The sequence below is a fragment of the Microtus oregoni genome, unplaced genomic scaffold (genome assembly GCF_018167655.1).
Source record: "Microtus oregoni isolate MIOR12 unplaced genomic scaffold, Mior012 000025F_ref0000491, whole genome shotgun sequence".
Lineage (NCBI taxonomy): Eukaryota > Metazoa > Chordata > Mammalia > Rodentia > Cricetidae > Microtus > Microtus oregoni.
The window spans coordinates 10,321,159-10,465,337 of NW_024543084.1; the positions used below are offsets into that span (position 1 = coordinate 10,321,159).

A 144,179-nucleotide genomic window follows, 5' to 3' on the forward strand; every position below is an offset into this window, starting at 1 on the left:
AGGTTACACTAGAACTTTGTAGCACAGGGATCTTGATACGATGGGGGACTTTGTGGAATCCTGTGAAGGATGTGATCTGGGGGCAGGGGCAGTGGTGGAGGGATAAGGATTGCTTAGATCTTCTGCCATCACCCTTCAAGGAACGCAGAACTGGATGCAGTTTCTCTGCCTATTTTTATTGACCTTTGCCCTCCATTTAGTTTACATAAGGCTCAACTGTGCTGACATTACCTCACAGGGACATGGGGCCTACAGTGAGGGAGGAGTGGCCCTGTATTGAATGATAAAGACAGATTTAGAAACTGCCAGACACATTGGGATGTGGTTTCCTGGATCATGAGTATGCAGCACCATCCTTCTCTGAGAACATGTTGATGGATTCCAAATGAGCATCAGCATTAACCCTTCATCTCGATTCCCACCTTTATCTTTATGTTCTCTCTTTACCCTCCTCTGCCTGGACCTGGTTCTTATTGTAGACAATAGGTCACCTTGAAAAGGAGTCACCCCAGCTAACATTAAATTAAACGGAGAAAAACTCAAAACCATCCCGCTAAAATCAGGAACACGACAAGGATGTCCACTCTCTCCATACCTCTTCAATATAGTGCTTGAAGTTCTAGCAATAGCAATAAGACAACATAAGGGGATCAAGGGGATTCGTATTGGAAAGGAAGAAGTTAAGCTTTCGTTATTTGCAGATGATATGATAGTATACATAAGCGACCCCAAAAACTCTACCAAAGAACTCCTACAGCTGATAAACACCTTTAGTAATGTGGCAGGATACAAGATCAACTCCAAAAAATCAGTTGCCTTCCTATACATTAAGGATAAGGAAGCAGAGAGGGAAATCAGAGAAGCATCACCTTTCACGATAGCCACAAATAGCATAAAATATCTTGGGGTAACTCTGACCAAGGAAGTGAAAGATCTATTTGACAAGAACTTTAAGTCTTCGAAGAAAGAAATTGAAGAGGACACCAGAAAATGGAAGGACCTCCCTTGCTCTTGGATTGGGAGGATCAACATAGTAAAAATGGCAATTCTACCAAAAGCAATCTATAGATTCAATGCAATCCCCATCAAAATCCCATCAAAATTCTTCACAGATCTGGAGAAGACAATAATCAACTTTATATGGAAAAACAAAAAACCCAGGATAGCCAAAACAATCTTATACAATAAAGGATTGTTTGGAGGCATTACCATCCCTGACTTCAAACTCTATTACAGAGCTACAGTATTGAAAACAGCTTGGTATTGGCATAAAAACAGAGAAGTCGACCAATGGAAGTAAATAGAAGACCCTGACTTTAACCCACAAACCCATGAACACCTGATTTTCGATAAAGGAGCTAAAAGTATACAATGGAAAAAAGAGAGAATCTTCAACAAATTGTGCTGGCAAAATTGGATGTCAATCTGTAGAAGAATGAAAATAGATCCATATCTATCACCATGCACAAAACTCAAGTCCAAATGGATCAAAGACCTCAATATCAGTCTGAACACACTGAACCTGATAGAAGAGAAAGTGGGAAGTACTCTACAACACATGGGCACAGGAGACCACTTCCTATGTATAACCCCAGTAGCACAGACATTAAGGGCCTCATTGAATAAATGGGACCTCCTAAGACTGAGAAGCTTCTGTAAAGCAAAGGACACTGTCACTAAGACAAAAAGGCAACCTACTGACTGGGAGAAGATCTTTACCAACCCTGCAACAGGCAAAGGTCTGATCTCCAAAATATATAAAGAACTCAAGAAACTAGACCACAAAAGGCTAATCAACCCAATTATAAAATGGGGCACTGATCTGAACAGAGAATTCTCAACAGAAGAACTTCAAATGGCCAAAAGACACTTAAGGTCATGCTCAACTTCCTTAGCGATCAGGGAAATGCAAATCAAGACAACTTTAAGATACCATCTTACACCTGTCAGAATGGCTAAAATAAAAAACACCAATGATAGCCTTTGCTGGAGAGGTTGTGGAGAAAGGGGTACACTCATCCATTGCTGGTGGGAATGCAAACTTGTGCAACCACTCTGGAAAGCAGTGTGGCGGTTTCTCAGGAAATTCGGGATCAACCTACCCCTGGACCCAGCAATACCACTCTTGGGAATATACCCAAGAGAGGCCCTATCATACAACAAAAGTATATGCTCAACTATGTTCATAGCAGCATTATTTGTAATAGCCAGAACCTGGAAACAACCTAGATGCCCTTCAATGGAAGAATGGATGAAGAAAGTATGGAACATATACATATTAGAATATTACTCAGCAGTAAAAAACAAGGACTTCTTGAATTTTGTGTACAAATGGATGGATGGAAATAGAAAACACTATCCTGAGTGAGGTAAGCCAGACCCAAAAAAAGGAACATGGAATGTACTCACTCATATTTGGTTTCTAGCCATAAATAAAGGACATTGAGTTTATAATTCGCAATCCTAGAGAAGCTAAATAAGAAGGTGAATCCAAAGACAAACATATAGGCATCCTCCCGAATATTAACCTTCATCAGGCGATGAAAGGAAGCATGTGTCCCTATTCTACAGGTCTTGTAGGGGAGTCATTGCATCTATGGTAAACAGTAGAATGTGACAGTTGATTCTCACTGTATCTAGGGTAGCAGTTGAATGTGTTCATGATTGTTAGAGGTACCCAGACCTTGAAGACATCATAGCAGAGATCAGTGATTGTTTTCTATGATTTCAAGAATTGTTTTCTAATGGAGTTTTCCATCTGTTGAATGACTTTGGTCACAAGACTATGCAGGCACACTTGGAGGTCTTGAATTACTGGACATTGCAGATGGTACACAATAAGGACTAAAGGTTGTAGGGTGTGATGATTTCTTTCACAAAACATACAGAATAGATCAAAGGAGCTTTGGTATGAGGAACTTGTCATGCTCCAAATACAGCCTTTGCATATAATAAATAAATATGCTTCTGAATGAGATTTGAGGCTCAGATTACAAAAGCTGTTTCTTCCTGTTGCCAGAAGCCTAAAATTACATTCTGGGGTTACTGTCCATTTTTTGGACAACATACATAACGCAGAACACTTGAGCAAGATCTAAAGAAAATTATGATAAGGTCAAATGCCTCCATGAATTTTATAAGAAAAAAGTTGAAATATTTCATGTCATAATTTCATTCTCCTCTGTGGCCAAATGGGACACTGTTGTGCATAAACACCACATCTTTATCCATTCATTGATGTGGGATTCCCCTCTGTATACCATTGATTAATAAAAAAAGCTGCTTTGGGCCTCTAGCAAGGCAGAATAGAGCAAGGCAGAAATTCCAAACAGAGATAGAGGAGAAAATAGGTGGAGTCAGTGGGATGCCATGTAGTTACCGAAGGAGAAAGATACCTCCCTATGAGCCCGCCAGAACCTTGCCTGTAGGCCACAACAACCTTGTATTGATGCCCAGATTAATAGAGATGGATTGAATTAAGATGTAAGAGTTAGTTAGAAATATGCATAAGCTAACAGACCAAACATTGTAATTAATACAGTTTCTGTGTGATTATTTGGGGTCTGGGTGGCTGGGAACAAATAGTTTTTGCTTACACATTGGTGTGCCAACATAGGCTGACTACATCCACATAAAATCTGAGAGAGCTTGAAAAGAAATTCTAGGCACAACCAGAGTTTAGCAAAACGTCTTTGTAGTCACATTTTTTCCCCAGATGGGCTCTGTTTGCTGGTGGCGAGTAGGGGCACCATGGCTCCTTCAAGAAGGAGCAAAAACTGTGTGGCTCCTTTAAGAAGGCTTCCTGGTAGCTGGGCGGTGGTGGTGCACGCCTTTAATCCCAGCACTTGGGAGGCAGAGGCAGGCAGATCTCTGAGTTCAAGGCCAGCCTGGTCTACGAGAGCTAGTTGAGCTAGTTCCGGGACAGGCACCAAAGCTACAGAGAAATCCTGTCTCAAAAAAAAAAAAAAAAAAAGAAGGCTTCCTGGTTTGTGCTAGTTGCATGAACAACTCTGACTCTTTCTGGAGGTGTGGCTATGGAACATTTAAATGGGGTCTGTGAGCAGAGTGCTACAACTTGCTTAATGGCAACATAGACCTGCTGTGTGCCTGGAAATGGGGCTATCAGCATAACTTGCGGAGCTGGCAGTGAACAGACCTCTGCCATGTTGGACTGGGTGGAGTCAAAAGGCAAAGCAGTTTTAGTCTTAGCCATGTCACTTAGCATTTTAAGAAGTGGTCCTTAATTCAGAAAATGATTACAGATATGCAATAAAGACAAATTCAGATGAAAAAGACCTCTAAATAGGTCACAGTGTTAAAAAATGTATGTAGACTTGGGAAAGAGAAGAAAAAGAGTTTAAAAAATTATAAAAAGAAATACTTTTAAAAAGTAAAGCAAAGTCTTTAAAAAAACAGCAAAAGTAATATAAAAGAGTATAGACAGTGATAGATTAAAGGAGTCTTTGCTTATTATAAAATAAACCATGTAAAGATTGAATATTCACAGAGAGTCTGAATTATGAATATTAATATGTTTTCTTTGAATTATTTTGACCGTGAGCTAAGTACAGAGAGATAATTCATTGTACAGACTGCTAAGCTAAACCAATATATATACTTTAAAGGTGTCTTGACTTCAAAATTTGGGTCTAAGGAAATGTTGCTTTGGAAAAGAGGTCCTGCTTTTGTTTCCACAGAAGATGAGAACCTATGGATTCTTTCCAGGCTAGTGTGGTTTGACAGAACAAGAACTCCTGAAAGGACTCCATAAACCCCTAAAATTACTTCACCCAACAAAAAGCAGGAAGCAGTTTGTAAAGAACTACACCCAAATTCCCAAATATTATTTATAAATGTTTGTTTACATTTAAAGGGGGATATGCTATAGAGATGAATATTTTGAATTGGTATGGATCTTGATCTATTGATACAAATTTAAGGTCAATTTTGTTATGTGTCTATTTCTGCTCTTGGTTAAGCTATTGTGTTTGTTCAGCTCATTTAAAAATGATGTATAATTAAAAAATACAGGTTAATAGATAATCATTTATAATAGTCAAGCTTGTAGTCATGTTAGTTAGGTTTTCTAGATGTACAGAGATATATTTCAAATGGACAGATATTCTTCAGATCTTTCAAAGATGAACAGAATATGGCATTTAAAATATTCTAAGAATTTAAGACTTTTCATGACAGTGAGACACATCTGCTCCTAGCAGCACCAATTACTTCAGAGAGGTTGATGGGCATTGAAGAAACTCATTATGAGATTCGATTTCTATGTGATAAGGCTAGCCATTTGGGCAAGAAAATACTCTTGCCTGGACTGATTGATGGCATGTTATATGAACTAGACTTGCAGGACCCACAGGAAAGCGATTGTTGAACTTTCCAAAAGAGGGCATTGTCCTTTGGGGTTCTTACTTCACAGAATACACTGTCAAACATTCTGCAGGACACAGAAGAAAGCAACTGATAAACTTTGCCATTACAAAGCAGAACAGATCTTCAAATTTCCTGCTTCGTGGAAAAGTCTGCCAGATACTATGGGTCAGTAGGCTGAAGATAAATGCCCCAATGTTACATAAGAACTTTGGGTGACTGTCCAGGCAGCAAGACGTTCTGTCAATTCTAGAACCTTGGAAGTTGCTTACAATGCACTTCATGTTTACTTAGGTAATATTATATCCTTCTGGGGTCCTTGATGGAGTTGAAGAATGGGTAGTTATAATTAAAATTTTCTTTAATTATGCTAAAGATAAAGTAGATATAAATATTGTAACTGTAATTATTGCTTGATACCTGTTTTGCTATATGTAATTTTACTATGTTAAAGTTAAAACCTTCCTTTTTATTTAGAAAGAAAAAGGGAGGTGATATGGGATTCCCCTCTGTATACCATTGATTAATAAAGAAGCTGCTTTGGGCTTCTAGCAGGGCAGAATAGAGCAAGGTGGGAATTCCCAGCAGAGATAGAGGAGAAGGTAGGCAGAATCAGTGGGATGCCATGTAGCCACCAAAGGAGAAAGATGCCTGCTGGAGCCCACCAGAACCTTTCTTGTAGGCCATGACCTTGTGGTGACATACAGATTAATAGAGATGGGTTGGTTTAAGATGTGAGATTTAGCTAGAAACCATGCATAAGCTAATAGGCCAAGCAGTGTTGTAATTAATACAGTTTCTATGTGATTATTCCGAGTCTGGGTGGCCAGGAATGAACAAGCAGTCTCCACCTACAATTCATCTTCTGACAGACACTGAAAAGTTTCTGCACCCCAATAAACCTCTCTGCCAATACAGTAATGTGAATCAGACCAAATCAATCCAAATTAGAAAAAGCCCAGGTTTAATGGATACCAGTGCTCCCAGGTGACCTTGCAGCACTACAGAGAAGAGATGGGGAAAGATAACTGGAAAACCAGTTTGTTCTCTGGGGTAAAATTTAAATACCCTGTGGGAGGGGTCTTGAGCTTCTCTGGGGAGGGGTCGTTGATTGGCAGGCTTTCTTGGAGGTGGAGTCTGAACTAAAGCAAGTCCCAGGGGAGGGGTTTGGGATGGAACTTCCACCCAGACACTTAGGCTGGTTCTTAAGTCTGGTGAACAGGCCTGCAGTAAACATGGATATGTGAGGGTCTCTGTGGAGTGGTGGGCCTAGACTCCTTCAGGTAAACAACTCAAGGTGGTATGTCTGGTTCACACGGTAGTTATATTTCAATTTTTTTGAAAGAATTTTTATATTTCAATAATTTATGTTCCTAATATTTATTTATTTTTGTTTTTATATCCTGACCACTCCCTCCATTCCTCCCAATTTCTCTTCAGAAAAGGGCAGGCCTCACATGGATATCAGCCAGCCATGGTATATCAAGTTGCAGTGAGATTAGGCACTCCCTTTTCTATTAAGAGTGGATGAGGCAACTCAGTAGGAGGAAAGGGTCCCAAAAGCAGGCAACAGTGTCAGAGACAGCCCCTGCTCCCACTGTTAGGAGTCCCACAAGAAGACCAAGTTACACAACTGTAACGTATGTTCAGAGGGGCCTAGGTCAGTCCCATGCAGGTCTCTAGTTGTTTATGAGCCCAGGCTAGTTGATTCTGTGGGTTTTCTTGTGGTGTCCCTTGACCTCACTGGCTCCTACAATCCTTCCACTCACCCTTCTTCCGCAGGATTCCCCCAGCTCTGTTTAATGTTTGGCAGTGGGTCTTTGCATCTGTTCCCATCAGTGCCAGGTAAAGTCTCTCTGATAATAGTCAGGTTAGACGCCAATCTATGAGTATAGCAGAATACCACTAGGAATCATTTCATTGACTTTTTTTAGTGCCAGTTGAGTTTGATTTTATCCTAGATTTCTGGACTATCCTGCCTGTGGGTCCTGGCCCTCAGGAATGAGTTCCCTCTTAAGGTATGGTTCTCATGCTGAGTCAATCATTGGTTGGTCACTCCCACAATTTCTACACCACCTTTACTCAAACACATTTTGTATTCAGGACAAATTGTATGTTGAAGACCTTGTGGTTGGGTTGGTGTTCCAGACTCTCCACTCAAAGTCTTGTCTGGTTATAGGAGATAGCTGGTTCAGGCTCTGCATCCCCTATTGCTAGGAGTCTTAGCTAGGGTCACACTCATAGACTTCTGGAAGTTTCCATTGTACTAGGTTTCTAGCTCATTCCAGAGATGGCCCCAGATTCCAGTTGTCTTTCCCAGTTCTCTCTCCCTTTATTTACCCCCAACATGATTACTCCTCTTTCCATTCTCTACCTCCCCATTGAGACTCCTCCCCCATCCACCAGCGCTGTCTATTTTATTTCTCCTTCACAGTGAGATCCATGCATCCACCCTTGAGCCCTCTTTGTTACCTAACTTCTCTGGGTCTGTGGATTGTAGCATGGGTAAGGTTCTGGCTTTTGCATCTTTCTCCTTTGGCTGCTACATAGCATCTCTTTGACTCTGCCTGCTCTCTCTGTATATCTCCGTTTGGATTTCCTGCCTGGCTTTATTCTGCCCTGCCATATGCCAAAGCAGCTTCTTTATTAACCAATGATAATAAAACATAGTCACAGCATACAGAGGGGAATCCCACATCACTTTTCTAATTCCATCCATTTGCCTTCAAATTTAGTGATGTCATTGCTTTTACCACTGAGTCATACTCCATTATGTAAATATACCACATTTTCTTTATCCATTCCCTCAGTTGAGGGACATCTGGGTTTTTTCAGGTTTTGGCTATTATGAATACAGCTGCTAGGAGCATAATTGAGCAAGTGTCCCTGTGGTATGGTAGAATGTCCTTTGGGTATATGCCTAAGAGTGATATAGCTGTGTCTTAAGGTAGATCTAGTTCCAATTTTCTGAGAAACCCCCACATTGATTTCCAAAATGGCTGTACTAATTTGCACTCTCACCAGCAATGGAGGAGTGTTCCCCTTGCTCCCCATCCTATTCAGCATGAGCTGTCACTTGTGTTTTTGATCTTAGTCATTCTGACAGGTGTACTATGGAACTTCAATGTTGTTTTAACTTGCATTTCCCTCATGGCTAAGGATTTTGAACATTTCTTTAAGTGCTTCTCAGTCATTTGAATTTCCTCTGTTGAGAATTCTCTGTTTAGATCTGTACCCCATTATTAATTAGATTATTTGCTTTTTTGATGTCCAGTTTCTTGAGTTCTTTATATATTTTGGAAATCAATACTCTGTTGGATATGGGGTTAATGAAGATCTTTCTCATTTTGTAGGGTATTATTTATTCTATCAACAGTGTCCTTTGCCTTATAGAAGTTTTTTCAGTTTCATGAGATCCCATTTGTTTTAACTGTCAATCTTATTGTCTGCATAATTGGTGTTCTGTTCAGGAAGTTTTCTCCAGTGCCAATGCGTTCAAAGCTATTACCAACTTTCTCTTCTATCAAGTTCGATGTATCTGGTTTTATGTTGAGGTCTTTGATAAACTTGGACTTGAGTTTTGTGCAGGGTGATAGATATGGATCTCTTTGCATTGTTCTACATGTCAACATCAAATTATGTCAGCACCCTTTGTTGAAGACACTTTCTTTTTTCCATTGCATAATTACTTCTTGTTTTAAAAACCAGGTGTCTGTAGGTGTGAGGATTTACTTCTGGGTCTTAGATTTGGTTCCATTGTCCAACCTGTCCATTTTTATGTCAATACTATGTGTTTTTTTAATTGCTATTGCTTTGTAGCACAGTTTGAGATCAGGGATGGTGATACCCCTGGAAGTTCTTTCATTGTACAGGATTGTTTTAGTTATCCTTTTTTGTTCTTTTCCGTATGAGGTTGAGTATTGTTTTCTCAAGGTCTGTAAAGAATTGTATTGGGATTTTAATGGGATTGCATTAAATCTGTAGGTTTCTTTTGGAAGAATGAGCATTTTACCTATGTTAATCCTACCAATCCATGAACATGGGCAATCTTTCCATCTTTTGATATCTTCTCCAATTTCCTTTGTCAAAGACTTGAAGTTGTTGTCATACAGGTCTTTCACTTGCTTGGTTAGAGTTACCCTAAGATATTTTATATTATTTGTGGCTATTGTGAAGGGTGTTATTTCCCTGATTTCTCTCTCAGCCCATTTATTGTTTGTATATAAAGGGTTATTGATTTGTTTGAGTTAATTTTGTATCCAGCCACTTCACTGAAGGTGCTTAACAGCTATAGGAATTTTCTGGTAGAAATTTTGGGGTTGCTTATATATACTATCATTAATCTGCAAATAGTAATACTTTGACTTCTTCCTTTTCAATTTGAATCCCCTTGATTTTTTTTAGTTATCTTACTGCTCTAACTAAAATATCAAGTACTATATTGAATAGATATGCAGATAGTGGACAGCCTTGTCCTGTTCCTGATTTTAGTGGAATTGCTTTGTTTCTCTGCATTTAATTTCATGTTGGCTCTTGGTTTACTGTATATTGCCCTTATTATACTTAGGTATGTCCCTTGTATCTCTGATCTCTCAAAGACTTTTTTTTTAATCATGAAGGGATATTGGATTTTGCCAAAGTCTTTTTCAGCATCTAATGAGATGATTATGTGTTTTCCCCACAATTTGCTTATATTGTGGATTGTGTTGACCGATTTCTATATGTTGAACAATCCCTGCATCTCTGGGGTGAAGCTCACTTGATCACGGTGGATGATCTTTTTGATGTATTCTTGGATTCAGTTTTCAGATATTTTATTGAGTATTTTTGCAGCAATGTTCATGAGGGAAATTGGTCTGCAATTCTTTTTCTTTGTTGAGTCTTTGTGAGGTTTGGGTATCAGGGTGACTGTAGCCTCATAAAAAGAGTTTGGCACTGTTCCTTCAGTTTCTATTTTGTGGAATATCTTGAGGAGTATTGGTTTTTATCTCTTCTTTGAAAGTCTAGTAGAATTCTGTGCTGAAATCATTTGTTCCCTGACTTTTTTTTGGAGACCTTTAATGACTGTTTCTATTTCCTTGGGGTTTATAGGTCTATTTAAATGGTTTATGTAATCTTGATTTAATTTAGGTAAGTGGTATCTATTAGAAAATAATACTTTTTTTTAGATTTTCCAATTTTTTGGATTGTATGCTTTTGAAGTATGATCTAATGATTCTTTGGATTTCCCGGGTGTCTGTTGTTATGTTCCCCTTTTAATTTCTGATTTTCTTAACTTGGACATTCTCTTTCTGCCTTTTGGTTAGTTTGAATGTGGATTGGTCTTGCTGATTTTCTCAAAGAACCAGCTCTTTGTTTCATTGATTCTTTTTTTTTCTTTTTTTTATTTATTATTTTTTTTATTGAGAAAAGGAGAAAAAAAAACAAATTTCCTCCTCCTCCCAGCCTCCCATTTCCCTCCCCCTCCTCCCACCCTTCTCCCCCTCCTCCCACCCTTCTCCCCCTCCTCCCACCCTTCTCCCCCTCCCCCCACTCCTCTCCCCCTCCCTCTCCAGCCCAAAGAGCAGTCAGGGTTCCCTGCCCTGTGGTAAGTCCTAGGTCCTCCCCCCTCCGTTCATTTCTAGGAAGGTGAACATCCAAACTGGCTAGGCTCCCACAAAGCCAGCACATTGCATAGGTTCAAAATCCCGTGCCATTGTCCTTGGGTTCTCATCAGCCCTCATTGTTCGCCATGCTCAGAAAGTCCAGTTTTATCCCATGCTTTTTCAGTCACAGTCCAGCTGGCCTTGGTGAGCTCCCAATAGATCAGCTCCACTGTCTCCGTGGGTGGGTGCTCCCCTCGTGGTCCCAACTTCTTTGCTCATGTTTTTCATCCTTCTGCTCCTCATTGGGACCTTGGGAGCTCAGTCCAGTGCTCCAGTGTGGGTCTCTGTCTCTGTCTCCATCCATCACCAGATGATGATATGCAAGATATTCATCAGTATTGCTATAGGATAGGGTCATTTCAGGTTCCCTATCCTCAGCTGCCCAAGGAACTAACTGGGGACCTCGGCTTGGGCATCTGGGAGCCACTCTAGGTTCAAGTCTCTTGCCAACCCTAAGGTGGCTCCCTTAACTAAGAATTGTGCTTCCGTGCTCCCCTATCCAACCTTCCTTTATCCCAATCCTCCTTTTTCCCCAAGTTCTCCCCATTCTCCCCTGTTTCATTGATTCTTAATATTGTTCTCTTCATTTCTATTTTATTTATTTCAACTCTGAGTTTGATTTTTTTTTCTTGCCATCTTGGGTGTGTTTGCTGCTTTTCGTTGGAGAGATTTCAGGTGTGCTGTTAAGTCACTGCTATGAGAATTCTCTAATTTCTTTATGCAGGTACTATTGCTATGAACTTTTATCAGCATCACTTTTATTTTGTCCCATAACTTTGGGCATGTTGTACATGAATTTTCATTGAATTCTAGGAAATCTTTAATTTCTTTCTTTCTTTTTTCATTTACCCAGTGATAATTCAGAAGAGATTTTTTCATTTTTCATGAATTTGTAGGCTTTCTGATGTTCCTGAAATGCAGCCTTCATCCATGGTGGTCTGATAATATATCAAGTGTTATTTCAATTTTTTTTATATCCGTTGAGACTTGCTTTGTGACTGAGTATATGCTCAATTTTTTTCCAAGTATATGGTCAATTTTGGAGAAGGTTCTATGGGGTGCAGAGAAGAAGGTATGTTGTTTTGTGTTTGGGTGTAATGTTCTGTAGGTATGTTAGGTCCATTTGAGTCATGATCTTTTACATTTTTCTCTTTTAGTTTCTGTCTGATATACCTGTCCATTGATGAGAGTTGGGTGTTAAAGTCTTTCACTATTAATGTTTGGGGTCCAATGTGTGATTTAAGCTTTAGCAACGTTTCTTTTACAAATGTGGGTTTTCTTGCATTTTGGGTATAGATGTTGAGAACTGAGATATCATCTTGGTGGATTTTCCTTTAATGAGATGTCCTTCTCCATCTTTTTTTTTGCTTAATTTTAGTTTGAAGTCTATTTTGTTAGATATTAGGATAGCTATACTACACCAACTTGCTTTTTTAGGTCCATTTGATTGGAAATTCTTTAAGGGAGATTTTTATTTCTTCTTTAAGGACCTCTACCATCTTCATAAAGTTGTTTTTAAGGTCATTTTTTTTTTGTGAGTCGACTGTGTTGGAATATTCATTTCTTGCTGTCCTAGGATAGTTGGGCTCTGGTGGTGCCATATTGCCCTGGCTGCTGTTAATTGTATTCTTCCACTCACATTTACACTGAGTTTGGAATGATTCGGTCTAGGTCCTGATTTCTCAGTTTGCCTTTGCTGGATAGGTTTTTTTCCCCTCTTGGTTTCTGTTTCCTCTTTGGTTTTCTAGTCTTTGTGGTGGTTGGGTTGATCTCTGACATATCAGAGAGTATGTCCAAGTTGGGAACTGACCTTCTGGTGGTTAGCTTGGTTTAGCAGTGAGTCTCTGATCATCTGATTGGGCTGTCCTGCACCTGTTCTGACTGATGTGGCCTGCACCTGAGCAGCTGAAGTCTGCTCTGACTTGTTTGGCCTGTGCCTAAATGGTGGAAGTCTGCTGAGGTTGGGGGCAGGGCCAGGCTGGCAGCAGTGTGGGTGATGAGCTGAGATGGCGTGGGCTGTGGGATGCATCTTTGCGAACAGAATTTAGGGTGTTCCTACTCACAATTTTTAAGGGGTTTTTCCCTCTCATATTCTTACTAGGTCTTGTTGGTATTGATTTTTTAATGATAGCCATTGTGATCAGACTAAGACAGAATCTTAGTAAAATTGTTATTGGCATTACTTTAGTGGCTAAAGATGTAAGATATAACATAGTCTTATTGACTATTCAGTTTTTGAGAGCTCTCTGCTCATTTCATTAGACTATTTATTGATTAGATAGGTTGGTTTTTGAGTTCTTTTTTGTGTTCTTGGTATTAATCCTTCTTCGACGTTTAACTAGTTGTGGTGACTTTAAGGAGATTTTAGAAGCCTATGTTCCCATTAGGCTTGTGTATTTGAAGCCTTGGTTCCTAGTTGGTGGCACTTTTGGGGCGTTATAGAACTTTTAGAAGGTACAGCCTTGCTGAGTAAGTACAGCACTGTGGGCAGCGGTTGAGATTTTACAGCCTTGTTTCCTCCATGCTCCTTTTGCCCCTGGGTGCAGAGGAAGTGTGGTCAGCAAGCTCCATGTGCCTGCTCTGTGGACTCCAGCCTTCTGCAGCTGTGAACCAAAGTGCACTGCTGTTTGCTTACGCTTCCTTTGGTCTTGGTACTTCATCTTAGCTACAGAAAAGTAACTAATGTAGAAATTATACCAGAGGAGTGTTGTTGTTGCTGTGAAGAACCCAACCAAGTTAAGTTGATTTTAGGAGAAATTTGGAAGACTGTGAGACCTTGGACTAGATAAGTCATTGCTGTTTTAAGCAGAGCTAAATGGGCCATTCTAGTAGGGGCCTGGAAGGTGATAGTGTGGAGAGCAGTGTGAGCAGTGAAGGCCTGGTTCATGAGCCTACTGTAGTGTTGTAGAATATATTTTAACGTGTGTTACATTTATGCTGTGGGATATATGTTTAATGATGCAAAGATGCGTTAAAGATAGGTTTCTTTCTTTCTTTCTTTCTTTCTTTCTTTCTTTCAAGACAGGGTTTCTCTGTGTAGTTTTGGAGCCTGTCCTGGCACTCGCTCTGTAGACCAAGATGGCCTCAAACTCACAGAGATGGGTGCTCCTTCTTTTAAAGCCCTGAGAGAGAGGGTTCCATGTGGGGAGATTGTCAAGCTCACATGTCTGGTGTTTCTGGCACAATTTGACATGATTCAGTGTCGGTGTTGATTGTCACACAGAAGTCTCTCATCAGTTTGTAACTCTAGCTGTGTTGGAAGGGGAAGATGTTAATTTGTGAGAGTATGATGTGGAGTCTCTCTTCCCTGTCATTTTTTTTTTTCAAAACAGACTAATTCAAGTCAAGGCAGGCACTATGAAATGGGTTAACTAGAGGCTAGGCACAGCCTGGAAGTTGGTATCACTGCAACATGCAGGAGCCTGCAGCATCCCTGCCTGGTGTCCTCACCAAGCCACAGCATGAATGCTGAGCTTTTCTGAAAACTCCACCAGACAAATGAGTCCATAGCTGTTCAATTCAGCCTCACTTGACCTGTCATGACATCAGCTAGAATCTTTACCGTGGTAAAATATGAGGGACCCATAGTCCAAGTCCTGATAGCACCCTTACTGTCTTCTGAGATTTCGCAAGGTTGGTCTTTCCAGTCAGCCTTCCCCGAGGAATGCCCTTGAGTTCCTCATACAGCTCTGAAGGGCGTGTCTATCCTGCAGCTGCAATCTCTTCCTAATTTCCCATAGAATCATTTCAAGGTTTGAGACCAACATGCTCAGGCTTCTTACAGCAGTGACCCCACTTATCAGTGACTCTTCCTTCTGTTAGTTTCTCTCTAGTGGGAGTCATGTCACAACACAAAAGAGAAACAATACAGTGGAGAAAAAGATTGATTCTGGTTCATGGTTCAGGAAATTCTGTCGATCACGTAAGAAGGCAAGGTAGGTGAATCAGCTCTGTGTCTGGGCATGGGAGTGGTGTAGGAGGGTCATCTGTCTATGTGTTACTTTCATTGGTTAATAAAGAAACTGCCTTGACTTTTTGATAGGGTAGAATTTAGATAGGTGGAGTAGACAGAACAGAATGCTGGGAGAAGGAAAGCAGAGTCAGACAGACGCCATGACTCTCCTCTCCAAGACAGACGCTGGTTAGACTCATGCTAGTAAGCCACAGTCAAGTGGCAATACAGATATTAGAAATGGGTTAGATCAATATGTGATAGTTAGCCAATAAGGGACTGGAGATAATGGGCCAGGCAGTGTTTAAATGAATACAATTTGTGTGTTGTTATTTCGGGTGTTAAGCTAGCTGTGCGGGAGCCGGGCAGGATGAAAAGCAGGCCTGCTAGCCCCATCACTACATGGGAGCTTATCACAGTCTGGTGGATCCGGGGTAGAGGGCTCAGGGAAGACCCAGAGGAGATTCCACTGGCATCCAGCATCTCCTAGTGAGGCCACAGTGCCAAAGGTTCTAGTTTTCCCAACAAAGGGCCTATATTTAGTGGTCAAGTGTGCAAGCATGGTGACTGGGAGGGTCATTTCAGATCCTCATAACACCCAGAAGCTATCCCACACACAGACACATCCACAGAGATAGGCATATACAGACACAGATTTGGACCCTGCCATATGGATTCACAGAGATACAGATGCACTCATAGAAATAGCGGCACACAGTCACGTATATAAACATGCCCCTCCCCAATGGCACAGGTTCATACAAAGACACATACAGGGATAGATGCAAACACACACACACACACACACACACACACACACACACACACTGATTATATGTATACTTGTATACACAAAGAGAGACACACAACCAAGCACAAAGGATGTACTCACTCACACATATAGGGAGAGACGCCAAAATTCAAAGACAGGAACACAGATGAACTTCCAGACTCCCATGCCCTCTCAGACACCTACACGGACACACATGCATACTTACACATGTACATGGGCACACACACAGCTCCACATGTGCACAGCAGCAAGGCAGTAGGTTTGCACTGTCCTGATGCATAGGACAAAGAACCAATGGGAGGAGGGCACCTCTGAGAAGCTTCAGTCCCAACGCTTGGAGCCTGAACTGAGAGAAATGAACAGCTCTGAGAAAAGGGGCGGTATAATTTGGAGGCTTTCTAGAGGCTCAGGTGCTGAGTAGGACGTCTCAAGTTGCAATGAGGATGTCTGCAGAGTCCTCGTGAAAATGTGGGGAAGACAGGACTCGGAAGTCAGAGTGTAGTGGGGAGAGAACACAGCTGAGCTCTCTGGGCACTGTGGATGGGGTAGGGTTTTGCAGCCACAATTGTTGCATAGAGAAGAGGCGGGGGCTTCATTTGGAGCTTGTAGTTCTGGGAGGGAAGAGGAAGTGTTGTGACTGGTTTTGGTGGATTGAACCTGGACATGGAAAGAGTGGGAACTGGGGAGCCCTGGTTATTCTCCAGGCTCTGGGTTCTCAGAAGTCACGTCTCATCTGATAATATTCTACCCCCTGACAAGGCTTCTTCAGAATGAGTGAAAACACAGGCAGGTGTCGAATTACAGACACAGCACCAGGTGTTCATGAGGTCCAAACAAAACAGTGAAACCACCCTAGAACATGAATAGGGGCTTTGTGCAGATGGGGTGTCACCCAGTGCAGGACATGCGTGCTGCAGGGAGGCCTGGAGCATGGGGCACCTTGGTGACCACGCAGCCTGACTCTTCTTTCTGTAGTACTGCAGACGAAAGGGTTTTAGTGGTTCCTACTGCTGTCTATAAGGGCTGGCACCTTTCCCGCCACCACTGAGAACATGAGCACCCTGGGGCACTGAGGGTGAGACTTGGGTCTGGGTCATGACCTTGGACTGGGTGAGCATCTGAGTTCATTGACCCACAGATAGACTTCTGTGACAGTCCCTGTGTTTCATGCTAGGCTGTGACCTCCAGTGTCACCATTCAGTTCCCCACAGGGTGTGGTACCCACAGGTAGAGTCAGCTGGCTCTCCAATCCATCACAGTGACCAGTGGCTTCTCTGTCAGCCTGTGGCTGCAAAGAACCTTCTTTCAATCTACAGAATTGAGTCTTTTTAGAATTTCTGTTTTCAGTGAAAGCCCCATGCAGGTGGCTGTGCACAGATGCAGCACTGCTTTATTGCAGAGGGCTGAGCTCTGCTGGGAGGGAAGGTCAGCAGGGATGGATTTCCCGAGAGGTTGTGCTTATTAACTTATGGTGTCTCTTCCTAAGAAGATGTGAGGTCCTAAGGCGGTCAGTCATGCTCCCCTGTCCTTTTACTGGTGAATAGAGGTGCCTGCTTCTGCCTTTCCTGTTTGTTGATGTCTTTGCCCTGGAAGCCAAGGATTATCTGCGCCAACTAGGTCTCAGGTCTAAGTATGTCCAGGCACCTTGTCTCCCTCTAGGTACAATCCACTTCATTGAGCTGTCCATCATGGCCATACATCCTATTTACGGATACCCCAAGTCCTTTCTCCAATCAGGGAGCCGGTCAGCTGCTGCTCATGTTCTTTGCTCCCCAGGTCTGGAGACCCAGTTCCACTCTCTGTCCTTTCCAGACCAAACGCTTGGTATTCATCTTGCCTGTCCTCCACAGAAGAAAAGTCTTTCATTCCAACTCTCACCTTGGTCCTGGATCCCTGTGCACAGGAGACATTAACATAAAGGGTTAGTGCATCCTAGGAATCAAGATGAAGAGAAGGCAGGTTCTGAGGTGTGAAGGTCACATGCTAAGTAAGGTCCTTGAGGCCATTGTGTTAAGGCAGGGGCAGAGACAGTATTTACTGAGTACTGAATGTCTTTGTGAGAAGATTGATGAGTCACGTTCTTGGAGAACTGGTGTGGGACAATTGTTTATATTCTGTCAATTATGTTTTAAATAAATGCTGATTGGCCAGTAGCCAGGCAGGAAGTATAGGTGGGACAACCAGACAGGAAGTAGAGGGGTCAATGAGAACAGGAGAATTCTGGGAAGAGGGAAGCTCCCTCTGCAGTCCTGTCCAGACACAGAAGAAGGAAGATGTGTTTGCCCCGGTGAAAAAAGGTACTGAGCAATGTGGCTATCATAGATAAGAATAATTGGTTAATATAAGTTCTAAGAGTTAATAAGAAGCCTGAGCTAATGGGCCAATCAGTTTATCAATATAGACTTCTGTGTGATTTCTTCGGGGCTAAACAGCTGTGGTACCTGGTGGGAGGACAGAAACCAGGCAGCACAGAAACCCTGACAACAGAGAATTCTCCCTGATTGTGAGTGTGGAGAAAACAGAGACTGGACCCCAGGGTCAGCTGACGGGTGAGTGAGGTGATGATGTCATCAATGATCCCATAGTCTCTGGGTGCTTGGTGGTGTCTACCACCCACGACTGGCCCACTCTCAGCTCTGTCTGCATCATGCTTCATTCTATGGGTGACTTTTCTCAGCTTCTTGTGCAGGACCTCCTCAAGGACACAGGTCTAAGTCCCTTTCAGGAAGATTATCTCTCAGGAGGCCTCACTCCAGTTTGTCTGGCTCTGCCTGAAAATGGTGGGGAAGGTCCAATCATGACCAGGTCTCCTGCTGTGTGCACTAAGATGCTCCCCAAGCCTCTCCCAGCCCCTGTTCCCACTTCATCTCTAGCTTGGGAACCTTTTCATAGCTCAGTCCATCCCTGATTCGCTACTCAGAGATGCCTTCCCCCAGCTTTTAGGAATGTGGTATGCAATTTGTTGGGCAGGAAATATGTATATTCCTGAAAAGAAGAACTCCAGCTCGCTACTACCCTTCATGTTTATCATGAACACTATTGAGAAGTTGAATTCAGGATGAAGACCACATCAGTGTGAATATCCAGGTAGGTGGCTCTGCTTTGGACTGCATCATCTACCATCCATTTACCTCACACATGCCACTCAATTTCCTCTATAGTCTCCATGTCAACATGCAATCCTTTTGTGTTGTCTGAGCAGTACACCAGGTGATTCTGTAACCACAGGATTGAGGGTTACATGGGTGGGTTGGGATAATACACTGAGCATCGTTGTGTGGGGCTGTGTTCATTTCTGCTTAGGAACTATCCAAGGCCCTTCAAGATTTCACTGGTAACTGTGGTAGTAAGAAGCCAAGTATAGGCCTAGGATCCCGTCATTTGTGTGGTACATTTGGAGACACATTGGTTACCGAGTGTCTAAGTTAGGGTTTCTATTGCTGTGAAGAGATACCACAACCACAGCTACTCTTATAAGGGAAAACATTTAATTGGGTTAGCTTAGAGTTTCAGAAGTTTAGCCCATTATCATCATGGTGGGACATGGCAGCGTGCAGGCAGACATGGTGCTGGAGAAGGAGCTCAGAGTTCTATATCTTGATCTGCAGGCAACAGGAAGTGAACTGTGTCACTGGGTATAGGTTGAGCATAGGAGATCTCAAAGCCCACCCCCCCCTCCCCCCAGTGACACACTTCCTCTAACAAGGCCATACCTACTCCAACAAAGCCATACCTGGAAATAGTGCCACTCCCTATGGGGGTCATTTTCTTTCAAACCACCACACCCCTGATGGGTCCTTAGCTCTTGGGACATAGCCTTGTGTGTTCTAGGTGTCAGACTATCCTGAAAGGGGTCTGTGCTTCTCACCCTTTCTGCACCAGTGTGTGTGTGTCAGTTGCTGTTTTCCCAGAGTGACTTGGACTGCACAGGGAGGTGTGTAGAATTATGACCAGCAGGGTTGTGAAGCTGTTGCTGGAGTTACATGGATTGGAAGGAAAGGCTTCCCGAGTCTTACCGTCAGGTCCAGTGTGTCCTGAGAAGGGTGGGAAAGTGTCCCAGTGAGAACCATTCTTTTGTCCCGAATTCCAGGAAACCCACTGGATGTGTTTTGTTCACACAGTATGTGGATAATGTGAAAGACTTCCTGGTTACTTTAAAATCTGTAAGTGCTCACTCATGCATTCTGCTTCTCATAGAGGCTTTGAAGACACCCGATGAGGCATTTCCCCACAGAGTCGTGGCACGACGGAGGCATCTTTTTCCTGATCACTGAGGATATCGGCATGGCCTATTACATGGATAGCTTTAAACATCCCACCTATGTAATGATGATGATCATGGTGTGTGGGTTACAAGAATTTCCCATGAACTTTGTGAGGCTTTGGGCCCAGAGTGGGCTCCTTCTACCTTACTTAGTCTGGTTTCCAACTGGGACAATTCCTGCCATTCTCGGGATCTTTAGGAGAATGATATGCAAGTTCTTGTCCTTTCTGCTCCTCAGCCATCACGTGACAAGTCCTGAGGCTCAGGTCTGCTTTTTGTCTCCACTCACCCAGTCCTGATGCCTTCACTCCCTTCTGTGTTTTCCACTGTTGTGATCTTTCTCGGAACAGATTTCTAGCTGACCTCATTCTTTTTTTTTTTTTTCATTTTTTTTATTGAGATAAGGAAAAAAACAAGTTTCCACCTCCTCCCAGCCTCCCATTTCCCTCCCCCTCCTCTCACCCTTCTCCCCCTCCTCCCACCCTTCTTCCCCTCCCCCTACACCTCTCCCCCTCCCCCTACTCCTCTCCCCCTCCCTCTCCAGTCCAAAGAGCAGTCAGGGTTCCCTGCCCTGTGGTAAGTCCAAGGTCCTCCCCACTCCGTCCATATCTAGGAAGGTGAACATCCAAACTGGCTAGGCTCCCACAAAGTCAGCACATTAAGTAGGATCAAAACCCCGTGCTATTGTCCTTGGCTTCTCATCAGCCCTCATTGTTCGCCATGTTCAGAGAATCCGATTTTATCCCATGCTTTTTCAGTCACAGTCCAGCTGGCCTTGGTGAGCTCCCAATAGATCAGCTCCACTGTCTCAGTGGGTGGGTGCACCCCTCGTGGTCCCGACTTCTTTGCTCATGTTCTCCCTCTTTCTGCTCCTCATTGGGACCTTGGGAGCTCAGTCCAGTGCTCCAGTGTGGGTCTCTGTCTCTGTCTCCATCCATCACCAGATGAAGGTTCTATGATGATATGCAAGATATTTGTCAGTATTGCTCTAGGATAGGGTCATTTCAGGTTCCCTATCCTCAGCTGCCCAAGGAACTAACTGGGGACCTCGGCTTGGGCATCTGGGAGCCACTCTAGGTTCAAGTCTCTTGCCAACTCTAAGGTGGCTCCCTTAACTAAGAATTGTGCTTCCGTGCTCCCCTATCTAACCTTCCTTTATCCCAATCCTCCTTTTTCCCCAAGTTCCCCCCATTCTCCCCTTCTCCCTTTTCTCTCCCCATCTCCCCTTACCCCCATCCCACCCCACCCCCAAGATCTCAATTTTCTCCCCGGCCATTTTGTCTACTTCCCATAGCCACGAGGACAACTATATGTTTTTCCTTTGGTTCACCTTCTTACTTAGCTTCTTTGGGATCACCAATTGTAGACTCCGTGACCCTTGTTTATGGCTAGAAACCAATTATGAGTGAGTACATCCCATATTCATCTTTTTGGGTCTGGGTTACCTCACTCAGGATAGTGTTTTCTATTTCCATCCATTTGCATGCAAAATTTGAGAAGTCATTGTTTTTTACCGCAGCATAGTACTCTAACGTGTAGATATTCCACACTTTCTTCATCCATTCTTCCATTGAAGGGCATCTAGGTTGTTTCCAGGTTCTGGCTATTACAAATAATACTGCTATGAACATAGTTGAACAAATGCTCTTGTCATATGATAGGGCATCTCTTGGGTATATTCCCAGGAGTGGTATTGCTGGGTCCAGGGGTAGGTTGATCCCGAATTTCCTGAGAAACCGAAACACAGATTTCCAAAGTGGTTGCACAAGATTGCATTCCCACCAGCAATGGATGAGGATACCCCTTCCTCCACAGCCTCTCCAGCAAAGGCTGTCATTGGAGTTTTTTATTTTAGCCATTCTGACAGGTGTAAGATGATATCTCAAAGTTGTTTTGATTTGCATTTCCCTGATCGCTAAGGAGGTTGAGCATGACCTTAAGTGTCTTTTGGCCATTTGAAGTTCTTCTGTTGAGAATTCTCTGTTCAGTTCAGTGCCCCATTTTTTTTAATTGGGTTAATTAGCATTTTAAAGTCTAGTTTCCTGAGTTCTCTATATATTTTGGAGATCAGACCTTTGTCTGTTGCGGGGTTGGTGAAGATCTTCTTCCAGTCAGTAGGTTGCCTTTTTGTCTTAGTGACAGTGTCCTTTGCTTTACAGAAGCTTCTCAGTTTTAGTAGGGCTGACCTCATTCTTACGGGTCTGCTCTGGACAGAGCTCCTGGCAGGAGCCAAGTAGCCTTGCCCAAAGACCAGCCCTGTTTCAGTTTCCTGGGCTGAGCTAGCCCTTGCAGGGACAACAACGCCCCACCACCTCATGGTGACCAAAGATAGCTGCTCCACCCTGAAGCTGGAAAGTCCCTGGGTCCCAACCAACTCCCTGTTGACTCGTTGCTGCTAGGTTCAAACCAACCAATCAGCTGAGTTCGATACCCTACCCTGGATTTCCCCGAGCTGGGCTTAAAAGGACCTTGCACACTCCTTTCATGGTCATCGCCATTTTGCCTAAATGGTTGATTCCTACATGCGGGAACTTAGTCTTGAAGAAAAAACGCTCTTGCTAATTGTATATGTGAGTGGTGGTCTTTGTAGAGTGATATGCAGACCCTAACAGGTCCAAGGTCATCAGTGCCAGGAGACATGACCTCCACCTGCCACTGTCCCCAAGCATTGAGAGCCTCATGTCTCCTATTAGCCCACAGCTCTGACCACACTTCACACCTCTCTTGGTGTTTGCCAGTCACTCTGCTCCTAGGATCCCTCCCAACCAGGTGTCACAGTGCTGTTTCCCTCCTGTGCTCCACCACAACCTTCTCAATCATCCTCCTCTCTCCACTCCCTTCAATGCAGGTTCTGCAGCCGAGTCCACGGTGTCCTGCGGGTGTCACAGCACAGACAACACAGGCCCAGAGAGAAATGCCTTGGGCCCTACCTTCACATCATGATTACACTCTAGGTCCCTGTTGCTGCCCAGGTCCTCTAGGTGTTGCCAGTTTATTTTCTGACCTTCCTTTTCTGCATCAAATGTCACTGTTGGCCTGAAGTATGCAAGGACAAACAGGGCCCTCATCAATGCATGTCTTGGGGGAGGGGGCGAGGCTACTCAGGGTTATGTCGGCAGATGTGGGCATGCTGGGAGGGTTCTAGAGCTCAATGAGATCATGGATGCGGACGGTCACTCTTGGAGTCTTCCCCTTTACCCATCGTTATGTGCTAGGTGTGAAACTCAGCCCTTCCCTTCAGCAGAGTGTGCAGGCTCTATCCAGCGTGTGCCTGTGCATTGGGATCTGCATGCGTCCTCTGCTCCCCAGGGCTGTGGGGGTGGGGGCCCCCTGCTCAGAAGCTTTGTGAGTGATACACCTGAGACTTCAAGTCCTATTGAGGACACTGCTGCTCAGGTGAGCCTTGTCCCAAGAGACTTTATTTCCCACCCCTCTTTGGACTGGGTTCTTAACAGTCCCACACACTATCACCCCATGCACCCCACAGGTCATCCTCTGGTTGCAAACCCACAATCTGTGAGGTTGTATGAAGCATTTGTAGTGAATACAGGCCTGAACAGACATCTTCAACCCTCCTTGTGATGGTAGAGATTGCGTTTTTCCTTGTGTCTTCTTCCTCTCTCTTCAGGATTTGACCACAGAAGCCCTCTTTAGAGCCGCCTATCTCTCACTGGCCCTGCAAATACATTCCTGAGAGTAATCTGAGAATGTGCTCTCTGAGGAGGGAAATGAAGGGAGGACCCCAGATGATCCAGGGTGAACATGTACATGAGCTGGGCTCCAGCATGGGTCCTGCTCACTGTGGTCATAGACACGGAACATGACCTTTTTCATGTCACTTTGCCTTTCTTCTGTTCCACACAGAGTTTCTGGGAGAAGATGGGTTGAGGTGTTCCTGTGCATTTAATGGGACTTGTGTGTGAGGCTTTCTTGGGACACGTGAGCACATTCTACTCATGCCGATATAGACTATCAGTGACAATCTTAAGTACAGTTAGACCAAAGCTTGTGTTGACCAACAAATGCCTTTATTTTGGTTACTTGCATGGCATGGGGACAGGTTTCTGAAAGGTTACGAGTAACCCAAAGTTGACTTAGCACTTAGAAAAAGTCTCATCCGTTTCTGGGCAGTGGTGGCGCATGCCTTAATCCCAGCACTCAGGAGGCAGAGGTAGACAGATCTCTGTGAGTTCGAGGCCAGTCTGGTCTACAAGAGCTAGTTTTAGGACAGCTAGGACTGTAACACAGAAAACCCCATTTCAAAAAACCAACCCCCCAAAAACAAAACAAAACAAAACCAACAACAACAACAACAACAACAACAAAAAACCCTCACCCTAGCATGGAGAACAATCAATCCTCTTTACCTGCGTGGCTAGTGTCCCCCCCTTCAGTTCACACTATATTCTACAGCATGTCATGGAGCGAGGAGACCACAGCTGGCCAGCTGGGGCAGAAGTCCATATAGCAGTCAGGGAGGCATGGAAGGGCATGCTTGCAGCCTCAGCTTCAGGTTCATGGACCTCTCCACCTCCTCCTGGGTAGGGGAACGGGCACAGGGAAGGATATTGTCAGAAGACTACAAAACAGATCAAAACAGCCCACATACATATGCATATACTGCTACTATACTCATTGCTCTGCATGTAAACTTTGGAAATTGGGAAAATAAGTGTAAAATAAAGCTGTTAAAGTCACGTCCTTACTGTGTCAACACTCTCAGCTTTTCCACTTTCCCCACAGTAAACAGACAGTCTTCAGCTTGGGCTACAACTCATCACTATTTTTTCTGCTCTCTTTGTAACCTGGCTCTGGCCATCTTCCTCCCCGTCCCTTCTCTTTGTAACCTGGCTCTGGCCATCTTCCTCCCCGTCCCTTCTGTTCCTGTCTCAACCACACCCCTTTGACTCTTCCAGACCACAATGAATGTCCCTCCCACCTGGAGTCCCCTCCTACTTCCTCATCCATGACTCATTTCCTTCAGTTATGGGTTCCATTGTCCCCTTTTGTGCATCCGACTTGGGCAATTCCATCGAATTCACTGACCCCTGGTCCTCTTAGTTGCTCCCCACCTTCTTCCATTTGCTTGTTCCTCAGGGATGTGCCGCCTGTAGCAGTATATTAGTGAGTAATCAGGAAACTGGGCAGGCACAGTTAATACAATGAACACTGAACACAGTGTAAGGCGAGCTAGAGGCACTAACAGAGGGTTACAGGAGATTAGAGGAGGAAACCTTTTTGCATTAGGATCCCTTACACTTGGTTGGTCTCACCATGACAGAGAAAGTGTTACAGCTTGGGGCCTTGGCAAAGTCACTTCTTGGTTCTGGTTTGGTTTTAGACCCATTGAATCCTCCCACAGAGACAGTCACACCACCCACACATAGGGTTTTACTTTTTCCTATAAGTCTGTCTCTTAAATTTCCTTTTCCACCCTCAGTGATCCTGTTGGAAATCACTACATTCTTCCTTGCTCATCATGAGAATTGGTTTTTTTGTTTGGTTTCTGTTACTTTGATAAAAAACTGACCCAATCAAAGTGAGTCAGAGAAGGTTTTATTTTCATACAACTTCCAGGTGACAATCCACGACAGAGGAAATCCATAGCAGGAGCTCAGGACACGCACCTGGAGGCAGGAGCGGAAGTAGAAACCGTGGAGGAATGAGTGCTGCTAGCTTGCTCCCCATGACCTGGCCAGCCCAGGACCTACTGCACAAGGGTGGTACTGCTCACAAGGAGTTGTGCCCTCTGGCATTAACTCTTAAACAAGAACATGCCTTACAGACTTGCTTATAGGCCAGCATGATGAAGGAAATCTCTCAGTTGAGATTCCTTCATCCCAGAGAGGCCTAGGTTTGTGTCAAGCTGACATAAAATGAACCAGCATAGAGAACCACCCATCAATTTGATGCCCAAACACATCTGTATAAACCATAGACTTTCATTTCTACTTGTTCCCAAGCTGTCAAGTTGACATTAATATCAGAATATAAAACTCAAACAACTTTGAGTCCCACAGTCTTAAAAAATTCCAACACCATAAAAAATACCATGTTCCCTTAAAAAACCCAATGTCTTTTTCGAAGTCTCTAAACTGTGGGATCTTGTAAAATGTGTGAATGTGTGTGTGTGTGTGTGTGTATGTATGTATATATACATCAAGTATATATGTGTATATATATACACACACACATACAGAGTTAAATAATTCTTGCTCCAAAAGGAAAGAACCAGGGCACAGTCACAACCAACTCAAATCATAATCTAACTTCAACAGTGAAAAAGTGCTTGATGTGTGGGACCTACTTATAATTCTCTATATTTCAACTGGCCTGGGCAGCTAGCTCCAATTCTCTGCCTCCGCCCTCTACACAACAAATATCTCAATTCTTAAGTTCTGCCAGCCTCCACCTCACATCTGCTGCTCTCTTTGGCTGTGGTTACACATGGTACTAGTGTGTCCAATGTCCTGGGGTCTCCATTCCAACTAAGCCTACACCCTCACCAATGGCCTCTCTTCAGGGACTCCAGCCCTGCCCCATGATGCCAAGCTTCAGTTTCTCCCCATGATCTCTTCATACCTTCAAAACCAGAACCACCTTTGGGAGTGGAGAGATGGCTCAGCGGTTAAGCACACTAATGCTCTTGTAGAGGATTGAGGATGGACTCCCAGTCCTCTTATGATAGTTTAATTTACTTAATAAATTAAGTAAATTACTTAATACCTTTCATTTAATTTAGAGGAGATCTGATCCCCTCTTCTGATCTCTGTGGGCAAGAAGCACTTACAAGGTGCACAGGGACCCTTGTACCAAAACCCCTCACATGTAAAATGAAATGAATAAATATAATAAGAGTTATATAAAATCCAGCACCCCTTGGGTGACTCTTACCAAGTTCAGATGAAAGCATAAGATGGAGCATTAGCTCCCTCTGGGTCACAGCTTCTGTGTGCTGACCCTCAGGGAATACTCCCAGAAAATTGTACCTCAGTGATTCTAGTCTCTTCTCGGTCACAGCTCTTTTCTCAGCTCCAGTTAACCAGCCCTGATTGTCTGAGGGAAGCCGTGATTTCACTTCAGTGGTGCTGTTCTCTGGCAAACACAGTTATTCTTCAGATCCAGAAGACCTGATACCGTGTGTTATTCATTCAAAATATCACAAAACTTTTCTGAACCTTTTCAAGGAAGTCCCCCATCACCTGCCTACTCTCACCTTTCTTTCCTTCCCATCTCGCACAGAAGAGTCACTGAGCTCTGATCAGCCAATGACTTTTCCAGCACAAAGTTCCAATTTCACCATAATCCTCCTCAAATTACATGGTTAGGCTTGTCACAGCAATAGCCCCACTCTTGGCGCCAGGTTCTGTGATAACGCCAAGACCATGGTAACCTATGGAAGGAAGGATCTCAAACACAGGCAGAAAGCACAGTTAGCAAACAAAATGCCACTTGGCTTTTGAAATCACAAAACCTGCCCCTCAGTGGCAAACTTCCATCAGCAAGGTCACATCTCTTACACCTACCCAAAGAGGCCCACAAGCTGAGGGCAACATCTTAAAAATATCTGAGTCTACGTGGGTCATTGTCATGCAAACCATCACAAACAATGAAAATATTTTAGTAAAATAAAGAAATCAAAATGCGAAGAACATGAAAAGCGTGCCACCCAGAAGAAAGAGAGAGAGAGTGGAAAACTCTCTTTCTCTCTCTCTGTGTGTGTGTGTATGTGTGTGTATGTGTGTGTGTGTGTGTGTGTGTGTGTGCGCGCGCGCGCGCGTGCGTGCCTGAGAGAGAGAGAGAGAGAGAGAGAGAGAGAGGTGAAGGAGGAACACAGAAACACAGACATCTTTCCTTAAAATTTTTTTGGAGACAGAGTCTAATGTAGGTGAGTCTGGCCTGCAACTCAGCTTTTATCTGAGGCTTGCACTGAACTCCCGATCCTCTTGTCTCCACCTCCCAAGTGCCGGGATTAAGCTGTGCAGCACACACACCAAGCTCCTCTTATCATCTTAGTAACTGCCTCTCCTAACTGAGTGTGCTAACACAGGACACAACTCTATCTCATCCGAGCGTGTCACTTGACACACAGAAGAGAGGTACACAGCACTGGAGGTGGGAAGCCACGAGCCAGTGTGGGTGCCCCTACCTTCGAAAACCAAATAGATCCAAGAGTGTTGGTTGTCAGCTTCTTCAAGGATCCCCCATTTCATGTACTGAACAGTCATGTATCACATTGTCTTTATTTTGGACCTGGGCATCCATGGTGATCCCAGAGCACCCTCAAAAGTAATAAAGTCAAAGGGAAACAATCTGTAGTCCCCACTATGCAGTCCATCTTCCAGGAGGACTGATATTCATCTCAGCACTGCTCCCCATTTCTTTCAGTGCACCTCAGTCCTCTTCTGACCTGGTGCTATTGGGGGAGCACTCAGTACCTCCTTATCTATAAATGTCATGCAACACACAGACACTGGATCCTGCAGAGAGGCACCTGTGACTTAGCATCATCTAAAAGGTGACCACCCTGAAGTGTGGTGAAGGGCAGTGAAGGATGTGACCGGAAGTGGTGAGAATGGGAGCTCTAGAGTTGGGGAACCCTATAAGAACCACCCCCAGAATGAAATGGGGCCACTCAGAGAAATGCCTTACACCATGACACACTATGGACAGGGAATCCTCTCTTCCCACCTTCTCATATCTCTACCTCGTCTACCCCTGGTTAGACACCAGCCACCCATTCTTTTGACTCCTGAGAACATGAACCACCTGTGGACGCCCCATGAAGCCCTGTCTCGATCACCAGGGATTGACTGCAATCCCCGTTTCACCAACCCTGGATGGGTTCCCCCATCACTTTACTTTCTGGGTCTCTATGAGCATAGTTGGTATAACTCAGCTCACGGGGAGATAGGAGTGTGACGGCTTCTCATCATACTAGCCATGAGATTCATGATTTGTCAATCACCTCTGCCTAATGTTTCTCATTGCCTTTTCTCAAAGGATAGAATTACATACATCATTGTCATAAATGCTTTCATCGGTGATCCACACACTGAAATATAATCTATGTGATTTTAATTGGCAGGGCAGAAAACAGGAAGCTCTTTGGTACCACAGCCATGGAGACTCCAACCTTCTCATTGTTCTTTGCTTCTAAAGAGCACAGGCCCCACCCTTCCAGCCCTTGCAAGTTGGGGTCAAGACCTAGGTCTTGTGAGTATCTCAGCAAGAGCCAAGGCTTGTCAGAGACTGCACATTAATATTGTTTATAGGTAGAGTAGCTGTCCAACCTGAGTCCATATTGTTTATAGATACGTGGATCTATCCAACCTGGATCCACATAGGTACAAAGATGCCATTGTGTGACCCGTACCTGTCTCCAGAGTCTGGGCCAGCTGGGTATCAGAACAGGACATTGAGGGCCAAGAAGTACAGGATGGGGAGGAAGGAGGCTGTGTTGCTACTGGAGAGGGACCTGTACTGAGTCATTGGAGAGGCTGCCAGGGAAGCTCAGCCACAGACTCTGGATTTAAGAGGTCCTGGCCATCTTGTGTCCCTCTTGCCCTTTAGATCCAAAGGAACCTAGACTCGTGGTCACCTTGGCGTCCTGTCAGTTTTCAGACAAATAAGAGTGTTAATTTTAATGTGATGGAGACTCTTGTCTAAGAAAGTTGATGCGGTTGTATAAACACTGTCTCTCAACTGCCTTTGTCAGACCTGTACCTATCATACTCTGTATGACCTGTACAGATCATAGGTCTGACAGAGGCAGTTGAGAGACAGTGTTTATACAACTGCATCAAGTTTCTTAGACAAGAGTCTCCATCACACTAAGTGTTCCCTTTTAGAGTATCATGCCCACAACAAGGAACTTTGGAGTTCAGGACCACTGCCATGTGAGTGTCCCCCATGTGTATTTTCTTCTTTCAATCCCTCCTCTACCTGTGTTTGGACATTGATGGCAGAAAAGCCCCTTCCTTTGAGAGGCCACAGTCTCAGCACCTAAAACTTGGAGGGGTTGATGTGGATTTTAGGGCTCGTTGCTCTAAGGCTGATGAAGCAGGTGATGTCGGCGGAGCACAGGCATGTGTTCTGAAAGAGTCTGATGGTTTCCTTTTTCCTAGGTTTGAGGGCGAGTGCATTAAGACAGGATTCTGTTTGTAGAGAACAGAGGAGCCTGGTCAATACAGTGCCTGTGAGTCCCCTGTCTCAGTTTCTTCGCCTGTTGCTGCGATAAAACACTCTAATCGACACTGCTTTTAGGGGAGAAAGGGTTTGCTTTAGCTCACAGTTCGAGGTGCGGTCCACAATGGTGGCGTATTCCAGGCTGCTGCAGCATGATGCAGCTGCTCATATTACAGCCAGAGTCAGAAGAGAGCAGGGAATGCATTCATGCTAGTGCTCAGACGGCTTCTCCGTTTCACACAGTTCAGGATCTTCTGCCCACACAATGCTCAGAGAACTTGTCATGTGCAGCAGAGTGCAAGAGGTTTGCTGGGGAGGGGGAAGAGGAGGAGGGAGGGGGGAAAGGGAGGGGGGAAGTGGAGGGGGGAAGTAGAGGAGGGAGTGGGGAGAGCTAAAAAGAATGAAGGGCTACTTTGATCTTGGAGTGGGTACTTGAGACAGACAGAAAGACAGGAAAGCAAGAGGAGCAAGAATAAAAGAGAAGACAATGACAGACTGGTAATTTTTTTGTTGCTACTACTTTTTAATATTAATTAAGTTTATTTTATATCCCACCGCAGTTCCCCCTTCCTCCCATTTCCTGCCCCCATGTTCCCTCTGCCCCCTGAATCCACTTCTCTGCTTCTGTTCAGAAAAGGGCAGTCCTCCCATGGGCGTCAAAGCCTGGTGTATCAAGTTGAACTAGGACTAAGCTCAACCCCTCGTATTAAGTCTTGGTAAGGTAACCCAGTATGAGGAATAGGTTCCTAAAAGCCTGCCAAAGCATCAGGGACAAACAGGCCCTGCTCCCACTGCAAGGAGTCCCCCAAGTAGACCAAGCTCTACAACTACCATACATACATAGAGGGGCTAGGATGGTCTCATGCAGGCTCATTAGCGGCAGGGCCAGTGTCTGTGAGTTTCTATGGCCCCAGGTTAGTTGCCTCTGTGGCTTCCCTTGTGATGACCTTGACCCCTATGGCTCCTGCAATCCTCCCTCTCTTCTTCAGCTCTGCACAATGCTTGACTGTGGATCTCTGCCATCTGCTTCCATCAATTACTAGATAAGGCTCTCTGGAGATAATCAGGGCAGTCACCAATCTGATTACAGGAGATGACCAGGTGGGCACTCTTAAGGGGTGTGGGTGCCACGTAGCTGACAGTGGAAAGTCACCTGTCCGTGAGTGATGATGTAACCACTTTGTAGGCCGAGGCAGGCTCGCCACTGAGGCAGGAAATAACTGATGGCACTGCCGGGGGAATGTTGCCTGACCTGTCGGTAGGAAGCACAGCTTGACCATAACCAAGCGGGACAGCAGGTGACAATTCTGCATCAGTGTGCACAGCACCCAGTGGCACTAAAGGAGCCAGTCAGCTGGGCGAATTTTCTGCTCAGTTCCGGCCTGATTTCTCCACGTTTGCAGCCACAGTGTTCAGGCTCTTTAGCAATAGGGTCTTACTACCTACTGCAACACGTGACCATCACCAGTGGTGAAATTACCGGGCGTGAGAATGGATCACGAGACACGCCATGGAACCCACTTTAAGAGTTTATTGAGAGAGAGGAAGACATGCGCACAGGCCTGAGGAAACTGGTGCAGGAAGAGAGTGTGAAGCAAGTGTGTCTAGTTTTTAAAGGCTGCCTAGCGTACGCGCATAGCGGCTTACATAGCTGCGTCACCTGTAGATCATGTGATCACGCTGTACGTAGATCACATAGGGCTTGAGGTGTCCGGGTGACTACGTAAGTTGCCTGAACACTTGATGGCACATGTGTGGCCCTGGAACCTGGAAATGCCAGAGCTTTTGCCAAAGCACTGGGTGATGGAAATGATAACATTTTACCCTTTTGTTTATTATAAAAATGGGGGGCGGTTTATTAAGGGTAGCCAGAGGATGGGAATGGGGCATCAGGTCTCTTGTAGCTACTTCCTGCTGGCTTGTGGGTGTCAGAAAGTTGGGGTGCTTGGCCACTTCCTGGGATAGATGGTTGCTTCAGTGTATCTTTAGTATTTAAACATGTGTGTGTGTGGGGGGGGTAGGATGTGCAGGTGTGAGAGTGTGTATGCACTTGATTGTACATGCACGTGTGCAGGCTAGAACTTGTCATGCTGTCTTCCATTGACATACTTACCTCATTTTTTTGGAGTCAGTATTTCTCATTGAACCTGGAACATGGAATTTTGGCTAAACTGGCTGCCTGGCAAACCTGCAGGATCTCTAAGTCTCTATCTGCCATCCCGGTGCTCTGGGGTTGTCGATGCATGTTTTCTTGTCTGCCCTTTACATGGGTGCTGGGTATTTGAATTCATTCATGCCCCGGAAGCACATTACCCACTGAATAGAGTACACATCCCCCACATTCCAGCTCTTACAGCTTGGTTTTAACCATTCATTCAGATCTTTCCCAAATCTGTAAGGTGTTCATTGAGTATCATTACTGTTAGGAAAAAAATAATAAGAGGGGTGGCTCCGCCAGCGCAAAAAAGTCCAATTAGGTCAGATCAAACCAAATTAAAATGCCCATCGTTTTATTAAGTACGGTGCTCTTGGGTGGCCAAGTGCACAGCGGGGAGACAGGAAAGCAGGGAGCCCATGCAAACCCGGAACCACGTGTTTCTCTTCTTGGAGTCCACTTATATACCCTATGGAAGTGGTGTGTTATTAAATTTACTTTGACAATTATTTTTATGGAGAATTGCTTCTATGTTCATCAGGAAGATTTGCCTCTACCTTTGTGTGCATGTTTCTAGCATTAGCATTAGAGTACTGTCATGAAGAAGAATGCTTAAAAGAAATCCCACACTAGCTCAGAATTGAGAATAATAGAGGGTTATTTATTTAGAGGTAGACTCACAAATCAATATTCTCTGCTGGAGTGGAGAACAGCACCCAAATCCCGCAGCCGGAAAAGAGGCCGGACACACGCTTTACATGGGCATAAATAGTATAAGAGGCCACGCCCAAGTGGGCGGGTAAGTTAAAGGCTACTGGCTGTAGGATTTTCTACAGCACCGCCAGCTTTGTGAAAGTCAATTCTCTTTCTGTCTTATGGAGTAGTTTGCGGGTCATTGGTGTCCATCCTTATTTAAAATCTGGTAGCATTCTGCAGTGAATCTATTTTGACCTGGGCTTTAGTTTTTGGGGAGGTTTTTATTACTGTTTCCATCTTATGCTCAGGATAGAACTTTTTGAGTTTTTTTGTTTTCTTTAGAACTTTTAAAAGTCATGGTTGTCTATGAAATTATCTATTTCTTTTATATTTCTCAACTTACTTGAATATAAGTTTTTAAAACATGCCTTAATGATCCTTTGACTTTCATTTGGTGTCTGATGAAACATCTTCCTTTTGTCTCTAATACATTAGTGTTTCTTTTTCTCTTTTAATTAGTTCAACTAATTTTCTTCTATCTTTTTCATTTTTATTGAAGTCTCACTTTTTGGTTGACTTGCTTTTTCCTTTAAATCTCCTCAGTCTCTCCCTAATCATTATATCATCATCATCTTCTTCTTCTTCTTTCTCCTCCTCCTCCTCCTTCTCCTCCTCTTCCTCCTCCTCCTCCTCCTCCTCTTCCTCTTCCTCCTCCTCCTCCTTCTCCTCCTTCTCCTCCTTCTCCTCCTCTTCCTCCTCCTCCTCTTCTCCTCCTCCTCGTCCTCCTCCTCCACATATTATTTGAAAACTTCATATGTGAATATATTGGACTTATGTCCAGAAGCCACCTCTCCCCCTTCCAATGGCCCCTAAAACCATCCACTGCATCCTCTTCCCAAATTCATGATTATGTCACAGTTTCTCCACCTTCTCCTCCCAGCCCTTGTTCTCCTCCTGCCCGTCCTCCTTCTCCTCCACAAACCATGAGAATAGACAGTTTTGTGCACATGCGCATGGGTGTAAGGCCATGCAATGAAGCAAGGGCAACCACTATGGGCAACTCCTCTGGAGAAAACTTCTGTAACTCAGCAGTAGCCACCCCCTGACCAAAGCTCCTTTGATTTTCTAGCTGGCAGCTCTAAGGCCTTTCTAAAAGCCTAAGGCCCACATACTCAGGGGTCTCAAGGTTCCCCTTTTAGTACCAATTTCTTCTGTTATTTCATTTTCTTTTTATTGGCAAAATGTACAACAGAAACAAGACAATGGAGGAGGAATTTATTCTGACTCATGTTTCAGGAGCTACTATGTATCATGATGGGGTAAGGCACAGTGCCTGAAATAGTTGAACTAGGGCAATATGAGATGGGGTCATGGCTTGTTTACATATTTTTTTTTAAAGAAACATATTTATTGATTCTTTGGGAGTTGCACATCCTGCATCCCAATTCTGTTCACCTCATCAACCCACATATTCTCCCATCATCCCTGCCACACCCTCTTACAAAAGGAAACAAATCAAAGTAAGCAAGAAGCAAACAAAAGCAAAAACAAACAAACAAAAAAACCAACCCAAACCAAACCAAACCAAAAGTCACAACAGAAAATTCTCTTTGCTTCTCTTTCTTTCCTGTTTCTTCAACATCTCTTTATTTTTCCTGGTGGCAAGGGAGGCTTCAGTGTGTCATACAGTATACCTCTTGGTCCCATCAGTTTTACTGTCAAATGCTCATTGCAATGAGTCACCGGTCTGGTTCAAAGCCTTTAGTTTCTGATACATCATCATCACTGGATTTTCCCAGGAACTCCTCTGAGATATCCTGTGGCTGCCACAAGTCTTGGAGATCCTGTGGGTATCATTCCACAGGACCAGACCTTCCACCAGCTCTAGCAGGTCCTAGATGGGGTAGATGCTAGGGTGGGTCAACCCAAGGCCCTGCTGTGGGTCTGGATGGTAGCCAAGCTGCTCAGTCCAGGCCCCTGGAGCCATCTGCCTTGGGTGAGGGGGTGTAGTCAGCTCCCCTACATGCATGCCTTCAGGATCAGTTCACCCTGGCCTGTGGTGAGGGGTGGGGCCATCTCTCCAGCATTCAGGGTCCAGTTCTTTTGCTGTAGTGTCCAGCGAGAGGCAAGGCTGGCTTTCCCAGGGCCAGTGAAGGGCATGGCCATCTCACCATGGCCCTCTGATTTCATCTCGCATGGTTCCTAAGGCCTCCTGAGATGACACAGGTTACAGACATCCACACAGACCCCAGTTGCAGCTGGCCCAAGGACCCAGGCATGGTCTTCTGCAGTATCTTGGGCCCGGTTGGCTCTGGGTGGAGGGTGAGAATGGTTGCAGCCCTAACCTTGAGCCTCTATGTGACCTTCGGTGGAAGTGTAGAACCCCAACTTCAGCACAGACCTCAGCCATGGGAGAACCATGAACCCCGACATAGTCCTTGATGCTTGTTTACATCTTGAGGGATCAAGAACTGCGTAGACTCAGGTGGATTCTACCAGTATCCCATGTCTTCTCATGCGGCTTCAGAGCCAAAGGTTTACGTGTTTCCCAGCGAAGTTCCTCCATCTGGTGGTGATGTGTTCAGATACAAGAACCTGTGGGAAACACCCAGGTAACACATACACACAGGGACATAAGCACAGGAATGTATGCCTAGATGCAGACAGATTTGCACACACAGACCCTCAGGCACAAATGCACACACACAGAAACAGAGGCACACACACAACCACATATATACAACACATACCCTAAAACGCACAACGACACAGGATCACACACAGGCACACACAAACATGATACAGGTACAGATATGAACACACATACACTGATCTGTTAACACACAGAGACACATCTAGTCACAACACGCATGCTCACAGACGGTGACATGGAGAGATAGGCACCCACTTACCTGCACAGACAGAAACGAACTTGTGCACTCTTGTATTTGCTGCCCAAAACATATGCAAAGGCAAACACACACACTCACACACACACACACACACACACACACACATCTCTACAAAGCAAGACAATGAAATTCTTTTGTGATATGAAAAAGAAGGGGGAAGTGAGGAGTAAGGACCCCTGAGCAACTGCAGTCCTGGCCTGACTCCCAACTTCTCTTGCAGCATGGAGAGAGGAAAGGCAGTTGATCTAAGTACAGTTATAATTGATTTGGGCACATTGTTGGGACCCAGCTTCTGGGTGACTAGGACCAGCAGCATGGGGCAAGATATGTCTTCAGGGTCCTCATGAGTCTAATGCAGTGGGGAAGACAGGACCCAGGAGTCAGGGTGCTGGAGGGAGAGGGCACAGCTCAGTTCTCAGGGGGCTGTGGCTACAGAACACAGCTGTGTGCCCAGAATTGCTACGTGGAGAGGGAATGGTGTGTGTGCTTAGTCCTGGGAGTCCTGGGAGAGACTGGGAGGTATAGAGGCTCCCTTTCTGTTGGGAATGGGACCTAAATGAGGGCGGGAACATGGGAGCCCTGGTTCTCTTTCAGACTCTAGATTCTCAGCAGAACTTCAGACTCTGATAACACTCTCCCCCTGATGGACTTCGTCAGAATAAGTGACAGCACAGCCAGGTGTCTCCTATAGAAATGATCACTTCCTCTCAGACCTTCTCCCTTTCCTCTTTCCAGACTCTCAGAGAGGATGGGTGTCAGGGCACTGACTGAAGTCCCCAGGGCAACAGCCTACCAATCATGCAGAGGGGCTTGTCGTGATCAAGGTCCTCCTGATCCTCCAGTCTGCTCTGAGCTGCTTCCCAAGCCCCTCCTGCATCTGCCTCCCACTTCAGCTACAACCTGAAATCTTTCCCTGGCTCTTCCTCTCCCTCCTGTCCTCTCTGTGGTAACGTTCTCAGTTTAACTATTAGGAAACTGGGACATAATTCATTGGGTAGGAAGCAAAGCTGAGAAGCCCGTTGCCACCCGTCACCTTTACCAAACGCAGAGTTGGCTACTTGGAGTTCAGAAGGAACATCTTGTGAGTCCCTGCCCTCGGGCCGACTGCTTGGGTCTTGGTTGTATGGTCTCCCCACTCTAACCACACGCGTTCTCTTGACTAGCAGGGTGGAGGATGCAAACATGGAATCCTCTTTTCTTGTCAGGAAATTGTATCAGGTGAGTTCTGAAACTGCAGGAAAGCTGTTCCCAGAAACACTGAGCTTAGCCCAGGAGACCCAGGGTCCAGCCTGTTGCATTCAGTACCGCTGCACACTGTGAATGACAGGAATGTCCAAGCACCATGCTGTTGTCGCTTGGAGAAACCAGTGTGGACACCACCCATTTCTGTGTAGGAAGGGAGTCTCTGACTCTGCAGGATTTCAATGGATTCTGAGATCAATGAGGAACCCGAGGGATCATGGCATAGCCAGGGTTGTTTCATTTGGGGAGAGACCCTTGGAGAAACAATTGGAGACCAAGAGCATAGCCTGTCTTCCTCATGGAAAACAGTCTGGGATGCATTGGTTGAACACTGTCCTGAACTCTGAGTGTGGGTTGGTCATTGGCTCTGTACCTATCCGTATCTGCTGTTTCCATGGCAGTGTGACATAGAGCACAAGGTGGCAGCCCGGAACTGTGACTGGTTGCTGTATGTATTGTGCAGGGAGCATTGAGCTCTCCTCACTGCTGGGAGCTGGAAAATGGGGGCAGGTATGAAGGAGAGAACCATGCTGCTGCCTTGTGTCCAGGAAACCCACTGGATGTGTTGAGTTCAAGATGGCCTTGAATGAAGCAGAAGACAAACCTTGATACTTCCCTCTCTGTAAGCGCTTATATTTATGTTGTTCCATTTCACAGACGATTTTTGGGAAATCCTGACAGTCACATGGCTTGTTCTTTGTCTTCAGGGATGTGGAACTATGTCACAGTGTTTCTTGGAGGGGAGAATTTCTTAAATGGCAAAGCCAATGATGTACCAGATCTCCCTCCTAGAGTGTCTGGGGTCAAGGGAGGCAAGCTGTCCTTGAGCCTCTGATGTATTTTGTGTGAATGTTTCCTATCCAGACATAACCAACTTCTACTCACCCAAGATAGTGCACCTAAGAGACTCAAGGCAGTTTAAGCAAGGCAAACGGGGCTCTGGCAGGCCTTGCCCTTCTCCCCAATTCTCTCTGCCTTGCTAAAAATTGTTAGATTACATCCCTGAAGCTAGCCACCAAGGGTCTCTTCCCTCATTTGGCCACTTCCTCCTCCTGAGGCCGACTACCAAGATCCAGTTACCAAAGTATTGACTAGTGACCGAAAGTACTCTTTGGCTCACCTAATCAATGTGTGCAATTAAAATTAAATACCTCATCCTAACATGGGTTTCCATTTCACCTTAAAAAAAATCACCATTTGCCTATGAACCACAACTGTCTATCCAGAGCCAGTCCTTTGTCTTCCTCCAAACCCTCTTGGGACAAATACCCCCTTTCCCTCTCCCTTGTTCCCTTCCCCTTCTCCCTCATCCTCTGTCTCCTGTCTTTGTCTCGTATTCCCTGCCCTTTGTTCCTCCAGGACAAATTAATCTCTTTGTGCTGAGAACCTGGCCTCGTGGTGTCTTGAGCCCAAACTAGTCCCCTCCAGTAGCAGCTGTCCGGCTTGGTGATCCAGCGAATGATTATTGTTATTGTTTGCAGTGTGTGGGTGAAGCGGTACTCAGAGGGGTGTGGGTGACCCCAAACCAGCTGAATTACTTAAAAGTCTCACCACAGCTTGATGGCAGCCCCCCCCCCACATGGATAGCTTGTCTTCTTTAGCTTTTAATATTCTATATATTCTAAAGCACCTCCTGAGATAGGGAGACCTTGTGTAGCCTGGGGGAGACAGAACTTCAGGAGACCGTCTGTTGGTGCCACCTCCTCCTTCTGTGAGGATCTCTGGACTGGCCTGGTCTTGATGGCTTCTTGAGAACCACAGCTGCCACACACAAATGGTGGTAGGTATTAGACTTGGGGGATATTGTTCCACAACAGGCCTCTCCTTTCCTATGTGTGAAATGGTGTAGGAGGGTGTTGAAATAAGAGCGGCGGGGCTGCGTTCCCAGCACTCCGGCCGCCTGCTTGGCTAGCTTATGCCTGAAATAACAACACACAAACTGTATTCATTTAAACACTGCTTGGCCCATTTCTATCTAGCCTCTTCTAGGCTAACTCTCGCACCTGGACCAGCCCATTTCTTATCATCTGTGTAGCACCGGTCTTACCGGGAAGATTCTAGCCTACGTCCATCCTGGGTCGGAGCTTCATCGCGTGCATCTTCCCGGAAGCGGGGAGCATGGCGTCTCTCTGAGGCGTCTGCTCCCGAGAGGAGAGCTGTGGAGTCTGAGCTTACTTCCTCTTCCTCCCAGCATTCTGTTCTGTTTACTCCACCTACCTATGTTCTAACCAATAAAATGGGCCAAGGCAGTTCCTTTATTAGCCAATGACCTTCTTCCATCAGGAGGGTCTTCTTTCTATGTGTTGCTTTCATTGGTTAAATAAAGAGACTGCCTTGGCCTTCTGATAGGACAGCAGCTTAGATAGGCAGAGTAGACAGAACAGAATGCTGGGAGAAAGGAGGTAGAGGCAGAGAGCCGCCCGCCATGAAGCTGCCAGGTCAGACATGCTGAATCTTTCCTGGTAAGCCATGAGCTCGTGGTAACAAACAGATTATTAGAAATGGGTTGAATCAAGATGTGAGAGTTAGCCAATAAGAGGCTAGAACTAATGGGCCAGACAGTAATTAATTAATACAATTTCCATGTAGTTATTTTGGGGGTTAAGCTAGCCGGGTGCCAGGAAGCAGCCCGCTGCTCCTTTTACTACACCTATGCAGGAAGGAGATGGATGGTTAGCCCATTCCTCTGGATCCTCGGCGTTTGAGAACTACCCAGGGGTTGTGAGCTCCCAGATGCTCATCCACACAAGAGCTATGCCACTGAGTCAAATGCCCTTTGCACCCTACATCTGGGGTGAGAATATTTGTGTTGATTTCTTTGGGCATTAGGAAAATGAGCATGGACCTTGACTGGTACCCTAAATATCCCTGCACACTGGACCCCACTGTGAAGCTAGGCTGGCTTTCCTCCATTGAGGGAACACAGACCATGGGATGAAGACACTGGCGGTGGGCCCTGTTCACAACAGCTCCTGACAGAGGGGAACTGTTGTTTTCTTCAGAAGGGTTTCATGTACCCTGATTGCAGACACAGGATTCATGTATATTGAAGAGATTTTGCTTGGGAGCCAGGTAGATGGGTTAAAGAGGCTGAGCTCATTGCTGTGGAAACTCACCGGAGGGCTCTCCTAGATTGGGGTGTGTTATGAGGAGGAATGCACTTTAGTAGCCAGCCCCACAGTGACCTCAGGGAAATGAGGACACCTTGTGGAACTCAGTGTAGAGAACAGCTTGGGAGGCTGGGTCACAGGGTGGCGGTGTGCTGGGTCTAAGGGCCACAGGGTGGGTAGCTGGTTTATTAGGCTCATATGTATTGACTAAGCTTCTAATGCAATCAGAGCGGTATGCCTGGTCCCAGAGTGAGGGGAAACTATGGCTGTGGTTTACTGGCAAGGTTCTGGCGTCTTTCTCCTTCAATAGCTACGTGGCATCTGCCTGATTCTGCCTTCTTTCTCTTCTATCTCTACTTGGATTTCCCACCTTGCTATATTCTGCCCTGCTATAGGCTAAAGCAGCTTCTTTATTAACCAATGGTAATAAAACATATTCACAGCATATAGAGGGGGAATCCCACATCAGCGGCCCCCAAATCACCACCGTTTGTGCTATCCCCTCTCTAACCTGGTCTCTGGCTATCATCCGCTCCCTGTCCTGCCATCCACTCCCTCTTCTCTGCCCTCCAGTCACTTCCTGTTACAGCCAGGCTCTGTCTGCCCCTTCCAGGCTCCACTGAATGTTCCTCCCACTGGGAGTCCTCTTCCACTTCCTTATTCGTGTCTCATTCCCGTCAATACCCTCAATTATGTCTTTAAATGTCCCCTTTGTACAGCTGACTCAGACAGTTGAATCTACAACCCCTTGTGCCCGTAGTGATTGTTCACCTTGCTTCATCTGGGCTTGCTCATGGCATATGCCACACTTGTAATAATCTATAATTAAGCAATCAGGAGATAGGAGCACCTAATAGAGCAGGGATAATTGATACAATGAATACTGAACAATACAGTGTAAGGAGAGCTAAGACATCGAGGGTTGCGGAAAATCAGTGTGGAAGGTGTCATATATGGGGAACCCAAGTAACTTGACAATTCTGGTTTTGTTTGTAGACTTACTAGATCCTTACACAGAGACAGTTACACTATCCCCATATAGGGTCTTTCTCTTCCTGTAAATATATATATATATTTCTCCTACTAACCCTGAATCTATATTTGGAACTGAAGAGACAAAACTAAAGCCATTTTAAACCTAGGGCTCATCTTTGTGAGAGTGTAACTTAGCAGGTACCCCACCCCAGGCACCTCACCCCACGTACTTGTGAATTCAGAGAAAAGCCACAACCAGCCTAAAAACTACCTGGCTTCCCAGAGACTAGAGGACAGCCCATCAGAAGCTAGACAAACAAGTTATTATTTTTTTTTTACAGTTACTGGGTGGTTTTGTGGAAAGTTACAAAAATCCCCTCTTGACTTAGTGCCAACTACCCTCCTACCCAAGGCACATAACTCCCTGTCTGCAATTTTCCCCTTTAAAGACCCCATGCACTGTGAGCTCAGGGCCTGTCTTCCTCACCCGCTGTGTTGGTGCGTGGGAGAAGGCCCCTGCTTGCAAGCCTGTACAATAAATTGCATCGGAAGTTGGCTCCGTGGTGGTCTTGCTGGTGCGCGGGGAGGGGTGTGTGTGTGTCTTGAGACTCAGGCTCAACAGAACCTTCTGCACTGCATTACACAAACACATGGAGAGTGGACATCCTCACTGGTCCTTGACGCTGTATAAATGGCCGTATTGCACAGCAGGAGTGGCCCAGGTTGCAGATCTTTTGTAGACATTCTTCTTCAAAGTAAGAGTGAGACTCTTCTTCAGACAGTTCTTTCTCAGAATCTTGTCAAATGACCTTCCAGCACTGACTGACTGACACAGCACAGCATTTTCTACTTCAATAGTTTAAATGGTTGATTTCTTTTAAAAGACAGAATCTAATGTAGCTCAGGCTAGCCTAAAATTTAGTATGAAATTGAGACTGGCTTTGAGCTCCTAATCTTCCTGCCTCTGCCTCCCAAGTGTTGGGACTGTGCACTACCACACCAGGCCGCTTTTATCCAACTAGGAACTGCCCTAATTAGCTGCAGTAATTCATGACACATCTGGGCTTCACCAGAGTTGTTACTGGAAACAGAGAAAAGACGGACACAGGCATTGAAAGTGAAACTGAGGTCTATGATGGTTGTGAGAGGCATTGCCTTCAAAAACCTGCAAGAGGACCAAGATGGTTGGTCATTGGCACTTAACCACAGCCCATCTCCCGACCGACCACTTATGCTTCAGCCTGAGTGTATTCTATAGGCGAACATTCAGAGTTACGAATACACACCTCTCAATAATGAATGAGGGACTGGAGAGTTATCTCATTGGTTAAAAGCAGATGCTACTCTTGTAGATTACCTGGGCTCCATTTACAGTACTCACAACTGTCTGTAATTCCAGTTCCAAGGGGAATCTGATGCCTTTTGCTGAACTCCTCCTCTACCTGTGTAGGGCACATATACATGTGGGAAAAAAGACTTATACGCATAAAATAAATGAATCTAAAATGGCTAAAATAATCCCGTTTATGGAAACAATCTTTAGTATACACGATGTAGGTAATCTTTTAGGTCAGACTGCTCCCCAGGAGTCTCAGATGCATCTTGTTCTAGCTAATTTGATGACAACTCAGTACAAGCTGGAGTCATCTGGGAAGAGCAAACGTCAACCAGGAAAATGCCCCCACATTATTGGCCTGTAGAAAAGCCTGTGTATTTTCTTAATTGGTAGTTGATGTGGGAGTGTACAGCTCAATGCGGGCAAGGACCACTGGACTGGTGGTTCTTGGTGCTATAAGAAAACAGGCTGAGCAAGCCATAAGGAACAAGCCAATAAGCATCAGTTTCTACCTCCAGGTTACTGACTTGAGTTCCTGCCCTGGCTTCTCTGGGTGATGGATTATGAACTGAAACAAGTTGCTTCTGGACATCAACAGAGACCTAAGACACATCTCAGTCCCAGCCCAGTTCCCCTTGTGCCTGGTGCTGTTGGCACCAACAGAAATTCTATCAACTATCTATTCTGAGTAAAGCCCAGCCACTGTCCTTTGCAGTGAGGTACCTAGGAATTATCCAGACAGAGAAGGGGTGGCCAAGTTGAGGTTAAAATTCAAGGTAGTGAGGGACACAACCCAAAACAATGAAAACTGGAGCCGTGGAATTGGGAATCCCTGGAGGAACTGCCACCAGAAAGAAAGGGGAGGCCTGAAGAGAAATGCCTTAGGCCGTGGGAACATACAGGCCAGGACTTCCTTCGTCTCTGGCTTACCATCTCCATAAGGTCTACTCAAACCTGAGCACAAAAGCCTGTTGACTCCTGAGAGCATCTACCACATCCTGAGAGACCTCCACATCCTGTCCTACCTCTTATCCTCCCAGGGTTACCTGCAGTCCTCTGCACCCCCCCCCCCCCCCCGGTGTCTTTTATCACTTTAGCTTACAGGTGTCCATGAACATAGCTTGAGCACTTGGTAGAACTCAGTCCACTGGGTCACAGGGAAGGACAGGTAGATAAATGATGGGAAGTGGCTGTAACGTGCATCAGCTGCCCTTCTTATTGCACGAGACTTGTGGGGGCAGGCCTCACCTGTCTGTCATTTGCATGTGGCTCTCGTGGTTTGGCTAAGGGAAGAATCACACACACACTTGCTGTAAGTGTTGACATCAGTAGGTCCTCACAGCGATGTGGAAGGTGTCCATGGTGTGGTCAGCAGGACAAAGTACACAAAGTCCTTGGCACCCTGGGTGTAGAGACTCCAGGCTGCTCACTAATCTCTGGTGTTAAGGAGCGCTGGCCCCACCCTCTCACATCCAGGATGTCAGGCTTCCTGTGCAGTAGCAGCTAGCAGGATTGGATCATGGCAGCTTCTCAGCGCAGTCCAGGGCCTGCCATAGGGTGCTCATTAATATTGTTTAGATGTCCTTGAAGCTGTCCAAACTTGGTCTACAGAGGCACAAAGGTGCCTTCGTGGGACTAGAACCTCTCTCTAGAGCTCAGGTCAGATGGGGCTCAGGACATCAGGATGGGGAGGGGCAAAACAGAGTTCCTAACGGAGAGTGAGCTAGGCTGAGACCGGAGGATGAGGTGGCCAAGGCTCCAAGGTCTTGTTGGAGATGAAACCCTGAACAACAGTGGGGACACTTCTCTGTAGTGGGCACAAATTGGTGACTGCTTTATAGCTAGAGCCTTCCCGGCTTTTGGAATAAAGGGTGAACCCCAGGGGTCAAGGCTCTACTTGGAGCTTGGAATATAATTGGGTAGATAGATGGGTGATGATGGTTCCAGAAGGGAAATGATAAGGGTGAGCCTCTGTGAGGTAAGAAGTGCAGTAAGAGAGAAGAGCTGCCTGGTGCACAGCATGAAGCTCGTCAGGTAACTGAGGTCTCTAATGTTCCTATGTGGTCCCTCCCTCTCAGAGCAGTCCAGGCACAGGAGCTCCTGAGCTGTCAGCTAAATCCTGACACATCAAATGTATCCCTACTCACATCTGGGGCAGGGTCACCGAGTAGCATAGGGCCATGTTGGTGGGCTCTTAGTGCACAGTTTGTGCCCAGGGTTGTGTGTGGTTAAGAAGCTCAGTCCTTTTCTCGGCTTCTGTGGGAGAGAAACCAGCTTCTAGATAAGATGGCTAAGGGAGCCAGGGGTGGCTGGGGAGCGAGCGCGGGAGTGGAGAAGGAGTAGGAGGCAGCCAGGTCCCTCCCTTCCTGGCTGCCTGTTCTCTACTCCTGTCCAAGAATCATTTAGACACCATTGTGGGTTCTGTGTATGCACCTTTGGACATGCAGACATTGCAGGCCATTGTGTCTTTCATCTGCAGTAGGTAAAGAATGATCATCTATCGCTGCACAATAACCTCCATGCCCATGACGGACACGGATTTGTCGAGGTGGGGTGTGGTCAGTGCCGTTTGTGACCATAAAGGGCATTCTCCAAGGAGCCAGCACAGCCTCATTTTGTCATCCGTGTGACCTGCCTTGTCTATAGGACAGAGCCTGCAGATGAAGAGCCTGCTTTTGACTGTTACACTGTTCATCCTGGTGACTGGCCTACGTGCCCAGGATGACCTGCCTTTCCTCTCAGAAGACAAGAACGTGAGGCAGGGAGCAATGGTGGAAGGGGGTAGGGGGAATGCTTGACTGTTGTCCAGTGCCTGAGGATTGGAGCCGGCACTCGTGAGCTTTTTAGTTCTCTGAGCCTGGTCTCTAGCCCTGCACCTCAGCCTGGAGTCTTGTCTGCTCTCTACTGCTCTGCCGTCTCTATTGCTGTTCTGCCAGCAGGCACGGGCCCTCCTGGACCACAGAGATGGACCCACAGAAGGGTCCTAGTTGCAGTGACTCCAAGAACCAGAATGTTTCTCAGGGGTGGACCTTCATGCCCTGTCCTAGAACCGATGACTTTGGGGGCTTTGAGAACAGATACATTCTGCCTAACTAGAACATGGGTTTTTGGTGAAACTTTAAGGAACACAGAACTGGGGAGTGGGGGCCAGACCATGTCAGGGGCTTCAGCCTGGGCTCTGAAATGTTTTTCAGACTCCTTCCCACGTGCTGGAGCCTGAGGAAGAACTTGGCTTGGACTGGGGTGTATTGGGTGTTCACGGTATACAGGGCTCTGTTCGTTACAGGTCTCAGGGATCTGGTACAGGAAAGTCATAGTGAGTGACTGGAACATCACAGAGCCGAAGAGCCATGTGGAAGAATTCCCTTTTGTGGTGAGAGCCCTGGAAAAAGGAAGCATGGAGGTTACGATATTTTTCATGTGAGTGTCACCACCGTGAGTCTTCCCAGCTTTCCCTTCCCCTCTCCTCTATGCTTTGAGTGTTGATGACAAGTAGGTTCATGCTTTAAGGGGACACTATCACCTCAATCACTTGAAAAATCCTGACTGCACTTGAAATGGGGTAGACAGGTCACTGACTCACCGTGCAAGCTGAGCAGAACGCAGGTGTGGGCCCTGCAAGACACTGCTGCTGTGCTTCCTGTTTTCCAGGTTTGAGGAGAATTGCCAACAGATTGAATTCGTGCTGGAGAAGACAAAGAAGCCTGGCCAATACAGTGCCTGTGAGCCCGCCTGAATTTCTTCTCCCATTGCCTTGATAAAACTCTCTGTCCCAAAAGATTAGGGAAAGGGCGTTTATTTCAGTCCATCCTGGTGGAGAATTCATGGCAGCTGGTGCTTGGAAGAGCTGGTTATACCCCATCTACTGCTGGAAGAAGGGAATGGGGGATGCATGTGTGCAAGCGCTACCATCCTAGGCCAGTGGTTTTCAACCTGTGCGTGGTGACCCCTTTGGGAGTCAATATCAGATATCCTGTTTATCAGATATTCACATTATGATTCCCAACAGTAACAAAATTACAGCAGTGAAGTAGCAATGAAATAATTTTATGGTTGGGGTCACCACACAATGAGGAACTGTCTTAAAGGGCTGCAACACTAGGAAAGCTGAGAACCACTGCTCTACCCAGCTCCTTAGCACAGTCAGAACAACGTGTCTGGAACACTGCCGACCTGTTTTCTCTGTTTATCTACAGTTTGGGGCGCGAATCTCATGTACATCTATGAACTGCCAGTGATGGACCACTACATCTTCTACAGTGAATGCCGTTTTCTTGAGCAGAAAGTCTATACGGGAGAGCTCATAGGTAGGACCCTGGCTACCCCATGTCCTGTGTTATCTCCATCATCAGAAGCCAGAGGATGTGCAGTAGCTACAACTTGGCACTAGGGACTAGAATGCTTAGTACGGAAGACTTGATGTGTATCTAGGTTCTGGACACCAGGTGCTGCCTGTGCAGTGGGCAAGATCTGAGTGAGAAGGGTCAGGTTGACGGGGATGTTCGGACAAAAGGACAGATATAGCCTTCAGGGCCATAACAACTCAGGATGGAAGTTCCAAGCAGTGAACTATAGGCTGACTTTTCCTGTCCTGACTGCTTGTTCCCAAATAACCAGCAATCACTTCACAAATAACTGACTCAGAGACCTTTGGTTGGCAATGTCCCTCTGGACTTGAGAGACAGACTGGTATCCCTGTGACCAGGGTGCTTCCAGGTCAGGGTGCAATTCTGTGCAGCCATTCAGAATATATCCCATCCTTTTGTACCTCCCTGCAGGCTATGTCCTTCTTCTCCATCCATACCCCATTTCCCTGTCTTCTCTAAGTGCTCCCTCCTCTCCTGCCTGCACCTGGCCCAGGGTAACGCCCCTAGTGCTGGGCAGTGATCCTGCCCTTGTACCACTGACTCCCTGCAGCACTGTGCAGTCACAACCCTGTGCTCATCTGGTCTCTGCCCCCAGGGAAGGATCCCACAGAAAACCACGAGGCCCTAGAAGAGTTCAAGAAGTTCGCACAACAGAAAGGCTTCCCACCAGAAAACATCATAGTTCCTGAGCAGAGAGGTGAGCAAATGACTTTAGAGATCACAGACTAGACCACAAGAGACCATACTTTCCTGTAGTTCCATAGAACTGTCCACACCCCTCCTGTTCTCCTGTGTCAGCCATTATTCAGAAACCCTTGTGTTTCTCCATGTCCCTAGTATATCTTTCTGTCTCCATTTGCCCTACTCTTCCCTCACCATATTCCAGGTCTTGGTCATGATGACATCTAAGCTCCGTGTGTGATGGGGTCTAGGTCTTTTTCAGCATACATCTTCAACCCTGGATTTTTCTTTGTTTCTACAGAAATGTGTGTCCCTAAAAACCACAATGGTAAGTGACACCTGGAAGAAACTTAGGACAGCTCAGACTCCATAGTACTTGAGTTTTGTGGTTCATCTTTTGGATCCTTAAACTGAGATACGAGAGACCCTTTGTATCCAGGTATGAGCGGCCCTTTCAAGGATGTGACCACAAGCAAAACCCCAGGACACTTGAGAACCCATTTATTTTTTCATAGACTCCTTCCCATGCCATGGGCTCCATGTGGTCCCACCTCCCACCCAACATACCCTCTATTTAGTGACCTACTTAGATGCTTAGTGACCTGCCTGGTAAACATGGCAGCCTGTGCTTGAGGATCATGAGTGTCTGGCAACATCTCCACAGTGTCTGTGGGAAGGGAGTTCTCTGATTGGCATCTGTTTCCTATGAGCTCCACTGGAGAAGGAGGGGGCCTCATCTCTGTCCTCTTCCTGTCACAGCTGTCCCTTGGAACTGCAAATCTTGAGTCAACTCTGCACCAGTTAATAGCACTGCCTCTTCTGGAATACTCGTCTCCCTGGACCACCCAACCCTGAGACACACCCCGCAAGACCATCTCACTACCCATCGGATCACACTTCTGCTAGGACCCTTTGTCCCACCCTAAACCCAAGTAAAGCTTAAGCAGCAATTTTGGACTCAGTGTGTGCTTTGGAGTCTCCTGTAAACTCCCAGAAGCTCTATGACATAGTTGAGGAGCTCTGGGACCTAGTAGGTACCAGACCCCAAAGTCTGACTACCTCAGTCCTGTAGGATATAGGACATCCTAGAAGTTCATATGATGGGACAACCCCTGCCCTCCCCCCTATGGCTTCAGAAGGTGTTTGACTTTGTGGAGAATTTGGGAAGCTACTGGGTTGGGCACAGCTGGGGAGATGGTGTTACAGATGCAAATGTGTGCAGGTTTCCACAGGGATCTTACTCCAGTGGGGACTTTGGGGAATCTATGAGAGGCCATGTGGTGGGCTCTTAGCACACAGCTTGTGCCCGGGGCACTGACAGAGTTGTGTGTGGTAAAGAAGCTCAGTCTTTTTCTTGGCTTCTGTGGGAGAGAACCTAGCTTCCAGATAAGATGGCTAAGGGAGTCAGGAGTGGCTGGGGAGCAAGTGCTCCTATTCATGCTCTTAGCCCGGTGCTCTTAATGGTTTTTCTGCTGTATGGGAACCCTGGAATCGACCTGTCCCAGGAATGATATCTCCCACTCAAGGTCCCTGTCCTAGAATGACTAGATATGCCTGCTTATGACAGAGAGGGGCTAGCCATGACCAGGAATCTTCCTGATCTTCCAAAGTATCATGTTCTTCCAGGTGGTACTGGGACCCTCCCGGAGTCCCCTCTGCGTATCCTTCCATCTCATCTCCTGCCATGAACCCCTTTGCTTGTTCCCCCTCAAGGGTGGCATCCCCCTCTAGCTTCTAGGCAAGTGGTTCATAACTCACTGGGCAGGAAACCTGCAAAGCCATTATCGATAACTATTAAAGCCTGGTTTCTGGAAACCTAAACCTTACTAGAGTCCTGTAGAGCAGGAAGCTTTGTGTTGAAGAATACGTGTGTGCATTGCCTCTGCTGCCAGAGTGAAATCCAGCAGGACTGACAGCTGCCTGGGTAGCACAGAGTCTCACAGGAAAGCTGCCTGTTCTAAAGACTCTAGAAATAGTGTAAAGTCTGCCAAAATGTAGAATGGCTCAATGTTCCCCTTGGCCTTTGTCCCCCCCCCCCCCCCCCCCGCCACCCGCCCCCCGCCCCGAGGGTGTGTGCTGTGCATTGCTGTGTGGCGGTCTCTGTCACACTGTGCTGTGCGCCTTGAGTCACCTCAGTGGACACTGCTGGATGGAGGACCCTGGGACGCTAAGTGAGACCCTCATGAGGTCCTTTGGGTTTCTGCCTGGTTACTAGGTTTCTTCATCTCGTGGTAAGACATAAACTTTCTTTCTTTGTCTGAGAAACCTTTTTTTTTTTAAATCAAAGATTGTTGGCTCATTAAAGGCCCATATTGTATCAATCACTCCCTTCCCCTTTTCACTGATCAGCCAGTTTTGTCAGATTATGAAGACATCCACCACCAATGGGAAGAGACAGTCACCACTTACACTCAGGATGAAAGACAGAGTTTGTTTTAGTTACTTTTCTAACACCATGACCGAGGAAACTTACAGAAGAAAGCATCTAGAGGGCGCTTACAGTTTCAGAAGGTCCATGACCACCGTGGTGTGGAGCAGAGCAGCAGGCAGGCAGGCAGGCCTGGTGCTGGGGAGTAGTGTGAACTCACATCCTGGTCCAAAGTAGGTGGCAGAGAAAGAGAACGACTCAGAATGTCATAGATTTTGAAACCTCATAGCCCACGCCCAGTGACACACTTCCTAATCCTACTCAAACAGTTCTTCAATCTGGAAATAAAGTATCTAAACATATGAAACTACGGGTGCCATTCTTTTTTAACAAAGTTTTTTAATTGATTCTTTGGGAATTAAATATTGCACACCCAATCCTACTCATTTCCCAGTCCCTCTATATTTGCACTTTACCCTTGTAGCATTCCCGTACAAAAAGAAAATTAAAAAAGAAATAATAAAAACCAAAACAAAAAAGAAACAATAAAAGAAAAAATAAAATATCAAATAAAAACAAATAAAAATAGAAAACAAAACGAAAAACAACAAAAAAGCAAAACAAAAACAAACAAAACCCACTTCCCTCCTCTGTCTTTCCAGCGTCTCCATCTCCTCTTCATGCACCATAGTGTCATTGGGAACTGAGGTGTGTCACCAAGTAGACCCTTTGGTCCAAATAGCTTTACTTGCAAATATTCACTGTGTAATGAGTTGTTGGTCAGGTTCAAGGCCTCTGGTGAATCATCAATAATGGACCCTTACAGAAATTCCTCTCAGATATCCTGTATTGTCCTGAGTCATGGAGATCCTGTAGCTATGTTTCTGCAGGACTTGTCCCTTAATGTGCCCCAGCAGGTTATAGACGAGTTAGATGCTGGTGTGAGCTAACTCAAACCTTGGTTGTGTGCCTTGATGGTAGCTGAGTTGGTCAGTCTGGGCCCCTGGGACCACCCCCTCAGGCAAGGGGTGGAGCCAGCTTTCCATTGCCCTTTGTGAGGGGTAGCACCAGCTTTTCCAAGTGTGGTGTTGGGGGAAGCTCTCCTATGAGGGGAGGGGTTAGCTCTCTTGTTTTGGTGGCCATTGTGGCCAGCTCTCCCAGGGCTAATGAGGGTGGGTCCAGCTTAGCATGACCCTAGGACCACAACACACATGGTTTACATGGGTCTCTGTGTTAACACATGCAACAGACATCAACACAGACCTCAGCTGCAACAGGACCATGGACCCAGACATGGCCCTCAGCAGAAGCTTGGGCCTAATTGTCTCCATGGCCCCAGGGAATAGCACAGGTCAGTCAGATCTTTATGGGCCCTGGTAGCAGTGTGGTTCTTGGACTCCAACATGGCCTCAGGTAACAGTCAAGACCCTTGGCATCACATGCCCTTGATGGTAACAGGAACCCGTGGAGGCCCAAAAATGTGAGCCTATTTCCACCTTGACCAAAGGGAAGAGAGTTGGAACTCACTCCTATTTCTTCAAGGTTATTGTCTGTTTCTACCTCAAACAAAGGTCCCACCTAGATTTAGATCAGAGAGTTCTCTGAGGTTACTGTCAACAGGTGTGGCTAATAGCCAGACCTTGTATTTCAGCAATAGAGAAGTAGATATGTTTCTACCTCAAACAAAAGTGTAACTATCCAACTAAGGATTCCACCTAGGGAGTGGTTTGCCTACAGAATGTTTTGGTCTGGGGTGTGAGTGTGATTTGTTTTGTTCTAGCAACAAAGTGTTTTCCTAAGAATGTAGCCTGCAACCTTCAATTGGTATGTTGACTTCTTTGTATCATGTTAATGCAGTTTTTTTAAAAAAATTCTTACTCCTACCTTTTGGGGTCAGGGGTATTTTAAGCAATTGGAAATTAAACATGGGCAATTTCAGTATTGACTGGAGCTCCATTCCGATCTATCCTGTTTCTGTTTTATTATTTTCACTCATGTCTTCATCTTCTTTTCTATTTTTCTGATCCCCATATGGTGTAGGAGGGTCTTCTACCTATCTGTTGCTTTCATTGGTTAATTAATAAAGAAAACTGCTTGGCCTGATAGGTCAGAACATAGGTAGGTGGGGAAGACAGAACAGCATTCTGGGAGAAAGAAAGCAGAATCAGGCAGACACCATGAATCTCTGGCCCAAGATGGATGTAGGTTAGAATCTTCCCGGTAAGCCACCACTTCATGGTGCTACACAGATTATTAAGAGTAGGTTAATTAAGATGTGAGAGTTAGCTAAGAAGAGGCATTTCCTGGATGGCTAAGGTGTTTCTCAGGCATTTGAGATTCTTCTGTTGAGGATTCTATCTTTAGATCTGCACCCCATTTTTAAATTGGATCATTTGGTTTGTTGATATCTAATTTCTTGAGTTCTTTATATACTTTGGAAATCAGCCCTCTGATGGTTGTCAGGTTGGTGAAGATCTTGTCTCATTCTGTGGGCTGCTGTCTGTCCTATTGACAGTGTTCTTTGACTTACAGAAGCTTTTTAGTTTCAGGAGGTCCCATTTATTGTCAATCTTCATGTCTGTGCTATGGGCATGCTGTTCAGAAAGTTGCCTCCTGCACCAGTGCTTTCAAGGCTACTTCCCACTTTCCTTTCTATCAAGTTCAGTGTATCTGGCTTTATGTTGAGGTCTTTGATCCACTTGAACTTGAATTTTCTAAGTCAATCTTGCAATCTTCTACATGCTGACATCCAGTTAGACCAGCATCATTTGTAGAAGATGCTTTCCCCTCCCCCCCATTGTATAATTTTGCCTTTTTTTCTTGTCAAAAATCAGGTGTCCATAGGTGTGTGGGTTTACATCTGGGTCTTTCATTAGATTCCATTGATCAGCTTCTCTGTTTTTATTCCAATACCAAGCTATTTTTATTACTATTGCTCTGTAGTAGAGCTTAAAATCAGGAGTGGTGATGTCTCCAGAAATTATTTTATTTTACAGGATTGTTTTAGCTATCTTAAATTTTTTTGTTTTCCTTATGAAGTTGAGTATTATTCTTTCAAAGTATGTAAATATTTATGTTGGGACTTTAATGGGGATTTCATTGAATCTGTAGACTGCTTTTGGTAAGATGGCCATTTTTACTGTGCTAATCCCACTGATTAAGGAGCATGGGAGATCTTTCTATCTTCTAATATCTACTCCATTTCTTCAAAGACTTGATGTTATCATACAGGTCTTTCATTTACTTGGTTAGAGTTAGACTAAGATATTTTATATTATTTGAGGCTATTGTAAATGGCATTGATTATATGATTTCTTTCTCAGCCTGTTTATCATTTGTATATAAGAGGACTACTGACATTTTTGAGTTATTCTTGTATGTAGCCACTTCACTAAAGGTATTTATCAGCTGTAAGAGTCACCTGGTAGAGTTTTGGGGGCCATTTACTATTATATCATCTGAAAATAATGATACTTTGACTTCTTCCTTTCCAATTTGTATCCTTTTAATTTCCTTTAGTTGTCTAATTGCTCTAGCTAGAATATCAATTACTATATTGAATAGATATGGAGAGAGTGAACAAGCCTGTCTTGTTCCTGATTTTAGTGGAATTTCTTTGTATTTTTCCCTTTAATATGATGTTGGCAATTGGCTCACTGTACATTGCCTTATTATGTTTAGGTATGTTCCGTGTATCTAATAGTGGGCAATAGAGTGAATACTTGTGAGCTATCATTTATGGATAATTTACATTGATATAGTTTTTGTATACTGATACAAGTTCAAATTATATTTGTTATTTTTGTTTACATTATTTATACACCTATGGAAAGTTACTCTATCATATTGTATTTATGTATGTTTCTACTTCTGTTTAGGACATTTTGTATATTGATACAATTTTTAGGATATATTTTTATATTGCATTATATATTACTCCTACCTCTGATCAAGATACTTATACATTGTTTACATTTTGAGGTCATTATCCTCACTTGTTGCACATTTGTGTACAGATTATTTAATATTCTGACATGAAGTCTTAGTATGTAAGTTATACAGGTATTAAATATGATAGGTCAATAGTTGTTCATGTTTGTTGTACATACAGTCAGATTGTTTAGGTTTTTTAGATACAAAGAGATTGTATTCTGTTTAGATAGGTAATCCTCAATCACTTCAAGGATCTGCAGAACATGGCATTTAAATAACTTAGGGTTCTATTGATAGAGACATGGTTGTTTGTGACAGCACCAATCTATTCCTGAGAGAATGTTAAGTGCCAAAGATATTCTACTCAGAATTTATTTTCTTCTTGGCACAATTTGCCTTTGAGCAAGGAACTGCCTATACCTCAATCACTGACAAAGTACATGGTATCTGGAAATGGCTAAGCAGGACATAAGGCAAAAGACTGTCAAATCTTGCCAAGACAGGGCAGGATGGTTCTGAAAAATTTCCCACCTCTGAAAATGCTCTGTCAGTTATGCTAGGCCTTAGCTAAAGTTGGTTGCTTCAATGTTGCAAATGAGGCTTTGGGTGATTGCTCAGGTAGCTTATTGTCTCTGTCATATATTGCTCTCTTTGGAAGCTGCCTGATTGTACTTCCTGCCTGCTCAAGTAATATTATCTCCCTTCTCATACCTTCAATGAGGTTGAAGATTACATAGTAGTAGTTACTGTCCTCTTATGATCTAGCCAAGCCATTTCCTATATAAGACTTAGACTCCTTAGGATAGTATGGGGGCCAGCCATAATAAGCTAAGTCTGGGCAGGGCACCCAAAGGAAGTTCTTTACTTCCAACCATTATCACCTGGGACTCTGGCCATCGATGAATTTAAATGGAATCTGGAGTCTCAATAATTTATCCTGAGACAATGCCTGGCAGGCCAAGATTGCCCGACCCCCACCCAAGAGCAGACCATTCAAAGGAAATGCTCTGGCATTCCAAGAGCTGTAGATAGAGACGCCTGCCAGCACACCTCAACAGGACACCCCTAAACAAATGTCAGCCAATCAGGGGCCCTAAACCTCAGAGACCTCTCACCCCTACCTCTACTACTATAAAAACCCTATTCTAATTGAGCTTGGGCTCTGGGTATTCCACTATGTTGGACATGCAAAAGCTTGATTAAAATAAAGGCTCTTTGCTTTTACATATGGGACTCTGTCTCCTTGTTTGGCTTTTGTGGGGACCGCATGGATTTAGTTATAACAGATAGAATGTTTATTAAAACATTTAGCACACATTCCTTGTTTAATATTGTTTAAGCTGGTTGTAATTCTAATTATACTTGACATCTGTTCCTAGTGTATATACTTTTGTATTGGGTTTGGAACTCTCTTATTTAAACAAAAGAAGGAGGTATTGTGGGAGCACATTCTGCTCCTTCAGCCAATAGCATTTAAGATACCAGCCCACTTGGGTGCAGTCTCTGATACTGTAAATGCAGCTGTAAAGTGTGCTCCCTCTCTTGCTTCCGGCTCTCACTTCCGGCTGCTAGACTCTGTTCCTGTTCATGTAGAGGACTGTTATCTAGGACAGTGATCTGTAAGTTTACCTTAAATAAATAACCTATTATTCATAATTCTGAACTCATGTGGGATTATTTTGTGACTTCCGCCATCATATATCCCTGATCTCTCCAGAATCTTTATCAGGAAGAGGTGTTGGATTTTGTCAAAGTTATTTTCAGCATCTAATGAGATGATCATGTATTTTTTCTTTCATTTTTTTATATGGTAGATTATATTGACTGATTTTCATATGTTGTACCAATCCTGTGTCTCTGGCATGAAGCCTGTTTGGTCATGTGGATGATCCTTTGATGTGTTCTTGGATTTTGTTTGCAAGTTTTTTATTGAGCATTTTGCTTCAAATTTCATGAGTAAAATTGGTCTGTAATCTCTTTCTTTGTTGGATCTTTGTGTGGTTTGGTCATCAGGGTGACTGTTGTCTCATAGAAAGAATTTGACAGTGTTCTTCTGTTTCTATTTTGTGAGTTATTTAAAGAGTACTGTTATCATCTCTTCGACAGTCTAGAAGAATTTCGCACTAAAACCGTCTGGCCATGGGCTTTTTTGCTTTTTGTTTGGAAGACTTTTAATAACTGCTTCTATTTCCTTAGGGGTTATATATTTTTTCAAATTGTTTATGTGCTCTTGATTAAACTTAGGTAAGTGGTATCTATTAAGAAATTTGTTCATTTCTTTTAGATTTTCTAGTTTTGTGGAGTATAGGTTTTTGGTGTATGACCTAATGATCCTCTGAACTTCCTTTTTGTTTCTGATTTTGTTGATTTGTATATTCTCAGACTTTTATTTTTGATAAGGGTTTATCTATTTTGTTGATATTCTCAAAGAACCAAATCTTTATTTCATTGATTCTTTGGATTGTCCTCTTTGTTTCTATTTTATTGATTTCAGCCTTCAGTTTATTTCCTGTCTTCTACTCTTCTTAGGTGTGTCTCCTTCTTTTTGTTCTAGAACTTTCATGTGTGCTGTTAAATCACTGGTATGGGATCTCTCCAAAATCTTCATCACGGTACTCAGTGTTATGAACTTTCTTTTTAGTGCCACTTTCATTGTGTCTCATAATTTTGGGTTTGCTGTGAATTCATTTTCATTGAACTCTAGTAAGGCTTTAACTTCTTTATTTCTTCCTTGACCCAGTAGTAAGTCAGTAGAGAGTAGTTCAGTTTCCACGAGTTTGTAGGCTTTCTGTAGTTTGTGTTGTTGTTGAAATTCATCTTTACTCCATGGTGGTCTGATAAGATATCGGGGTTATTCCAATTTTTTTGTATCTGTTGAGACTGGGTTTGTGGCTGAGTATATTGTGTATTATTTTGTGTTTGTGTGAAATGTTACACTATCTCTTATGCTCATTTGATTAATAACATCTGTTAGTTCTGCTATTTCTCTGTTTAGTTTCTGTCTGGATGACTTGTCTATTTGTGAGAGTGGGGTGTTAAAGTTTCTCACTATTATTGTGTGGGGTTCACATTGTGGCTGCTCTTACATCTATCTGTCTGTCTGTCTGTCTGTCTGTCTGTCCATCTGTCTGTCTATCTGGTTTTCCAGGCAAGGTTTCTCTGTGTAACAGCTCTGGCTGTCCTGAAACTCAGTTTGTAGACTAGGCTGGTCTAGAACTCAATGAGATCCATCTGCCTCTTTGACCAGTGTGCTGGGATTAAAGACATACATCACCTTGCCCAGCTTATTTCACGTTTTAAAGGATGATGTTTGAAGTTATAGTTTTTGAGGGTGTAGTGTACATCTATCCACAATATATCCCTGCTATTGAAAAATTGACTTTTGTTTTATTTCTTTCTAGTGTAATTTTGAGACCAACCTTTTTGAAACAGCTCTTCGTGTCCTTTTCCTGCCTTTAAAACCAATACCACCAGGGTAACTCTTACACTACCAAGTTTAACTGCCAGAAGGAGCTACAGCCTTGGCCACGTTTGGAACATAGACTCCTTGTTCTTGCAGCAAACATTTCCCAGAAGATTTCCCCTCACTGATGCCGGTCTCCTCGTCATCACCACTAATTTTTCAGCTCCAGCTGACCTGTGCCAAGTATCCCATAAAACAAGGGTTTTACTTTAGTGACTCTGGTTTCTTGTTAATTACTGCCATTTCCTCAGCTCCTGCTGACCAGAACCACAGATTCTTCACACAAATGGCCTTATAGAATCTTTGCTTCCCCCTGAAACTTCATAGGCCAGGCTTTCATTGTCTGTATTACTCTCAACATTCCTGTCTTCAAAGCTCTGACAAAACAACTCACTAACTCTCTCAATTACACACACACACACACACACACACACACACACACACACACACACTATATATATATATATATATATATATATATATATATATATTCAGTAGAATGACTTATAGACTGCAGTCCAGTTACTCCAACAATGGTTGAGTGTGAATGGAAATTCCAAGAATACCATTGTTGCTGGGTCCATGAGACTGAGTATCTCAGCTGGTCTTCAGTATATGCTGGAATCCCAAAGAAGCATACTCCAAAGCTAGTGAAGAAATGGGCTTGCTATCAAGGTAAGAGCAAGCAGTAAAAAAAGCGAAAGCTTCCTATTTCCATGCCCTTATACAGGTTTCTAGTTGAAGGTGTGGCTTAGATATAAGCTGTGTCTTCCAGCCTCAATATCTGGATTATAGGTATGTGTATTACCACCTCAACATCTGGATTAGAAGTAGAACTTCATAATTCAAATTTAACAAAATTTCCTTCACTCCTATGCCCTCCATTTTTGGATTTTAGCTAATTACAGAGGTTTCTGGACAATATTCCAGACAACAACAAATAGCCACCACAGGCCAATATGGACATCACATAGTCTGTGCTGCCCATTATAACCAAGCTTTTGGTGATTCTGAGCAGCCTCCTGGTCTCTGCTCCCTTGGGGCCCAATTAAACCCATTTCACTTAAATAATACAACTGAACAGCAGCATCTCCAGCCCTAAGTTCTGGCACAAGAAAGAGTGATAGCAATGCTCTTCAAATGTCCTGGTGACCTTCTCACCATTTTGCATCTCATAGGATTAGAGAAGAACATGTATTCTGGGCCTCCCCATTGTGAAGGATATGGTTTTAGATAGTGTGCCCACTCTAGCATCACAACTTTCCTGAGCCTTAACATCCCCTCATCAACACTAAACCAAGGGATTTCAGGCATCTCCAACTCCTCTTCAGTAGGCCATCTTTTTACAGATGCTTTCTCCAATCATTCAAACTAACTTTTGGCACCCCCTTTAACTGTGCAAGCTTCCATATTGATCCTGGAATCTCCACTCAGAGGACCTGTATCAATAAATTCAACTTGATCTAGTTTTATGTTCCTTCCACCATTATCCCACAACCTTAAAAATCCACTCCCACACATATTCCTCAGACTTCTGCTTGAACGAATTAGCAAATTTATTAAGCTCTTTGGTAGTGCAAGATATCTCCTCATGGACTCCACTTTCTACCTCCCCTCTAGGAGTCTGCTTTGCCTCAAGTTTGGTGTAGGTCTAGAGGCAACTAATGGTGGTCCCCGATAGCAGTATTGTTTTGCTTGGCATTTCCTTCAGAGAAAATCATTGTTGGTTTAACAGGCAATGAAGAATTAATTTCCTCAGTCAAAGGTGAAAAAGGCAATATTTCAAGGGGTGGACCTGAGGATACTACTTCAGGTGAGATTAACTCTTGAGAATCTGAGGGTTCAAAGTTCTCATCTTCATTAGGATCATCCTACACATCCTTATCCCAAAGTACACAATTAATTCTTTACCAATTAATGCTCTTACCTTAACTACTGATCCCCTCTGAGGCAGGTATGGATGTTGGGGTCCCATATTGGGGTCCCATCTGTTGGGGTCCAGCCTCAATGGGGTTCTCGTATTTCAGGATAGGGGTATCTGGATTAGAAATATTAGATAGGAGGATCAGAGATACAAAAGAAAAGAACAGTGATGTAGACTAGAACTGGGAAAGTAATCTAGTGAATATTGACTTTACCAGCATCTATTTTTCATATGCTTATATACCCCAATCCAAAAGGGAGCGAAGAAGGCAAAAGACCGCTTTAACATAATACAATGAACAAACAGAGCAATTACCTGTTTCAATTTATGAAACATCAAGCAACTATATCCTGAGTTAAGCGTTCTGCTGTTTAGGCAGACCAAGCATCCTATAGGCAGCCACTCCCTAGGTCAAACCTCCTGTTTTATTCTTGATGGAGAAGAAATAGGCTTGAATTCTCTAACCTTTGGTCAAAGTGAAATGGATCCAACTCTGTGAGTCATTTCAATACCCAAGACACTAAATAACCATATCCTAGGTCAAGATATCTTGTTTGTAGACACACCTTAAGTCAGGACTCTTGTAAATAATCTTAAAAGAGCAAGAGCAGGCTTAAACTCTCTGACCTTCAGTCAAGATAGTGCGTGTAGTAGGAGGCCACTTGCTCATTTCCCGGCCACCCAGATTCCTGAAATAATCACACAGAAATTATTTATTATTAATTTTTAATTAATAATAATAATTATTTTTTTTAGGGGTGCAATGAACTTTATTGATGGTATTCAAGAGAGTAGGGCTCCCTAAGCCCCCTCCTGCTATTCTGGGGGTCTGGGATGGAAACTGTGAGGGAGATGCTCAGTGTCAAGGGTTAGTTAGGACAGGGACTGCTCAGCAGCCGAGGACCTCTCTCTTGCTGTGTCCTTGCTGGGATGGGTGGTCCAGGGCGGGCTTCTTACTCCTTGGAGGCCATGTAGGCCATGAGGTCCACCACTCTGTTGCTGTAGCCGAATTCATTGTCGTACCAGGAAATGAGCTTTACAAAGTTGTCATTGAGAGCAATGCCAGCCCCAGCATCGAAGGTGGAAGAGTGGGAGTCACTGTTAAAGTCACAGGAGACGACCTGGTCCTCAGTGTAGCCCAGGATGCCCTTTAGTGGGCCCTCGGATGCCTGCTTCACCACCTTCTTGATGTCATCATACTTGGCAGCTTTCTCCAGGCGGCATGTCAGATCCACGACGGACACATTGGGGGTAGGAACGCGGAAGGCCATGCCCGTGAGCTTCCCGTTCAGCTCTGGGATGACTTTGCCCACAGCCTTGGCAGCGCCAGTGGACGCAGGGATGATGTTCTGGGCAGCACCACGGCCATCTCGCCACAGCTTCCCAGAGGGGCCATCCACAGTCTTCTGGGTGGCCGTGATGGCATGGACTGTTGTCATGAGTCCTTCCACGATGCCAAAGTTGTCATGGATGACCTTGGCCAAGGGGGCTAAGCAGTTGGTGGTGCAGGAAGCGTTGCTGACAATCTTGAGGGAATTGTCATACTTGTCATGGTTCACACCCATCACAAACATGGGGGCATCGGCAGAAGGGGCGGAGATGATGACCCTCTTGGCCCCACCCTTCAAGTGGGCCCCAGCCTTCTCCATGGTGGTGAAGACACCAGTAGACTCCACAACATACTCGGCACCGGCATCCCCCCATTTGATGTTGGCGGGATCTCGCTCTTGGAAGATGGTAATGGCCTTCCCGTTGATGACAAGCTTCCCATTCTCAGCCTTAACTGTGCCTTTGAACTTGCCATGGGTGGAGTCATACTGGAACATGTAGACCATGTAGTTGAGGTCGATGAAAGGGTCATTGATGGCAACAACGTCCACTTTGCCAGAAGTGAAGGCAGCCCTGGTAACCAGGCGTCCAATACGGCCAAATCCGTTCACTCCGACCTTCACCATCGTGTCTCTGGAACGAGGCTGGCACTGCACGAAAAGAAGCGGCTGTCTCTAGAACAGGGAGGAGCAGAGAGCCAATAATAATTATTATTTAAATCACTACTTGGCCCATTAGCTTTAGCTTCTTATTTGCTAACTCTTACATCTTAATTTAACCCATCTCCATTAATCTGTGCATCACCACGAGGTCATGACCTGCCAGCAAAGTTTCAGCCCATCTCTCTCCGGTGGCGGCTCCATGGCTTCTCCCTGACTCTGCCTCCTTTCTTCCAGCATTCAGTTTAGTTTTCCCTGCCTAGCTCTACTCTACCCTATCACAGGCATAAGACAGTCTCTTTATTCACCAATGGTATTTACAGCATACAGAGGGGAATCCCATATCAAGTGCAGACCCACTTCTGTGGGCCCCTACACATGGAGATAAATTTTTACTGTAATTCAGCCAAGAGAGACACATTCACCAGCAAGAAACTAAGGGAGTCAAACACGTGTAAGGTTCTTCCACGGACTCCTCTCTATCTAGGCCACTGCAGGAAGGTGCTGTCCACTCAGTCAATACTTCCTGGAACCGTCATCCCAGAGATATGTTCTAGTCAGTTCTAGATATTACGAAATTGACAGTTAAGTTTAAGCACCACAGTAGAGTTGACTGGTTTTATAAGGGTGGGTTTTATGAATTCTTTATGTACTTTGAATGATAGTCTTTCATCAGATAATCAGCAACTCTTATTGTCTACATTTCCTGCTGAGTTGTCATCTATAAACCATATTTGCATTTAAACCTGTGAACTGTACTGGATTAACTTTTATGAAGGCTGGGCAGTGTCTTACTTATTTGTTTTATGTGTGTGTGTTCAGACAATCCAGCACTGCCCTTTCTCTGCTGTATTGGCCTTACTCCTCTGCAGAAGACCAGTGAGCTGATATCTGTGGGTCGACGTCTGGACTCCTGCTTCTGCTCCATTCGTCTATGTGTCCAGTCTTTCAAATACCACGCTGCCCCAGGTAGTGTGAGTCCTAAGGCTTTATCCCTCATCACTGTGTCAGCCGTCCTTGGACTTTTAGCTTTTCCACATATATTTTTAAAATTCAGTCTTCTTTTTTTTTCTTCCCTAGACAGCATCTTTTACCTCAGGCTGATGTTGGACTCACTACGTAGCCAAGATGACCTTGAAATCTTGATTGTCCTGCTCCCACCTGTAAAGTGCTGAGACCAAACTCTCGCTTTGTGTATGCCAGGGCAGCCATTCTACCAACTGAGACAAATTCCCCAGTCTTAACTAGCTGTTTGAAGCTTACAAAATAACTTGCTAAGGTTCCGATGGTGCTCTATTGACTCTGTATCACAGACTGGGAAGCGCAGGTATCTTGGCAGTTCTAAGTCTTCCAGTACATAAACTGTAGTCTCTCTCTCTCTCTTTCTTTCTCTCTCTCTCCCTCATTCTCTCTCTCTCTAATGGGCCATGTGAGGAGAGGAAGGAGAGTGGAGCCTTGGGTCTTGCTTGACTGGTTTCCAGTTTCAATAAGCTCTCAGACAGATAGTGAAAGCCCGAGATGGAGTGGCGAGGAGGGAAGTGAAGGTCGAGGGTGACCTGTGCTGTGGGCCTAAGCTCTAGCTTTCTGGCTCACAGTGTGCTTCTATGCAATGCAAGGTTGAGGCCCTGGAGCCCAGGCCCCACAGGAATGAGAGGATGAAGGCAGTTGACTGGCAGTGATTAGATTATAGAGAAGAAACATGAATTCGGAAAAATTAATCAAGGTGAATGGGACACCAAATTCCATTCTGCTGAACCTTGTTGTCTCTGGGTGATTCTGGGTTCTCACCTACTAAAAGTGGATCAGAACATCACTGAGAAGTAGATGTGCAAAGGAGTCTCTAAACAGGTAGGGAAGTACCACCTGGAATAGGGTCCCTACCTGCACTGAGTTCCTTGTGCACCTGCCCTTGTTCTTTATAGGATTTAATGGCCCTGCCCTGCCCTAGGGGCCATCTGCCAGAGAACAAAACTAGGAACCTTGGGGTTGGAGCTGCAGAAGTGTGCAGCTGAATTCTGAGACCTGGAGTTGCAGGGTGTAGTTGGCCATGAATGTTAAGGGTTTCTATAGGAGCTGAAGGTTTCTAAGCAGGAACTGCTAGGGATGAGGTGGGGCCAATGGACAGGGCTCGGGGTGGGGTCCCTAGATTGAGGCTGGGAGGAATGGAGCTTTGCAGCACTAGCTAAGGTCTTCAGGACATATACTTTGAGTTCTGTCAGAAGAACCCTTGTCTTAGGAGGTGAGGGCATTGGAGGGTCTGTGCTGTGGGAGCTCAATCCATTTAGCCACATTGCTAAATATATAAAACCCTTAATAAATCGTTAAATAAACTTTTTTGGGTTCTCACTTCAGGTCTGGGTCCCCGGGTGTATCCCTTCCAACTAGCATCCACCGCAACTGCTCTCAAGGTACATTGTACACTGACTATATCATTCCCAGGTCAGGAACATCACGGGGGATCATGACCCAGCTACAGAAAAAATGGACCATCACCAAGGCCTATGAAGAGCCATTAACGATAAGTCTGAAGTGGATTGTAGACTAATATTGTTTTGGTTGACTATGTTCCCCTCTGTACTTTCACGGTATATATGTCTAGATCCCCCTCAAGAGCAAATACAAATTTGCCAAAAATGTCTTGCAGCACCCAGCCTTCACTTCCCCATTGAAGCTGTTTGGTTTGCATGTACCAAAAACGATGCAAAGCAAAGGATGCACTTTGGCTTGCCTGTTTGTCAGATGCATCAAATCCTGATATCCTGTATCTTGGCATCCCTGTTGTTATGGTAAAAATAAAACGCTGTGGTTCCCCCGAGGGGTACAACGGCATAAACGCTGCAGGTCCCTGAGTGGCGGCAGAGGGCAGCAGGCCACAAGACCACAGCGGGCCACAAATGCAGCCGGTCCCAGGCAGGGAGCCATGCAGCAGGTGGGAGACAGAGATCTATTAGACATGCCATGCAGAGAAAATGGGTATTTATTTAGTGGGTTATAGAGGGGAAAGGAAAAAGGGGAAGTGGAGAAGGGGGAAGAATACAGAGAGAGAGAGAGAGGCAGAGAGAGAGAGAAAGAGAAACAGAGCAAGAGAGAGAGAGGAGGGGGGAAGGGGAGAAGTGGGGAGAAGGGAGAGAGGCAGAAGTTGCCTCTTTGGGAAAAAGAACAAAAGCAAAGGAGCTCAGGCCAGAAACAGCAGGAAGATCAACTTGCCTCTGTGGATGGGGGAGGGAGTGGGCAGGGCTTGTCTCTTAAAGGGATATATGCCTATGATGGTTCAGAAGGGAGAAAACATACATATGCACAGACACAGGGAGGCCCTTCCAACCTCCATGTTCAGGGGAAAACAAATTGGTTTCCCCCTTTATACCCCCTCATAAGAAGCTTAGGGATAGGAACAGCAGGAGCCACTCTGGGCATCACTGCTACAGTAATGACTGCCATTAGCTTGAAAAGCCGAGAACCCAGGGATCTGTCTGTAGTAGAAAAAAATGATTGTCAAGCTAGAACAGATGGATTTAGTCAAGGTGGGTTTACAGTACAGGAGAGTGTTTGATCTGCTTTATTTAGCACAAGGAGGCCACTGTGGCTTTAGGGGGTAGTTGTTTCTATGAAAACCATTTGGAAACAAACATTAGAGCTAAGTTGGTGTGCTCCAGAGAAACCTCACTTGAAGAATGGGAAAAGGCCCTAAAAGAAAAAAAAAAAAAAAAACAAATGGTTCCCATTCTCATAATCAGGCCCTTCCTGGGTAGTAACAATGCTGTCAGTCCTGGCGGGGTCCACAGTTCTCCTGTGCCTGCTGATTACAGATGGTCCCTGCATCATCAATGCCTTAGCCAGATATATAATTTCCCACTTAGTAGCTATTAAGCGGCTGGTCATTAATTCCCAATATGAAGAGGTTCCCAGCACAGAGACAAGACTTTTACACAGGGTGCAACTCAATGGGGGAAATGTGCTAACTAACTTTATGTTTAAAAGTTTAAAAATTCTGTGCTTAAGAACTTTAAAGCAAAATTGGACTTTCAAATGTTGAGGGTTCTTAAGGATTAATTTTTGTAATTACTTAGTATTGTACACATTTAACAAAACTCTTTGTTTTGCAAAGTAATAGGTCTTAAGCTCAACCTCTGTTTCTGCTTCTGTAAACAAAAACTTGTCTTGATGGAGAGAGGTGGAAGAGAGAAGATAAAGTGAAGGGAGGAAGGGAGAGAGAAAGAAACGAGAGAAGAAAAGGGGAAGGAGAAAGAAGAGAGAGAATATCCTAAAGCAAAACAGTCAGGAGAGGAGAACTTGGGGGAGGTTGATAGACTAGGAAGGAATCCAAGCTGAAGAAGACAGTGGGGGAAGATCTGGGGGACCACAGCAAAGGCAGTGGAGCCTGACCGCAGGGGGAGACATCCACAGTCTGGGGCTCTTAGATGTCGGTAAATACTGCCTGTGCCCTTGGGGATACCTGGCTGAGGACAGACACCTGGTTCCTGGAGACACACCTGGGCAAATCAGAAGTCTGCTAGAGTTCTTCCCCGCCCACAGGTGTTCAGGACTGAGCTCTCTCTCCTGAGGGTGGGTCCTGCTGTGTGCCTGAGGTCTGAGCTGTGCCTAAGGACTTACTACTACCCAGAAACTCAACCGTGCTGGGCCCTGCCATGGACCTCCGAGGTGAGCTGAGGGGTGAGGAAGGGGGCTGTGGGGTCCCTCGGTTTATTGCTCAATGTCTGGATGGGGCTGCATTCCTGCTGTACCTGGGGCTCAGAGGCAGCAGGGCCAGGCCTGCTGGGCTGTCAGAACCCTGAGGGTCCCTGGATCTGTGTGTTTGTACTTGTGTACTCGTGGGGAGTGTGTAAGAGGGGCAGAGGTCTGGGTCATGTGGAAAGTCCTGATCTGACTAGGCAAGGCTGCCCTGGAAGTACGCTGACTGCAAGTGGCCTGTTTGTCTCCTGGTCATCTTCTTCTCCCCCTGCCTAGGCATTCCAGGACAGAGGTGGTGGCCAGTGGCCATGAAGCTGGCCTTCGAGGGGCTCAGCTAAGTCCATGTCTCCTGTGGGAAGAAGGGGAGGATGGAGGCCAAGGGAAGAATCTCCAGGTGGCTGCGTGGCCAGTAATCCTTTAGGGCTGGAGGTGGGCTGGAGGGGAGGTGTGATGGGAGGGAGCACAGGGCTGGCTCCCCAGGATTCACCTGCCCAATCCAGGATTATTTTGATAAAAAAGAATATTCTTGGTGTTGTACAAAAAAAAAAGGGCATACAATCAAAGCAAAATTAATCCAGGAAGGGAATTTCTTTTTGCAAAAAGAGTATGCTACCGGTGAAGCGGGAGAACAAAAGACACTTTTTCCCCATAGGGTGAGTAGTGACTGGGTCTCACCCCATTGGTGGGAGCTGGATTTTACAATCTGATGCTGTTGGCTCATTACTAATCAGCACAAAGAGTAAGGGTGTGATAGAATCAACAGGCGCATACACCAGAGTTTTACAAGCAGAGGGAGGCTGTAGAGTGTTGGCTAGTAACCTTGATAGGAAAACTAATTTCTCATACTCCCGTTTCCTCCTGTGGTATTAAAACACAGACAAAAAAATTACCATCTTAACTGCTCCCCCACCATATCAAATAAGATAGTTTATTTATGTGTGGGATGTGTCTACATGGGCATATGTGGCAGTCAGAGGACAGCTCTGTGGAGATGCTTCCCTTCTACCTCCTGGGCTCCAGAGCTCAGACTTGGGTTGTCAAACTTATGCAGAAAGGCTCTACCTACCGAGCCATCTTGCTGGCCAATTCTAGCAGTTTTAAGTGCAAGGCTCCGTGTCTTTAGACACATTCACACTAAGGTCAGGGAGGAAGCTCACTGCTGCCCCCTAATCCCCAGCAAGGGGCACTGAAGCCTGACAAGGTCCAGTGTGGGTGCTGCAGGTCTCCCATACTTTGATGGCAGGGCCCAGGATGGTTCAGTTTCTGGGGTGTGAGTTGGGATGAGGTTGCAGCTGGGAGAGAAAACAAGTTGTGCTTGAAGCTGTAACCCAGGGTCAGGTAGTGGACGTGTGTGGGGGGGGGGGCAGGGTGACCCAGGATAGCACTGAGGGTGTTGTGGGAGCAGGGGAGCAAAGATGATGCAGAAGAATGCAGAGCAGCTAAACCAGGAGGGTGTGGAGGGCTGGAGGCCCAGGGGAGCCAGTTTGTCCTCCGCTTTCAGCCGTGGCCGGAGGGTAAACTCTCAGAGAACAGAAGACAGAACCAGGACAGGGCTGCTCAGGTGCCAGGGAAGCTGGGTTAGAGGCCAGGACTGGGGATGAGCAGATGAGAGAAAGGCTGGGGCTCCTGACCTGAGCAGATTTTTCCAAGTTTCTCTACAAAGACAACGCCAGACATGTTGGAGTTTGGGGTAGAAAGGGTGGTGGAGGAAATGTCACCATTTGTTGTCACCATGTGTTGTCACAGAGCTCAGTTCGTTTCCTGTAGTAATTTATATCCTGCTCAGTTCTGAGATCTCTTATTGTCCTGGGTCCCCACCCACCATGCCTAGTGCCTAATGTACCTACGTGTCTACACTTTCACCTATTCTATGGATCTCAGTGTGGACAAAGACAAAGTAAGGACAGCCAAGATGTAGAAGGGAAAACATCATTACCCATGGCAGCAGGGGAAAAATGGGGGTGCAAAGCAATGCACTTCCTGAGTAAACCGAGCTTTCAGTAAGGGACATGCGCAGTCCTCCAGAGCTCACCCACTTCTGAGCAGAAGCTCACATGCTGACACAGACCATGGCTTATTTGGTGCTAGGTTTAAATGGGTAGCATTTGAGTTGTCTTTTAGTGATCATTGCTACACTGTTACCACCCCCAACCTCCAGAGATGGTCCTGCAATAGGACCAAATCTCATCCAAGGGTGGATGACCAGACTAACCCACCTGTAGCACACTTCATAGTGTTCCAATGAATGAATCACTATGTAATGAGTATTTAAATTTCATTGTGAGTTCCTATCCCAACGCCTAGTTTTCTCCATTCCCCAGTTGTCTGTGTGCTCCTCAATCTATCACCTCCCTTTTAGCTATATTTTCATTACAATGATGTTTGGTAGCACACTTAGACCACATTAAAAGCTAACCTGTGGAGTCCCATTGCCTATGATCAGCACAAGAAGGCCTATTTGTAGTATAAATGACCTTGGTGAGGCTCCCAGGCTCAGATGCCCAAGCTGTTACAAATTTAGCATGGCCTTTGATCTTTCTTGGTACTCTGGCCACTCTGTTATCCTGGGTGATAACGAAAGAGCAGAACATAATGGTGGAGGAGGAATGTGAAACCAATGTAGTTGTAAGGAAATCCATCCCGTGGGTACTGTGGCAAGTAAGCGTTCAGGCAGGTGTGCAGTATTGTTTAAAAATACAGTCGGGATCATCACACCAACTGACAGGATGAATGGTAGCAGGCTTAGCAATATGTGCACGGAAGCAGAATCCACTGAATGTCTGTTGATGAGACCCTCACAATGGACAGATCTGCAGGGGAAAAGGCTGGCCCAGGTCTGCTAGTTCCTGCACCATTTAACAGGTGTCTCTCTCTTTTCCTTGCCTCCAGGCCAGGGGTAGGGTTTTCAGGCAAAGCCATTTTACAGCCTCTGTAGGAGGCTCTGCTGGACCAGGATTGGACATTCCCCCACCCCTGAACTACAAAGACAGTTATATTCATGACTTATACAGGCATACCTCATACCTCAAGTTAGAAGGTCTTGAGTGGTTTTCATATGTGTCTGCCTGTGGATTTTGCCAGAATACTTATAGGTAATGTATGAAAGGAAAATCCCACAAAGTGCCTTTACAGAGAATATCCATCATCATCTAGAGAAAAACATTAGGGTTATGAGGAGTTACTCACCCTCCTTTTCTGATGCTGTAGTTTTAACAGTTCGTTGGCCAGCTCAACAGTAGTCCTGCGGGATTGCCAGGGACGTCAGTTTTGTGCAGAATACCTGGAAAGGAACAAAAGTTTGGAAAACTTCTGAAGTACATTTTGCTGTTGATAGACTGGAGCTGTGACGTGATGAATCAACCACAGAGGTCAACAACCTCATACAGGAGTGTATCAGAATCAGGGTAAGGGGGAGAAAGTGTGGTCTGCCGGGCCAGGAGTGGAAAAGGGACAAACGCGCAGGCAGAGCTTATGTAAGGGGCTTTATTGGGGAGAGGGAAGGGAATGGGAAAAGGGAGAGAGGAGAAAATAGATAGATAGATAGATAGAGAGAGAGAGAGAGAGAGAGAGAGAGAGAGAGACGCAGGAAAAGTCCTGTCTGCTCCTTCAGAGGAACAGTGAGAAAGAGAGACCAGGAGTGGGCAGAACTTACTTAAAAGGGAAAGCTCGCTCATGCGTACAGAGTCATGCACAGTCAGGCAACGCGTGACGTAGCCACAAATGGTTGTAGGGCCCGTGGGCTGGCTAGGTGTTTGCCTGAATGCCGGTGGGCCGGGGTCAGAATAATGCTGGAATCCTAACATTTCCATCTTTTTCTTATTTTAAAAAGGTGGGGGAATTAAAGGGGCTAGCAGGTGGGACGGCGCTGAATTTTCAAGACAGCTTGCAGCTGACTTAGCGGGCATTTTTGGGGCCCTGAAAGAGCTGGGCTGTTGGTAAATGGTCATTTCACTGCTTTCCCAGGCTCTGTGGAACCTCTGATATTTCTTGGATCTGGCGAGATGCTGTCAGCAGAAGATAATGTTAAATTTAGAAAGAAAAAATTTTTGTTAGGTCCTGGCAATTGAGGGAAGGGCATGTCTGACCTGTTCAAAGTGAATCCAAGTCGACCTTTAGCTTTTATCTTTATGTAAGCAAACCTTAAAGTACCTGTTCCTTTCCCCATCATTATGACATCACCTTAACCTTCAGGAGAGACAGGTGATTGATTTTGGAGGGTACCCAAGCAACTTGGCGGTCTTTGTGACTCCAGCTCTGTGGCTAATGGCTGGGAGTCCTGTAACAACAGCTAATTGATTTGATTAGGAGTTTTGAATGAGTCATTGGGGGTACATGGAGGGCAGGTTGATGAAGCAGGGTGTAATTATTAGAAACAGGAGAACGTGGATCAGCTTCAGGGGAGGAAGAGTGAGGAAGGAAGGTGTCTGGAGTTCCCAATCAAGCAGAGTACAATTGTGGGGTGAAGACTCATTCTTCTGAAATTCGGGACAAGACCATTGATCTTGGTGTCCTCCAAAGCTTAAGGGAACAGGGTGCTGTTGGGGTTACTGTGTATGGAGGAGGATGAGTTGGGGGTGGAGGAGTAAAGGGTTTGAGATGAGATAAATGAATCCAGGAGGGAGGCCTTCAAGCTTAGCAGCTGTTGGAGGTACCTGTCACTTAGGGAAAAGTGGTAAGGGGCATTGATCTGGAGGAGGGAGAAGGACCTGATCTCCAGTGTTGACTTGAGATGGACAAGGGTTGGTACATGGTCACGGTAGGGTGTCCACAGTAGGGAGGGGAGATGATAAAGTAGGGGTGCAATTGAATGACAATGACGGAATGGTGTTTAGCAACAGAAGGGTTTTGGGTGTCCCAGACTCTGGGTCCACCTGAGAGGCTGTCAAAGGAGATGATTGGTTAGAACCAGTAGGATGGGTGGCTAAGAGGAGAAGGAGAGGAGTTGCTGGCGAATCTGGGGTCAGGTGAAGATGGGATCAAATGAGATAAAAGCTCCTACTTTTGCTAAAAGATTCCTTCTTAGGAAGAACACAGGACAGGTTGGCACTACCAAAAATGAAGGAGTGAGAGGAATACCCCCGGAAATGCAATTGAGTGTTGGGGTCTGATGAGGTAGATAAGGCTTTCCCCCTACTCCAACTATAGGGAGACGAGGAGAGGTGGGTCCCCCCAAACTCTCTCATGACCAAGTATGTGGCACCAGTGTCCAGAAGAAAGGAGATGGATCACCCTGATACCATGATGTCCACCCGGGGTTCCCTATTGGAGATGACAGTGGTGGTCAGGTCAAGAGAGCCTGGGCCTTCTCAGTCATCCACGGTCATGTCTAAGAAGTCGACTGGAGCGTGGTCTGTGTTTAAGGTCTCCATGCCACAAAGTGCATGGGGACAGTTCGCTGACGAGTGTCCCTCTTGCTGGCACTTTGGACATGGTCTACATGGCCCACGGGTATTAGGGAAAGCCCAAGCTCAGTGCCCATTTTGATCACATTTGAAACAAGGACCAGGAGATCTTTGAGCCCCAGAGCACAAGGGATCCTGGGAAGACTCTGAGCCGGGTCAGATGGACTTGGCCAGCATCTGGTATTTATGTTTGTGGGCCTATTCATCCCTCTCATGGTACACCTTAAAGGCCAATGCTAAAACTTCTGCCCTTAGGGTAAGGGGTCCTCTCTCCAGATGCCCAAGCTTAGTCCTAATGTCAGAGAAACTCTGGAAAAAATAAGTCATAAGTAGTTGTCTGGTATATGGGTTTTAGGGTCTAAGTTAGTATACTTTAAGAGGGCCTTTGTAAGGTGTTCTAGGAACTGAGATGGATTTTCCTGTCTGTCCTGAACTATTTCCTGAAGGTTTTCATCATTTACTGGGTCAAGGGCAGCCTTACAAAGCCCCTCCAGGGGGCAGATTGTAAACTGATTTCTAGCTAAAGTGCTCCCGCCCCCCCCCCCCACCCGGGGTATTATAGTCCCAATGGGGGTTACAATCTGTGACAGCCTCTGCCCTAACTGGGTGAGCTGCATTAGTCTGAAGAACTTCCTGTGCGTGGGCTCTAGCCTACTCCTAAACTCGCCTGTGTTCCTCGGGTAGTAGTTTGTTAGTTAGAAAGGTGAGATCATAAGACTGGGTGGCATATTGGAATTCCTTTATAAAAGTGGTAGAGTTAGAGGTATAAGATCCCGGTTTCTTTTCTATTTGAGAGAGTTCTGCTAGTGAGGAGGTGACATGAACTTTAACCAGTCCGTCCACCCCGGCTGGGAGAACTGGACCTGACTCGGTTGACTCGCGCAGGGGCCCATAGCAGCACGAGAACGGGTAATGGTGGCTGAAGGACGGTGCCAGTGTTGGGTGCCTAGAGTGGCCTGGTGCTGGAGAGGGAGAAGGAGCTGGGGGGCAGTTGGATGTTGAGGATGAAACAGTGGGCATTCATTAGCAGGATGTAGGATCTAAAGTAGTGGGAGTTTCCTCTGGCTCAGGTTCATATCTAGAGAAAAAAAAACGATATGGAAAAGATAGAGGTGACGTTTTGCACTGAGATAGAAGAATGCCTGAACATATGGTAACTCCTTCTGTTTGCAAGTTTGGACAGATTCCTTAAATTTCGGAATCTAAGGAGCCGTAAGGCAGCCAATTTGAGTTATCTTAGGGGCCATTTGGGCCATTTCTTAATACAGAGGTGAGTGAGTTTAGGGGCCTTTATATATGGCATTAAGTGGAAAGATTTTAAGTTTTCTGAAAGGCATCCCAGAAGGGCGGTAGGCTTATACTTTTCACAGGTTTGTTTCCCATGAGTGACGTAGGAAGATCCAAAGGCTTTTTTTTTTTTTTTTTTTTTTTTTTTTTTTGCAAGTAAGGATCAGTGCTAATGTCTCAGGCCATCAATTTTATTAGTTGACGAAATTATAGGGACCAAGGGGATATATACTCCAAAGGCACAAGGCCGAGAAGGTGACTATACTCTAAAAGGACCCGTAGATCCAACAAGTGACGCCATCACTCAGTGAGGGCAATGCTAAGGCACTATGCCCAAAAGCCTCACTTGTGGGGAGGTCTGCTGGAGGTGATTGTTGATGAAGTGGCCCATCTGTGACCTTGAAGGATGTGGCTGGGTGTGACCAGGATTACCAGAAGGGTGCTAGATATTCAACGGCCACTCCCATGGGTTCAAGTAAATGTTTATGCCAACTGAGGGTAGGGGAATTTACCAGTCGCAGCAGATATTGTGTGGAGTATCCCAGCAGAGGGGTAATTGGAACATGGGTTGTCAGTCCAGTCCACGGTCAGGGCCCCACAGGAGGAAACACAGAGAGAGCCTGGCGAGTATCACGATATGAAAAGTTGTTGGAAGGCTGGAACTGTGGCAGTTAGGAATTAACCACAGAGCTCAACAACCCACGTGGGAGTTTATCAGAAAAGGTCAGGGGAAGGGGGAGAAAATGTGGTTGACCAGGCAAAGAGTGGAAAAGGGACAAACAGGCAGGCAGAGCTTATGTGAGGAGTTTTATTGGGGGAAGGGAAGGGAATGGGAATGGGAAGGGAGAAGAGGGGGGAGGGAGAGAGAGAATAAAACCTGTGTTTTCATAAAAGAATTGGTCATTTTCATCCCTTTTCTATGAGATATGAAATTAAGTTAATGTAAGCAGTAACATTTTGAGATGCTAAATTTGTCCATTCTATGATGCCAAGGGCGGGAGTCAATTGTGTCAGAATACCTATAGGTAGTGAATGAAAATGAGGACATGACTAGTCCTAGGCATGGCTGAGGTGCAAGTTCTTAGTATAGATATGAAGAAGAATTCAGCCAGAGGCACCCGTAAGAGTCCAGACTGAACAGGGCCAGTAGACTAGACCAGGTCATGAGAAGAACGAGCGATGAGGAGAGTGAGAGAGGAAGAGAAGAGAGATAGGAGAGTGGGTAAACGGACAAAGAGAGATCCAGAAATGGAGCAAGAAAGAACCAAGAGAGTGTGGAGTGCTGAGTTGTATGGGAAGGGAAGTCAAGCTCAGGGGCTGGAGAGGTTTAGGGTAGGGGTGGAGCTGAGGAGTGCTGAGAGCAGCCTGGACTCTCCAATGGGTACTTGCTGGGAGAGACTGGAGGCCAGAGTCTGCTTCGATGTGCTAATAAACACCTCAGTTAGCCATCTGTCTAGCTTCTCCACAGGACCTATTCTAGGCTTTTGTTGACGCTATGGGGGTAACATCATCTCTGCTCTAAGTGCTCCTGAGCTGAAATTGGGGCATTGCTGGGGTTGAGGGTGGCAGGAAGGCTGGAGTGCCGGTCAAAGGACAGGAAAGAAGAGAGGACTGCAGGCTGGGGTGAAACCTGTTTCTCTCGCTGCCCAGGTTCTAAGAGACCACGGGGGCTGGTGAAGTGTCTGCTGCGGTGGCTTAGACTGGTAGAAAATTCTTGGTGAGGCACCTAAGGCTGCCTCGTGTGTACTAGTTCTCAGTCTTCACTTGATTGGAAATCTGCATTGACGGACACAGACTAGGGAGAGAAGGGAAAGTTAAGAAGCTTAGGGGATTTTTTTTTTTAAAATCATGGCTGTATATTTGAAACTTTTAGGCCTGTGGTCATGGTAGTTGAGGGAAGGGGAATAATGTAAAGACTAGGGAAAAGGGCCATCCCACCCTCAGGAATATGGAGGTGGGACTGTTGATTGACAGGAGGACTTATTTGGGGTCCATATGTGACCAGTGAGAGGAGGAGCCTGAAGCCTCAGGGGGCTTCCTGTAAGCTGACATGAATTTCTTAAGTTTACAAAAAGAGATAACAGTTTTAGATACATTAGTATTAGCACTGTTTGCAATCTGTCCTGAAATCCACACTGTAGAGAGAGCACTAGACTCACATTTTGAGTCATAGCAAAAGCCTGGGAACTCAAAGAAATGAGTCTCGGCTAAAAGAATTAATATTCTCTTCTCTGTCCAGGGGGAATGGATGTATAGATTGGACAGAGATGTTCTCAGCATGACGAGGAGCACTTTTATGTCTATACTTAGCAGACACCAAAAGGAAATTTAGTCTTTTGATCTTGTGACTATTCAATCATTTACTAAGAGACACAGGTGGTTGATGACTGAGAGAAGTCGTTCCTTTAAATAAAGGAATAATGTAAACACTCCGTTGAAACCCGTTTTGTGAGTTTATCTCTTTTAGTTAAGTTTGTCAACAGACAAACTGTGTGTGTCTTTCTCAACTGAAGACCTAGTACTTCTAAAAAGAACTGAGGTCCAATTTTAGCTATGAAATGAACAGACAAGGCAGCTGCAGCCTTGAGAAGAAGCTGTGTACTTGTTGCCGCCAAACTTAGAAAATTCCAGTTGATCTTAAATACCACTATTGATCTGAGAAGGACCGGAAGTATAATCCAAACTGACTATGTATCAATTAAAAAGACAGAAATTTACCACTTCCTGGGTTACCCTAGGTTCCCGCTGAAGGGATCTGTATGAGCTCATAGCCCCTAAGACTAAGTTTTCAGCACAAAGGAGATTTATTTGTTCCTGAGGGACAAATGGCAGGGAACAAGAGACAAAGATAGGAGACAGAGGAGGGGGGAGAATGAATGGGATGGGGAAGGGAGAGAGGGAAGGAGTATTTGTTCCAGAGGGACAAAGGATTGACTGCCTCTAGATAGAGAGGAGACAGATGTGGCCCATAGACAAGTGGGACTTCTAAAGGTAAAATGAGAAACCCCATGTTAGGATGAGGTGTTTACTGTGCATGTTAATTAGTTGAGCCAAAGGGGGCTTTTGATTGCTGGATTAATGGTGGAGGAAATGTCCAAATAAGGGAATAGACCTTGAGGATTAGCTTTAGGAAAGAATCTAATGGTTTTTATCAAGGCAGAGAAGGGCATGGTCTGCTAGAGTCCTGTTTGCTGTGCTCAGGCTGACTAGAGCCCCTTCATTCCCTCCTATTTGTTTTATTGCTGGTGTTGGGGAAAGGTTGCTTCCTGCTGACGTTTGTGCATTGTTGTTAGGGGACCCAAGGCAGCTGGGAAGGTTTTAATTGAAGATTGTAAATGCCATATTCATCAGATGTCTGAAGAGTATGAGGAGCACGTGTTTATTAAGTATTTATGCTTAATTTTGAAAACAGACAGGCTACATGAAGTTTATTTTGGTAATTAATCATGCATATAAGTATAGTTATGAATACATTAAGCTAACACAGTATTTACAAGATCAGGGCTCGCGGCTTTATCCTTATAAAGTTTGAGTTGAAGATCTTTCAGCAAGAAAATAAACCTTAAACCATAAATGTAGCAAGCATCTGTCATTACAGAATATTACAGTGTTTCTTTCTACGACATAGTGTAAGCTATAGGCAGTGTCAGGACAAGAAAGGGTAAAAGAAAGAAAGCGACAGCAGCTTTGGTGGAGGGAGGTGTTATCGCCAGTCTAGAAGTTACATTTTAGTTTACTTGGTAATCAGCTGTGAAGCATTGGCTTCAGGAAGCGAGGGTGGAGGAGGCCACCATAAGAGTGTAAGAGCGTGGCTGCTGTGGGAGCCTGAGGCTGGGTGAGTGGGGTATTCGGGTTAAGGACCAGTGGGAACCAGCATCAGGCCGAGAAGAGGGGGTCCTTTGGAGCTATGACAGGGCTGTGGATGAGTCAAGAGTTTTGGGGCATCACAGCTGGAAGAAGTCCCATGAACCACAGCAGTAGAGGAAGCAGGAGAGGAGGCTTTTGGGGCAGGCGCAGGGTTAGAGTAGCCTTCATTCGTAATCTCAACGGCCTCGTTGGGGAACAAAGGTCATAGATCTTTGACCATCACATAGCACTACATTACACCTTTAGCTGCTTGCATATGCCTTGGCTACCAGACCCAGAAAGGCTGAGAGATTTTCCTGTAGATGAGGAAATAGGAAAACTGACCTACTTTGGTGAGGCAGATTAGAGCAATCAGCTCAGTGTTCACAGTTTGGGCAGGGCCCTAATGGTGGGCCAGGCACGGGGGGTTCTTTGTCTACCGTTTAGGGTAACCATAATACAGGTGGAGCTGGCTGTGCCCCATCGTCTTCCACAACCTTGGAATAGTCTCTAGGAGCTGGCATTTCTATCTACACTGAAAGCTTTTCTCATTAAACACTTTAAATGCCGTATTCCGCAGATCTCTGGAGAGTTTGAGGAGCATGCATTAAGTATATCGACTTAAAAAAAAAACTTTGTTTTTAGTTACTTGTTTTAGGTTTAACCTTGAAATCATATACCGGAAGCTGGAAGCTAAATCAAGCTTGCTGTTGTAAACGAATTACAATGCACCTAGCATGGCTGTGTGCATAGTTCTGAGCATTTAAAAACTTGATCACTTTTAAGGAGATTGAGTATTAACTTGCATGTCTTTAATAGTTTACAAGTTTGTGGCTTTTTTTTTAAAGATTAAGATTTTACAACTTTATCCCCGTTAAGTTTGATTTTAATATGTCCGTATGCCCCTATAGTCTCAACTCACACCCACAACCTCATAAGGTGACTCACTTTTTATTTCCAGGAATACGACATTTATCCTTCTGGGCTGAATGGGTGGTTCTGAGAAGATGATGGGGCCTCTTAGGGCAAGGCTTAGGTTGAAAAAATATGATTTGTACAATAAGGGGTCACTCAGAGCAGGACAGACCTGATTCCAACCACCCCAGTGTTAGTGTTCATTCAGCCAGGCTCTGTTTAGGCTCACGGATCTCTTAATAAATCCTTAGAGTGGGATGGGGTGAGTTTCTCTCTTTTTGCTACGGAAAGACAGGTTTGGAGAGACGCAATGGGAAGGGTGAATGGAATTGGGGTGGTACAGCTGCAATCCCTGCTTCTATCATTGGGGATGCATTCCTGGGCTGTTCTCTGTCCTTTCTTCTCCCCCCCCCCCCCCACCTCCACTGTCCTTCCTTTGTTACCTTTCCTTCCTAATATATGTTGACAATTATTATATAGTAAAGCATACAGTGTATTCAAGTTGGTAACTTTTGATACTTGTGACATAGTCTTTAGTTAAGATAAGGAGCAGGTCAGCTCCTCAGTTCCTTCTGCCCTTGTGCTGTACTGCTGTCCGTGGGTCAGAGACCAGTCATTTTACTTGTTCTGGGACCCTCAAAGGATCTGAGATTCTTCAGTGGGTGTTCATACCCTTGAGGCCCTAGTTTAGATCTAGTCCCTGCCTGGAGCTGAGACAGATGTCTTGAAGATTGAAATGTTCAGGATTTTTAATGAACTTGACAAATTAGTGCCTATTCTTAGGCTACCCATATTTGTTTAATGTCTATTCGTCTGCCCAGTGAAATGTGTTGAACCCTGGTAGGTATCATCTAGCCAGGTACCAGGAAGGATGCCTGCCACAGTGAGCAGGATAAGGAGGTAGGCTTGGAGGTATAAGTGAAAGGCCTGGTGTGTACACATCTGAGAAGCAGCGTGTCAGGAGAAGAGCAGTGCAGGGGAGGCACAGCCCCAGAAGCTGGCGGAGAGTGCTGGGAGGTAGAAACACAATACAAGCCTGGAGTTACAGCAATACTGATGAGCTTGCTGGGCACGGCTGCTGTGTGGACCTGTTTCTTAGAGAATGCTTGCTGGCTCTTGGAGAACTGACCAACCAGGAACTCTGGAAAGTGTAACACACTGGGTCTTCCTCTTTTCCGTGGGTCTCCCTAGTGCTTGACAAGAAGACTTATTGAACATCTTGGCAGTGACCATGCCTTGAGGTGACCTGATTGTCTAGAACCTCACTGAACATCCTTAGCATCTCTTCATTTCCTGTACAGGTAGTGATTGATGCTCGGTGATGCTTAAAACAACCCAACACCATAGCCCTGGCTAGTCTGCAAGTCAAAGAGATCCACCTGTTACTGTTGTTTTGATTTGTGCCTCCCTAAAAGCAAGAAATGCTGAGCAGCATTGTTATTTCTTAGTAAAATGCCTGGCAAACTTTTTTTTAAAAATCCTAAAGTTAAGATATCTTGTCGTTGTTAGCATTTTTATTGCTGTGCAGAAACATCTTAATCACGGCAGCTCTTATAATGGAAATACATTTAATTGCGGTGGATTACATTTTCATAGGTTTAGTCAATTACCATCATGGTGTGACCTGGTGGCTTGCACGTGCACAAGGTGGCAGAAAAGCAGCTGAATGGTTTGATCTCTTGACCCACAGGCAATAAGAATTGGTGATGGCTTGATATAGGAGACCTCAAAGTCCATTCCAGTAGCGATACACTTCTTCCAGTAAAACCGTACCTACTCCAGGAAAGCCACACCTTCTAAATGTGTCACTCTCTCTGAGCACATGGGGGTCAGTTACATTCAAACTACTACATATCCCTTTTTGTATTTTATCAGTTTTCAAGTCCAATTCCAGAGGATCTGATGTCCTCTTGTGGTCTCTTCAGGGAATCGGCACGCATGTCGTTCACAGACACACATGGCAGTAATACCCACCCACCCCACAAAAACAGGCAGACAACCCCCCCCCCCCGCAAACAGAACCAAACAACTTAAAATGAGGTAAAAATTAAAAAAAAAGAAATGAAAAGGATTTAAAATAATGGCTAGGGGCTGGAGAGCGAAACTGGGTGGAGGTTTTCTCTGAAAAGGGTTTTCACACCTGCATACAGACTAAGTCGGATCCTAGGTTGGCCAGGGTACCACCTGGATTTATCTTGCCAGGTGACGGGGTCAGTATAATGCCCGAATCCTAACAGTATCAGCAGGCACTCAGGCTTTCTGAACTGCTGAGCCGTCTTTCCAGCTGGCTTTAAAATATTTTTTTCCTTTTTAGCATTTATTTTTTATTGATTGAGAATTTCATACATGCATAGATAGGTTTTGATCAAATCTACCCTGTATCCCTCCCCTCCATCTCCTCCTCTATTCCCTCACATATATTTTCCCCATAACTTCATGTGACTTTTCAAAAAACTCACTGAATCCACTTGACGCCACCTGCATGTGCTTGCGTGTGGGGTCACCTCCTGGCGCAGGAGGAGTTAAGAGGCTGTATTCCTGAAGAAAACGGATTCTTATCCCTCTGTAGCTAAGAGTTACCAGTAGTCTTTAGCTAGGATGGGACTTCCTGAGCCCTGTTGTGTGCATAGAGAGGCCAGGAGAGGGCGCTGCTTGACCTCCTTTATAACACTTTACCTATTCCTTTGAGGTAGGGTCTCTCTCTGAAACCGAGGCTCAGTTTTCTTAGGCAGGCTGGAAGCCAACAGACCCCTTTGATCCTCCACCACTGCACACACACTTGGAGTTGGGGTTGCGGGCTCTCATTCATGGGATGCCTGTCATGCTACCTGCTTACTGGGATCCCAGCTCAGGCCCCCATGATAGTGCAGCAAATGTGTTTAATCCCTGAGCAACCTCTCCAGCTCCCACCAAGTGGTTTTTGATGACTGCTAGAATGACGTGATGGGAAAAAAATATTTTCTTAAATGGCTGGGACTATTTGGGCATTTTTAAAAAAAGCAACAGAAAAGAATGGAGAGTTTTCACATGACCCCGTGGTAACTATTGACAGCATCGAGCTACGTAAACAGCCAGCCGAGAGGGCACATGTGTTTCCTGACTCCTGTGTAGATGAAGAGGGGGATGTGGGGACATGCACAACAAGGGGTTCCTTGTTCAAAGTTTATCAAACAATTTCTAAATGGACACATTTTATTAGCTATAAAATAAACTTTAAGAAAGCTTTTTAGCTGGAGGTTGATGGGAAATGCCTTTAATACCTACATTCAGGAAGCAGAGGAATCCAGTATGGTCTACAGACTGATTTCCAGGACAGGCAGAGCAACAGAGAAAAACAAAACAAAAGACCAAAAATAAAAAAGAAATGAAACAAACAACAAAACACAAGAAAAGAAAAATTCACATTCCTTTCTGTTTTTGCATTAAAGGTCACGGTTTTTCCCCCTTTTATTACAGCAGGTATTTTGCTCTTTTCAAACTCTTTATTTTTGTGTATATGAGCGTTTTGCCTGTATGTGTCTGTGCGCCACTTGTATGCTTGGTGCCTGAAGGGGTCAGAGACCACCTTGGATTCCCTGAATCCGGAGTAGATCATGGCTGTGAGCTGGCATGTGGGAGCTCTTCGGAAGAGCAGTCAGTGCTCTTACCTGGTGAGCCATCTCTGCAGCCGCAAGAAGTTATTTTCAAAAAGCTAAAAAAGGAGCAACTATTTCAACATTGGGCAAATGTCACCTTCAGTCAGATTCCTCTATAACCTGTGACCACCAAAACGGGGAGGAGAACATAATGAGGACAGAAAGTTCCCATGTCAGTTTCTCTTCGGTTCTAGAAGTTTTAGATCTCAGTTGTTCCATTGTGGGAGGATGTGGAGACATGGAGAGGAAGCATAAGAAGTGACAAATGGGATGGCTCAGAGGGTAAAGGTGCTGGAAGACAAACTTGACCTGAGTTCAATCCCTGGAATTCACAGTGTGGAAAGAGAACCGACCTTTGCAAGTTGCCCTCTGACCTCCATTAGTGCTCTGAGGCACGCACAGGTGCGCGCACACACACACACACACAAACACACACACACACACACACACGTGCAACTAAATAGATAAATAAAATAAGAAACAAAGTATCAGATCAGGTGGTTTAAAGGGGAAGTAACTGGCTGGGACAGGGAGACTAAGCCTTTTTACACATAAACCTTTAAAAACATACCATGTGAGTGCAGGTGTGCCTGTGAGTGACAGAGGACAGCCGTGGGGAGTGATAGTCCTTGCCTTTTACCTTGTTTGAGACAGGGTTTCTTTGTTGTTCCTCTCTGTGTGCAGGCTAGCTGGCTGTGAGCTTCCTGATTCCCCCACCCCCTCCCACCTCATCACAGAGTGCTGGGATTTCAGATGTCTGGCTTTTCCTAGGCTCTGGGGATCTGAACTGAGGTCCCTATACTTGTGTGGCTATGACAAAAGCTTTACCCACTGCGCTCTTCTCCAGAGCCCACACCTGAGTCTATTTAGATCTATGTCTTTTAGGTCTATTTGAACTTGATTATGAGAATACATAACTTCTAGAGATGGGACAGTCATCTGAGGTATTAGGGGCACAGCTCAGCGGTGGAACACTTACCCAATACTCATGAGCCCTGGGTTTCAACCCAGGGTCCTAGAACAGTCCAGCTGCTGGCCCTGTGGATGTGAGTCTACAGACAGGAAGTAGAAGCGGGTCAATGAGAACGGGAGAATTCTGGGAAGAAGGAAGCTCTTTCTGTAGTTGTGAGCCTGCCACAGAAAAAGAAAGATGTGACCTATCCTGCCAGAAAAGGTACTGAGCCATGTGGCTAACATAGATAAGAATAATGGGTTAATATAAGTTATAAGAGTTAAGAAGCCTGAGCTAATGGGCCAATCAGTTTATAGTTAATGTAGAACTCTGTGTGATTTCTTTGGGACTTAACGATTGTGGGAACCAGGCAGGACAGAAAACTCAGTCAACACATGCCAACTGCTGTCCTTGTGGATGGGAGCCTACAGGGGACAGAGGGGGAGCTTGCCCTAGCCTCCTCTGATGGAGTCAGCAATGGCCCCAAGGTATTCATTTTGGTTCACTTCTGAAGGGGTGCTCAGTAGTTTGAGGACATGTGGGCCCAAAGGGATCCTGAGGGCCCAAGGGAGCAGCTGGAGTCAGGAGCAGGAAGTAAACAACTTTCCCTCTGAGTGCTCAGCCAGGCTGGAGCCTCATCAAGGATTGGGGCTGCCTGAGATAGGGCACAGTGGTTGCTGTGGTCATGAGGATGACCTCTGAATCTCAGGAGAGACCTGGAGGGGGGTCAGGCCTAAGAACGGCGTGTGTAACCGGATCCCTTGCTGCTGTTTTTCAGGAAAACCAAAATGCTTCTCGCTTCACCTCGGAATCCTTCCCCTCACAGTGTTCCTCTTGGTCTTCTTTGGGTAAGAACCCGGGCTGGTGAGGATCCTGAGCCGTGAGCATGCCCGTTTCCATGGGAGTGATGAGGGTGCTCTTGGCCACTCCCACAGTGGCACGTCCACCTTTTGCTTCTCCCCAAAGTGAAGCGTCTCTTGCAAGACTCTTTGGATTTCACAAAAGGGGTCTCGGGGCTGGATGCCCTGTCATTTGACCCTAGCTACGTGGGTGGGTCTGGGGAAGGAGGCAAAGGCAGGTCTGGTGGCTCAGAGGCATTTCTCTCTAGATGCAGATGGTCTGAGAACCCTCACAGAGCAAACTCACTGCCATGTTCTGTAGACGCAGTCTGGAAATACAGTCCGGTGTAGTCTTGAGTTATAGGTACCTGGCATGGAGGTGGGGCTGTCTGTAGCTGCTACAGGTGTTTAGATAGAGGTCTTGTGCCCAGGGTCCTTCCTCTCACCACCTCTTTTTCTAGTGTGATGGGCATGCTTAGTCCTGTCACGTGGCCCTGCATCCCCACTGAGAACTTCTGTGCTCACTGTGCTGGGTGCAGTGGTGCATTTGGAGGCGGGGACAACCAGCCAGTCTCAGGTCTGTGTCCTAAACAGCTGCCCCTGTGTGCACCCTTCCCACAGCTATGGGTTCTTGAGCCAAAGAAGTCAGAAATCGAGAGACCCAGGAGCTGTGACTAGGTGAGTGTTTGTGGAATGTGCATGTCATATATTTATGTGTGTCCTATGTGCGTATGCGTATGTAAGTGTGTATCATGTGTAAGTGTCTGTCATATGTGTCTGTGTGGTGAAGGGTTACTGACTGGGTGAACATTCTGCTTCCTGCTGTCTTGTGCGTCTGCCTGTACTTCTACATAGATTGGTCTACTCCTACTCTAGGCTGCACAGAGCAGCCTCAACTACCCCATGCTGTCTTTTTAAAGGGAGTGTTTTGGGGGACACTATTATCTTTCCTGTCTTCAGCCTTGTCCTCCCTCCTGAACCTGCCTGGGACAGCTTCCGTTCCCAAAACACCTTCCCTGCAGCCTGCTGAATGCAAGAGTTTTTTTCTTCTATTACTAGAACAAAGTTGTACCCTCAGGAACTATACTCCTTCCTCCAGTCTCTGTGTACCTGGTCTTAATCTGTCTCCTGTGTTCTCCTTTTGCAGTGTGGATGTCGGAGAGCTGGATGTCCGGGAAGCTGCAGCCTTGTCAAGGTAACCTGCCCTCACATGGTGCTCGCCACTCTGGACTAAGGGGTGAGGATGGAGGGGTGTGTGTGTGTGTGTGTGTGTGTGTGTGTGTGTGTAATTATGAGCAGCTGGTATGTCCCTTCCTGTACCCAAAGTGGAGCACCTAGCCCTACACTTTGCATTGACTAACTGCATGTCATTTGACTTTTAAATTGTCTGCCTGGCTCTTGTGGTACAACTGAGTTTACAGATTTTCACCGCATTCCTAGGGCAGCATACACAGAACGTTTACTCATTCAGCATAGTAAGCACATTCATGCTGTGGTGCAGCCATCACCACCATCCGTCTCCAGAACATCCCATCTTGTAAACTGTGTCCGTTAAACACCGCCTCCCCATTGCCCAGCCCTACTGGGGGTCCCGGCACCCATCTTGCCTGTTCTGTGTTGTTCCTCTGAGCACGGCCGCTCTGTAGTAGTGTCTCCTAGGGATGGGGTCCTGTAGGGTTTCTCTCCTGGTGCCTGGCCAGACTCACTCAGGAAGGTGTTATCCTGCACAGGCTTCATCCCTGTGCAGAAATTTCCTGTTTCCCTTTTTTAAAGGCTCATTCACTGCCTTTAATAAAATTATTTTTGTTTTATGTGTATGAGTTTTGCGTACATGTATGTCTGTGTACAACATTCATGTCTGTAAGCAATGAGGCCATAAATGGTTTTGGGTCCCTGGAACTGGAGTTACAGACAGGTGTGGGTCTCTATGTGGGTGCTGGGAACTGAATCCCGTTGCTCTGCAAGAGGAGCCTGTGCACTTCCAGCTGAACATCTCTCCAGCCCTGCATCTGGGTTGCATGGGGCATGTAGCTTACTAGTAGGGGTGGCTCATGACCCTTGGGGCTTGAACTTTGAGGGAACTTTACACTGACATTGGGACTGGTCTCTGTTCAAGACAGAGAGCCAGGAATCTTTGTGCCATCAACCAGGGGAGGACCATGGCAGGCTGCAGGATCAGGCTAAATGGTCAGCATCAACCCGGGATAGAAATGTTCAGTGTCATATGACCTGTGATTAAAGTGGTCTCAGCTCTCCCAGCCTTAAGTGGGGGAGGGGGTCATGATTTCCTCTTTCTGCCTCGTGTCAAGTAAAATTGTGATCTTCCTACTTTGGTCCATCCTAGGCTCCCAGGATCATGGACAGGCTCAATGGCTTGGTTGCCACCACTTGTTCAGGTCTGTGTGTCTGGTGCACAGCTGCCAGTGACATGCATTCCAGGGACTTTCTTGTCACCTTGAGTTCTGGTGTTTTCTTATTGCAGGATGGTCTACGCTCAGCCAAAGACGTTAACACCCAGGTGAGTAGATTTAGTCAGTGCATGTGTAATGCAGGAGTCGCAAAGGTACAGAAGGACGATTTGCTTGCTCTGGGGAATAGTTCAGCAGCACACCTGAGACCCTGGGTTAGTCTCCAGCACTGGAAAAACAAAAAACCCAATTATGATTCTCTTGGCATGCACTTCATCAACCCTTTCCGAGACTTAAGGTTGTCTGATTCTGGAGCCCAGAGCATCTTCTGGCTCTCATTCCCCATCTGGGCTTCTGTTCATTGTTTCCTGTCTCTGCCACCAGGGTTTTCAGAGATGTGGTGGTTGCAGTGGCAGTAAACTCAGTTGCTTCTAGAGCTTGGTGGAGTGGGGTTGGGGTAGTCAGTGAGAGCTGCTGATTAGCCCAGCCCACACTCAGGGATTGCCACATCCACGGCTGTCTCGCCTGTGTGACAAAATGCCTCTCAGGTGGTGGCTGTCTCAAAATGAGGGGCTCGTGCTTCCTGGAGCTTGGCCCCCTGGCGGTTCCCTGGCAGTCTGCTCCAGTTATGGTGCCTGATTAGCCTCAATGACCTCATTCACTTTGTTTCTGGCGATGGTTTCTTGCATTGGCTTTGCTATCTTTTCTTCTGTTCTACTTTTCTCTTGACAAAAACTTAATCTGTTCAGGGAACCAGGAGACATTCCCAACGACTCCTTGAATACGGAGGAACTGATGCGTCAGTTCCCTCCCTTGATTCAGGCCATTAATGTTATGATTAAGACTCTGGCTTGCTCTCTGGGGGAATTTATGGATACCCTAGAACAGAAAGAGCTCATGATAGGAGATTTGGTAGAAGATGGGTAAATTATGAAGGAAAATATATGGAATGACATGAGTTACCATTTATGGAGAGGCTAGCCAGAATGAGAAACCCCTGGTGCATTTTAGATAGGAAAGAAAGGCAGGCTATTCTTGATAACATGAAGCCAGCCATTCGATATTGGAGCAAACCCTGGGGGTGGAATCCTGAAGAATGGTGTTTGGGTTACCTTGGTTACCTTGAGGGCAGATATGATTTAGGGCCATGAGAAAGCGCAGTTGGTTAGTGGTGTGAGACGAATTTCAAAGAAAAGCTCTGCCCACCTGGCCCTGACCACAAGACTTGCTGAGAATAATCAATTGTCTGTAATCATTTTTCTATGGAAGCTTTTATGTCTTCCAACTTCCTTCTGTAATCTCTTAAAAGTGATCCTTGAATTTTAGTAAAATTGCAGCAGATTCAAATCTCGTTAAGGTTGTGTCTGTCTGTCATTCGCCGAATCCTGGGTTCTCCTAAGCCTTCACCCCTGCTCTTCCTTGGTCTTCGATCTCCAAGAGAGTCAGTCTGTGGCAAGGAATGGTGGGCAGCCCCGGGGGAAGCTGAGGGTGAGAATCTGAGAAGGGTTCCTGCAGACGTGTTTGATCACATGTTGCCTGTGGCTCTCTCCCCTTGCAGTAGAGAAGATGTCCTTGTCTTGACTCCGTGGCTGGCTCCCATCATCTGGGAGGGGACCTTCAACATCGACATCCTGAATGAGCAGTTCAGGCTTCAGAACACCACCATTGGACTGACCGTGTTTGCCATCAAAAAGTAAGCAGAGGGTGCTGGAGAGATGGCTGAGGATAAAGTACTTTCTTCAGGGATGTGAGGACCTGAGTTTGATCCCTAACACCCGTGTAATGACTGGGCATGGAGTCACGTTCCTGTAATCCCAGTACTGAGGGTGGAGGGGAGAGACAAGTGGATCCGGGCAGCTTTCTGGACAGCACAGACAAACAGTGAACTTCAGAGTCAGAGAAGGAACCCTGTCCAAAGAACAGAAAGAAATGACAGAAGAAGACACCCAAAGTCAACTTCGGCCTCCACATAGGCACACAGACAAGTAAAGATGAACATATACAATGGGCAGGCACACACATGCACATATACACACATACACACATATAATAGTCAAGGTGGATGCCAGTCATACCAAGCTCCATTCTTGTATTTAATATGAAGCGGGCGTGGGGCTGGTTCACTCTGTCACCCTGGTTAACTCTAGAGGGCTCAAAGGGGAATGAATCCAGCTGTGACACCTGCCAGTGCCCCAGGCCAGCTGTCCCTCGCTCTGTGATCCTAGCCAGGTGCTATTTTCACCTCTCAGCACACACTACACACCTCAGTGTGTACTTATCCCCAGGTCTGGTGGCAAGGGACGGAACGTCCGCAGAGCTGCAGCTACTCATGGTTTAAAACGTCCATAGAGCTGCAGCTACCCATGGTGTACCAGGCTTTCCTTCTTAGGCCGCCACCAGCTCACAAATCACAACATGGAGAAGTAGTATTAGTTTTGAATGCTTGACTTAGCTTACCTCTTATTTTAATGTGTTTCTTTTGATCTACATTTTGCCGTGGGGCTTTTTTTTACCTTTCTACGTTCATTCATCAGTTTGTTCCTTCCTACCTAACTTCCCCCTTCCTTCTTCCTTTTTTTCTCCCTTGCTTTCTAATTCCTCCTTCTCCTCTTCTTCCTCCTCTTCCTCCTCCTCCTCCTCCTCCCCCTTCTTCTCCTCTTCCTCCTTCTCCTTTTTTCTTCTTCTCTTGTCCTCTCCCATTTATTCCCTCTGCCCAGCAGCCCCACCTAACCATCTTTTGCCTAACCATTGGTTGTTCAGGTTTTCATTAGAACAATCAGGTGCCTTAGGCAGACACGATGAAACATATGAACACATCTTTACATAGTTAAACAAATGCAGCATAAACATGTAGTAATGGGGCGGCGGGGCTGTGTTCCCAGCACCCCGGCCGCCTGCTCGGCTAGCTCATGCTCCGAAATAACAACACACAAACTGTATTCATTTAAACACTGCTTGGCCCATTCTCTTCTAGGCTAATTCTCACATATTAATTTAGCCCATTTCTAATCATCTGTGTGTAGCACCCCAAGGTGCACTTACCAGGAAGATTCTAGCCTATGTCCATCCTGGGTAGGAGCTTCATAGCGTGCGTCTGCCCAGGAGCCAGGAGCATGGCGTCTCTCTCAGGCGTCTGCTCCCGAGAGGAGAGCTGTCGAGACTGAGCTCACTTCCTCTTCCTCCCAGCGTTCTGTTCTGTTTACTCCTCCCACCTATCCTCTAACCAATAAAATGGGCCAAGGCAGTTCCTTTATTAGCCAATGACCTTCCTCCATCATAAACAAGTGGAACACATCTTTCATAGTTAGAGTGATATCCACAACAGATGTGTCCTCAGATGCAGGATAAGGTGGACAGCATGGTTGGGTCAAACCTTTCATTTTAGCCTTGTGGGTGGAGAGCAGCAGACCTGTAAAGCCCTGAGACCCTTCGTCAGGCTGACTTTAGGTCACAGACAAGAAACTTGCCCTGTGGAAGCCTGCAGAAGCGGGACAGAGTGGCATTACAGTGTAGAAGGCTGTGGAGGGCTGAGAGCTTCCTTTGTGCTGCCTGCGTATGAGAAGAAAGGGGCTTTATCCCTCCCTCCAAGGGCTGGGTGAGACCCAAGGATAGTACTGAGGCCTTTATACCCATCAGTCTTGAGAGAGGTTTGGGGCTCAGCTGGAGGGATCCTAGGCACCTTTAGAATGCCTGCAGTGCTAGGGACAGAGAACGTCACAGTAACAAGACATACACACTACCTTGGCTGGGTGCTGCTGGGTACATGAGCAAATGCCTTGCCAGGTGTGAGTAGATGCTTGGTGGGAAGAAGGCCTCTAAGGGAACTAGCATGGTCACCTTTGCATAAAGACAACAGACATGTCTACCTGTATTCTGCCATGGTCCCCACCATGATGATAATGGCCTGAACATCTGAAACTGTAAGCTGCCATCTCAATGAAATGTTTTCCCTTATAAATATTGCCATGGTCATGACCTCTCTTTTCAAAAATAAAAACCCTAAGTAAGACAGAAGTCTTTTGTCTTTGGACCAAAAGGTTTGGCTTAGACTTGACCTGCCTATTAGGGTGCCCGTTTCCCCTTCCCTGCCTTCTCTGCGAGACTGATTCTTTCTTGGTGGAGACCATAGGGGAAGACTCTTAGGAACATGAGAGAGTTACTGAGTAGTTGTCCACAGGCAACTTCAAGTCTCTTCTGAGTTAGGTCTGGGATAGAGAGAACCCTTCCTTTCCTGAGGCAGGACCCTGCAGGGTGCCACAAAGGAGGGGTGCAGGTCCCAGGCACTTAAAAATCTATCTTGGCCCACCAGAGCTTAGAATGTGGGACCCTGTGCCCAGGCTCTGCTCAAGCCAATGCAAGGGTATGGGATGTGGAATGTGTTGGGATGGAGCTGTTACTGGAGGGGAGGGTGACAGACTCCTGGAGAGGTGGCCTGCTGAGGGGCCTGCCAAGACAACAGATACCTGCAGCACATCTGCCTGGATCCCCAAGTCTGGAGTCATCTGTGCTTCCTGAGTAAAAGCTTCCAGGCCTCTGCTTCAACATTTCTTGCTTAGATGTGGTGCTGATGTTCCACCCTTCTGAGGTAAAAGAGGGTGAGGTGAGGAACAGCCTGCAGATTGCTCAGTACAGCTGTAAAGTGGGGATGCTGTTGCTTCAAGCCTCATGGTAGCCATGGTTTCTGCAGCCTGGGCCCCTGCCCTGGTTAGTCTTGCCCTAGCTGTGTTAAACCTCTGCTTACCCCTTTGTCATCTTCCACAGGTATGTGGTGTTCCTGAAACTGTTCCTGGAGACAGCAGAGCAGCACTTCATGGTGGGACACAAGGTCATCTACTATGTCTTCACTGACCGTCCTGCCGAGGTGCCACAGGTGCCCCTGGGGGCAGGACGGAAGCTGGTGGTGCTGACCGTGCGCAACTACTCCCGCTGGCAGGATGTGTCCATGCACAGGATGGAGATGATCAGCGACTTCTCTGAGCGGCGCTTTCTGCAGGAGGTGGACTACCTTGTGTGTGCAGATGTGGACATGAAGTTCCAAGACCACGTGGGTGTGGAGATTCTCTCAGCACTCTTCGGTACCCTGCATCCTGGTTTCTACAAAAGCAGCCGAGGGTCCTTTACCTACGAGCGCCGGCCAAAGTCCCAAGCCTACATTCCCCGGGACGAGGGTGACTTTTACTATGCAGGGGGCTTCTTTGGGGGATCAGTGGTGGAGGTGCACCGTCTCACCAAGGCCTGCCATCAGGCTATGGTGGAGGACAAGGCCAATGGCATTGAGGCCGTGTGGCATGATGAGAGCTATCTGAACAAGTACCTGTTGTACCACAAGCCTACAAAGGTGCTGTCCCCAGAGTATGTGTGGGACCAGCAGCTGCTGGGCTGGCCCTCCATCATGAAGAAGCTGAGATATGTGGCTGTGCCCAAGAACCATCAGGCAATCAGGAACCGATAGCTGAATTCCTGTTGGAGAGGCCAGGCTTATATCCAGGGTCATTCCAGGCTGTGTGGAACTGGGAAGATTTGAGAGACATTTATGAAGTGTCGCCATCTACCCCACTTCAGGGTCTAGCAGGCCCAGTACCACCTGTCTTATCCTACACTGAGCCCCTGGAGTGGCAGCCACCCACAGCTCCCACTGTGTCTCTAAGCTCCTTCTCAGTGAGATGTAGCAAGAGCTTGCACAACAAGGGAGAAATGCTGTCATGCAGTTACCTGAGGGCCTGGGCATCCTTATTCAGGCATGTGCCTTCCTCTTCTGGGAGGCTTGACAGATGACCAGTGCCCTTAGGAATAGGCAGGAGGTCATGGAGACTCACAGCCTGCAGGCCTCTGAGGTGCTTAGCTCCTGTTTAGCCCAACTGATAGACCAACAGCCTGTGACCAATGCCTCTGCTCAGTTTTGGTTCATTTGGGAATAGCTAGTTATTTATCCTGGGAATAAATGTATTTGTAGATGATACAGGAAGTTTAATTTTTTTCTTTTCTTTCTTTCTTCCTCTTCCTCCTCTTTCTCCTTTTCCTCCTCTTCTGCCTCCTCTTCCTCTTCTTCTTTTTCAAGGTACTTGGGATTGAACCCAGGGCCTCATGGATGCTAGTCAGATATGCTACCACTGAAGTCCAGGTCAAGAGACACATGACTGAACTTGCTGAGTGTTAGGTCCACTGCCTCATTTTATACTCCAGTTTTTATCTGAAATTTCCAATCTAAAGCGATTGATACTTTTTTTTCAGTGTTGGGATCAGACTCATGTCCCAGCCTCCAGTTTTACATTTTTTAGATGGTAGAGGGTATTGTTGCTTGTTTTTTTCTTTTTTATTGAGTCAGAATCTCTAGTAGGTCCAACTGGTTTCAGCCTTAATGTGTACAAGGATGGTCTTGAACTCCTGATCCTTCTGTATCTCCCTCAGCAGTGCTGGGGTGATAAGCATGTCATGAACCTACCTCTGATGTTCTTAATTTTCTTAAAACCCCAGTGATCTTGTTCCAAAATGGTTTCTCGGCCCCAAAGTCCTTTGTGTCCTTAGCTGGTTTTTCATTTCTCACAGTGTCAGATTTTGTGGTTTTTTTCTGTGACAGGATCCCTATGTATCCCCGGATGGCCTGGAATTTGCTACTAGACCAGGATGGCAGAACTCATAGAGATCCTCCTCCCTCTGCCTGTCACCACACCTGGCCAGATTTTTCCCCCTCCATCAAAGGTGGATAAACCACCAATGTCAAATATTCCATAAACCTTTCCCATCTTGACAACCCATGTATGTGCTATCTGACCAGCCCTGGATACTCTTGAGACTTGACTTCCCTTCATCCCTTTACCTTTCTCAGCAATTATGAATTAACCAATCACATTAATTCTGATGTCTGATTCCCGTCAATGGAATGAGGCCCGGTCATGACCTGTGTTACCATAAAAGCAAGTGAACATCCTGTCTGGTGTGCTTGCTTGCTCTGTGTGGCGGAACACACTTTTCAGAAAGAAATAGCCTTGACAGGTTGTTTTTGATTCCTTGGGTGCTCGTGAGATACTGAGAATGTTCTCCAGAAACATGAAAGCTAGAGGGTAGTGTCTTTCTGTCTCTTCTGTGATTGGTGGATTCCCTGGGTTCTCGGCCTCTCTGCAGGATCTCTAAAATGTAAGGTAGAAGGTGTGGACAGGGTTCCTTGAGGTCAGGAGGGTCATTTAACCTCAGAGATTATGGTAGTTAAGAGAGGTGTGGGGCATTATTTAGGGGGGTTCAGACAAGGCTGGAGACGTGGAGGGCCCCCATAGCCTTCTGTGAGCTTCTATATCCTCTTCAATATCTCTGTCTTCATTCCCACTCAGGGTTGATCTCTGGTTATCTGGTGCTGGAAGCTGAGAGTTGGGAGTCTTTAAGGTAACAGCTAAAGTAAGGTACAAACAGATCTGAATATTAAGATGGAAAAATTCCAATGTTAGGAGCTTCCTGGGTGCCGTCATCTTTCCCTTTTCTCTAAAGTTCATACAAGCTTCCATCTCCATTTGAGAAAAACCAAAATAAGTGTTTTCACAGGGACATGCCCCGGGTTCCTTGTGCTCTCCACTGTCTATTCCTGAGACCCCTTCTGGAAAGAGAGAGAGAGAGAGAGAGAGAGAGAGAGAGAGAGAGAGAGAGCTCAAACAAAAGTAAATCAATACAAACAATGTTAAAATGTTATCCAGCTGTATCTAGGAACACATACCTCTAGTCACAGGACCCGACAAGTGGCAGACAGAAGGATTAGTAAGCAGCTCAAGGTCACCCTCCTCTTCTTATCAAGTTTAAGGACAATCTCAGTTATTTGTGACCTGGTCTCCAAATATTTAAAAAATAGAAATCCCACACTAGCTCAGAATTGAGAATAATAGAGGGTTATTTATCCTCAACCTCATCAAAGGCCTGAGAATGGCGATAATATTACTTGAGCAGGCAGGAAGTACAATCAAGCAGCTTCCAAAGAGAGCAATATATGACAGAGACAATTAGTTACCTGAGTAATCACCTGAAGTTTCATTTGCAGCATTGAAGCAACCAATTTTAGTTCTGGCCTAGCATAACTGACAGACCATTTTCAGAGGCAGGTAATTTTCAGAACCATCTTGCCCTGTCTTGGCAAGATTTGACAGTCTTTTTCCTTGTGTCTTGGTTATCAATTTCCAGATACCATGTACTTTGTCAGTGGTTAGGGTGCGGGCAGTTCCTTGCCCAAACGACAATTGTGCCAAGAAGAAAACAAACTCTGAGTACAGCGTCTTTGGGTAGATTGGTGCTGTCAGGAGCAATCAAGTCTCAGCTCAACAGAACCCTAAGTTATTTAAATGCCATGTTCTACAGATTCTTGAAGTTGTTGAAGATTATCTATCTAGACAGAATACAATCTCTATGTATCTAAAGAACCTAATTGATCTGACTGTATGTACAACAAGCATGAACAACTATTGACCTATAATATTTAATACCTGTATAACTTAAAGACTAAAGCTTCATGTCAAAATATTAAATAATCTGTAAACAAATGTACAACAAATGAGGACAATGATATCAAAATGTAAACAATCTAAGTATCTTGATCAGAGGTAGGATTAATAGATAATGCAATATAAAAATATATCCTAAAAGTTGTATCAATATTCAAAATGTCCTAAACAGAGGCAGAAGCATGCATATATACAATCTGACAGAGTAGATTTGCATAGGTATACAAATATAATTTGAGCTTGTATCAATATACAAAAACTATACCAATGTACATTATCCACAAATAATAGCTCTATTACCCACTATTACTATCCTCCCTCCTTTTTTTAAACACACATAGTTTTCACCCCAACCCTCTGTTGAATACAAGTAATAATCAACAACCCCTAAACAGTGTTCCCAACTCTATGGACAAACTCTTTTGGGTTGGGGGTGCCGACTTCTCATATTGCTTCCTGATGTCATGGGGGTGATGTTCTCTTTATGGGATCCTGCAAAATTCAAGTGACGGTTAAGTTTCAAAATTACTGTCTAGTATAGTTGCAAACAATTTCCAAGGAGTCTATAGATAGTTTTTTCAAAGTTCTTACTTGGAATTCTGGCCAGAATGTCATGAGAAGGTATACCATTTTGGCAGTTGGTACCCCAAAAAAGAAGCGGTCTTATAATAGCACTCTCTGCATATTGATGTCATGTCAACTAGGTGGTGATGTTGCTGTGGGGCTCCATCTTCTTCCTGGAAACTTCAAAGATTACTGCAGGAAAAGGATCTGTAGGAAAATCTATTGTTCATCATGAAAATCTTAAACAACATTCATATATACATATATCCAATGAAGATATGATATAGGCAAAAAAGGCTTGGAGAAAGTAAAATTTTTTCCTAAAGTCTTTCTTCTGTCCTATACCAGATGGCTCCCTATATGAGACAGAAGCTCTGAATGTTCCTTTTGACAACATGCTTGGATTTAGAGAATTGCAGAGCCATTGTCCAACTCCAAAACCAGCTGAATATATATATATATATATATATATATATATATATATATATATGTGTGTGTGTGTGTGTGTGTGTGCATGTGTGTGTGTAAATGTAATATAACCCATACCTGGATTCATAAAACATATTCTGTTTTCTAAATGTTCCTTAGTGGATAGTTGTAACACCTGATTTTGTGTTACACCCTTGGTACAGTTTGCGAGCCACTGTACCGAAAGTGAGTCAGGTAAGGGAGACCAGGGCCCTACAGGTCCCCCTTTTATATAAATTATGACTAGGCCTGTCTTGGGTGGCATTGGACATCAGGTAATACCCCTTACCCGTCATTGGAAAGCATCCAGGTCAAAACACATTTCCTGTCTTAGGTTGAGGCAGCCCCCCAAAAGCCTTTCCCATCTTTGGCTCACTAGTCATCCATCACCGAGTTCAGCCAGATTTGTGCTGAAAGATTCTCTGGGGCAATAGCAAAGAGGACTTGCCAAGTGGCAACATTGACCTGAGCTTGCCTTTGGCTTTGGCATCATAACCATGAAGATGATGCTCCAGCATATGTAAGCATCCCTTAAGGAGACTGTGCCTGCTCAATCCTTAATAATTCTGCCCAAATTGGAGCCCTATAAGTAAGGTCTCAGCGCTGGTGAAAAGAACCCTGGTATAGCTAACTAGAATTATTTTAAGAGCCAATTTGTAAATTGTACACCTCAGGGTCCATGAATAACAACAATAAGCTTATTACTGTAACATCTAGCAGTGGTCTTTAACCACAACCAAGAGCAAAATTAACTGTAATATTCATTTGTAAATTTAGCTCAATTTGAATGGCTACAGCATTTGCAACCTGCCCTGAGAAGGTATCCTTTGTGCTAGCAGGAAGCAACTGACTGACTAATGAAAAATCCAGCAGCATTAGCTGCTGTGGCAGCAACAGCTATGGCTGCCGATATCATGGGATGGGTAGATGGGTAGACAGGAGAGGAACAATCCTTGGCACTCGGACCACCGCAGCCAGCTCCTCAGGAAACCCGCAACTCTTCAGTTGACAAGCCAGAATCTCTTTGATCTCTTGGCTCTGTCCTGTCTTCAGGCTTCTGGACAGGAAAATCCACAGCATGCACCAGCCGCTCAGGTACCCATATTGGATTGTCAGCATCCTGCGGGAAAACACAAACAGCCCCTCTTCCCCACACCAGTACAGGATCTGGACCATACCAGGTATCATCTGATAGATTCTTCCATTTGACATGAGGCATCCCGGAAGAATCTGGCCGCCAATGTCTGTCAGCGGCGGTATGAGATTGAGCATTAACAGTCAAAAAATTTAAAATGTGTAAAATAAAAGATAAATGATCTTTGGGGGTGGAACCATATTCCCCCTTTTTTGTTTTATGCAAATAGGCTTTGAGCGTACGATGCGCTCGCTCCACTATAGCTTGTCCTTGAGGATTATAAGGTATTCCCGTTTTGTGAGAAATTGAAAACTCAGAGCAAAATTTAGCAAAGCCAGTGTTAGCATAGGCTGGTCCATTATCAGTCTTTACAGTTTTAGGAACTCCCATGTAGGCAAAAGCCTGGAGACAATGACTTCTAACATCTCGTAATCTTTCTCCTGTGTGAGCTGAGGCAAAAATGAGATGAGAATATGTATCCACGGTTACGTGAACATATTGCATGCGCCCAAAAGAAGGAACATGGGTGACATCCATTTGCCATAAATGATTAGGGGCAAGCCCATGAGGATTAACTCCCAAATGGGAAACAGTTAAAAGTTCTGTACACAGAGAGCACTTTTTAATAATATTAGTGGCTTGCTCTCGAGATATCTTAAAATGAAATCTTAAAGATCCAGCATTGAGATGAAAACGATTATGAGCTTTTTCTGCAGCTTCATAAGATTCCTGACTCACTACATAAATTTGACGAGTAAGCTGATCAGCCAAAGCGTTTCCCTCACTCAAAGGACCAGGGAGGTCAGTATGAGCCCGCAAATGCCCTACGTAAATGGGTACAGATCGGGCCCAAAGCTAAGTTTGAATAGCCAATAACTGCATCTGGACTCGAGATACAGAGGCAATATAAGCTGCAGTTTCCAACAGTGCAAGAATTTTGCTTATATACTGACTGTCAGTAAAAAGGTTAAATGGAATATCAGCATATTTCTCTAGGGCCATCTGGACAGCAACCAATTCAGCCACCTGAGCAGAGTTAGTATTAACAGACTGAATATCAAAATCAGGAGGGGAGGCTACTACAGCTCTCCCGGTGGAAGATCCATCAGTAAATACATTTCGTGCCCCTGCCAGAGGCTGCAAAGAAATAATTTTAGGGAAACATACTGGATGATTTTTAAAGAAGGTGACTAACTTATCAGAAGGATAATGATTGTCTAACTTGCAGGGATTAGTGCATAAAAATAAAGTCCAATCTTCAGCAAAATTTTGCAACCAAGTTATTTCTGCCTGGGTATATGGTGTAATAACCTTATCAGGTAACATTCCAAAAGCTTGCAAACTAAGCTTATATCCTTTCTGAATAACACGTAGCACAGCTGATGGATATGAGATAACAATTTTTACAGGTGACACATGTTCATATACCCACAGGATGGGTCCTTGCTGCCAAAAAAACTCCAGTAGGACTATGCTTGGAGGGGAAAATTATCAACAGCAGTGGCTGACTATAGTCAATATAATGAATATGAGCAGAGGCAAGCTTTCCTTCAATTAAAGTAATACATTGCCTTGCTTGAGGTGTTAACTCACGAAAGGAAGTTGGGTCTGGATTCCCCTGCAGAATGTCAAAAAGTGGTTTTAAGTCTCCAGTAGGAATTCCCAGACTGGGCCGGACCCAATTTAGGTCTCCAAGCAACTTTTGAAAATCATTCAATGTTTGTAGTTTATCTAGGCGAAGAGTAACTTTCTGCGGTTTTACTCCTGTCTGCAACAGCTGATGCCCCAAATATTGATATGGAAACTGTTACTGCACTTTTTCAGAAGCAATAACTAACCCAGCATGTGCTAGGCATTCTTGCAAGTCAGCAAAAGCTTCAAGGACTATTTCTGGGTCCTGTCCAGCTAATAGGATGTCATCTAAATAATGACTTATATACAGTTGAGAATATTTATACCTTATTGGGGCAATAACCCGTGCCACAAACATTTGGCAATTACAGAACTATTGGCCATACCCTGGGGCAATGTTACCCATTGGTAGCGCTTGTATGGTTCTTTCAAATTTATAGACGGTATACTGAAAGCAAATTTATCAGAGTCTTTGGGATGCAATGGAATGGTGAAAAAACAATCCTTTAGGTCAATAACTAAAAGATAATATCCTGCAGGAATACCCACAGACTGAGGCAACCCAGGTTGAGTTGTCCCCATAATTTCCATGCAATCATTTACTTCTCTAAGATCTTGCAGTAACCTCCATTTACCAGACTTTTTCTTAATAACAAAGATAGGGGTGTTCCAGGGAGAAGTGGATGGCACTATGTGTCCTGCCTCTAGCTGTTCCTGGACTAGAATGCGAGCAGCCTGTAATTTCTCTTTACTCTGGCCATTGCTCTATCCAAACAGGTTTTTCAGTTTTCCATTTTATAGGAATGCTTTCTGGCTGCTCTGCAATGGCTCCTAGGAAAAATTTCCTAACCCTGCACGCTGTCCAGGTGACTGTTGTATTATTTTCTTGTCTGCTAAAATCTGCACATCTCCCTGCAGATTTTTGCCTAAACCCTGACCAGGGACAAAGCCCAGCTTCGATAGCATACGCTGCACAGGTTCAGTGGTCAGAACTGCTCCCATAGCTTGCAAAACATCTCTTCCCCACAAATTAAGAGGAAGGTGTTCCAGGACAAATGGTTTAAAAATGCCCTTATGGCCTTCTTCGTCCTCCCAATCTAAATATTGAGTACTGCACTCTGGAGAACTGGCCGTTCCTACTCTCTGCAAGGTCGTAGAGGCCAGGCTGCAGGCCAGTGCTTTTTAGCAATCACCGAAGAATCAGCCCCTGTATCAGGAAGGCTTTGGAACCTTTTCCCATTGACTGTTAAAGTAAGGGTGGGGTGGTTCTCTAAACTAGAAACCCAAAAAGCTCCAGGGGATCCTGTGGAGCCAAATCCCTTCTCCCCTCGTTCTTGTTTAAAGAAAGGATTAGTAGAGCGAAACATGGGTAAAAGCACTAATTGAGCTATTCTCGCTCCTTGAGGGATGACAAGGACTCCCATACCAGCTTCAATCATAATTTTAATTTCTCCAGTATAATCACAGTCTATAATTCCTGGTAAAATTTTGATTCCTTTGAGCGCAGAACTACTTCTACCCAAAACTATACCTACTGAACCCTCTGGGATAGGTCCAAATACTCCAGTCCCCAAGGCCTGCACACCCATTTGTGGGGTCAATACTGCTCGGGTGGAGGTACAGAGATCTAGTCCTGTACTTCCTGAGGTGCCTTGTACAAGGTCATTGACAGTGAGGCATTTCTCTGAGGAATGAATCTGATGGGAGCCGCTGCTCTGCTCATGGTCCTGTACACTTGTGTTTTGGGGGCCCGGGGCAGGCCCCTCCCCCTGTTTTTTGACCTGGGGATGAGATTTCCTTGACTGTCCATCTTAGAGTGACAGTCATTGGCCCAGAGAACTCCCTTTTGGCATTTTGGGCAAACACCTGGATTTCCTCTAGGCTGATTAATAGCTCCTTTACCAGCAGGGCAGTTCCTTTTGAGGTGTCCTGACCTTCCCCATTGAAAACAGTTCCTAGGCTTAGCTCCACCTTGGCCTTCCTTAAGGGCAGAAACAATTACCTGGCCCATCAGGTGGGTGCCATCAATGTCTCTGCATAATCGGATAAAGTCATTCAAATCTCCATCTCTATGGGGGCGTAAAACTTGCTGACAAAACTTATTAGCATTTTCGAAGGCCAGATGTTTAGCTGAATCCACATCCCCAAAAATGCAACTTCCCACCTGGAGAAGGCGGTCAATAAACTCAGAACAAGGTTCTGAAGATCCTTGAAGGATCTTAGAAAGCTGTTCTAGTGATCCTTTGTTAGGTAAAGTTTTCCAAGCTTTAACGGCTGCTGCAGCTATCTGAGCATAAATTGCAGGATCATAAGCAATCTGTGCTGCTAAGCCAGCATATTGTCCTTCACCAGTTAACATGTCAAGGTTATTCTGGGGGAAACCCGCTTCGGCATTTTTGCCTGCAGTCTTTTTGCAATTTTCCTGCATTTCACCTCTCCATAACAAGTAATCTCCCCCTGAAAGACAAGCTCTGCAAAGCTGCATCCAGTCACTGGGTATAAGGTTGAGTTCTGCAAAGGATTCCAATAAAGCTACAGTGAAAGGAGCATGAGCTCCATAGTCCACAACTGCTTCTTTTAATTGCTTAATATCCTTAAAGGCCAGGAGGTTATGTTGCCTGGCCCTCTGTCCCTGCTGATCAATCTTTTCCACAACAGGATAAGTCTGCTTCTCTCTACTTAGATAATTTAACCTGTCCTGGATCTCTCGGATTTCCGCCTCTAAGTCCATGGGGCAGAAGCAGTAGTGCAAGGATTTTTGCAGAGGAGGTCTCATGGAGACATCTCCGTTTGCTTCCTTCCTTTCCTCTTTTTCTAACTTCTTTTTTTATCAATGCGATCTCCTTTTCTAAAATTTCTTCTTCTTCTTCTATATCCTATTACTTCCTGTTCCTAAAACTTCCTGTTCCTCAAAACTCTTAATAGAACTCACAGATTCTACTTCCTGAATCTCCTCAAGGGTTTTGTTTAAACTCTCTAATTGCTCTTTCACTTTAACATCATCACTGAGAAGAGAGAGCATCTCTGACCAAGCTCCATAGTGAAAATATCGCCATGGGGAATTCTTGTGGCCCTAGCTCTTCCAGTGCATTTTGAAGATCAGGCTTTACCAGCTCCCAATCAGTAATATTAAAACCCCTTGCATGTAGGAACCAGGGACTAAACTCTGAAACTGTCTTAATGATCTCTTGTGCTGTCTCAACTTTAATACCGGTGTCTTTATTTTCCAAAAGACCTAACAACTGGCCTGTTAACTGGCTCTTTAACACTGGAACAGAATAACTTACACCCATAACCAATTCACCCTCGCCGCACAATTTCTTACCTGCTGGCCAGCCTTCCCGAGGGCGACCTCTCAGGGATCCCTAATTCCCGATCTTGCAGATGGGTCTAGTTGCCGATGATCATCCCAGTGGTACCTCCAATTGTAACACCTGAATTTGTGTTACACCCTCGGTACAGTTCGCGCACCACTATACCAGGCAAGGGCCTGGAGATTGAACAGAACACACAGAGAGGCCGGGGTCATTCGAAAGGAGATCAGCCGAATGCCAGTTTATTCAGCATTGGGGGAGTCCTTATCTACCTAACTGCAGCACAAGGATCTCCTCCCAGGCAGGTGGAAAATTACCATATTAACAATGGAGTGAATGCCCTGCAGCTAACCACCAGTCAGGGCAGGGTTAGCACAGAAACACACAGGAAGCTTAGTTAGTTGATCATAAACTGTCCCCGTGAATGCACCCCAGGAATAAGGGAGACCAGGGCCCTACAGATAGTTACTTTTTCTTCTGTCAGCATCTAGACATCCAGGGTCTCTTGAGTTTCTGATGATGTGTATTTTCCTGCAAAGATAAGAGCAAAATCCTGCCCTAACCCTTATGAGCTTTGACTATCACCTGTATATTTGTCATCATTGTGGATGTGGTATGATTTCTCTTTTTCAAGAGGTTTCTCCTTTTCAAAGTGATTTTTATTAATTTTGATGGTATCCATAATTTTTCTTCTCCTGTGGAAACAAGAGCAAAAACCCTTCCCCAACGTAGTATATCTCCTTGTTTCCATTGTGAGGACAACACATCCTTAAAATATACTGGTTGATTCAATTCAGAAGTTTTTTTCCATTATTCAATGCCTCTCTGCTGCTGTTGTTCCTTTCTCATTAGCATTAAGAAAATTCAAGGTTAATAAAGCATTATGCAATCTATTTCTGGGTGTATTTTTCATCCCTTTCTGTTTGTTCAGCATATCCTTTATAGTACTATTTGACTGACCTGTAGGATTATTTGGTATACCTGTAATGTGCTTTATATTATAATAAGCAAAAAAGCATTTCATTTCCTTAGATACATATGCTGGACCATTATCTATCTTTATTTGTGCAGGTATATCCATGATGGCCATAACTTCCAATAAATGTGTGACTACTGAATCAGCCTTTTCTGAGCTCAAGGCAATTGCCTATTAAAAACCTGAATATGTGTCAATGGTGTGGTGTACATATTTTAATTTACCAAATTCTGTAAAGTGGAACACATCCATCTGCCAGATTTCATTCCTTTGAGTACCCTTTGGGTTACTTCATGCAGGCAATGGTGTTTGATTATAGAAAGAGCAAGTACGGCATCTCTTTATAATCTCCTTAACTTGTTGCCATGTAATAGAACACTCTTTCTTTAAACCTTTGCTATTGACGTGATGTTGTTTTATGAAATTCTGAGGCCTGCAACATGCTTCCAATCAATAATTGATCAATTTCTGCATTCCCTTGTGCTAGAGGACCTGGCAGACCCATATGGGATCAGATGTGTGTTATGTACATAGGACAAAACCTATTCCTGATTATGTCTTGCACCTGGGTAAACAATGAAGTCAATTCTGTATCATCTGGTATAAATTCAGCAGTTTCAATATATAAGATAACTGTTTCTGCATATTGTGAATCAGTCACTATACAAAGAGGTTCTTTAAAATCCCTTAGCACCATAAGAATGGCATATAATTCTGCCTTCTGGACAGAATTATAAGGGCTTGGATCCACCTTACTCAATTCAACTGATTTGTAACCTGCCTTCCATGATTTATTTGCATCAGTATAAAATGTTTGTGCTCCAGTTATTGGTACATCATGTACAATTCTAGGAAGAATCCAAGAAGTTCTCTTTATAAGGTTAAGTCTACCACTTTTGGGATAGTTGCTATAAATTTCTCCCCCCAAATTAGCGCAAGCTCTTTGCCAAGGTTCATTGTTTTCCCATACCTTTTTTATTTCATCAGTAGAGAAAGGCACTATAATTTCTGCTGGGTCTACACCTGCTAGTGGACGAAGTTTCAGTTTACCTTTTATAATTAATTCAGAGACTTTTCCACATAAGTTTTAATTTTTTTTTAGTTTTATTTATTTTTTTATTTTTCCATTCAAAAATTTACACTTCCTCCGGTCCTCCCATTCCCCTCTGCTCCCCCACTCACCTTTCTCCCTCCCCCTCTGTCCTTAAGACAGTGCAGGGAACCCTGTCCTGTGGGAAGTCCAAGGCCCTCCCCTGCTACACCCAGGCCTAGGAAGCTGTGCATCCAAATAAACTAGGGTCACCAAAAGCCAGTACATGCAGTAGAAACAAGTCCCAGTGCCTTTATCAATGGCTTTTCAGTCAGTCCCCATTGTCAGCCTCATTCAGAGAGTCTGGTTTGATCACATGCTCCTTCAGGCCAGGTCCAGCTGGATTTGGTGAGCTCCCATTAGAACGTGCACTCTGCATCAGTGGGTAGACCAACCCCTCGCAGTCCTGACTTCCTTTCTTGTCTTCTCCCTCCTTCTGCTCTTCAACTGGACCTTGGGAGCTCAGTACATTGCTGTGATGAGGGTCTCTGTCTCTATCTCCATCCATTGCCAGATGAAGATTTTATAGTGATATTCGAGAGAATCATCAGTGCAAGGACAGTTCAGACACCCTCTTCTCTGCTGTCCAAGGACCTAGCTGAGGACATCTCTATGGACACCTGGGATCCCCTGAGAGCCAAGTCTCTTGCCACCCCTAAAATGGCTCCCTTAATGTAGATATCTTCTTCCCAGCTCCTGTAGCCACCCTTCCTCCATCTCCACCCTCCCACTCCCCCAAACTCTCCCCAGTCTTTCCCTTCTCCCTTCTCTCTCCCCCTCTCCCCTTCCCCAATCCCACCTCCACAGTTACCCCCACCTCAATGCTCCAAAGTTTTGCCTGGCAATCTTGTTTGTTTCCAATTTCCAGGAGGATCTATATATGTTTTTCTTTGGGTTCACCTTGTTATTTGGCTTCTCTAGGCTTGTGAACTATAGGCTTAATGTCCTTTGTTTATGGCTAGAGTCTACTAATGAGTGAGTACATACCATATTCATATTTTTGGGTCTAGGTTATCTCACTCAGGATAATATTTTCTATTTCCATCCATTTGCATGCAAAATTCAAGATGTCATTGTTTTTTACCTCTGAGTGGTACTCTAATGTGTATATATTTCACACATTCTTTATCCATTCTTTCATTGATGGGCATCTAGGTTGTTTTTAGGTTCTGGCTATTAAAAAAAATGCTGCTATGAACATAGTTAACAAATGCTTTTGTAGTGTGATTGGGCATCTCTTGGGCATATTCCCAAGAGTGGTATCGCTGGATCCTGAGGTAGGTTGATTCCTGAGAAACCACCACACTTATTTCCAAAGTGGTTTCACAAGTTTGCATTCCTTCCAGCAATAGATGAGTGTTCCCCTTATTCCACATCCTCTCCAGCATAGACTATCATTGGTGTTTTAATTTTAGCCATTCTGACAGGGGTAAGATGGTATCTCAAAGTTGTTTTGATTTGCATTTCCCTGATCCCTAAGGAAGTTGAACATGACCTGGATCTCCTCAGCATAGGAACATGGAATTCTGGTAGTCCAAGTACCCGCAGACAAAAGTGCAAACTTGGGGGGAGGCAGGGTTGTGTGGAACAAAGAAGCCCCTGCAGCAGGAATTGGAGGTGCCCTGAACTCTTTTCCAGGGACCTTCCAGCTGGGTGAGCACACACTCACCCCTCTGGGTGGATTGCCTCAGTGCAGGAGCAGGAACTGTTCCTGGGCCAAGGACCTCACAGAAGACAATAGGGCAGGCTTGGGGGGAGGCAGGGTTGTGTGGAACAAAGGAGCCCCTGCAGCAGGAACTGGAGGGGCCCTGTGATCTGTTCCTGGATTATCAACCCTGGGTAGGCACACACTCACCTGTCTGGATAGATCTCCTTAGCACAGGAACAGGGACTCCCACACTCTTTCATGAAGCAGGAACCCTAAAGTATCATCTCACCTTTACACAAGTTCAGTAGTCATTTTTTTCTCTGGGTACTGCATGTCCAGTTCAGCAGTTCAGGCAAGAGCAGTTTCTTGCCCAAATGTCTAACCAACTCCATAAGGAGCCTCTTCAATGTCCATCTTCTTCTTGAAGTAGCTTGTGCCATGAGCAGATGTGTCTCACTGTCATGAAAAGTCCTAAGTTTTAAATGCTATATTCTGAAGGTCTCTGAAAGATTTGAAGAATACCTATTTAACTGAAATATATCTCTATACATCTAGAAAATCTAACTAACATGTCTACAAGCTTGACTATTAAAGATGACTCTCCATTAATCTATATTTCTTAATTATACCTTACCTTTTTAAATGAGCTACACAATTGCAATACCTTAATCACGATCAGAAATATGTATAGATATAACAAAATTGACCTTAAATTTGTATAAATAAACCAAGAACCACACCAATACAAATTATTCATATCTATGTCATATCCCCCTTTAAATGTAAAAGAACATTTATGAACAATTTTGGGAATATGGGCATAGATTTGTCAATACTGCTTCCTGCTGTTTGGGGGTGCTGTTAATCAGGTCTTTCATGGTATATCCTGTGTGCTAGGTTCATCTAAGTCAGCAGTTGGGCAAAGTTATTTTTTGAGGGTGTTCACAGTTACCTTTTATGAGGCCTTGGTCCATGAAACCATTTTCCTGGATGCAATTCATAGCTTCTCATCTTCTATGAAAACAAAAGAAGAACTTCTTTTGCCATGCAACATGTCCTTAGACCCAAATTCTGAAGTCAAGATGCCTTTATAATATACATGCTGGTTTAGCAGCCCATTCAATGAAATTTCTCTCTGTGCTTAGCTCATTAACAGTCAAATGTTTCAAAGAAAACACAATAATATGCATAATCCAGACTCTCTGTGTATTCTCCATCTTTACATGGCTTATAATTTTTTACTCCTTTTAATCTATGACTATCTGTACTCTGTCTCTTTAAAGACATTTTTTTAAACAATTTACTTCTTTTCCAATTCTCCATACTTTTTCTTCTCTTTACCAAGACTACGTACATTTATCTAACACTGTGACCCATTTAGGGTTCTTTTATGTCTGAATCTGTCCTATCATTTTATGGGCGGCTATGCTAAACCAGCTTGTATATTGTGAATCTATAATTGTTTACTGTCCAGGAGTGCTTTTTTTTTTTTTTTTTTGGTTTTTTCGAGACAGGGTTTCTCTGTAGTTTTGGAGCCTGTCCTGGAACCAGCTCTTGTAGACCAGGCTGGTCTCGAACTCACTGAGATCCGCCTGCCTCTGCCTCCCGAGTGCTGGGATTAAAGGCGTGTGCCACCACCGCCCCGCTCCAGGAGTGCTTTTTAAAATGCTTTTATATTAGGGGCATAGATATTCAGGATTGAGACTTCATCTTGATGAATTGTTCTTGTTATGAGTATAAAGTGTCTTTCTCCATCTCTTCTGATTGATTTTAGTTTGAAATCAATTTTTTTAGATCTTAGTATAGACACACCCACTTGTTTCTTAGGTCTGTTTGATTAGCAAACCTTCCAACTTTTTACTCTGAGGTAGTGTCTGTCTTTGAGGTTGAGGTGTGTTTCTTGTAAACAGGAGAAGGCTGGATCCTGTTTTTGTATCCATTCTCTTAAACTGCGTCTTTTTATAAGTGAATTGAGTCCATTGTATTCAGTGATATTAATGACCAGTAGTTGTTAATTCTTGTTATTTTTTGGTAGTAGTATTTGTGTGTCCCTTCTTTGGGTTATGCTGGTGAGTTATCAGATGCCTGTGTTTTTGTGGGTGCAGCTAGCTTCCTTGGTTTGGGATTTTTCTTCTAGTACTTTCTCTAAGGATGAGTTTGTGGATACGTATTGATTAAATCTCTTTTTGTCATTGAATATCTTTTTTCTCCATTGATGGTGAATGAAAGCTTTTCTGGGTATAGTAGTCTGGACTTGTATTCATGGTCTCTTAGTTTCTGCAGCACATCCATCCAGGAATTTTTGGCTTTCATGTTTTCCATTGAGAAATCTAGTATAATTCTGTTATGTTTACCTTTATATGTTACTTGACCTTTTTCCTTTTCAGCTCTTAATAATCTTTCTTTATTCTGTATGTTTTGTGTTTTGATTATTATATGTTGAGGGGATTTTTTTTTGATCCAGTCTATTTGGTTTCTGTAAGCCTCTTCTATCTTCATATGGATATTCTTCTTTAGGTTGGAAAAGTTTTCTTCTATGATTTTGTTGAATATATTTTCTGTGCCTTTGATCTGGAGTTCTTCTCCTTCTTCTATCCCTATTATTCTTAGGTTTGGTCTTTTCATAGTATCCCAGATTTCCTGAATGTTTTGTGTTAATAATTCATTGGATTTAATGTTTTCTTTGACCAATGAGTTTGTTTCCTCTACAGTATCTTCGTCGTCTGAGAGTCTTTCTTCTATCTTTTGAATGGTTATACTTCTGATGGTTATACTTGTCTCTGTAGTTCCTGTTCATTTACCCAGATTTTCCATATCCAGAATTCTCTCAGTTTGTGTTTTCTTTATTACCTGTATTTCATTCTCTAAGTCTCGAACTGTTTTCTTCATCTGCTTGATTGTTTTTTCTTGGTTTTCTTTGAGAAATGTATTAATTTCTTCTATTTTTTTGTTTGTCTTCTCTTCAATTTCTTTAAGGGAGTTTTTCATTTCCTCTTTAAAGGTTTCTATCATTTTCATAAAGTTACATTTAGTCATTTTCTTTTACTTCTTTTGGGGTCAGGATGATCAAGTCTTCTTGTTATGTGTTCACTGGGTTCTGGTATTACCATGCTGGTTTTTAGGTTGTTGGAGAAATTCTTGCATTTGTACCTACCCATTTCTTCCTTCAGATGAGGCCATCAGTGTCTTTGTATCTTGGTCCAATCCTCCCTGTGGCTCTCTGAGTGTTTGGGAGTTTTTCTTGATCTGCTCTGTACTGTCAATGTCTGTCTCAGAAAGCCTCTGAGGTCCCTGCTCTCTTGGTCTTCTCTCCTGGGTTGCTCCCTTGGTGCTCTCTCTTAATCCCCTCAGTGTTGTAGCAAGCTCTTGGTCTCCTCAGTATTATAGTAATTTCTCACCTTTTGGGTGGGGTGTGGCTAGTAACTTGGAAGATCCAGTGGATGGGTTTGGGTTTTGGGGGAGCCTAGCCAAAGGAAACTCCCTGCTGGATAGCTAGAAAAGCCAAGGGAATTGGGGGAGGGGTCTAAGGTTTTTATCCCTTTGGGGGATCTTATACAGTGGGGTGTCCTGTGGCTGTTCACTCACTTCTTAAATCCCCTCAGTATTGGAGTAAGTTGTGTTTCAGAGTTTCACTGAGGTTGCAGGAGGATAGGTGAGTTTGGGGGTGTGGTGTATCTAGTAGTTTGGATGGTGGCTGGATGGGTTTGGGTTTGTAGGAAGCCTAGCTGCAGGAAACTCCCTGCTGGCTGGCTAGAAAAGCCTAGGGAGTTGAGGAAGGGGCTCAGGGTTCTGTCCCACTGGAGAGGTTCTAGAAAGTGGGACTTCTTGCTGTGTGGCTGTTCACTCACCTGTTACATCCCCTCAGTATTGGCTGTTTTCCATTTTTTAAGTGGGAAAATCCTCTTTTTTAACTAATTCCTTCCTTTAAAAATTCAAAATTTAAAAAAAAAATTCAAAATTTTCTCATCAAATGTCCCGAAAATAACAATGAAGATGTGAGTCTGACTGCTGCTTTGGTTTTTTAAAATTTATTTATTTATTAAAAATTTCCACCTTCTCCCTTCCTCCTATTTCTCTCCAACTGCCCCCCTCCCCCTCCCCCTCCAGTCCTAAGAGAAGTCACGGTGCCCTGCTCTGTGGGAAGTCCAAGGCCCTCCCTCCTCCATCCAGGTCTAGGAAGGCATACATCCAAACAGACTAGGTTCCCAAAAAGCCAGTATATGCAGTAGAATCAAAACCCAGTGCCATTATCATTGGCTTAACAGTCAGCCTTCATTGTCAGCCACATTCAGAGAGTCCAGTTTGATCACATGCTCATTCAGTCCCAGTCCAGCTGGCCTTGGTGAGCTCCCATTAGATCAGTCCCACTGTCTCTGTATGGGCCAGTGACTGACTGCTGCTTTGTAGAACAACAAAAGCCTGACTGGATTGCAAGGCAGCTACCTAGTTTGACAGCAACCTGAGAAGGGGGTCTAAAACCCACCAGGAGTGAAGAAAGAAAAACCTAGCTGGTAGAGCAGTGTCTCTGACTGTGTGTACCTCTGGTCTATTCTGGTGGCTGCAAAGCCAAATGAAAATGGCTTTTTAGTAAATTCATACCCCAAATGATGGGCACTAGATGTAGCATAAATTCTAATTGATACTAATAAATAAAAACCCAGAGATAGATAAATAGGTTAATGTTGAAAATCAGAGAAGTAGTGTGGCCAGACACTGGAGAGTTCTTTTACCTCTCCGCCAATACTCAGACTGAAAGAGCAATCCTGTCCTCAGACTGCCTCTCCCCACTGCATTTGTCTCCACCAGACCTCAGACTGCACTGCCTTCCTGCCTCCTTCTGCCTTATAGTCCTCTCTTCACCCAGCCAGATCACTCCTGTATCCACCTCCCTAGTGATGGGATTAAAGGTAGGTGGTCCCAAGTGCTGGGATTACCTTTGTGTGTGCTCTGTTTCTCTTTTAGACAGATCCAATCTTGTGTATCCTAGGGTGCCTTTAACTAATAGACATCCCTCTGCCTCTGCCTCCTGAGTCCTGGGATTAAAGGACTGTGCTACCACCCTCTGGAGTCTAGTGGCTTATCTCTGCTCTCTGATCTTTACTTTTCCCTTTTGTCTAAATAAGAAGGTTCTAAACTGTATACAATAAGAACAATTGTCAAGTTTTGTCCAGGTAAAAGAAAGGGAAATAACATACACAAAATAGAACTATAACCAACAAAAACAACACCAAACAACAAACATATGCTAAATGTCCAGGTTATAGGTAATTGGCAAATAAGAGATTATTCCAAAAGTTATCCTATTCTGAGGAGTCTAACTCTTGTACATAAAATGCCTTAGTGACGATACGAGAGAGTAGTGACTGTGACGATCTAGTCTTCAACCCCATCAAAAGCTGAGAATGAAAATAGTATTACCTCAGTAAGCAGGAAGTGTAAGCAAGCAACTTCCAAAATGGCAGAAACAGCTGGCTTCCTAGACAGTCACCCAAAATCTCTGTGCAATGCTGGGGCAGCCCACTTTGGCTATTGGCCAAAAATATCTGACAGGCCGTTATCAGAAGCAGGGAAATTCAAAAGACTGTCTTACCCTGTCTTGGCAATATTTAACAGTTGCTTTTTCTTTAATTCTGCTTGTCCAGTTTAGACAGTGGGTTTACTGTCAGCAGCTGAGGTAAGGTTCTTTGCCCAATAGACCAGTTTCATCAGAAAGAAAATAAACTCCATGTGGAGTGTCTCTGGTGCCCATAATTCTCTTGGGAATAGCTCAGTACTGCCAGGAGCAGTTGTGCCTCATGTCAATGTAGTTCTAAATTATTCAAACATTTAAATAACATATTTTGTAGGTCTTTACAGTGTTTGACGATTACCTATCTATGCAGAGTACATCTCTGTACATCTAGAAAACCTAACTAAGTATGACAGACATGGGTGACTATAACATGTTTGCTGTGGGACAATGGTCTTCTACCCTGTAAAGATTTGTTGCTTGTATTGCTTTATTAAAATGCTGATTGGCCAGTGTCCATGAAGGAAGCATAGGCAGGGTGACCAGGCAGAAAGTAAAGGCGGGGCGCCAAGAACAGGAGAATTCTGGGAAGAGGAAAGACTCAGTCTGCTGTTGTCACCCAGGCACAGAAGAAGCAAGATGAGCATGCCTCACTGATAAAAGGCACCAAGCCATGTGACTAACGAAGGTAAGAATTATGGGTTAATAATGTAGGATGTAAGAGAGAATAAGAAGCCTGAGCTAGTAAGCCAACCACTTTATGATTTATGTGTGTGTCTTTGGGATTGAACGACTGTGGGACTTGGCAGGACAGAAACCTAAGTCAAAACATGTAATTCTCAATAGCCTATACAGCTTATAGACTAAGGCTTCATATTCAAAACAAATAATCTTTAAACAGATTTGCAACATGAAGACAATGACCTTGAAATTTAACAAATATATAAGACTATCTTGATTAGAGGTAGGAACATATAGTACAATATGACAAAAATATCCTTGAATTATATGAATTTACAAAGTATCTTAAGCCGATATAGAAACATACACATATATATATAGTATGACAAAATAATTTTTCATTTGTGTGCAAAAATGTTGCAAGTAGAAATAGGAACATACACAATATAACAAATACAATATTGAATTTGTATCAATGTACAAATTATCTTAGACAAGAATGCAAAATAATTTTACGCAAGTATCAATATACAAGAATTTATATCAATATAAATTGTCTATAACTAATAGTTGCTAAAGTAGTTTACAGGCAGATACATTATCCTATCCTATCTTTTTCCCTTTTTCTTTACTAAATGTGATTCCTGAGTCTAACATTATTATTATCCAACCAAATCCTATAATAAATTATAACCAATCCTGAGAAAACTCAAAGACCATCCATTCCAACTGTTGGGAGAGGGGGCATCATTTTCTTTGAATTACTTTCAGTTGTCTTGGGGGCGATGTGTGATTTTATCTTTAAAATCTTTATGTGATTTTTATTAAAAAAAACTAAAATGATTGTTAAGTCTCAAGAGGACTGACTAGCTGTAAGATTTGTAGCCAGTGTCTAAGTAGCAGGTAAATCTATTTTAACCTTCTTATCTGAAGTTCTGGCTAGAGTGTTGTAAGAAGATGGACCATCTCAGTTAGCTAATTTGGAATTGTCTTGAGCATTTTTAAATCCAAAACTGATCCTTGCTCAGTGTTTATTGGCTCGATGGCATCATTATGATCCAGGTGGAACTGTTGTTGGGCCACATCATTCTGGAGACTTCAGAGATTCATGTTAGGGAAATTTATTGTTCACTGTGGAACACTTAAACATTATTAGTATCTAAACAGAAAGTTTAAATTTCTGATATATTTGTATCCAAAGAAAGGTGACAGAGAGGGCTGGAGAGATGGTTCAGTGGTTAAGAGCACTGCCTGCTCTTCCAAAGGTCCTGAGTTCAATTTCCAGCAACCACATGGTGATTCACAACCATTTGTAATGAGATCTGGTGCCCTCTTCTGGCATGCAGACATACATGCAGACAGAATACTGAGAATACTGTATAAGAAAGAAAGAAAAAGAAAGAAAGAAAGAAAGAAAGAATACAAGTATGGGGACAAATAGAATTTTGGGAGATAACAGAGTTTTGACAATAGTCAATAGGTTTCTTTAAAAATATGACATGAATTACCAAACTAATAGCAATTATGGCCAAGAATTTATATTCCCCTGTAGGTTTTATATCTCATCTAAAATTTTACCCATAGTAGAAATAAAAGGGTTTTTAAATTCCTGGATGGTGATATTATCCGCCATTGGCGTGGAATGAGTGAACAAACCATAAAAAATTTATCTATCTATCTATCTATCTATCTATCTAATTTATCAGTTTAAAATGTAAAAATATCCAGTAATTTACCTCAGATAAAATCCTCTGGAGATCGTCCTTGTGTACTAGGCTCTTAAATAACCAGGCAGGAAGATAACCAGAGAGGTATGGCTGCTGCGAGGTATTGATGGCTGGTTTGGTTGGAGATTTTAAACTGCAATGATGATGTTTGCCAGCAGGTGTCTCAAGTGTACTGCCAAGGCAGGTGCTTTACTTCTTTTTTTTTTATTTTTATTTTTTTAGATTTTTTTTTTATTGAGAAAAGGAAAAAAAAAACAAACAAATTTCCTCCTCCTCCCAGCCTCCCATTTCCCTCCCCCTCCTCCCACCCTTCTCCCCCTCCCCCCACTCCTCTCCCCCTCCCTCTACAGCCCAAAGAGCAGTCAGGGTTCCCTGCCCTGTGGTAAGTCCTAGGTCCTCCCCCCTCCGTCCATTTCTAGGAAGGTGAACATCCAAACTGGCTAGGCTCCCACAAAGCCAGCACATTACGTAGGTTCAAAACCCCGTGCCATTGTCCTTGGGTTCTCATCAGCCCTCATTGTTCGCCATGCTCAGAGAGTCCAGTTTTATCCCATGCTTTTTCAGTCACAGTCCAGCTGCCCTTGGTGAGCTCCCAATAGATCAGCTCCACTGTCTCAGTGGGTGGGTGCTCCCCTCGTGGTCCCGACTTCTTTGCTCATGTTCTCCCTCCTTCTGCTCCTCATTGGGACCTTGGGAGCTCAGTCCAGTGCTCCAGTGTGGGTCTCTGTCTCTATCTCCATCCATCACCAGATGAAGGTTCTATGATGATATGCAAGATATTCGTCAGTATTGCTCTAGGATAGGGTCATTTCAGGTTCCCTATCCTCAGCTGCCCAAGGAACTAACTGGGGACCTCGGCTTGGGCATCTGGGAGCCACTCTAGGTTCAAGTCTCTTGCCAACCCTAAGGTGGCTCCCTTAACTAAGAATTGTGCTTCCATGCTCCCCTATCCAACCTTCCTTTATCCCAATCCTCCTTTTTCCCCAAGTTCCCCCCATTCTCCCCTTCTCCCTTTTCTCTCCCCATCTCCCCTTACCCCCATCCCACCCCACCCCCAAGATCTCAATTTTCTCCCCGGCAATTTTGTCTACTTTAAGGGCATCATTGAATAAATGGGACCTACTAAAACTGAGAAGCTTCTGTAAAGCAAAGGACACTGTCACCAAGACAAAAAGGCAACCTACTGACTGGGAGAAGAGCTTCACCAACCCCGCAACAGACAAAGGTCTGATCTCCAAAATATATAGAGAACTCAGGAAACTAGACTTTAAAATGCTAATTAACCCAATTAAAAAATGGGGCACTGAACTGAACAGAGAATTCTCAGCAGAGGAAGTTCAAATGGCCAAAAGACACTTAAGGTCATGCTCAACCTCCTTAGCAATCAGGGAAATGCAAATCAATACAACTTTGAGATATCATCTTACACCTGTCAGAATGGCTAAAATAAAAAACTCCAATGACAGCCTTTGCTGGAGAGGCTGTGGAGGAAGGGGAACCCTCATCCATTGCTGGTGGGAATGCAATCTTGTGCAACCACTTTGGAAATCTGTGTTTCGGTTTCTCAGGAAATTCGGGATCAACTTACCCCTGGACCCAGCAATACCACTCCTGGGAATATACCCAAGAGATGCCCTATCATATGACAAGAGCATTTGTTCAACTATGTTCATAGCAGTATTATTTGTAATAGCCAGAACCTGGAAACAACCTAGATGCCCTTCAATGGAAGAATGGATGAAGAAAGTGTGGAATATCTACACATTAGAGTACTATGCTGCGGTAAAAAAAACAATGACTTCTCAAATTTTGCATGCAAATGGATGGAAATAGAAAACACTATCCTGAGTGAGGTAACCCAAACCCAAAAAGATGAATATGGGATGTACTCATTCATAATTGGTTTCTAGCCATAAACAAGGATCACGGAGTCTACAATTGGTGATCCCAAAGAAGCTAAGTAAGAAGGTGAACCAAAGGAAAAGCATATAGTTGTCCTCTTGGCTATGGGAAATAGGTGCTTTACTTCTACACCTGTGACTTCTTAGCAGGATTAGAAGCTACTAAAGAACAGAGTTAGGTTATAGGGAAAATAAAAGGAGGTGCTGAGGGGCCCCAAAAACGCTAGTGAGGAGGCAGAATATAACAGCAACTCTGCTGGGCGGCCGTAGGGGGCGCAGTGGGCACAGGATGCAGGAAGCTGAGAGCACTCTAGTGAGCGCTGCCTGTGTGCCTCTGGGGAAGAGAACTCAGCTGTACTCTTGCAAGGCAACTGGGGATGAGGATGGGGTGGAAAGCAGGTCCTGTTTCAGGACTGAGCTGTGAACGCTTGGGGTTTTGCACGCATGGGAAGCAGGGCAACAGCAAGATGACTGGAGAGGAAATGCCACGCAGACACCAAACGTAGGCAATATATGTGATTCCACAGGAGCTCTTTCAAATGGCTATCAGGGATTTGTTAGGGAAACACAGGGTACACAGCAAGGTATATAGCCTCCGAGGTTTTCCGTTCTGCCCGGGGGTGAATGGAAGCCTGCCCCCCTCTCTTTTAAAGGATTCACATCAGCAGCCTCTATGGGGCCAAATAGCCCAAGGTCATAGGAGGGGGGAATATCCACTACAGTCCTCTATTCCCCAACAAGGGGCAGTGAGGCATGCCAAGTGTTCTGACCTAAGGTGGGTGCTGCAGGTCTGTCATACTTTCATGGCAGGGCCCATAATGGTTCCTTTTCTGGGATGCAAGTTGACATGAGTTTGAGCCTGGCTGTGAAAACAAGTTGTGCTTGAAGCTGTAGCCCATGGGTTAGGCAGTTGGAGTTGGGGGTTGAGGAAGATGCCCCAGGAGAGCACTGAAGGTGCTGTGGGGCCAGAGGAGCAAAGATGATGCAAAGGAGTGACCAGGGCAGCAAAACCAGGGGCATGCGGAGGGCAGCAAGCACAATGGAGCCAGATTGTACTCCATTGTGAGCCCTGGTTCCTGAGTAAAGTCTGAGAAGACAGAAGAGAGAACCAGCACAGGGCTGCTCAGGTGCATGGGAAGCTGGGCTTGAGGCAGGGAGGGGAGATGAGCAGATAGAAGAAGGGCTGGGGCTCACAACCTGGGCAGATTTTTCAAGTTACCTTCTACAAAGGTAGGACCAGACATGGATAGGGGTGGTGTCTGGGATGAAGGAGGAAATGTCACCATTTTTGTCCCAGAGCTCAGTTGGCTGCCTGCTCTACTTTATATCCTGCTCAGCTCTGACACCTCATATTGTGCTGGGTCCCCCACTCACCACTGCCTAGTGCTTTTATATACATAAGTGCCTGTGGTTTTTACCTATTCTATGCATCACGGTGTGGGCAAAGCCAAAGTAAGCACAGCCAAGATGTAGAAGAAAGACTTATTGCCTACAGCAGCAAGGCAAAAACAGAGTCGTTTACAAAGCAATGCTCTCCTCAAATAAAGTAAACATAGTTTCTCAGTAAGTGTGCCTGCACACAGACATGTAAGGACGGGCCAATTCCTGAGCATAAGGACAAATGCGGGCACAGACAATTACTTATTTGGTTATAGATTTTGTTATGGTGTTGAAAACCCGGAGCCAACCCTAAGATGTTGCTAGGCAAAAATTTTATCTTTTTCACCTTGCCCAAATTTACAGTTTCCTTGAGATTAGGAGGAGAAGTGACTTCAACCAAAGGAAAGTTTGCCCCTTTAAAACAATTGAGTATATAAGTATATAAGTAAATAAGTATAAAGTGGAATTTTTTCAGTTAGTTATTTTTATGATTATGAGGAAAACACATGCTGAGCAGCCAAAATGGAAACAATTTATGACGTGTAAAAAGAAGATTACAGAGGAAGAAAGAATTTAAAAAACTCAACAAGTTGTACTAAAGATTAACCTTCAGTATGGGACATGATCAAAATAAACACTATATAAAATCATGAAGAAATAAGTCAAAATTTGACTAAGAGAAAAATGTAATAAGTTGTTACATGACAGTTTAAATGGGCAACATTTTGAGTTGTATCTTAGTGATAATCTCCACACTGTTATCACTCCCAGCTCCCAGAGGTGGTCCCCAAATAGGACCAAATACTAAAAGTGGGGGGTGGGGCTAGCTGACCTGTAGCTCACTTCATAATGGTATTGTAATGCATCACTGTGTGGTAAGAATAATTCAATTGAATTGTGAGTTCTGTCCCAACACCCAGTTTTTACCATTACCCAATTCTCTGTGTGGTCCCCAATGGTAACACACCTAGATTATCTTAAAAATCTCACTTTGAAAGTGGGGTGCCATTGCCTATGATCAGCACAAGAAGGTCTATTTGGAGCGTAAATGAAATTCTTAAGGATCCTAGGTTCAGATTCTCAAGCTGTTACACATTTTAGCATAGCCTTTGGATCTTTATTGGGTACACAGGCCAGTCAAATCTGTAATCCTGGTTGATAATAAAAGAACTTAATAACAGCAACACCTAGTGGATGTGTGTGTGTGTGGGGGGGGAGGGACATGAAACCAATACTGTAAGGAAATCTATCCATAGGCACTGTGCCAAGTAAGGCTTCAGGCAGGTATGCAGTATTACTTTAAATAATAGCAGGCTGCGTCAGACCAAATGACAGATGAATGAGAGTGGGCTTAGGAATATTGCTTAGTAAGTCTGACCCCGTAAGCAGAACCCACTGAGTCTCTGATGAGAAGACCCTCACAAAGAACATATTTGCAATGGGAAAGGCTGGCTAAGATCTCTTAATTTCTGTACCCCTTTATCAGATCTCTCTTTTTCTTGCTCCCAGTCCCTTGAAGCTTCCAGCTGCCCAGTCCCTGCCTAAAGCATTATAACTGGGTACAAACCCAGCTTATGTAGGACACATCATCACCCCTGGGCTACAGGATATTTAAGCTCCCTCCCTCTTTTGGCTCATCCATGTGATTTTCTCTTGCACCCTCCCTCCTCCCCCTGCCTTGATGTGAGGGAGGCTAGTGATGTGGGATATGGTGATGGTGCCCAACGTTTGGCAATGTACATTCACATAAAGCCCAAGAAAGCTTTTAAAAAGTGCTTCTAGACCCACAAAAACAGGAGTCAATTGGAGGTACTTGGTAGCTGTATATTTTTAGATAGACTCCGTTGGCTGGTAGTGAGCAGAGATGGGGCTTCTTCAAGGGACATCTTCCTGGTGCTGGTGGCACAAATGGTTCTGACTCTTTTGGGAGGTCCTGCTATGGAGAACTTAAATGGGGTTTGGGATCAGCCTATTATGAATTGCTTAATGGTGACATAGACCTACTGCATCGCTGGAGTTGGGGTGGTAAGCATGGCTCACAGAGGTGGTGAACATACCTCTGCATGTTGGATGGGGTGGAGCCAATAGGCAAAGCTGCAGAGCTAGTGCTAACCACACCTGTTTAGCATCTTTTTTTAAATCCTCTCCTGGTCAGAAAATGATTACAGATAGATAATAAGACAGATTTAGACAAAAAGACCTCTGAATGGATCACAGTGTTGAATTAATATACATGGGCTTAGGAGAGAGAAGAAAAAGTACAGCAGACATAGATTAAAGAAGTAAAAATAATAAAATAAATATTAAAATGTAATAGAGTAAAGACACAAGCCACATAAAGATGAAATATATACAGAGAGTCTAGATTATGTAAATTATTATGTTTTCTTTAAATTTTTTGACTGCAGAGAGACATTTGATTCTTGGGGCTGCTGAGATAAACCAATATATATGTATATATACACATATATATATATTATTAAATGTATCTTGATTTCAAAAAATGAGTCTAAGAATATGTTACTTTGGAAAAGAGGTTCTGTTTTTGTTTCCACAGAAGGTGAAAACCTTCCAGGCTAATGTGACTTGAAACAAGACTCTCCAAACCCTAAAAATACTTCACTCAACAAAGAGCAGGAAGTAGTTTGGAGAAAACAATGCTCAAATTCCCAAAATTGTTGCTTATCAATGTTTGTTTTCATTTAAAGGGTACTGATTATAAGTGGTTAAGAGTCACAGTCAATCTTTTTCTTTAAAGGGGGGCGGATATAGGAATGAATACTTTACATTGGTATGGTCTTTGGCATATTGATACAAATTTAAGGTCAATTTTGTTATACTTATTTCTACTCTTGTTTAAGGTATTATATTTATATAGCTCATTTAAATTTAATATATAATTAAAAATACAGATTAATAGTCATTTATAAGAGTCAAGTTTGTAGTCATGTTAGTTTGGTTTTCTTGATATACAGAGGTATATTTCAGTTAGATAGATAATGTTCAGCACTTCAAAGACTTACAGAATATGGTATTTAAAAGGTTTTAAGAATTTAGATTTTTTTCGAAAACACCAATGATAGCCTTTGCTGGAGAGGATGTGGAGTAAGGGGAACACTCATCCATTGCTGGTGGGAATGCAAACTTGTGCAACCACTTTGGAAATCAGTGTGGCGGTTTCTCAGGGAATTCGAAATCAACCTATCTCAGGATCCAGCAATACCACTCTTGGGAATATACCCAAGAGATGCCCAATCATACTACAAAAGCATTTGTTCAACTATGTTCATAGCAGCATTATTTGTAATAGCCAGAACCTGGAAACAACCAAGATGCCCCTCAATGGAAGAATGGATAAAGAAAGTGTGGAATATATATGCATTAGAGTACTACTCAGCAGTAAAAAACAATGACATCTTGACTTTTGCATACAAATGGATGAAAATAGAAAACACTATCCTGAGTTAGATAACCCAGATCCAAAAAGAGGAATATGGTATGTACTCACTCATTTGTGGACTCTAGCCATAAACCAAGGGCATTAAGCCTATAGTTCACAAGCCCAAAGAAGCCAAATAACAAGGCGAACCCAAAGAAAAACATATATAGATCCCTCCTGGAAATTGGAAGCAAACAAGATTGCAGGGCAAAAGTTGTGAGCATGGGGGTGGGGGCAGGGGTGGGAATGAGGTTGGGGGAAGGGGAAGGGGAAGAGGGAAGGGAGAAGGGAAGGACTGGCAAGAGCTTGGGGGAGTGGGAGGGTAGAGATTGAGGAAGGGTGGATATAGGAGCAGGGAAGAAGATACCTACATTAAGGGATTCATTTTAGAGTTGGCAAGGGACTTGAGAGGATCCCAGGTGTCCATGGGGATGTCCCCAGCTAGGTCCTTGGGAAGCAGAGAAGGTGCCTGAACTGGCCTTGCCCCACTATCACACTTATGATTATCTCGAATATCACCATAGAATCTTCGTCCGGCAACAGATGGAGATAGAGACAGAGACCCTCATCAGAGCACATGGACTGAGCTCCCAAGATCCAGTTGAAAGGCAGAAGGAGGGAGAAGACAAGCAAGGAAGTCAGGACTGCAAGGGGTTGGTCCACCAACTGAAGCAGTGTGCCTGTTCTAATGGGAGCTCACCAAATTCCAGCTGACCTGGTCTGAATGAGTATGTGATCAAACCGGACTCTCTGTGGCTGACAATGGGGGCTGACTGAGAAGCCATTGATAAAGACACTGGGACTTGTTTATATGGCATGTTCTGGCTTTTTGGGACCTTAGTCTATACACAGCTCCCTAGGCCTGGATGTAGTGGGGAGGGCCTTGGACTTCCCACAGGGCAAGGTTCCCTGCCCTGTCTCAAACAGGATGGGAGAGGGAGGAGGGAGAGTGGGGGTGTAGGAGGGGATTGGGAGGAGGGAAGGAAATGTAAATAATTGAATGGAAAAAATTTAAAAAAAGAATTAAGACTTTTCTCAACAGTGAGACATGCCTGCTTGAGGCAGCACCAATTATTTCAGAGAGGTTAAGGGACATTGAAGGAACATGTTATGGATTTTGCCTTCAATGTGACAAGGCTAGCAATTTGGGCGAGAAACTGCTCTTGCCTGGACTGCTTGCCTGTATGCTATATAAACTGGACATGCAGATCCACAGAAAAGTGATTGTTGAACTTGCCAAAACAAGATGAGACAGTCCTTCAGGGTTCCTGCTTCATGGAAGACTCTGCCAGACATTCTGCAGGACACAGAAGAAAGTGACTGACAAACTTCCAGTGCAAGCAAAGCAGTCTTTCAAGTTTCCTGCTTCATGGAAAAGTCTACCAGATACTACGGGCCTGTAGGCTGAAGATGGATGCCCCAACATTACAGAAGAACTTTGGGTTAGTGTCCAGGCAGCAAGATGTCTCTGTCAATTCTAGAGTTTTGGAAGTTGCTTGCAATGCACTTCCTGTTTACTTAGGTAATATTATATACTTCTGGGGTCTTTAATAAAGTTGAAGACAGATATAGTCATAGTTTTCCTTAGTTATGATAAAAGATAAATTAGATATGAAATGTGTTAGACTCACAAAGATAAAATAGATGATAGAATATTTTCTTTAATTTTGTCAGATACAAATAGACTAAATATTATAACTGTAATTCTTGCTTGATACTTGTTTTGTTAAATATGATTTTACTGTGCTAAAGTTAAAACCTTCCTTTTTATTTAGACAGAAAAGGAGAGATGATATGGGATTTCCTTCTGCATGCAATGAATATGTTTTATTACTATTGGTTAATAAAGAAGCAACTTTGGCCTATGGCAGGGCAGAATACAGTTAGGTGGAAAACTAAACTGAATGTAGGGTGTGATTATATATGAAATATATATAATCACATATATAGTTATATATATATATAAATATAGTTTTTATGTGATTATTCAGCTCTTGGGGGTCAGGAAATGTAAATGGAGTCTCTGTTTACAGGCTGAAGGATTCAATTGGAAATGGCTATGCTCAGAATTAACCTGGTCTTTTATGTTTTAATTCAGCTTGATCTGGCTTACTGTATCAGCAGAAAACCTGCTATTGGGTACAGAAAACCTATTATCTTGGGGCCAGAAACCTGGGAGGAGTTGAACCTTCCATGACTGGCGGACTGGTTCCCTTAGCCATATGGGAAACCACTCCTTTTTTCAATCTCCTTCTCTGTTAGATAGAATCAATATTTGACTTGGGGTAAGACTCCAACTTCCAAGCAACTGCATACAGAGGTCCAGGACCTCTTCTGGGTCAAAACCTTTTGAGTTCCTGTGAAGCCACAGTCATGTCAGGATGACCCTGATATGCTTCTGGAGCAAAGACTATCTTTGGTCTGTGGGACCTTTGTGGGGGAGACATTCTACCCAAAGACTATCTACCTCTATATCTTGACCCCAGGCTATCTTAGGGGGATGCCTGCCCTAGTCAGTCTCCATCAAGGACTTGTAAATGAGCAACCCTAGATCTAAACCTGATCCTCAGTCACTTCTGAGGTGTCTAAAATGAAATTTATCCAAATTGGGACTTTGTCAAACCATACAACAAATGGTTTGATTCCCTTATCCAGGGTTTTTGAGCTCTGCACTCCCACTTCTCCCTCTTCCCTGTTCTGTCTGTCTGTCTGCCCGCCTCCCACATGTCTCCACTCTCAGGTGGCCTTTTGCTCTTTCATTCTCAACATCCCCCAATTAACCTCTTGCTCTAACTATGTTATTTCTGTTGTGTTCTCTTAGTGTCTTGAAATTTGTCTGGCCTCAACCCAGAGGGCAGACAGTTCCTTATGACCCATTTTTTTTTTCTCAGAGCTTTCCTGACATTAGAGCTAAACTAAGTGTCTGGAGAAAGGCCCCTAGACCCACAGGCAGAAGTCTTAGAGTTGACTTTTAAGGTTTACCATGCAAGAAATGATAAAACCTGTAATCACAATTGTCAAATGCTACTCATGGCTGCCCAACCAGCCAAGGCAACTGACTGTCCTGTCCATGCTGTCCATGTTGCTCCCTTGCCCCCCTGGGGCTCAAACAAGTCCCTTGTTTCAAATCTGGTAAACCTGGGCATTAGGCCTGGGTGTGTCCTAATCCTCATATTGGCCCCACAAGACCATGTTCGAGATGCCATAAGGAAGGGCACTGGGTAGTCAATTGTCCTCATGCACATTGTGGCATAGATACATCAAACCCAGACAATTCCCAAACTGACCTTCTAGGTATGGCCATGGATGATTGAGGCTGCCAGGGCTCTTTTACCATGACCACAACCATCATCTGTTAATAGGGAGCCATGGATAAATATCACGGTATCAGGATGGTCCATCTCCTTTCTTCTAGACACCAGAACTACATACTTGTTACTGAGAGAATCCTAGGGGCCTGTCTCTCCTTGTAGTTTCGCTATTGTCAGGGTAGGGGGACAACCCTATCTACCTCAGCAGACCCCACCACTTAGCTGTAATTTTAGGGGTGTTTATCTCACTCATTTATTTTTAGTCATGCCACCCTGCCTGGTACCTTTTATGGGAAGAGATATTTTAGCAAAAGTGGGAGCTTCCATTTTGTTTGCTCCTTCCATTTGCCTTACCCCAGACTTGCCAACAGCTCCCCTCCTCCTCCTTCTAGCCTCCCAACCCCCCAGCAGTAATGTGTCTTTTTCTTTCCCAGACTCTTAGGTAGACCCCTAAGTCTGGGACACCCAAAACCCCTCTATTGCTAAATACCATTTCCCCATCATTATCCAATTACAGGATCCTACTAGATACATTACCCAAACTTAGTATCCTCTCTCCCTCCAGAGCCTTAGGGGACTTAAGCCTTCTAAGAAAAAAGCTACTTCGCCCCTCCTCTTCTCCTTTTAACATCCCTGTACTTGATATTAAAAAAAAAAAAAACCCTAATGGAACCTATCACCTGGTTCAAGGCCTCCAGCTCATTAACTCTGCAATGGTCCCCCTTCATCTTATAGTGCCTAACCCTTACACACTGCTTTTCACTATCCCTCCAGGAACCTCCAGCTTCTCAGTTATAGACCTCAAGGATGCTTTTTTCTCTATTCCTCTCAGCCCTCAATCTCAAGATATCTTCGCCTTCTCCTGGACTGACCCTGACACTTACCTCTCCACACAATTCACCTGGACTGTCCAACTCCAGGGATTTCGGGACAGCTTACACCTATTTGGTTAGGTTTTAGCTTCTGAGCTACTCTCACTGACTCTCCCTAAGTTTAAACTCATTCAGTATGTAGATGACATTTTACTTTGTAGTACATCCTTAGAGACCTAATACCTCTACTCATAATTGGTTTCTAGCCATAAATAAACGACATTGAGTCTATAATTTGTGATCCTAAAGACGCTAAATAAGAAGGTGAACCCAAAGAAAAACATATAGTTATCCTCCTGGATATGGGAAGTAGGCAAGGTTACCGAGCAAAAATTGGGATCTTGGAGGTGGGTTGGGATAGGGGTAAGGGGCTGCACATGTGCTATCAGCGCTCAGACAATTTGCATAGCCACCCAGGGTCCTTAGCCCCTATATGACTTACGTGATCATGTGACCTACGCATGCTGCAGCTACTTAAGCCCTTGTGTGCACGCATAAGCCCCTGTGCGTATGTGCTAGGCAGTCACCCAAAGTTCTTCTGTACCATTGGGGCACCCATCTTCAGCCTACAGGCCCATAGTATCTGAAGACTTTATCATGGAGCAGGAAATTTCAAAGACAGTTCTGCATATATTGGCAGTTTGTCAGTCATTTTCTTCTGTGTCCTGAAAAATGTCTAGCAGATTCTTTCATGAAGCAGGAACCCTGAAGGATCGTCTCACCATTAGGCAAATTCAGCAGGTATTTTTCTGTGGGTCCTGCATATCTAGTTCATCCAGGAGTTCAGGAAAGAGCAAGTTCTTGTCCGAATGGCTAACCAATTCCATAAGGAGCCTCTTTGATGCCCATCATCCTCTTGAAGTAATTGGTGCTGCCAGGAGCAGATATATCTCACAAAACACATTCCAGAATTCTCTCTTTCATTATGGTACTGTTTTATTAGGACTCCAAGTGTCCATAGTCTTAACATTAATCAATAAAATTTTGATAAGCTAGCTCTGGCAGAGTACTACCACTATCATAACTGCAACATCAAGATTTTAAATTCCCTGTAGTTATTTTCTAACTATAGACCTCAAAGATACTTTTATTATGCAAATTTGTCACCACCATTTCTGACATGAGTATACTGCTGTTTCTACAAAAACAGTTTCAGTACAGATTATAAACAGTATAAGTGCTAATGTGTCTAAATTGTATGTTTTCACAAACTCAACAAACTCTTCTAACTTCCAGGGAGTCAACCTAGAGGATTCACCTCAAACAGGTCAGAAGACCCCCTCCCTCAACTACCAGGCCCTAAGAGCCCAAGCCTCTCCACCTTTCCCTGTACTGACACCCTCCCCTTCATTCACTAGGAACTAAGGAAATTCCCCCCGCCCTAAACTTAATATTGTCCTCTGCTCTGCCAGCAACTAGCCAGATCCAAGAGACATCAGACAGTTCCCCAGGCCCTGGACAGCTGTAAAACAACCAGCTACCCCAGCATGTGGCAGCACCCCAACTTTCTCAGGTTCTCCCACAGGTGGTAAATGCCCTCAAGCTCAGTTGGAAGAAGGCTCAAGAACTTGATGGATGTCCTCATTCCCTTTAACCTGCCACACCTAACTCCTCACCTTTTTAATAAAAAGAAAAGAAGGGAGTAATGTTAGTATTGAGACACACCTTGACCCTGCCCCTTGGGAACCTGGCCTAGGGTATCCCATGCTGCACCCTGCATCATGCATGGATGCAAGGCAGACAGTACCTGGTCCTTTTAAGAGACAAGCTCTGCCTACTGCTGCTCTCTTCTTTTCTGCCATCTCTCTGAGGAGGCAGCTTTCCATCATTCTCTGTCTTTCTTTCCCTCTCTTTCTGTATCTCCCCCTCTCTCTTTTCCCCATCTCCCCACCCTCTTTATCTCTCTGTGTGTGTGTCTCTCTTTCCCTTCTATCTCTTCTACCCTCCTCTTAATGAACTCAACACTCAAGCTCTGTCTGCATGGCACATTTGTCTCTTGCCTGCAGTCCTCACCCATGGGACCTGTTAGAGTCCCAACTCATGCTGTAATCCTAACAGGGTATGTTATAAGGAGAATTACTCTTTAGTATCCAGCCACACAATGATCTCAGGAAAATAATGTAAGGCACCTTCTGGATTGAAGCGACAATCTCCTTCTGGAGAGCAGCTTAGGAGGCTGGGTCACAGGATGGAGGTAAATTAGATCAAAGGGCTCCTGGGTATCTTGTTAGTTTATTATACTATACACACATAAGTACTGATTTCCCTCTCCACTTCTTTATCCTTTGTGTATAGGAGGGCTACTGATTTTTTTTTGAGTTGATCTGTATCCTGCCATATCACTGAAGGTATTTATCAGCTGTAGGAGTTCTCTGGTAGAATTATGTACACTAACATATCATCTGCAAATAACAAAAGTTATTTGACTTTTTCCTTTCCAATTTGAATCCCCTTGATCTCCTTTTGTTCTCTTATTGCTATTGCTAGAACTTCAAGCACTATGTTGAAGAGATATGGAGAAAGTGGAAAGGACAGCCTTGTCTTGTTCCTGATTTTAGTGGAATTGATTTGAGTTTCTCTTAATTTAATTTGATGTTAGCTGTTGGTTTGCTGTATATTGCTTTTATTATATTTAGATATGATCATTGTATTCCTAATCTCTGCAATACCTTTATCATAAAGGGGTGTTGAATTTTGTCAAATGCTTTTTCAGCATCTAATGAAATGATCATATTTTTTTTCAGTTTATTTTTATGATGGATTACATTAATAGATTTTTGTATGTTGAACAAGCCCTGGTATCTCTGGGATGAAGCTTATTTGATCATAATAGATGATTTTTTGATGTGTTCTTGGATTCAGTTTGCCAGTATTTTATTGAGAATTTTTGCATCCATGTTCATGAATGAGACTGATCTGTAATTCTCTTTCTTGGTTTAGTCTTTGTGCACTTTTGGCATCAGGGTAACAGTAGCTTCATAAAAAGAGTTTGCCAATGACCTTTCTGTTTCTATTATGTGGAACACATTGAGAAGTATAGTTATTAGCTCTTCTTGGAAATTCTAGTAGAATTCTTCACTAAAACCATTCTGCCCTGGGCTTTTTTTGGTTGGGAGGTTTTGAATGGCAACTTCTATTTCCTCATGACTTATAGGTCTATTTAAATTGCTCACCTGGTCTTGATTTAATTTTGGTATATGATATCTATCTAAAAATTGTCCATTTCTTTTACCTTTTCCAATTTTGTGGAGTACAGGCTTTTGTAGTAAGAATTAATGATTCTCTGAATTTCCTTAGTGTCTGTTGTTATGTCCCTCTTTTCATTTCTGATTTTGTTAATTTCATTGTTCTCTCTCTGCCTTTTTAGTAGTTTGGATAGCGGTTTATCAATCTTGTTGATTTTCTCAAAGAACCAGCTCTTTATTTCATTGATTCTTTGAATTGTTTTCTGTGTTTCTGTTGTGTGGAGTGGTGGGCTGCATTCTGCCTGCTGGCCAGCTTTACAACCAAAATAATTACACGGAAACTGTATTCTTTTAAACACTGCTTGGCCCATTAGCTCTAGCCTCTTACTGGCTAACTCTCACATCTTGATTAACCCATTTCTATTAATGAGCGTAGCACTACGAGGTGGTGGCTTACCAGGAAGGATCTTAACCTGCATCCATCTTGGAGAGGCGAGCTATAGCGTCTGCTCCACTGCCTTCTTCCTCCCAGCATTCTGTTCTGTCTACTCTGCCTATCTAAGTTCTGCCCTATAAGGCCAAGCAGTTTTTTTTTTATTAATTAACCAATGAAAGCAACAGATAGAAGACCCACCTACATCATGTTTCTATTTTGTTGATTTCAGCCCTCAGTTTGATTATTTCCAGTCTTCTACTCCTCCTGGGTGAGCCTGCTTCTTTTTTTCTAGAGCTTTCAGGTGTGCTGCTAAGTCTCTAATGTGAGCTTTCTCCATTTTCTTTATGTGGGCACTTAGTGCTATGAACTTTCCTCTTAGCACTACTTTGATAGTGTCCCATAGGTTTGGGTATGTTGTGTCTTCATTTTCATTGAATTCAAGGAAGACTTTAATTTCTTTTTTTTTTTTTTTATTTCTCCCCTGACCCAGGGGTGGTTCGGTAGTTGACTTTTCAGTTCCCATGAGTTTGTAGGCTTTCTGGGGTTAGTATTATTGTTAAATTGTAACTTTACTCCATGGTGATCTGATAAGACACAGGTGCTTATTCCATTTTTTTTTAATCTGTGGATGTTTACTTTGTTACCGAGTATGTGATCGATTTTTGAGAAGGTTCCATGAGGTGCTGATAAGAAGGTATATTCTTTTTTGTTTGGGTGGAATGTTCTATAGATGTCTGTTAAGTCCATTTGAGTCATAGCATCTGTTAGTTCTTTTATTTCTCTGTTAAGTTTCTGTCTGGTTGACCATTGATGAGAGAGGAGTGTTGAAATCTCTTACTATTAGTGTGTGGGGTTTGATGTGTGCTTTGAGTTCTAATGATGTTTCTTTAACATATGTGTGTACTTTTATATTATGGGAATAGATAGTCAGGATTGAGACTTCATCTTGATGAATTGTTCCTGTTATGAGTAGAAAGTGTCTTTCTCCATCTCTTCTGATAAATTTTAGTTTGAAATCAATTTTGTTAGATATTAGGATAGCCACACTCACTTATCTCTTAGGTCTGTTTGATTGGAAAATCTTTTCGCAACCCTTTACTCTGAGGTAGTGTCTGTCTCTGAGGTTGAGGTGTGTTTCTTGTAAACAGCAGAATGTTGGATGCTGTTTTTGTATCCATTCTCTTAACCTGTGCCTTTTTATAGGTGAATTGAGACCACTGATATTAAGTGATATTAATGACCAGTGGTTGTTAACTCAAGTTATTTTTGGTGGTAGTGTTTGTGTGTTTCCCTTCTTTGAGTTGTGTTGGTGGAGGGTTATCAGATGTCTGTGCTATTGTGGGTGCTGTTAGCTTCCTTGTGTTGTGGTTTTCCTTCTAATACTTTCTATAAGGCTGGGTTTGTGGCTACATATTGTTTAAATCTGTTTTTGTCATGGAGTATCTTGTTTTATCCATTGATGGTGAAAGAAAGCTTTTCTGGGTATAGTAGCCTGGGGGCTTGTATTCATGGTCTCTTAGTATCTGCAGCACATCTATCCAAGACCTTCTGGCTTTCATGGTTTTCATTGAAATGTCAGGTGTAATTCTGATATGTTTACCTTTATATGTTACATGACCTTTTTCATTTGCAGCTCTTAAAATTCTTTCTTTATTCTGCATGTTTTGTGTTCTGATTATTATATAGCGAGGGTTCTTTTTTTTTTTTTTTTTTTTTTTTTGATCCAGCCTGTTTGGTGTTCTGTAAGCTTCTTGTACCTTCATAGGTATGCCCTTCTTTAGGTTGGGAAAGTTTTCTTCTATAATTTTGTTCAAAATATTTTTTCGGACTTTTGAGCTGGAGCTCTTCTCCATTTTCTACACCAATTATTCTTAGGTTTGTTCTTTTCATGGTGTCCCAGATTTCCTGGATGTTTTGTGTAAGAATTTGTTGGATTTTCTGTTTTCTTTGATCAACGTGTCTATTTCTTCTACAGTATCTTCAGCATCTGAGATTTTTTCTTCTATCTCTTGAATTCTGTTGGTTATACTTGTCTCTGTAGTTCCTGTTCATTTTCCCAGATTTTCCATATCCAGCCTTCCCTCAGTTTGTGTTTTCTTTATTACCTCCATTTCAATCTTTAAGTCTTGAACTGTTTCCTTTACCTGTTTGATTACTTTTTCTTGGTTTTCTTGGGTATCTTTAAGGGATTTATTAATTTCTTCTAACTCTTTGTTTGTCTTCTCTTCCATTTCTTTTAGTGAGTTTTTCACTTCCTGTTTAAAGATCTCCATCATTTTCATAAGGTTATGTTTAAAGTCGTTTTCTTCTACTTCTTCTGTGTTTTCAAGTCTTCCTGTTGTATGTTCACTGAATTCTGGTGTTACCATGTTGCTCATCAGGATGTTGGAGGTAATCTTGCTTTGGCACATGCCCATTTCTTTCTTCAAATGAAGCCAGCAGAGCCTTGGTGACTTGGTCCAATCTTTGCTGTGGTGGATTGAGTACTTGGGAGTTTTTTGTTGTTGTTGTTGTTTTTTTTTTTTTTTTTTTTTTTTTTTTTTTGGTCTGCCCTCCCTTAGGTCCCCTCAGCACTAGAGAAAGCTGTGTTTGAGGATTCCAAGGACCTCACAGGCAAAAGGCGGACTTCGGGGCAGGGTGGGTTGGGGAAAGCCCAGCAGCAAGGACACTCCCAGCTGGCTGGCCAGAAAAACTAGGGAGTTGTGGAGGGGCCCCTATGTTCTTGCCCATTGGTAAGGTCCTGAAGAGTGGGACTTTTGGCTTTCCAGGCTTGTGGGCACTGACTTACCTCTCAGATCCCCTCAGCACTGAAGCAGGTGGTGTTGCAGGGTTCCAAGGATCTCACAGGTGAAAAGGCAGGCCTGGGGGCTGGGTGGGATGGGGTAAAGAAAGCCAGCAGCAGGAACACACCCCGCTGGATGGCCAGGAAAGCTTAGGAAATGGGGAGCTGGAATCTGTCCCCTGGGAAGGCTGCAGAAAGTGGCACTTCCAGCTCTTTGGCCCTGAGACCACTGACTCACCTCTCTGGTCCCTTCAGCATGGGAGCAGGGTCTCTTGCAGGATTCCAAGGACCTTGCAGATGAAAAGGCGGGAGAAGGTAGAATTTTCTTGTCTTGCAGCTGCTCTCAAATAAGCACACTGAGGCTTTTATTAATTATAATGCTTGACCAATAGCTCTCAGGCTTACTACTGTAATGAGTAATTACTTATTACTAACTCTTACATTTTAATTAACCCATATTTCTAATTTATGCTTTGCTATGCGGCTCATGGTTTGTTCCTAAAAAGTCTTTATGGATCCAGTTACATGTATGTAAATCACACTACATTAACCAAAAGATTCTGCTTCCAAAGAAGTTCTGGTTTCAGGGTATGGATGGTGAAATTAATGGAAAAGAACTGTGTACACATGACGTGTTGACATTTTTTATACATCATGCTTCATCTCCTCTGACTCTGCCCTTCCTTATTCCATTGTTCTCAGTTTGGTTTCCCCACCTAACTTTATCCTGTTCAGCTACTGGCCAATCAGCTTTATCAAATCAATCCTAGTGACATATATTCACACAGTGTACAGAAGGATTATTCCACAGCAGGTTGTGGCTTTGGTAAGGAATTAATAACTTCTCTGAAACACCGGTGGATGACTGGCCTCTTAAGCTGTTTCCTCAAAACTGGGTCAACACGTCATGTGTACACAGTTCTTTTCCATTAACTCCACCATCCATACCCTGAAAACAGAACTTCTCTGGAAGCAGAATCTTTTGGTTATTGTAGTGTGATTTACATACATGTAACTGAATCCATAAAGACTTTTTAGGAAGTGTATAAAGCAATAAAAAAGAATGAAGGTTGACCATTGCAGGGCATCTGAGGCTCTTCCTGTGGGGACTGTAAAAACATCTAATGTAATAATCTGTTCACAGGGCACTACGGTCCCTGGTTATGGGCTGGTTAATGACCATGCAAGCTGCACAACCTTTCTCAGGTCTGTAGATCTCTTTTTCCCCTTCTAGGTGACACCAGTCACAGTGGAGAACCCAGGAAGACAGCCTGGCTGGGTAGGCGCAAAGAGCTGTTAGAAGTCCAAGGGGAATCTTTGCCAGAGACAACACCTGGGCAGCAGTTTGTGTGGCCATAAAGATGACAGGGCTATTGGATATCTGAATGTCAGAAGATAGTGTGCTCACCCCCAGAAAGAGCACACACACACACACACACACACACACACACACACATACACACGCATACACACGCACACACACACAAATCTCATTGGGGACATACTGAGATTTTGAACCTGTAAACTTCAGTGGAAGCTGAATAATGCCACCCAGAAGGGAGCTATTCCAGCCCTTTAAATCTTCTCTGAGCCTTGTTATCGTTCCCTTTACTACATTGCCACTCACTTCTTTTTGTCTAAGACAATGAGGTAAGTCTGCACCATGATACCCTCCCCTGCTCTCCATTTTACTCACAGTGGAAGTGAAAGTGCCACAGTGGTTCACATCATCACTCTGCCTTCTCTCCAACCTGGTCCCTGGGTAACTTCCTCTCCCTGCCCTGCCATCTGCTCCATTGTCTCTGCCCTCCAGTCATTTCCTGTTACAGTCAGGCTCCCTTTATCCCTCAAAGGCCCCATTGAATGTTCCTCTCACCTGGAGTCCTCTACTACTTCACACATTCCTGGCTCATTCTCTTCACTACCTTCAAACTATGTGTTTAAATGTTCCTTTGTGCAGCTGACTCAAACAAATCCACTTAATATACAATCCATGTATCCATAGTTGATGCTTACACTGTTCCATTTGGGGCTTCCTCGTGTAACATGCCATACTTATAATATATAATTAAGATATGCTGGTGGTGACAGACACCTTTAATCCCGGCACCTGGGAGGCAGAGGCAAGTGGATTCCTGTGAGTTCAAGGACAGCCTGGTCTACAGAGTTACTTCAGGACAAAGACATACAGAGAACATGTCTCAAAAAGTAAAAGTAAAAATAAAAGAAATAGATGTTAAAGAAAAGCCACATAAAGATGGAAAATACACAGAGAATCTTTTTTTTTGTTAGTTTTTTTATTTCATTGTTTTCCTGTTGCATTCATCTCTCTTTTTTTTCATTTGTAACTAAGCACTGAAAATATTCTTTATTAGAATTTAGAATGGCAATGTAGAACATCAGTGCAAAGCTTTCTTCTGTCACCTTGTTACCTTTAGCACAGTATGTTCACTGAATACAGTGCCTAGTAAGCGTTCAAATGAGACTACACAAATAAGCACTTACCATTTTTTTTATAATGTTTAAGTCATACACATCCATGGTTAAGAGGAGCAGTGAAGGTGACGTGAGAAGGAAAATGTGGCATTATTCTATTACAGTCAGGAAGTGTTAGGTTTTTTTTTTTTTTGAGGCCTGATTGACTAAACACCGAGATCTTGCATCAAAAATATTATATGCAGACAGAATACTGAGAATACTGTACACATAATAAATAAATAAAACTTAGATAAATAAATATATAAAATTTAAAAAAAAAGGGCCGGAGAGATGGCTCAGCAGTTAACAGGACTGCCTGCTCTCCCAAAGGTCCTGAGTTCAATTCCCGGCAACCACATGGTGGCTCACAACCATCTGTAATGAGATCTGGTGCCCTCTTCTGGCCTGCAGGAATACATGCATCTATCTTTTTTATTTTTATTTTTTTTTTCATTTTATTTTTTTTATTTTTTTATTTTTTTATTGAGAAAAAGAAGAAAAAAAACAAGTTTCTACCTCCTCCCAGCCTCCCATTTCCCTCCCCCTCCTCCCACCCTTCTCCTCCTCCTCCCATCCTTCTCCCCCTCCTCCCACTCCTTTCCCCCTCCCTCTCCAGTCCAAAGAGCAGTCAGGGTTCCCTGCCCTGTGGTAACTCCTAGGTCCTCCCCCCTCTGTCCATATCTAGGAAGGTGAACATCCAAACTGGCTAGGCTCCCACAAAGCCAGCACATTGCATAGGATCAAAACCCCGTGCCATTGTCCTTGGCTTCTCATCAGCCCTCATTGTTCGCCATGTTCAGAAAGTCCAGTTTTAACCCATGCTTTTTCAGTCACAGTCCAGCTGGCCTTGGTGGGCTCCCAGTAGAGCAGCTCCACTGTCTCAATGGGTGGGTTTGACAAGAACTTTAAGACATTGAAGAAAGAAATTGAGGAGTACACCAGAAAATGGAAGGACCTCCCTTGCTCTTGGATTGGGAGGATCAACATAGTAAAAATGGCAGATCTCCCAAAGGCAATTTATAGATTCAATGCAATCCCCATCAAGGTCCCATCAAAATTCTTCACAGATCTTGAGAGGACAATATCTTTTTTAATTTATTTATTTATTAAAGATTTCTGTCTCTTCCCAGCCACTGCCTCCCATTTTCCTCCCCCGATCAAGTCTCCCTCCCTTGTCAGCCCAAAGAGCAATCAGGGCTCCCTGCCCTGTGGGAAGTCCAAGGAACCCCCACCTCCATCCAGGACTAGTAAGGTGAGCATCCAAACTGCCTAGGCTCCCACAAAGCCAGTACGTGCAGTAGGATCAAAAACCCATTGCCATTGTTCTTGAGTTCTCAGTAGTCCTCATTGTCCGCTATGTTCAGCGAGTCCAGTTTTATCCCATGATTTTTCAGACCCGGGCCAGCTGGCCTTGGTGAGTTCCCGAAAGAACATCCCCATTGTCTCAGTGTGTGGGTGCACCCCTCGTGTTCCTGAGTTCCTTGCTCGTGCTCTCTCTCCATCTGCTCCTGATTTGGACTTTGGGATTTCAGTCCGGTGCTCCAATGTGGGTCTCTGTCCCTTTCTCCTTCCATCGCCTGATGAAGGTTAATATTCAGGAGGATGTTTTTCTTTGGGTTCACCTTCTTATTTAGCTTCTCTAGGATCATGAATTATAGGCTCAATGTCCTTTATTTATGGCTAGAAACCAAATATGAGTGAGTACATCCCATGTTTCTCTTTTTGGGTCTGGCTTACCTCTCTCAGGATAGTGTTTTCTATTTCAGTCCATTTGTATGCAAAATTCAAGAAGTCATTGTTTTTTTACTGCTGAGTAGTAGTCTAATATGTATATATTCCATACTTTCTTCATCCATTCTTCCATTGAAAGGCATCTCGGTTGTTTCCAGGTTCTGGCTATTACAAACAATGCTGCTATGAACATAGTTGAGCATATACTTTTGTTGTATGATAGGGCATCTCTTGGGTATATTCCCAAGAGTATTGCTGGGTCCAGGGGTAGGTTGATCCCGAATTTACCGAGAAACCGCCACACTGCTTTCCAAAGTGGTTGCACAAGTTTGCATTCCCACCAGCAATGGATGAGGGTACCCCTTTCTCCACAACCTCTCCAGCAAAGGCTATCATTGGTGTTTTTTATTTTAGCCATTCTGACAAGTGTAAGATGATATCTTAAAGTTGTCTTGATTTGCATTTCCCTGATCGCTAAGGAAGTTGAGCATGACCTTAAGTGTCTTTTGGCCATTTGAACTTCTTCTGTTGAGAATTCTCTGTTCAGCTCAGTGCCCCATTTTATAATTGGGTTGATTAGCCTTTTATGGTCTAGATTCTTGTGTTCTTTATATATTTTGGAGATCAGACTTTGTCAGTTGTGGGGTTGGTGAAGATCTTCTTCCAGTCAGTGGGTTGCTCTTTGTCTTAGTGACAGTGCCCTTTGCTTTACAAAAGCTTCTCAGTCTCAGGAGGTCCCATTTATTCAATGAGGCCCTTAGTGACTGTACTGCTGGGGTTATATGTAGGAAGTGGTCTCCTGTGCCCACGTGTTGTAGAGTACTTCCCACTTTCTCTTCTATCAGGTTCAGTGTGTTCAAACTGATATTGAGGTCTTTAATCAATTTGGATTTGAGTTTTGTGCATGGTGATATATATGGATCTATTTTCATTCTTCTACAGATTGACATCCAGTTTTGCCAGCATACTTTGTTGAAGATGCTCTCTTTTTTCCATTGTATACTTTTAGCTCCTTTTTCAAAAATGAGGTGTTCATAGGTTTGTGGGTTAATGTCAGGGTCTTCTATTCAATTCCATTGGTCGACTTCTCTGTTTTTATGCCAATACCAAGCAGTTTTCAATACTGTAGCTATGTAATAGTGTTTGAAGTCAGGGATGGTAATGCCTCCAGACGATCCTTTATTGTATAAGATTGTTTTGGCTATCCTGGGTTTTTTGTTTTTCCATATAAAGTTGATTATTGTCTAGGTCTGTGAAGAATTTTGATGGGATTTTGATGGGGATTGTATTGAATCTATAGATTGCTTTTGGTAGAACTGCCATTTTTACTATGTTGATCCTCCCAATCCAAGAGCAAGGGAGATCCTTCCATTTTCTGGTGTCCTCTTCAACTTCTTTCTTCAAAGACTTAAAGTTCTTGTCAAATAGATCTTTCACTTCCTTGGTTAGAGTTACCCCAAGATATTTTATGCTATTTGTGGCTATCATGAAAGGTGAAGCTTCTCTGATTTCCCTCTCTGCTTCCTTATCCTTAATGTATAGGAAGGCAACTGATTTTTTTGGAGTTGATCTTGTATCCTGCCACATTACCAAAGGTGTTTATCAGTTGTAGGAGTTCTTTCATAGAGTTTTTGGGGTCGCTTATGTATACTATCATATCATCTCCAAATAACGAAAGCTTAACTTCTTCCTTTCCAATATGAATCCCCTTGATCCCCTGATGTTGTCTTATTGCTATTGCTAGAACTTCAAGCACTATATTGAAGAGGTATGGAGAGAGTGGAAATCCTTGTCGTGTTCCTGATTTTAGTGGGATGGTTTTGAGTTTTTCTCCATTTAATTTAATGTTAGCTGTCGGCTTGCTGTAAATAGCTTTTATTATATTTAGGTATGACCCTTGTCTCCCTAATCTCTCCAAGACCTTTATCATAAAAGGGTGTTGAATTTTGTCAAATGCTTTTTCAGCATCTAATGAAATGATCATATGGTTTTTTTCTTTCAGTTTATTTATATGGTGGATTACATAGATTTGCGTATGTTGAACCAGCCCTGCATCTCTGGGATGAAGCCTACTTGATCATAATGGATAATTTTTCTAATGTGTTCTTGGATTCGGTTTGCCAGTATTTTATTGAGAATTTTTGTGTCAATGTTCATGAGTGATATAGGCCTGTAATTCTCTTTTTTTGTTGGGTCTTTGTGTGGTTTTGGTATCAGGGTAACTGCAGCTTCATAAAAGGAATTTGGCAATGACTCTTCTGTTTCTATGTGGTGAAATACATTTAGGAGTATAGGTATTAGTTCTTCTTGGAAGTTCTGGTAGGATTCTGCATTGAAACCATCTGGTCCTGGGCATTTTTTGGAAGGGAGATTTTTGATAACAGTTTCTAATTCTTCACGACTAACAGGTCTATTTAGTTTGTTCTTCTGGTCTTGGTTTAGCTTTGGTATATGGTACTTATCTAAAAAAAATGTCCATTTCTTTGGCATTTTCCGGTTTTGTGGCATATAGGCTTTTGCAGTAAGATCTAATGAGTCTCTGTATTTCCTCTGTGTCTGTGGTTATGTCCCCCTTTTCATTTCTGATCTTATTCATTTGTGTGTTCTCTCTCTGTCATTTAGTTAGTTTGGATAGGGGTTTGTCGATCTTGTTGATTTTCTCCAAGAACCAGCTTTTTGTTTCATTGATTCTTTGGACTGCTTTCTGTGTTTCTATTTTGTTGATTTCTGCCCTCAGTTTTATTATTTCCAGTCTTCTACTCCTCCTGGGCGCGTCTGCTTCTTTTTTTTTCTAGAGTTCTCAGGTGTGCTGTTAAGTCCCCAATGTATGCTTTCTCCGTTTTCTTTAAGTGGGCACTTAGTGCTATGAACTTTCCTCTTAGCACTGCTTTCATCATGTCCCATAGGTTTGAGTATGTTGTCTCTTTATTTTCATTAAATTTAAGGAAGACTTTAATTTCTTTCTTCATTTCTTCCTTGACCGAGGTGTGGTTCAGTAGTTAACTGTTCAGTTTCCATGAGTTTGTCGGCTTTCTGGGGGTAGCATTGTTGTTTCTTTCTAACTTTAATCCATGGTGATCTGATAAGACACAGGTGGACACTGATATTTTTTTTGTATCTGTGGAGGTTTCCTTTGTTTCCGAGTATGTGGTCAATTTTCGAGAAGGTTCCATGAGCTGCAGAGAAGAAGGTATATTCTTTGCTATTTGGGTGGAGTGTTCTATAGATGTCTGTTAAGTCCATTTGCTTCATTACCTCCAGTAGTTCTCTTAATTCTCTATTAGGTTTCTGTCTGATTGACCTGTCCATTGCTGAGAGAGGTGTATTGAAGTCTCCTACTACTAGTGTGTGTGGTTTGATGTCTGCCTTGAGTTTTAGTAATATTTCTTTTACATAAGTGGGTGCTTTTACATTAGGGCCATAGATATTCAGGATTGAGATTTCATCCTGATGAATTGTTCCTGTTATGAGTATAAAGTGTCCATCTCGATCTCATTGAGATTAAAACACAAACAGTAAATTTCCCGAACTAAAATCATCAGTGAACTGAAGTTAAGGTGAGCGTGAGGAGTCAGGAATCTTTTAAGTGAGGTAAAAACCAGGGAATGCTTATTTTTCTATCTGTCTGAGAAGCTATGAACCAGCAGCTTTGGGAGAGTAGTAATTCCATGTCCTCTTGGAGATCTGTGAATATCTAAAATGGGATGTGGCCGTTTCCTGGACCCTAAACACTGACCAAATGCCTACTGATGAAGGTGATTGCAGGAAGGCAGATCTCTGTAGTTACCCGGGAGATAGGAATGAAGGCCTGGCAGTGAGAAACTGTTTCCACATGTAGCTGGGAATGTGATCAGTAAGTGCCAAAAGCATAGGAAACAGTTGTGAACTGTGGGAATTAATTCCCAAATATGTAACAGAAGGGGAGTCAACTACAACAAAAATCTATAGGAAAATATAGCAACTTTATTCCCAAAGCAATAATCCTAAAATTTCTTGACATTTTGTTTAACTTTTACCAAAGTCTCTGGCTCTGATAAGTCACTCATGAAAAGATGACTGAGCAATTATTGTATAATGTTGCAGTTTGTAGCATGTTGGGGCACCAAACTCCATTCTGCTCAACTCTGTTGCCTCTGGGTGATTCTGTGTTCTCACCTGCTAAAACTGGGTGAGGACAACCCCACCATGAAGCAGAAGAAGTGTGAAGAAGTCTCTAACCATAGGGAAACACCGACTGGAATAGGACATCTATATCATTGGGTTCCCTGTGCACCTGCCTCTCCTCCAGGAGAATAAGATGTCCCCACCCTGCCCAGTGACACCATCAGTCAGAGGAAAAGCTGAGGTCTCCAACAAAGGGGCTGGAGCTGCAGAGGTGTGCAGTTGTGTCCTGAGAACTGGAGTTGCATGGTGTAGGTGGCCAAGAGTGTTAAGGGTATCTCCAGGAGCTGAGGCTCCCTAGGCAGGAACTCTTCAGAACTGGGTGGGACCAGTGGGTGGGGTATGGGAGGGCCATCTAGGCTGAGATTGGAAGTGGCAGAGGTTCATGGTACCTAAGTCAAGGCCTCTGGGGAAAGATCTTGCTTCTGTCTGTGGAACCAGAGTCTTAGGAGATGTGGCATTGGTGGGTCTGTGTCCCTGGGTGTGTCCCTTCTGGCCAGCATCTGCCCTCACTGTTGTCAAGGTGGGTGATGTCTGCACTGGACACATCATTCTCAGGTCAAGCAGATCACAGGGTTCCATGACACCCGTTCCACAGCTACAAAGAAATGGACGCTCACCGAAGCCTGGGAAGATCCACTGGGATAAGACTTAGGTGGGTGCTGCGCACCGCAGCCCTCGTCTGCGCTCTAATCGCTAGAACCCAGTTCGCGAGTGAGCTTTGGGCAAGGGGCTGGAGGTTGAGAATACACATGCAGAGACAGACCAACACACAGACCTTCAAATAGCACTATGGAGGCTTAAATACCCTGCAGTCAATGGCCAACAGGTGAAAATCCCATCCTCTGACCCTCTAAGCTAGGCACAGCTTCTAGAAACTTCAATTAGAAGGTTCTAGCAGGGAAGAGCAGCTGAAGGCCAGGACTCATTAGTCCCAACAGGTGGGTTGTAGACTACTAATGCCATCTGTTTGACTATGGTCCCGCCTGCGCTTTCATGGAATATATGTCTAGACCCCCCTTTAAGAGAAAATGCAAATTTGTCATAAATGTCTCACAGCTCCCAGCCACCACTCTGTCAGGTAAGCATTCCTTCCTTCGTTTACTTCCTGGTTGAAACCGGTTTACATAGGCTGATAGTTTGTGCCTTTGCTTGCCTATTTGGCAAATGTGTCAATTCCTGATATCCCGTATCTTGGCATCCCTGTTCCCCAGGATATGTGTTTATAATGGTCCAGTAAGGAGAAAGCACATGCATGCATAGACACAGGCCCTTCCAGTCTTCGTGTTCGGGGGAAACATGCACTTCCCCTTTTCACACCCCTCATAATAAGCTTAGAGTTAAGATGAACAATAGAAGTCATCCTTAGTGCCACTGGTGTAATAATGACCGCCATTAACTTCAAATACCTATGGTGCCAGATTGTTATTAAAAATCTTAAGACGAGCATTTCTGCCAGAATAAAGAAATCCAATCAGACCACATTAAAACACATCAAATACCCGTGTTTAATAGACCACAGTCTTGGGTAAGCATGGCAAGGGAAAGATGGAGGGAGCATACATGCAAACTCAAAACCATGTGTTCCTTTCTCCAGTGCCAGCCTAAATAGCCTGTGGGAGTGGTTCTGACCCTCCCTGGGGACAGGTCAGCACTTGGCAGGCTGGGGCTTCCAAACATCCCAGACTTCTTGGTTATAGGAGTGTTAGAAGACTGGGGTGATGCCCCCAGCTTAATATTACTTTCTAGACTCTTTGGATATGGGGGTGTGACAAGAAGCTGAAGTGATATTTATGACCAACATTTTAGAGTCTTTGGGTATAGGGGTGACAGTTGCAGTCTGGCTACTTCCTGTTGACATGGGGCGACATAGGAGAAGGGGAGCTAGGAGTTGGTGTGCTTATGCTCAGTGAGAGGTATGGCTGGAGTGGCATCCAGTTTACTGTCATCCTGGAGACCTCAGGAATCTGGGTTTTGAGGGAGAAGAAAAGGAAGATGGCTAGGAGAGAAAATATTGTTATTATTGGTCCTATGTATTAACTGCCAGAAAGATTGGTACAGGGAAGTGCCCTGGTTGGACAGGTGAGGCTCAGGTGTATCAGATACAAACCAGATTTTAGTCAGTAGGTGTACTTCATCTAGGAGCGTTGGTACCAATGGTGAAGTCCCAGGAGCTGATGCAGGTCTTTTGACATTATCTGGGGAGTACTTTGTTAGTTGGTCTTGGCCCAGGCAGCAGGAGTGACCTGTAAAATATGTTTGAAACTGGCTGGGGTTAGCAAAAGGCTCTGGAGACCAGACCTGATTTTGATACGGCAGTAGAACTTTTCCAGGAACCTGTAAGAGAACTGAAACCTGTTAGGCACACCTGTTTGCCTTTTAGCAGGAAGCTTCATTAAATGTCATGGATGTAGTAATAAGTTAACAGTATCTAGGTTGTCAAATGCCATTAGACAGATCTGAGGGATAAATGAGCAAAACTGAGACAGCTTTTTAGCTACACAGGCAATCCCAAATCCTCTCCTTAGTCTTTGGAGAACACCAGTCTTAAAAACAGTGCTTGTCCTTAGCTGCTGAGTAGAAGAGTCCCAAAGATTTTTCCTGTGTGGGGAAGGTTTTGTCTGCCTATCTTGGTAGGATGAATAGATCGATTCCCTGGAAGGCATACAGGAAGCTGAAAAGGTGAAAGGCCACTTTTTTGCATTATGGGTGGCTTGCCAAACCCAGAGGCAAGGTGTGGAGACAGAAGGTCTTCTGTCTTCTCGGAGAAGCAAAAGGATGCTGCAGAAGCTGCATGTCTCTTGTTAAAATGTCATGATCTCAGATTTGTAAAGGCACTTGAGAACCAGGTACCATCACCTGTTATTTTAAACTGGGCATGTAAGCTAAATTTAGATGTGTATTTTATTTAATTAGTTACAATTTAATAATAGAATACGTGCACATGTGGGAACTCTTACCAAAATGGCAGTGAGGTTAAAATGGCGGCTACCCACATGTTTGTATTTTTCCAGAGCTGCTGTAATTTGGAAGCACACACGCACACAGGAACATAAACTAAGTACATCATGAAAACATGCTTACACACTTGCATGAATATATTGTGGCCACATCATTTTAGCAGGCAGATAAATAGGACACTTTTAGAAAACTGTGTCAGCTGATCAACTTAAAAATCTCGGAGCAGTTAGGGGGCAGAAGAGGGGAAACAGATTTTCTTTTAATCCCAGAGTGAGAGGAACAGCAAACAACTTGGGGGGGGGGGGGCGTGATGAAGAAGTTGGGAAGGGAGCATGTGAACCACAGGCTAGAAGCAAGCAGGGAGGGGAGTGCCCATCTAGAAACCACATGCTATGGAGACTGAGAAGTGGGGAGGGGGTAGAGATGAGAAGCAGGGAGGGGAGCTGGCTGCAACTCTGGGCACACTGAGCTGGAGCCTGAGCTGATGTTTGCCAGGCCCTTGTTCTTCATGCCCGTGCCACGTTCAGTTTGGACCCACAGCAGAGCCACCACTGTTATGGTTTTTGTCTCTTTAAGAGACAAGCCACATACACTCCCTCCCCTATCCACTGAGCCAGGCTGATCTTCAGCTTCCAGCCTGAGCTCTCTCTCTTTTCCATCTTCCTCTCAGAGAGGCAGCTTCGCTTCTGCCTCTCTCCCCACTTTTCTGCCCGCCCCCCTATGAGTGTGTGTGTCCTCTTCTCCTTCCCCCCTCCTCTAAATAATAAATATCCAATTCTGATCCATACAATGTGTCTGTCCACGTGTCTCCCAGCAGTTCGCCTGCCCAGCCCCTCACCACTGATGGGACTGCACCTTCCAGGGACTCAGTGTCGCCAGGACCAGCCCAGTGCCACATGGCTGGGCCCTGCCCTGGGCTGGCAGCTCTAGGGACCCACCAGCCCCACCCCCGCTGCTCCGGACCGGTCGGGACCCACTAGCATTTTTTAAAAAATCATAAAAACCACTGCGACTGATGTTGCCGAGTGTGGAGCCTGGCTGGGCCGGGGCCCAGGGAATGGGGCCTGTCGAAGCTGGAAGTTGGGGTAGGACAAGAGCACTGGCTGCAAATGAGGAGACAAACAAAGGTGGAAATGGGGGAGAGGGAACAAACCACTGGCTGTGAATGAGCAAAAAGGAAGCGGCAGAAGGGGGGGTGGGCTTTTGGAGCATCGAATAGCCCCAATTTAAAAGGGCTTTTTGTAAAAGGCCGCTTAAGGGTGTTTGAAAAATAGGCTTGGAATCAGAAGAAACCAATTTTAAGCGCTGTCTGTGTGACTTGAGTGTTGCGATGCATCCATCGAACAGAGCCTAAATAGCTGTGGGAGTAGTCCTGACTGTTGGGAGCTGTGAACCACCCCAGATCCTGAATTTCTGGTAAACAACTTGTAATGCCTGCAGCTGCTCTGAGCACAAGACCCTCAGGATTTCCTGATGGCAGGGGAGTGATTTCTGGTATGTTTGGCTGGGGCGTGGCTATCTCTATATAAGCTGCCCCTGGACACAATAAAGGAGGCATTCTTGGGGCATTCCTCTTTCAAGGATGACCCGTGACTCTGTCTCTCTCTCTCTGTCTATGTATCATTGTGTGTTTCAATCTCCAGCCCCTTGCCCAGTTCATGAACTATATGGTGGCATATAGAGTGCGGACAGGCATCATGCGCTGCACCTGACCCTCCCCTTGGAGGGGTCAGCACTTGGCAGGCTGGAAGTTGGAGTCCAATCCAGGGAATCTCCCAGGCCAGGGGTTTTCAAACATCCCAGACTTCTTGGATATAGGGGTGTTAGAGGGCTGGGGTGACGCCTGCAGCTTAATATTATACAGATAACCTAGGATCTCTCTATTTTAGAAGAAAAAAATCTATTGCCAAGATAGAAGAACAGATGTCTTTGTTAGCTTAGGTTGGTTTTCAGCTGGTCTATGGACTATCTGCAGTGCAAGGATGTCACTGTGTGGCTGAGGGGAATGCTGTTTCTGTGCAAATCACTTGGAAACCTTTACAGATTACTTTGTTGTGCTCTGGAAAACCCTCGCCTTACAGAAAAGAAGAAAATGTTAAAAGGGAAAGAGACAAATGGTTGCCATTCTGATTCTTCCTGACCAATAACTCTGCTGTCAGCCATCCCAGGGCCCAGGGATCTCCTTCACCTGCCGATTATGATTGGCCCTGCATCACCAATGCCTTAACCAGATATGTAAATTAGGAACTATTAGCTATGCTCATTAAGTCTGGGTATGGGAGGCACCTGGCACAGAGTCAAGGACCTGACTCTGGCTTTAACTCAAGGGGAAATATGATGGCTAAGGTTATGTTTAAAGTTTAACATTTCTGTGCTTAAGAAATTTTTAAAGCAAAATTGGACATCCAAATGTTAAGGTATATTAAGGGTTACTTTTTGTACTTGCCTGGTCTTGTACAGTTTTAACAAATCTATTGTTTCTTTCAAGGTACTAGGTTATAAAGTCAACCAGTGTAAACAAAAACTTATTTTTGCAAAAGGTAACCTTCAACTTGCAGAAAAACAGGATGTAATTTTGTGATCTTTGCCTTTATAAACTCCTAACTGAAGTGGCTGGGGGCTGCATTCAGAAATCCACAGACCCATATGTTGAACTGATGCCGGTATATGAATAAAAGCTTCTTCTTTGCCAAACTTCATTAATGGTCACACTGGTGACTCTCTGAATGACCCCAGACCCATAACACTAGGACCAGGAATTTCCCATCCTAGAGCAGTGGTTCTCAACCTTCCTAATGCTGGGATCCCTTAATACAGTTCCTCGTGTGGTAGCTCCTAACCATAAATTATTTTCGTTGCTACTTCATGTTTGTAATTTTGCAACTGTTACGAATGGTAATGTAAATATTTTTGGAGATAGAACTTTGTTAAAGGGGTCACAAACCACAGGCTGAAAACCACTGAAGATAACTCA

General features: G+C 44.2%; 3 protein-coding genes and 1 long non-coding RNA gene across 6 annotated transcripts; 3 read left to right on the forward strand and 1 right to left on the reverse strand.

The window, feature by feature from the left end:
* The first annotated feature begins 45,302 nt into the window (after nt 1-45,302).
* Nucleotides 45,303-47,124, forward strand: LOC121462936 (vomeronasal secretory protein 2-like). Its single transcript, XM_041674913.1, has 5 exons — nt 45,303-45,403; nt 45,937-46,070; nt 46,302-46,372; nt 46,847-46,957; nt 47,096-47,124. Exons 1-5 carry the CDS (start codon nt 45,311-45,313, stop codon nt 47,122-47,124), a joined length of 438 nt encoding a protein of 145 aa, XP_041530847.1. The 5' UTR covers nt 45,303-45,310.
* Nucleotides 47,125-47,629: 505 nt separating this feature from the next.
* LOC121462638 lies at nt 47,630-48,500 on the forward strand. The gene is made up of 3 exons (XR_005976356.1): nt 47,630-47,714; nt 48,000-48,026; nt 48,458-48,500. It is a non-coding gene; the product is annotated as an uncharacterized LOC121462638 (long non-coding RNA).
* Nucleotides 48,501-60,339: 11,839 nt separating this feature from the next.
* Nucleotides 60,340-61,326, reverse strand: LOC121462743 (glyceraldehyde-3-phosphate dehydrogenase; the record flags this gene model as incomplete). The annotated part of the gene is made up of 1 exon (XM_041674621.1): nt 60,340-61,326. A coding segment is annotated over one exon (987 nt), but the record flags the coding sequence as incomplete, so codon positions are not given.
* A 4,615-nt stretch (nt 61,327-65,941) lies between these two features.
* On the forward strand, nt 65,942-92,998 carry LOC121462744 (histo-blood group ABO system transferase 1-like). 3 transcript variants are annotated; one of them, XM_041674624.1, is made up of 8 exons: nt 66,338-66,457; nt 82,879-82,948; nt 83,561-83,617; nt 84,087-84,134; nt 85,422-85,457; nt 86,906-87,040; nt 90,109-90,160; nt 90,281-92,998. In XM_041674624.1, the coding sequence occupies exons 1-8, from the start codon at nt 66,406-66,408 to the stop codon at nt 90,797-90,799; spliced, it is 969 nt and encodes a 322-aa protein (XP_041530558.1). In that variant the 5' UTR covers nt 66,338-66,405; the 3' UTR covers nt 90,800-92,998. The 3 variants fall into 3 exon arrangements, with proteins under 3 accessions (XP_041530557.1, XP_041530558.1, XP_041530556.1); XM_041674623.1 differs by lacking the exon at nt 66,338-66,457 and adding an exon at nt 65,942-66,033 and having other exon boundaries at nt 90,109-92,998; XM_041674622.1 differs by having other exon boundaries at nt 90,109-92,998.
* The last annotated feature ends 51,181 nt before the right edge of the window (nt 92,999-144,179 follow it).

Excerpts from the sequence above, each read along its gene's own strand:
- LOC121462936 (XM_041674913.1), top strand. The coding sequence starts at position 45,311 with ATGAAGAGCCTGCTTTTGACTGTTACACTGTTCATCCTGGTGACTGGC. Across the intron at positions 46,071-46,301 it reads GAGGTTACGATATTTTTCAT|GTTTGAGGAGAATTGCCAAC; the intron begins GTGAGTGTCACC and ends CCTGTTTTCCAG. Across the intron at positions 46,958-47,095 it reads CTATACGGGAGAGCTCATAG|GTGCTGCCTGTGCAGTGGGC; the intron begins GTAGGACCCTGG and ends TCTGGACACCAG.
- LOC121462744 (XM_041674622.1), top strand. The coding sequence starts at position 66,406 with ATGTCTCCTGTGGGAAGAAGGGGAGGATGGAGGCCAAGGGAAGAATCT. Across the intron at positions 66,458-82,878 it reads GCCAAGGGAAGAATCTCCAG|GAAAACCAAAATGCTTCTCG; the intron begins GTGGCTGCGTGG and ends GCTGTTTTTCAG. Across the intron at positions 82,949-83,560 it reads TTCCTCTTGGTCTTCTTTGG|CTATGGGTTCTTGAGCCAAA; the intron begins GTAAGAACCCGG and ends CCCTTCCCACAG.